This window comes from Thrips palmi, unplaced genomic scaffold, assembly GCF_012932325.1.
Source record: "Thrips palmi isolate BJ-2018 unplaced genomic scaffold, TpBJ-2018v1 HiC_scaffold_7, whole genome shotgun sequence".
NCBI lineage: Eukaryota > Metazoa > Arthropoda > Insecta > Thysanoptera > Thripidae > Thrips > Thrips palmi.
Window position 1 is genome coordinate 1,177,466 of NW_023144634.1, and position 122,019 is coordinate 1,299,484.

General features: G+C 44.0%; 9 protein-coding genes and 1 long non-coding RNA gene across 31 annotated transcripts; 4 read left to right on the plus strand and 6 right to left on the minus strand.

Moving 5' to 3' along the window:
- Nucleotides 1–10,712: 10,712 nt before the first annotated feature.
- On the plus strand, nucleotides 10,713–23,289 carry LOC117652816. Of its 7 annotated transcripts, none has more exons than XM_034397943.1 (9): nucleotides 10,713–10,775; nucleotides 13,255–13,354; nucleotides 14,515–14,727; nucleotides 15,870–16,166; nucleotides 17,495–17,660; nucleotides 19,424–19,648; nucleotides 20,970–21,166; nucleotides 21,241–21,480; nucleotides 22,663–23,289. In XM_034397943.1, exons 1-9 carry the CDS (start codon nucleotides 10,726–10,728, stop codon nucleotides 22,963–22,965), a joined length of 1,791 nt encoding a protein of 596 aa, XP_034253834.1. In that variant the 5' UTR covers nucleotides 10,713–10,725; the 3' UTR covers nucleotides 22,966–23,289. The 7 variants fall into 7 exon arrangements, with proteins under 7 accessions (XP_034253834.1, XP_034253839.1, XP_034253836.1 ...); XM_034397948.1 differs by lacking the exon at nucleotides 10,713–10,775 and adding an exon at nucleotides 11,086–11,216; XM_034397945.1 differs by lacking the exon at nucleotides 10,713–10,775 and adding an exon at nucleotides 11,267–11,386.
- A 910-nt stretch (nucleotides 23,290–24,199) lies between these two features.
- Nucleotides 24,200–31,381, minus strand: LOC117652828 (mite allergen Der p 3-like). 2 transcript variants are annotated; one of them, XM_034397982.1, is made up of 7 exons: nucleotides 31,233–31,381; nucleotides 30,199–30,290; nucleotides 29,513–29,619; nucleotides 27,179–27,308; nucleotides 26,867–27,034; nucleotides 25,011–25,169; nucleotides 24,200–24,497 (listed from the first exon to the last, which is right to left on the minus strand). In XM_034397982.1, exons 1-7 carry the CDS (start codon nucleotides 31,264–31,266, stop codon nucleotides 24,342–24,344), a joined length of 846 nt encoding a protein of 281 aa, XP_034253873.1. In that variant the 5' UTR covers nucleotides 31,267–31,381; the 3' UTR covers nucleotides 24,200–24,341. The 2 variants fall into 2 exon arrangements, with proteins under 2 accessions (XP_034253873.1, XP_034253874.1); XM_034397983.1 differs by lacking the exon at nucleotides 25,011–25,169.
- A 473-nt stretch (nucleotides 31,382–31,854) lies between these two features.
- Nucleotides 31,855–47,481, plus strand: LOC117652825. Of its 3 annotated transcripts, none has more exons than XM_034397978.1 (8): nucleotides 31,855–31,888; nucleotides 31,977–32,291; nucleotides 32,883–33,133; nucleotides 37,103–37,366; nucleotides 42,842–43,120; nucleotides 44,379–44,450; nucleotides 45,713–45,802; nucleotides 47,124–47,481. In XM_034397978.1, exons 2-8 carry the CDS (start codon nucleotides 32,126–32,128, stop codon nucleotides 47,232–47,234), a joined length of 1,233 nt encoding a protein of 410 aa, XP_034253869.1. In that variant the 5' UTR covers nucleotides 31,855–31,888; nucleotides 31,977–32,125; the 3' UTR covers nucleotides 47,235–47,481. The 3 variants fall into 3 exon arrangements, with proteins under 3 accessions (XP_034253869.1, XP_034253868.1, XP_034253870.1); XM_034397977.1 differs by having other exon boundaries at nucleotides 31,857–31,994; nucleotides 32,116–32,291; XM_034397979.1 differs by having other exon boundaries at nucleotides 31,884–31,942; nucleotides 32,116–32,291.
- Nucleotides 33,983–35,580, minus strand: LOC117652835. Its single transcript, XM_034397990.1, has 2 exons — nucleotides 35,425–35,580; nucleotides 33,983–34,347 (listed from the first exon to the last, which is right to left on the minus strand). The coding sequence occupies exons 1-2, from the start codon at nucleotides 35,476–35,478 to the stop codon at nucleotides 34,063–34,065; spliced, it is 339 nt and encodes a 112-aa protein (XP_034253881.1). The 5' UTR covers nucleotides 35,479–35,580; the 3' UTR covers nucleotides 33,983–34,062.
- LOC117652836 lies at nucleotides 39,599–40,463 on the minus strand. The gene is made up of 3 exons (XR_004588184.1): nucleotides 40,342–40,463; nucleotides 40,109–40,232; nucleotides 39,599–39,940 (listed from the first exon to the last, which is right to left on the minus strand). It is a non-coding gene; the product is annotated as an uncharacterized LOC117652836 (long non-coding RNA).
- Nucleotides 47,482–48,824: 1,343 nt separating the features above from the next.
- LOC117652810 lies at nucleotides 48,825–53,907 on the plus strand. 2 transcript variants are annotated; one of them, XM_034397925.1, is made up of 6 exons: nucleotides 48,825–49,431; nucleotides 49,618–49,807; nucleotides 50,417–50,651; nucleotides 50,735–50,966; nucleotides 51,047–51,519; nucleotides 51,601–53,907. In XM_034397925.1, exons 1-6 carry the CDS (start codon nucleotides 49,056–49,058, stop codon nucleotides 52,915–52,917), a joined length of 2,823 nt encoding a protein of 940 aa, XP_034253816.1. In that variant the 5' UTR covers nucleotides 48,825–49,055; the 3' UTR covers nucleotides 52,918–53,907. The 2 variants fall into 2 exon arrangements, with proteins under 2 accessions (XP_034253816.1, XP_034253815.1); XM_034397924.1 differs by having other exon boundaries at nucleotides 48,825–49,807.
- A 561-nt stretch (nucleotides 53,908–54,468) lies between these two features.
- LOC117652815 (heat shock 70 kDa protein II-like) lies at nucleotides 54,469–78,534 on the minus strand. Of its 3 annotated transcripts, none has more exons than XM_034397941.1 (11): nucleotides 78,396–78,534; nucleotides 74,475–74,701; nucleotides 70,814–70,962; nucleotides 64,500–64,629; nucleotides 62,556–62,800; nucleotides 61,773–62,015; nucleotides 60,340–60,574; nucleotides 59,106–59,218; nucleotides 58,211–58,426; nucleotides 56,727–56,873; nucleotides 54,469–54,871 (listed from the first exon to the last, which is right to left on the minus strand). In XM_034397941.1, the coding sequence occupies exons 2-11, from the start codon at nucleotides 74,689–74,691 to the stop codon at nucleotides 54,722–54,724; spliced, it is 1,845 nt and encodes a 614-aa protein (XP_034253832.1). In that variant the 5' UTR covers nucleotides 74,692–74,701; nucleotides 78,396–78,534; the 3' UTR covers nucleotides 54,469–54,721. The 3 variants fall into 3 exon arrangements, with proteins under 3 accessions (XP_034253832.1, XP_034253831.1, XP_034253833.1); XM_034397940.1 differs by lacking the exon at nucleotides 78,396–78,534 and adding an exon at nucleotides 77,923–78,037; XM_034397942.1 differs by lacking the exon at nucleotides 78,396–78,534 and adding an exon at nucleotides 77,772–77,789.
- LOC117652813 (heat shock 70 kDa protein-like) lies at nucleotides 78,366–93,982 on the plus strand. 10 transcript variants are annotated; one of them, XM_034397930.1, is made up of 12 exons: nucleotides 79,673–79,760; nucleotides 80,105–80,158; nucleotides 81,312–81,527; nucleotides 83,099–83,247; nucleotides 84,587–84,716; nucleotides 86,492–86,754; nucleotides 87,488–87,733; nucleotides 88,224–88,402; nucleotides 89,317–89,491; nucleotides 90,661–90,795; nucleotides 91,359–91,547; nucleotides 93,414–93,982. In XM_034397930.1, the coding sequence occupies exons 1-12, from the start codon at nucleotides 79,712–79,714 to the stop codon at nucleotides 93,582–93,584; spliced, it is 1,956 nt and encodes a 651-aa protein (XP_034253821.1). In that variant the 5' UTR covers nucleotides 79,673–79,711; the 3' UTR covers nucleotides 93,585–93,982. The 10 variants fall into 10 exon arrangements, with proteins under 10 accessions (XP_034253823.1, XP_034253822.1, XP_034253824.1 ...); XM_034397934.1 differs by lacking the exon at nucleotides 79,673–79,760 and adding an exon at nucleotides 79,916–79,985; XM_034397932.1 differs by lacking the exons at nucleotides 79,673–79,760; nucleotides 80,105–80,158 and adding an exon at nucleotides 78,366–78,516.
- A 2,094-nt stretch (nucleotides 93,983–96,076) lies between these two features.
- Nucleotides 96,077–99,851, minus strand: LOC117652689 (gustatory receptor 68a-like). Its single transcript, XM_034397781.1, has 5 exons — nucleotides 99,755–99,851; nucleotides 99,136–99,297; nucleotides 97,745–97,816; nucleotides 97,367–97,456; nucleotides 96,077–96,184 (listed from the first exon to the last, which is right to left on the minus strand). The coding sequence occupies exons 2-5, from the start codon at nucleotides 99,286–99,288 to the stop codon at nucleotides 96,077–96,079; spliced, it is 423 nt and encodes a 140-aa protein (XP_034253672.1). The 5' UTR covers nucleotides 99,289–99,297; nucleotides 99,755–99,851.
- Nucleotides 99,852–102,056: 2,205 nt separating this feature from the next.
- Nucleotides 102,057–111,043, minus strand: LOC117652690. Its single transcript, XM_034397782.1, has 3 exons — nucleotides 110,843–111,043; nucleotides 103,248–103,349; nucleotides 102,057–102,322 (listed from the first exon to the last, which is right to left on the minus strand). Exons 1-3 carry the CDS (start codon nucleotides 111,041–111,043, stop codon nucleotides 102,071–102,073), a joined length of 555 nt encoding a protein of 184 aa, XP_034253673.1. The 3' UTR covers nucleotides 102,057–102,070.
- Between the last annotated feature and the right edge of the window lie 10,976 nt (nucleotides 111,044–122,019).

Here is a 122,019-nt window from a genome sequence, read left to right on the forward strand (position 1 = left end):
CGTTTGGACAATAATTGACAGAGTGTGGAGAGATGCGCTTCAGTAACTTGCACAAACTTCGTAAATACGCTGTCCCAGGACGGTTTGGCTGTCCCCCGCACTCAACTTGACCTCCCTAACTTGAAGTACCCCCCCCCCTCCCCCCCTTCTCCCCTGGGTTCGTCGCGGGCGACAATCGCCAGCCGCCCTCACGCATCGGCATTTCTTACGAGTTTTCTTTCATTTGGCACTATTCACTGTCTCTTCACATTTCCAGCCGGACCCCGACGACAGCAGACAGGCTGTTCGGCGTCCGGCTGGCTGGCTGCGTGGCGGGGTTGCCGCTGCCGCTCCAGCCGGGACAGCCGGGCGCCGGTCGGTTCGGCGGAGCGGCGCGCGGGGCATGGAGGGGATAGCGGCGAGGGAGAGTGCGGGGCGGGAGGCGGGCAGTCGCCAGTGCGTCAGTGCGTCCTGCGGGCCTGCAGTGACAAGATTGGGCTGCGTGCCAAGTGCGGCGTGCGTGCGTGTGGTTCGCGAATCGCCAAGATGCTGCGGTGCTCCGTCGGCACTCGCCGCAACTTGCAGTGCTCTGGGCGTCCGTTCATGTATCGGAAGACTCTGGACCCTCGACACGCTGAACTACTGGACAAAAGAGCCGATGCGAAGTGAACGTAGTTTGTGGATCGCATTACCGACAAAATTCTGCTGTGACCCGTTTGAAGCCCACCGCCTGAAGAATGTCTCCAGCTCGTTGAAACCTGTCTCAGCCCAGCTTCATGACAAGTGCGTTTCATTGTTACCAGCAGTTGTAGAGGAAAAAAAAACGTGCATATCGTCCCTGAAGGAGGTGCACAGCCGCCTTGCTGTGAAGTCACCGCAGCGGGACGAGGCGGCTGCACTGGCCACCTCACGCACACCATCTCACCCCCAGCAACGAATCCCAACACCAGCCGCTGAAGCAGCATCTCCTGCGGCTCCGGGCTTCGTGGTTAGCAAGGGAATTCCCTGCGGACCAGCGTCGGCGCCTCCCTCCATCACGTCCATCAGTGATGCCAGTTCCGGTGAGGTGGTGCCTTCGCCTGTCAAGTGGCGCTTCAGCGGTGGAACCGGAACGGGGCTCTTCGGAGGCTCTCCAGCTGATCGAAAAAAGCTGCAAACCTCAAACAAGTACAAAAAAAAAAAATTCGGCTTCGCTGTGAATTTGCTGAAAGACACTTTGAACAAGGCTGCGGGAAAAAACTACTGAAATAACCACTAAATTTGAGAAGGCAGGGCAAGAAATGGTTAATCAGTTAAAGGATAAATTCAAAAACTCTGAAACTTATGCTGAAAAAATAAGGATATTGTCGGTTCTTCCTGCTAGTTGGACAAACCCCCAAAATTTAAAAACAGAGTTTCAAGCTACCTTGCACATGTTTAAAGTAACAAAAAAACTAGTTGCTGAACAAGGAATCTTGTGCACTCCAAATCCCAAGAAAGGAAAGGCACTATCTCCTGAAACTGAAGACATTGTCAAAAACTTTATGAGCCCCCAGAGATTAGTCGTGAAATGGCTGGAAAAAAAGAATGCATAAGCGTGACAGCAAACGATGGAACTAGGTCTCTTGTGAAAAAGCGACTGATTCTTGGTGACCTGAAGGAAATCTATGACCTTTTAAAAACAAAGCATCCTGAAGTTAAAATAGGCTTCTCTAGATTTGCGTCACTGAGGCCACGCCACTGCGTGTTAGCAGGACCCCCTGGTACACATGCAGTTTGTGTGTGCATGGTACATCAGAACTTTAAGCTCATTTTTATGGGTGCTTGTCTTGGTAGCCTAAAGTTAGGCGAAGAAAAGAGATTTGAACATTACCGCATTTCATTACCGAAACAATGTGTGAAGTGCCTCTTGAAGACTGTCACATCGGCGCGTGCCAAAAAAGCCCTGGAATATCCAAAGTAGGAGAAGATTTTAAAAAAACTGCTGGCTGAGAACTTTATTTCTGAAATCACATACAAAAAGTGGGTAAAAATGAAAAGGCAGGAAGGTTTTCACTTGAGACCATGCATCAAAAACAGATGAATTTTTGGAACAACTATTGGACTCGATCCCAGAGTTGAGACACCACGATACGTTGTCAAGCAGCAGGCACAACACTATGAGAAAGTGAAAAATGGACTGAAAGAGAACGAAGTTCTGGTAGTGGCTGACTTCTCCGAGAACATGTCTTTTGTAATCCAAGATGCTATCCAGGGCGCCTATTGGAATAAAGAGCAAACCACCATTCATCCATTTGCCTGCTACTGGAGAAACCCTGAAACAAAAAAAGTGGAAACCCTTTTAATCTATTTTCATTTCAGATCACTTAAAACATGTTACGACTACAGTAAGCAAATTTCAAGAAGTTCTTATCAGTTTCTTAAAAAAAAAAATTCCCAAATTTTAACAAAATTTATTACTTTTCTGACGGTTGTACCGGTCAGTACAAAAATCGGTACAACATGCAAAAAGTTCTGAGGGATTATGATGACTACGGAGTCCATGCAGAATGGCACTTTTTTGCGACTTCTCACGGTAAGGGCCCCAGTGACGGGCTTGGTGGGACTTTGAAGAAAATGCCACAAGAGCAAGTCTGCAGCGGCCCTACAACAACCAAATACAAACCCCCGAAGACCTGTACAATTGGGCAAAAGATAGATTTGAGAAAATAACATGTGCCTATGTATCTAGCAAAGAAGTAAAAAAAATTGCAAAAGATTTCTATCTGCACCTAGTCTGGAAGGGAAAACGGTCCCATCATTGCTTCATTCCAAGGTCACAGGAGCAAATAGAAATGAAACTCCTCTCTTCGTCTGCAAGTGGACGCATCATCCAGCTCCGTGCAACCAGGTGGCCAGCTGAAATGGAAGAAGAGGGACTGGGAGAAGACGACATTGATGCTATGACAGGAATTGCTTCTCGCACAAGGTAAAAGATATGCACATTTGAGAATATTAGAAATGAAAATAATGCATCAAATTTAAATTTTTTTCTTCTTTCTTTTTAGGCTGCAAAGTAGTGCGGTGAAGAAAACAAGAAAAAAAAAATATCAACAGGCTGGGTCTCCAGAAATCGCCGTCAACCTAAGGCTGCAAGGTGCTGAAAAGAAAAGCGCAAGTCACAACAGCCCGAGTCACCAAAAATCGCCTCCCGAACCAGGGAAAGGTCATTTTGCTGTTGAATTGTTTAAAGATATATTAACACTTCAGATAACAACTACATATCTCTTGTTCCAGGTCAAGGCAAACCTAAAAGAAGCAACAAAAAAGTAAAGAGATGTAATTTTAATTAATTAAACATTTGGAAATCATCTTCAAGTTTTCTTTTCTCGAAAACATTATCAAAAAACCCTTTTTTTCCATCACACGAAAAGTTGAGGAGGGGATGGGGCTTAAGTTGAGTGCGGGGGGCAGCCAAAACCCTCCTGGGACAGCGTATTTACGAAGTTTGTGCAAGTTACTGAAGCGCCCCTCCACACTCTGTCAATTATTGTCCAAAAGAGGCGAAACCCCCCCCACCCAAATTTTTCACACTTTTTAGGCACACTATAAGGCACAAAATACTCTGTTTTCAAGTTTTTCAAAAATTTGGGAATCACAAAAAAATTTTTAAAGTTCAAAATTTGAACATTTAACAAAAAAATTTAAAAAATTCAAATCCAAAAAATGATAACAGTTTTGGATTTCTCGTTTCATTCTGAGCATTTTGAAAAAAAATTGTTCTAGCTCAAAAATTGCGGAAGATAGGCTTGTTTCCGCAAAACACTACACCAAAATGGTCAAAAAACCAAAAATAACGCCAAAAAATGCAAAAATGAAAATTTTCCAAAACCATTTTAGGGGAGTGTTATAGACATTTTTTGTGACCTCTGTGCAAAATTTCATCAAAATCGGAACATTGATTCCATCTCTGGGTTGAGTTGACATGTTTTAAAAATTTAAAAAAAAAGCATTAGAAAAATTTTGGAAAAAAAAAAAAATCAAAAGTGTAAGGTCACCCCGTAGGGGATTTCTGCTACTTATCACTTTCCGTTGAAATGGAAAACAGAGTCAGCTCACCTTATATTCCCTAACAAAGGGGAAATTTGGAGAAAGTCAAGTGGAACAATAGTCTGCATAAAGTGTATGTTACTCTGGTGTATTTTTTGGACTAAGCTTTTTTTTCCAAATTAAAATTTTAAAAATTAAGGGGGGGGTTAAGTTGAGTTGATTCTTTTACACTAGATTCAAAAAAACACAAGTTGAGTTATCTCCATTTTCCAATAAAATTTTAGACTGTAAAGGGGTTAAGTTGAGTTATACCCTTTTTCCAAGGGGATTTTCTCCTAAACTGTTTGGGAATTCAGTCAAATAATTTGGTGTAATGATGTAAACCATTATAAGGCAAAATAATGAGATAAAAACTCATTTGGGGATAAGTCGAGTTATTCCCTTCTTCCCTTCCTGGATCAACCCCCAAATTGAGTTTTTATTTTTTATTGTGCCTTAGAATGGTTTACATCATTATACCAAATTATTTGACTAAATTTCCCAAGCAGTTTAGGAGAAAACCCAAATGGAAAAAGGGTATAACTCAATTTAAACCCCCTTTTACAGTCTAAATTTCTTTGGGAAAAATGGAGATAACTCAACCTTAGTCTACATGAGTCCGTTTGACAAATTGGAAAAAGGGTATAACTCAACTTGTTTTTTTATGAATCTAGTGTAAAAAGAATAAACTAAATTTAAACCCCCCCTTAATTTTAAATTTCAATTTGGAAAAAAGAGCTAAGCCCAAAAAAATACACCAGAGCAACATACACTTTATGCAGACTATTTTTCCCCCGACTTGTCTCCAAATTCCACTTTGTTTAGGAAATATAAGGTGAGCTGACTCTGTTTTCCATTTCAACGGAAAGTGTAAGTCGCAGAAATCCTCTACGGAGTGACCTTACACTTTTGATTTTTTTCCAAAATTTTACTAATGCTTTTTGAAATTATTAACATCTGCAACTTCATTTGTTTTGTTTTATTTTTCCCCCTGCTAACATTTTTTTTTCTCCTGAAAAATGGCCAAAATTGAGTTATCCCCTTCTTCCGCTTCCTGAATCAAATACACCCTTAAAAATGGATGCTTGGCAGGCGCGGATCCAGTTGGACATGACGAGGGGATCGTCTAGATTAGTTCTCAAAGTTAACGCAACTGCAGTTAAACATGCTTATCGTTTTCCATTTTGACCAAGTCAATGATATAGTGAATTCGTGGGAGTCCTCCGGTAAACCCACGCGTAGGGTAAGATGCTCAGTGATGGCCAATGTAAGCGCACAGTTGCGCCTTTCATTCCTAGGTCTCTCGTGCGATGAACGGGTATTCCTTGGGGAAAAAATTCTCAAATATCATACAGTTTCCCCGTGATGGCCACTCTAGAGTTGGGATACTCCGTTTTCGTGGGTGACAGCTTTTGAACGCAGTTTGGACCATGGTTTGGACTGGTTTGCGCCGTGCTCGAAGAAATAGTTCACTGTATCACTGCAAAGCCGGTGGTAAGTTTCCTTGCCACAAATTTGGCAAGCCGTTTTGAATGCCAAAAATTGGCAAGCTTGGCACAGAAATACTTCTCAGCTTGCCAAAATTTGGCAAGCTTGGCTCGGAAATACTCCCTAGCTTGCCAAAATTTGGCAAGCTTGGCTCGGAAATACTCCCTAGCTTGCCAAAATTTGGCAAGCTTATGTAGATTGCCGACCAAAGCTTGCCAAATTTTGGCATTCAAAACGGCTTGCCAAATCTGTGGCAAGCAAACTTACCACTAGCTTTGCAGTGATCTCAGGAAACGTAACAGGAACTTGAATCCACTGTGCCCTAAAAATATGTTCGGCCAGTGAGTACTTAACACTGAGAAATAAAGTTCAAGTTGTTCCAAGATGGCGGACGGTGACCCCTCAGCTGGTGACAGGAAATAATTCTGAGTCTGTAATGGAAGTTTCGATGGGGAAAACGGTGCCAGTTTTATGCACCACATGCAAAAGATTAACCTATGAGAAGTGTGTGATACGCAAATCCGATTAGGATCACTGTGAAGGTCCTTAACAAGACTGGTGTGGAAGTAAGGGACGTTAAGGGCACGAAGCACGCACCTGTCACCTATTGAGTGAATTGAGAGGCAACTACTCCCCGCTTCAACCCGATTAAAAACTCCTTGGATGACACCTGGCTTCAGATATAGCCCACAAACAGAAATGATCCATGTTTGGTACCCCGATCCATGTTCGGCACTTTTCCCTAGCCTGCTCCCCAGCCCCCCACCCCCCCGTGCTGTGCGGGCGGGGATCGAAGCTATCCAGGAAAGTCGGGGGGGCCGGGGTGCCAGTTTTTGAGCGGGGATAGATCATTTTCGCCCCCTCGGATTGCGATGAAACTAGGTGGTGTTTGGAGTATTTGTTTGAGCAGGGAGTGACGTATTTTATTTCCTCCTCAGGCTTCACGGGGGTTGCAGCGTATGACCGAAACACAGCGACTGTGAAGGGTTTTTTAAGAGCTCTCCAAGGCGAACTAGGCCTTCCGCGAAATACAAAATGGTTATTCTCCCCCAAAAACCCACGTTATTCCAAAATGAAGCTGAAAAAAACTTTTTTTTTGGCAAGGGCCCCCTCCGAAAACCTTTTCTTTCAAAATTTCCTTGCCGAAAATTTGCTTCAAAATTGGGCTTGAAGGCAGTTTGAAAATTTTGAAATCAAAACTTTTGTTTCGGTTAAAAGGGCTTTTTAAAACACCCGATAAAATCAAAAAAGTACGAAACTTATCAAGCCCAAAAATATTTTTTTATTAAATAACTGAGAAAAAGCCCAGGGTCAAATCGAAAAAAAACTCGTGTGCAAAATTAACTATCTGTTAATTTCAGATTTTTTCAGTTGAACCTTTCAAAAGTTTAACTAAAATTTTTTTGGTTGATTTCCGTTGGGGGGCAGTGGTCTTTCACTTTTTTTGAGATTTTAACCCCGAAACGTTTTAAAATAATTTGAATGAGAGGCAAACCGGCCATTTGAAAAAAAATTTTTAAAACTTTTCAAAAAAAAAGACAGAATTAAGTTTTTTTTCATCAGTGGCAAAAATTGCGGGTTCACCGCCCTTGGGCGCCTTTTTTAATTTTTCCAGGAAAATGCCGAAAAGCGTTTGCCCAAAAAATCCCCCTTTTTTCAAATTGGGAAAAAAACTATTGCGTTTTTAAATTAAGAGGAAAAAACCATTTTTTCCCCAAAATTTAAAACCCGGGTTTTTTGGGGCTTTATGCCAAGCATTTTAGTTTAAAAAGTTAAAAGGCGAATGGCCCGGAAACCAAATTGCCCTTTTTGGGAATAAAAAAAAAACATCCTAAAATGCAAAACAAATATTTTTTTGGAAAATTTAAAAAAATTTTTTTTAAAATTCCCCCTTTTCCCGGAAAATTTTATTTTTTTCGTTAAACAGGGGGTTTCAAAATTCAAAAAGGGGGCCGTACTCCCCCTTAAAAGGGTTGAATATTAAATGCATTAACTAAATTTCACTCATATTACATTTCTTACACTTTTAACATTTTTGTCCCTCTTCTCAGTTTTTCTACATTCTCCACGCCCCGTCAGGCCACACAGTGGGCGGAAAGACCACTTTTGACGGGAAAAAGTCATTGCAACTGAATTACTTGCCCAAAAAAATCTTCATCCGTATTTTATGTTTTTGGGGGCGCTGATTCTAAATCTGATCATATTTTGAACTTTTCGGGGGGGGATCCGGAGATAATAGGGGGGGAGATTTTAAATTTAGAGCAATCCGCGCTTTAAATCCGTACTCTGGGTTTTGGGGGTCGCGATTCCAAATCTGGCCATGTCTTGAATTTTTCTGGGGCAGATCCAGTGATACAAGGGGGGGAAAATTTTTTTTGTCGAGCATACCGGGTCAAAACTTCCCATATCAGTTTTCAAGGGTCACGATCCTAAATCAGCCATGTTTTTGAACTTTGCAGGGGCAGATTCAGTGATCCAAGGTGGGGGACTTTTAAATTTTTTAAGGTTTTAAGGGGGGCATCAACATCATCCTGATTCTAAATCTGGGCCCTTTTTCGATTTTTCTATGGACGGATAGTATTAATTTACTGTATAGTTTACTAAATCAACAGCGTAGGCCCCCCATTGTGGCAACATTTTTATTGCGTTACTTCTTCTACTTCTAATACAAGGCAACGACACTTTCAGGCTAAGCTTTAGCAATGATCGACTCCGAACGCGTCTTGGTCCAGTTGTGTCGCCCCGATTCCGAATATATCCATATTTGCTGTCCTAAGTCGACAACACTGAAAAATCATTGTACAAGGGGGGGGGAGGGCGGAACTGGGAGTGAACGGGGGGGGGAGGGGAAAGGGAGGGGGCCCGGGGGCGGAAGGGGCATGCCCTGAGACGACCTATGCGATTGACATGCGTCGGGACCCGTTTTTTTGTACGCACGTTCACACAAATCGAGCCATAAACTTCGGAAGGGCAGCTATGGGCAGCTAATAGACTATTCTAGTCGTGGCTGAGTGAAGAACAAGAAGAATCACAAAAGACGCCATTTAGAGCATTTAAAGTGAAAATATTTGATGAAATATGTTGCATTTACTAGAAAATATTTGAATGAACTTCTACCAAGCAAGGGGACTTAAACATTTGAAGTAAAAGTGCAAAAAAGTACACTTTTGTGATTCTTCTTGTTCTTCACTCAGCCACGACTAGAATAGTCTATTCTTTTTCCCTCCGAAAGAGCACTCTTTGCGGCCCCAAATGAACCTAGAGCGAGCGCGGGGCAAGTTGAGGCTTTTTATGCCGCCCAAGGGAACTTTGGAATTTTGTGTTTTTGTGACATGCAATTTCAAACGGCCGTAGTTTTGTCAAATATACTCGAAATTACAATTCGAGGACAGTTTTGGAATCCTCGTGAATTGCTCTTTCTTAAAACATCTGGGTTGAAAAATTAGATCTAAAACTGACTCAGTAAACGCAGCGATTTATGCGCTTTTTGTTGCGTTATTTCTTAGCGAACAGATACATGCGACTTTCAAGCCTTCTATGAGAAAAACGAAAAGGCGCATGAGAAAAACAAAGGCAGATTTGGATTCGGCACACTTTTTTTGAGCTAGGAAAGTACATTTATTGGAATCTACATAATGGTTGCGGAACCCGACTTTTTCCCGTCAAAAGTGGTCTTTCCGCCCACTGTGGGCCAGCTGCAGAGGTGCGCTACTTCAGATCCACTTCTCCTTCTGGACATTGTTTAATCTCCAGTATTTTACTACAAATCACATCTTTGCCTACCTCATTCAAGTGGATGCCAGCGCTAGTGTAATAGCATTTATCTAATCCTTCATTGACTTCTAAGTTATCCTCCCTGGAAAGGGCGACTTGGCTTTCATTTGACTAATCTGTTCTCTAGTATGTTCATTATAGATATCTACATATGAGCTCAGACTTTCATTATCCTATCGATGTGGCACTGTCACTATCACCACAGTGGTATGGAGGGAGTGCGATATGACCTTCTGTCTGGCTTCATTATTGAAATTCAATGTTATTGATTGATCTTGTTGCTCAAGGTCATTTGTTCCACTCGTATATTCTAAGTAATCACTTAGGGCAAGATATGCGTCACATGCTTGTTTCAATTTCTAGTGATCTAGGTAACGTTTAACGCGTATACGTTTTGAAAATTGCAGCATTCATTGAGTACACTCAATGTTATGGGATTTTTTTCGTCCTATGAATGATGCAATTTTCAGCACATCGGACGGCGATGCAATTGTGTGTCCGCCAGGCGGGACTGTCTAATGAAAGTTGTATTTGCATCAGGCGTTGGACACACTGCAAGAAAAAGTGTGGATAGTACAACAAAAGTACAACAAAAACTGTACAATAAAAGTACAACAGGGATTGTTGGCTGAGCGATAGCGAAGCCTGTTACTCATTGGCTGAGGGATAGCGAAGCCTGTTACTCAGGTGGGGTTGAAAAATTTTTCCTGTCTGTGTGCGTGTGTGCGTGTGCGCGTGTGTGCGTGTGTGTCCGCACTACTCCTCCTGAACGGCTCGGCCGATCTCGATGAGATTTTGCACACTTTTTGGGTATGTCCTTGGCTCGGCACACGCAAAATTTCACTATCCTAGCTCAACTGGTTCAGTTTTTAAAGCCGAAAAACACATGAAAAACGGCGAAAAATCGAGTTTTCTGCAAGCAGATCACTTCTGCCGTGAAAAAAGGGGGTCTGGGGGCGGAGCCCCCCAGCCCCAGAAAGTTACAAGGGTCAAGATCGTGTTATCTGGAGATGAAGCAACTCTATCTAGAATAAAGGGGGGTCTGGCCCCAGAATGAAAACAAGTTCGAAGTGAACGACGACGGACAAGCCATTGACTGCCGAAGGCAGGCTAGCGCCGCAGGCCAAGGTAGGTACGCCAGGCGCGGATTGGAGGAACAGGCAGCGAGACATCGCGAAGCCTGTTACAAGACGCGGTCTGGCGTAAACCTACCTTGTAGAAAGTACAACGAGAATTGTACAAACCACAACGAGCCCTGGACTGCACAGCACTCGTCATGTCGGTTCCATTGTACTTTGTACAACAATTGTTGTACTCGAAAAGTACACTAAATTCCTGATAAAAAATTTGCCAGAAATTTGTGTACTTTTGTTGTGGTTATTTCCTGCAGTGCAACATGTGCCGCCATGCGGGATTAAAAGTCTACCACCGCCGGATATGCTTAAAATTGCATCATCCACGGGACAAAAGAGGTCCAATGTGTCGAAGTGTGTGTATTAACGAATCGGCGGATAAGAACAGGATATTTTACGAATCCCTGGACCGGAAGTCCAAGAACAAAAGTAAGAACCAAAGCGGCTTCTGCGCATGCGCAGACGCTGCCGGAGGGGGGACCTCTACGTATGCGCAGGCGCCGTTGTGGATCTTACTTTTCTTCTTGGACTTCCGGTCCAGGGATTCGTTAAAATACCCTATTCCAAGTAAGAGCTAACACCGCTGTTGCACGTGCTGTGACGTCCCCCCTCCACTGTGAGGCAGCGTCTGCGCATGCCCAAGAGCGGTTATAGTTCGTACATTTGTTCCTAGACTTCCGGTGCAGGGATTCGTTGAAACCATATTCGGAAAAGAATGCCGAAGTGTGGTACTTGGCAGTGAGGAGTACGCCGCAGGGAGTAGGGGCCGGGTTGTGGTTTCAACGAGATACTAGGGTAGTGTTACGAATCTTTAGACTCGTCTTTAGACCGGAAGTTGCGGGAAACAGTTAAACCCATCCGAAACTTGCGTCTGCTCAAACGGAGAAGTGGCTTTAGGTCTTGCTTCAGATCTATTATCTGATCAGTCAGATTCAGCGTACACGTTACGTTTACTTTATGAATTTGTAAGGTTCTAAACAATGACTCGTTAAAGTTGGGATATGTTTAATGTCCGTTTCCTTTTAAATGTGATGTCACATTTGTTTGACTGTTGACCCTCGTTCTTACGACTGCACGCTCAATTCCTTCCGAACCTTTCTTTCATGCTACGATGATTTGACATTGTAAGGTATGCCTAAATTTGCACACACGCAATGTGCACAAATGTCCACATCATGTATGCCTGATTTCATCGTATTACGCATGATGCAGCGTAAAGTACAACGAATTTTGACGTATTGCGTATGTTCTTATTTCGACATACGTTACGCATATCTTGTCATCACTAGATTCTGAGGTTGCAAACGGTTGTCTTCAATAGATTGTGCGCGCCACAGCGACGACTGTTTTGAACTTCGTCCAGGCCTACGCTTGTGACCAATCAGGGTTCAGCTTTTGATAGTTAACCGTAACCGCTGCTGGACGTTTCGATTACTTTTATGCTCCACACGTGTCCCGCCGTGCCACACGGCGGTGACTGAAAGGGTCTATTGAAAATGATACGGTTCACTCCTCATCATTGCGACGTGTCACATTCACCAAATTACGGTGTATTCGTGTTCTTAAATTCACGTAGTGAGCGTTAGGTAGCCCCTTCTTGGGAAGCCCCCCTCCCCTCTAAATTGCAGCGTAGGGTATTTCAAGAGACCGAAGTAGAAGAAATAAAGTATATTACCTACTTGACCGCGCATTGCGAAGCGGTTACAGTTCTCAGTATTGTTCGTTTACTTCCGGTCCAGGGATTCGTTAAAGGTTACTGTAAAGTGACAAAATGTGAAATATCATTTTCAAAACAGATTGTGGCATATGTTTTAATTAAGGTTTCAGGTTCTTACAAAGCAAACCCAGTGAGGACTCAACCCCATTTTTTGAGTTAGGAAGTTTCGTAACAAATTTAGTCGTTTACCTAATAATCTCCTTGCGAAAGAACCAAAGTTGTCAAGACTTGACGTTTTACAAGTTCTTTAGTGATTTGCCTATCTCGTAGCAAAGTCCGGATTTCCAAAATTCCAACATGAACAGGAATTTCTTCTAAAACAAAACACCAAAAAATCCAAAATTTTACCTTTACGAACAAATTCAAACGCATTTCCCAAACAGAAATTACAGCTTATCTATCATATATTGTAAATCCGGCTTTCAGTTAGTTTGCATGTCCATTGGCCTAAAATAAAAAATCACATCCGTAACTTTTTGGTTCATCGCGGAAATTTCAGTAAAGACCTAATAACCTCTAAACCCTAATAACCTTTGGAACTAATGGCGCTTTCCGATCCAGTCTGCGGCTGTAGGGTTTTCATAGAAAGCAAAAATCAAAAAACCCAAAGCGCTGCGAACGGTTACTTTGGAAGATAGTTTCTTCCGGTCCAGGATTCGCTTAACTACCCATTTGCTTCTCTTAGATGGTCTGATTGAATCAAGCGGATCATCGCGAAGACTGTTACGCGAGACCTGTTGTAGCGTATACGTGCGACGTACGCCGACCTTAGTATCGCACTGGTAGCCAACGAATGTGACGTCACATTTGTTTGAACGTGAAACTTGACACGTTTGTTTGAAGTTTGATCCACGTTCCAAGGAATGTGACACCCTATGTCACGTTCCAACGAATGTGACATCGTTTTCAAAACGTGACGAAATTCACATTGGTTGGCTACGAGTGGCTCATAAGCATCTTCTCTCGGCAACGTTTGTCCGATATTGTTCAGTATTCTCAAGCATTTATATTTTGGGGGACACTGTCAAGAATCTTGGGCCTTAATGTTATGTTTCTATTTTTCAACGACTGTCCTTATGGATAGCATGTTCGTCATACGGATTTATGTTCTTTCAGAGTTGGACACTTTATAACTTCCTTTGCGGACGTCACTTTGATTTTGTGGAGCATATCAGTTTACATGATGGATCAGGCTCAAGCACCACCGGCAATACAGGTAAGAGCCCTTATAGTTGATACTGCAAATCAGGCGGCAAGTTTTGGTCGCCTCGAACTTGGCTGTGAGTGCCGAAATTTGGCAACCCCTGATCTGAAATCTTCATAGTTCGTCTATATTCGGCGCTTCAGCCGCCTGTAAAGGAGGGTGCACTGATAAAACGAAGGCATAAAAATTACGTCCTTTAGGGCATTAATACTCTTTTACGCCCTTCCCAAGGGCATAAATCGTTTTATGCCCTTGGGAAGGGCGTAAATGGTATAGGAATTTCAAGCAAAATGCCCTTCCCAAAGGCATTAACGAATTATGCCCTTTGAGGGCGTAAATCGTTTACGCCCTTAAAGGGCACAATTTTAATGCCTTTGTTCTACCAGTGTGGGGCATTTCGTAACAAACACCAATATTTAAGGAATGCGGGCTTCGAAAGGAAATGTGAGTGCGCACAATCTTTTATTTTTATGATCTTATGGATTTGCTACCGACACGGTCGTCACCGGAGCACTTAAGTGTCTTTAAAAGAAGGTGAAACTGCCCCACCATTAAAATCGGCCTGCACTCAAATTTCTAAGTCACGGGCAGTTTCCGTCTGAGTTTCTCTAGTAACCGATCTATCCCACACACTCGTTTCATCTTTTAGCATCATGTACGCATTTCAGCATGATTTTTGTTCGCGCATTTACAACACACGGTCAAAAACTGCTCCTGGTTTTCACAGAGCTTCAGTAAATGCATTTCTGATTTCTGGGGAGTCCCTGAGAAAAACAGGTTTGTGCCGTGCACACTAGATGATCACTGTACATTTTATGCAGGAAGATGCACAAAATGTTCAGTGATGCATAATATTATACATAACATATGGACGTTTCTGCGCATGCATTACTTTGCATAAAAATGCATCATTATGCATTTAAAAAGTCCATAAGAATTTAGTGTGTACAAATTTTGTACGAGACATCACAGTTTTTTGTGCACACGAACTTTTCGTACAAATTTGTACGCGCTTTTACGCATAAACGGGCGCAATTTGTGCAGATTTTAGTAAAAAAAATTTGTACGAAAAATTTGTGTGCACCAAAAGTTCTGACGCCTCGTACTAAATTGCAAATTAATATTTGGTGTGTGCAGAGGAAGAGTATCATTGTCGGCTTTCCTCTTCGCAGGGGCAGACGTGTGTGGCGTGCGGCGCTGCGGCCGTGCTGGCGTGCCCTACTTGCGGCGACGAGTTCTACTGCTCGCAGGACCACATCAAGTCGCCGTACAACTCTGAGAAGCACGACGTGGTCTGCGCCTGGAACGTGCGCCAGCGACAGGCCGAGCAGGAGCGCGTTGGCCGCCAGGAGCAGCAGCAAGCCGCCGGGCCGGCTGTCGTCCAGGTAACACATCAATTGGGGGTCACGTTTTAGAAAAATGCCTATTCTAAAATGTTAGGTTTGAACAAGTAGCCAAAGCAGCTTTGAGACTTCTAAATATGATCCCTTGAATACGTTTTGCAGCACAGCACACTGATAAAAATTTTGTTGCAACTTACCAACACATTTATTGCTAATTTGTTTAGTGACAAGATTTTCACAACGACAAACTTGTAATAACACATCAACAGTCCACCGTCGAAAACAAGTTGATGACTACGTACAAATGTTATTAGTCATCGACAAGTATTGTGAGTCTGTACAGATTTTGTTATGTCTGCGACAAGTATTCATTGAGTACTTTTGTCGCCAACTTTATTATTCATGGTTCTACTTGAAATAATAGTAATTTCCCTACGACTAAGAAGAATGAAATAGATGATTATTCATAATATACTTAAATTGAGCCGATAATGGCAAAAGATGTTGTTTCCACATACATTGTATTGTTAATGGTGATAACAAGAATTTTGTTCTTCAACGACAAAGTGTCGCTATAGCTGGCCGATAGGTGGCGTTGTGGTCGTTGCTCAGACATCCTCGTGTTTCAGGTGACCAAGGAACGTTGAGGGAAGACCCATACCGAATTTGAAATCGATTCACTCATTCATGGATTTGTAGCGGCCCGGCAAGCAAAATGCCCCTCAAATGATTCGTGACCCACAGTTAAATTTTAACCTTGGTTGTGGTCCTACCTCAGTGTTGTCCCAGGCCATGCGGTGTTTTCAGCACCCCGTTCGAAGTGGAAATAACTTCAGCCTAATTTGGACACCAAAATTCATTAATTCGCTGAAATTCTTCAAAATGTATCGGAATTTCATTGAAATTCATCGAGATTTGACGGAAATTCATCAAATTTGGTTCATCAAATTTTGACCGAAATCCATCGAATTTTGACCGAAATTCACCGAATTTTGACCGAAATTCGACTTAAATTCATCGAATTTTGACCGGAATTCGACTGAAATTCATCGATTTTTGACCGAAATCCGACTGAAATTCATCGAAATTTGACTGTAATTCATTGGATTTGTACACCGAAATTCACAGTGATTTCCGCGTGCCGCGTCCCGTGCGTCAAAGTTTTTCTGCTTGTTTTCTCGCAGGACTCGCCGCTGCTGGCGCTGGGTGACAACTTGCTGGTCCACCTGTGCGGCTTCCTGCGCGCCGACGACCTGGTGCGTCTGGGACAGGTGTGCCGCGCGCTGCGCTCCGTGTGCAGGGACGCGCGCGCCTGGGCGAGCGTGCACTTCTGCGCGAGCAGCACGAGCTACAGCTCGCGCTCCGAAGGCACTCGCCTCTTCCAGTACGGCGTGCTCAAGATCGCGCCTGCACTGCACACCATGGAAGTACCCTACAGGTGGCCAGCCGTCAACCTGTTGCGCTACACCAACAAAGTCAAGGCGAGTTGAAGTCATCCGCAACTCGATCCACACTGTCATGCACTGAGAAAACCTTACAAACTATTGTGGACCTTACAAAGGAAAGTAGTTTGTATAACAAAGTATTTTGAGCATACATAAGCTTACAAAGAAAATACTTCGTAATTTACGAACCATTTCTTCGTATAACAAAGTATTTAAGTTTGTTATACGTATGCTCAAAATACTTCGTAAGGTTTTGAGAGTGTGGGACTTTTTTTATTTCTCCCATAAATGATGCATTTTGAAGCACGTCCGTCGGTGGTGCAGTTCAGATTTTGTGCCATCCGCACTCTAAAAGCCTACGAAGCATTTGCTTCATAACTGCAAAGAAAATGAAGGCAGTGTAGAATCGCCTCGTATTTTGAAGAAATGCTTCGTATTACGAAGGATTTTGCTTCATAATCCGAAGCATTTCTTCGTAGATTGTGCAATGCCTTTATTTTCTTCGCAATACAAAGCGATCCTTTGTCTAGCTTTCACTGTGCAGGTGATACGAGTTTTAAAATGAAATAGCTCATTGCTAAAGGCATTGGACAATTTGCGTTACCCATGGGGGGACAAAATTGTATCACCCACCGAAGGATGTGTTTGAAATTGCGTCGTTCATGGGATTGTCTCATGACATTTCATCCACGAAGCGGAAGATTGGGATAACTTCGTTTGGCCCATTTTTTCAGGGGAAGCAAAGAACTGTTACCCGAGCGAGAACTCATTCTAAACGAATGGATGTTTAGGTGATCATAAGTTCAAGAAGCACAAGTGAAATTTTCAGATAAACATCAGAAGTGGAACTATAGTCAACACAAAGTGTTAGTTACCGTGGTGTTGTTTTTTGACTTGGGTCTTTTATCCTTTTCAGTTCTTAAGATGAAGGAGGGTTAAGTTGACTTGATTCTTTTTACAATAGATGCTTAGAAATACAAGTTACCTCCTATGGACAATGTGTTAAGTCATGTCGATTTCGGTTGAGTTGTTTCTATTTTCCCTTCGATTGAGAGTGTAAAAGGGGGGATCAAGTTGAGTTATATCTTTTTTTCCAAGTCTATTTTCTTACTTGCTAGGAATACAGCCAAATAATTTGGTACAATGGTGGAAACCATTCTAAGGCACAATAACAGAATAAAAACTCAAATTGGAGATAAGTCGAATGATCCCCTTCTTCCGCTTCCTGGATCAATTTGGTGTGGGTGGGCGTTCTTGCAATTCACTTCAAAATAGTAAATTCTGGTTTAGGTCGCAATGAAACGATATGAAATAGGAAGATGAAGCTTTAATCATGTGCAATGGTGGTCGCTTTGTCTGCTCAGGTTTTCGAGCTTCAGTACGAATGTGCGTCGGGCGAGATGGTTGAAGATTGGGACAAGAAGCGCCTGTTCCACACCCTCCGCCACTACAGCCAAAGCCTGGAAGTGGTGAAGCTCGACTGCTTGCACGAGATGGACACTCTCCGTCTCATAGACCAGATGCCAAACGGTAAGCTCCCTTGCACCTAACTGCATTATTTCAACGGTCCGCCTGCCACTGGGAGCGAAAGAGTCACACCCTTCGCTCTGTCTGTGACGCACTCATCGTCGCCGAATTTTGGGTGACGAGTTAGAGGTGACTAAACTACACTGCGAACCCAACTGGCTACTCAGCACACATTTACCAATGAGCATTTGCAAGTACACACTTACACACGCATACTTGGCCGAGTACACTCTAAATATGGGGTGCCCAGCAACTGGGCGCCTTTGTCGCCCGCCCCACTTTTTAGGGTGCCAAATCGAGAGGTCCTATTCAAAAGATCTTATCTGCGCGTTCCCCCCAAGACAATCTTATCTTAAACGCATGTGAATTTTACTCAGTTTGATCATTTAATACAGCTACAAATCAAAATCATTTGTGATAAAATTCACTGAAATGTGGAGATGAAAGATCAAAGAAACCAAAAGTACATGTAAAAATATATTCCGCTTACTCTCGTACGTGTCCCAAACTGGTCAAACTGGGTGAAATCCGCATGCGTTTAAGATAAGATTGTCTTGGGGGCAACGCGCAGATAAGATCTTAGGACCCCTCGAAATGTCGCCCAGTCTCGGGCTGGACAAATCATACAGTAACCGGCCCTGTCCCATGGTAGAGCATGCCCAGGTGTCTAGATCCTGGGCGACCAAGGTGCCTAGATTCTGGGCACCTTCGGCACCTCAGTCGCTGCTGAGCCATGGGTGAAGGCAGGTTTCTTAATGGTTTCTCCACCCCGAGACTGGGTGACAAAGGTGCCCAGGAATTGGGCGACATTTGGCACCCTAAAAAGTGGGGCGGGCGACAAAGGCGCCCAGTTTCTGGGCACCCCATATTTAGAGTGTACGCACTGACGCTTACGCAGTCACAAACGCATGCTTGGCGCCTTATAACTCCATGGTAAGCATTGGCATTTTGAAGTGTGTCCTTAGCCAAGTACGCATTTGTAAGTATGTACCTGCAAGCGTAAGCAGACAGTTAGGCTTGTAATGTATGGGCAGTCAAACACTCATCGCCTAAATTTGGGTGACGCTGTCGGCCAAACGTTGTAATCTCTAAAGTATCTCTCCCCCCTCTCCCGACCTTGACGACACAGGGGTCAACATGGTGGACCCCAAAAGGACGTCATCGTGAACCTCACAACCTGCACTCTTAAATCCTTACGAAGTATTTTAAGCATACAGATAGATAACAAACTAATATACGTTGTTATACGAAGAAATAATTTGTAAATTACGAAGTATTTTCTTTGTAAGCTTATGTATGCTCAAAATACTTTGTTATTCAAACTTCTTTTCTTTGTAAGGTCCAAAACAGTTTGTAAGGTTTTCTCAGTGTGGCCAACAGCGTCGGCGAAACGCATGTTACCAAATTTCTAGTGATGAATTTTTAGCTACTCAAAATTTGTCAACTAAGTTGGACTACCCAATTAAAGGGCGATGGTGTGACTCGTTCATTTTCAGTGCTTTTTCTGGTTTGGCTATCATATTGGCGTGTAGAAGCTTAGAAGGGGTTCACACTTCATTCCTTTGTACAATTTTATTTTATTGTCACACAAATTTGCAGTTACGTCCTTTTCGTATGAGTTTGTATGCAATTTTCGACGAATTTTTGCGATATTGCGTACCATTTGGCATGATATAGACCGCATACTCTAAATCGTGTCAGGTCAAATACAAAATTGTACGAAACATTTTGTGCGACGGTTCTTCATTCATCCTTCCCTTTTGCAGTGCGTGAGCTCTACATCGAGGGCAAGCTGGTGAAGGCGTACGCGGGATGCACCAAGGTGGTCAAGTCTTTGGGCCTGGGCAACACGGTGAGCAAAGAGGTGGCCGTGGACTTCGTTCGCGCCAACCGCAGCACGTTGCAGTCCTTCACCGTGTCGGAGTACAAGAATCGCTGGGCGTATTGTGATGAAAGGTCGCCACTGTGGAAGGAGCTCAAGAAGTGCAATGGTAAGTCAGGATGAACGTCTGGGTCTACTGCAAGCTCTGACACTCTGCTAAGCCCACGGTGTTTTTGCTTCATTACTACAAGGTAGGTTTACGCCAGACCGCGTCTTGTCGTAACAGGCTTCGCGATGTCTCGCGGCCTGATCCTCCAATCCGCGCCTGGCGTACCTACCTTGGCCTGCGGCGCTAGCCTGCCTTCGGCAGGCATTGGCTTGTCCATCGTCGGTTACTTCTTACGTGTTGCATGCTGTGGGGCTCCGCCCCCCAGACCCCCCTTAATTCTAGAAAGAGTTGCTTAATCTACAGATAACACGATCTTGACCCTTGTAACTTTTTAACTTGTCGAGGCTGGGTTCTTTAAGACAGAGGTGATCTACCTGCAAAAAAAACTCGATTTTTCGCCGTTTTTAGGTGTTTTTCGGCTATGAAAACTGAACCGGTTGAGCTAGGACAGTGAAATTTCGCGTGTGCCGAGCCAAGAACATACCTAATAAGCCTGCAAAACCTCAGCCAGATCGGCCGAGCCTTTCAGGAGGAGTAGTGTACACACACACACACACGGACACACAGACAGACAGACAGACAGACAAAACTTTTCAACCGCACTGGAGTAACGGGCTTCGCTATCGCTCAGCCAATGAAGAATATAAGGCATTGTGCAATTGCATCGTATTGTGCAGAAGTGTCTCGTATTTCAAAGGATTTTGCTCCAAAATACGAAGCATTTCATCGTGGAATTCTACAATGCTTTAATTTTTTTCGTATTACCTTAAAGCGATTCTTCATTGCGATTTTGGAAATACAAGAGTTAACATGGTTGGCTCATGAGAGTCAACCTGGTTAGCTCATTGCAAGAGTTTACTTGTAGGGTTGCACTCGCGTAACAGTCGGGTCATTTCGTCCGAAATATTTATAATGCGTTTCAACAGAAATTCTCCTTATACCTATTTTCAAGATGATTTAAGCTCTTTTTAGCTAAATTCTGATAATTATGAGGCGTTAGAGTCGGGTTACAGCTTTTGAGAGTGCACACCCCCTCGGTTTACCTGGTTGACTCATTGTTAGTATCGACCTTACTGACGCTTGTATCGGCTACCGTGAACGTAGCTTGAGGCAGCAGCGGTGACATGAGACACTTGATACTTATCTTAATCAGTACGTCATAACTTTTCCTGTTTGACTGCATGTCCATGTATCAAGTAAATAATGCTCATTAGTCTTTCCAAGTGAGAAACATGAGGTTTCAACTTTGTCTCACTCAGGTTACCCCATTTTCAGATAATTGTAAAGACCTCAGACTTTTATTCCGGACTTCAAATTGCAGGTTTGGTGAAAATGTCTCTGATGCCACCATTAAGCATTATCAACTCCTTCCCTCATCTGCGATCGTTCAGCATGAAGGATTTCGGCGATGAAAATCATGCCAAGATTAAGAGGGCCTTCACATCGTCACCTGTTATAAGGAACCTGACAACTTTAAATCTGCAGATGGGCTACCATGGTCACAGAGGGCTATTGAAGGTAACTGCCACATTGTAAAACCGAGTTGTCATGTGACGAGTAACTAATTATTTCGTATCATTGCTGTTGTGTAGGTTGTAGGCACTAGCTGTGTCGCGCTGCGCGAGCTGGCTATCCTATTTCGCAGCTCTGGACGTATGAACTTCGTCACCGTGCATGTGGACGTCCCTCGAGACTTGCACGTGATCTTGGGTGGGTTGGCCAACCTGGAGACGCTGACGCTGTCCGTGGCGAGGGTTCCCAGCATGGTACTCGATGGCATAGCTCAGGGCGCGCTGCCCAAACTAACTCACCTCAGGCTTAACTCATGCGGCGTAAGTATAATTCCAAATCTGTGTGAGACAGTCTCACAGTATTTAGTGCGAACCACTATATCTCACGCTTACAAGCGTGCTGACCCCTGAGCTAAGCTTGTCTCACACTAGCAGGCGTGGGTCAACCGTGGTTCACGCTTGTAAGAGTGGGACATAGTGGTTCGCACTAAATAGTGCGAGACTGTCTCTTACTAGGCTTTGCAGTGAACCGTGTTTCTATATGGACCCTGGAGAAAAAAATACTGCCAGCAACCATCATCAGCGCTGTTAGGCCTCTTAAATGCACCCGCTGCAATCTTCACAGACTAATTTACTTCACTAAATTTTGATGGGATTCCGCGAGGAGATTTCACTAGATTTTGAAGGTATTTCACTCAAGATTTCGGTCAATCAAGTGATCACAGGATTTCGCGAGTGCACTCTCAGCAAGTTACTGACTTTTTGCTCATTTTATCAGTTCTTACGCAAGTAACGTATGCAACCATTATACGTACTTTTCCTTTTTTAAATAGCTGCGTACTTAAGGAATATTAAATAATGTACTGACAACACTGGTAGCCAACGAATGTGACGTCTTATTCGTTGAAATGTGAATTTTGTCACGTACGTTCTGAATATGACGTCACAATCATTTGTGTGTGACTCGGCCGTTTAAGTAGGGTAGTGTCTCATTCGTTTCAACGTGGATCAACATTCAAACGGATGTGACCTAGCATTCAAACGAACGTGACAAAATTCACATACGAACGCATACGACGTCACATTTGATCTAGGAAGCGGAAGAAGGGGTTAAGTCGAGTTGATTCAGTTATCTCTTATCAGTCTATAAAGTAAACATGAGCGGAAATTTGGTCCCAAAATAAGTATGGTGAGACAAGTCCCATCCTCTTGCATCTGTTTTTAGATGACATTCCAGAAAATGTTCTCCCACCTGCAAGGTTTAGGCCTTGCAAGGTGCACGGTTTCATCTCGACTTGTACCCTTCTTCCGCTTCCTGGATCATTTGTCGGCGACCAGTGAATTACGTTTTGTACATAATGTTTCAAAGGAAATTGGTCATACTTACTTGGAAAATACTAAGTACTATAGTTGCTCTTACGAATACGTAATTAATGAGAAAAGAGGCAGTAATGTGCTAAGAGTGTGGTTGCCCCCTCGTTTTCCACCCTAACATCTCTGCAGGTGACGCCGCAGGGCCGCGAGGCGCTGGCCAGGCTGCGAGAGCAACGCAGCACCCTGCAGCTGGACGCCAAGGTCAGCAAGGCGTACACGGAACATGACACGTGCTGGGACTGGCTGCCCGAGCGCTGCCAGGAGGCCATGTGCCGCGCCCGCTCGGAGTGCGACGAGGAGGACCCTGTCCCCGACCCGGATTCGGATGACGGAGACTCCGGCGACGTTGACTCCGACGGAGGCTGCGGCGGTGGATTCCCGGACTCCACGCATTTCGATGACTTCGCTTGCATGCTTTCCGACTCGGATTAGGGTTGCCGATTTGGATTCCGGCTCGGACTGGTCTTTGTATCAATCGATGCGTTTCGTCTTTAATGTTGTGTCCTAACTGAGAATACCATTCATTCACGCTACGATTGTTGTATAAGGCGCACTGCGCAGTTCATATGGTGACGGTAATTTTTATTTTCTTTGATTTTCTGAAAAGTTGACTTGCAAGATCATCGAGTAGTTCTGCACGATGTTTCATCTTATTTATCTGCTTATTAGTTGACAATGTAACTTCTGTCGTCCTGAAAACTAGTTACACATTTACTGTGTTCTGTCATGATCAATAAAAAAAATTCCAAAAATTTATACCGAAACTAAGTGCTTGACACAAACCCCACCGAAATCATCGGAAATTGACCCATTTGGTAACATTAATTTCAAGCAGAGTTTCAAGTTCACATTTTTCTCAAAGGGTATCGATCTGCACTTTAGTGGATGCACATTTCAAGTACAAATGTAATACTCCTACCTTTTTTGGCGAAACAACTTACGCGTCACATAAGTCAGTGTCCGTGACAGAAAAATTTGGGCCAAAGTTTGTTTACACTCGTCTGTCGAAGCACCTCTCTGGTGTGCACAGGATTCTTTTGAAATCGCCAAGATTTTGGCGATACTTCAGTTAATTGCGTCTTTAAAGGCAAGGCTTTCTTCATGGCCTTTTTTTGCGACAATTGTGTCGTCAAAGAAGGTTCAAAGATCACCTTAAGGGGGATTTGGAGTGGGTACTCTGCAAACGCAACAGTGTACTCAGTACACTCTCTTTAGCGTGTACTCACGAGTACACTCTCTAAAGCGTGCCCTGACGAGTACACTTTCTTCAGCGTGTGCTCACGGGCACATTCCCACGAGCGTGTACTCAATAGGGGTGGTGGAAAGTACACTTTTTTCGAAATCTCAAAAGTAAGATGGCGCATTTTGTAGCTATTTTTCTGCTGATTCCGAATATGTACTTGGTTTTGAGAAAGGAGTAAAACTGAGGGCGCTACCAGCCTTCAAAGTTTTAAAAAATTGCGAAAAAAAATCGAATTTTCAAGGCCTGTAGCGCCCTTAGTTTTTCTTCGTTTGCAAATCACAGAAAATATTCGGAATCGGCAGAGAGAATGCTACGAAATGCGCCATCTAACTTTTGCAAAATGGAAAAGCCTCGGTCTTAGCAATGTGTGGCGAAACTGGCAACGCATCCAGGGGATTTTGTTATCGGAATGACGAGACAGACTTTAGTCTGATTTCAATTTTATTATTATCTTAACACACAGGGCCAAATGTATGTGAGGATTTAATTAATGCCGACGGCGGCCCAAGCTGCCGACTTGTTATCCATTTCCGGTAGCTTCGCTCGTCGGAGAGACAAGGAATTCTTACACTTTTAATTTACTTTGGTTCCTTATGAAGTTGCGAATTTCCACGTTGCCAAGGTCAGTAACGACGTTCGGCACCTGAACGCATGCGCCCCATGAGACGATGCCGACCACGACATTGCCCGTCCTGTTGTACACGGCACCACCAGAGTCTCCCTGCAAACAATACAAAGTTGGTTTTTTTTAGGGGTTCCCAAAAACCCGAATTGTTTTCGGTCTAGTGCTCCCCCCCCCCCTTTTTCGATTCCAAACAGCGCTAAAGTATTTAAACTATTTAAAAAAAGGGAAATTCCAATCTATTTACTTTTGAAAAATTTGCTAATGCTTTCAAAGGCTGCGGTTCTCTTGTCATGTTTTCCTCAAGTCTGTGGTCAATTCTGCACTGCAGGAAATAACCACAACAAAAGTACAGAAATTTCCTGCAAATTTTTTTTATCAGGAATTAAGTGTACTTTTCAAGTACAACAATTGTTGTACAAAGTACAATGGAACCGGCATGACGAGTGCTGTGCAGTCCAGGGCTCGTTGTGGTTTGTACAATTCTCGTTGTACTTTCTACAATCCCTGTTGTACTTTTATTGCACAGTTTTTGTTGTACTTTTGTTGTACTATCCACACTTTTTCTTGCAGTGTGGGTCCGGGGACAGATGTATGAAAAAGGTGACTTGCCAGGCAGTTGCCCTTGCTTGCCGCATAGGTGCAAATGCAGCGCTGTGACACTCTTGCATTGGCTTGCTTGAGGTACTGCCGATCACACTCGGGCTGTTCCACGATGCTGAAGACGGCTCGTCGAAGGAGCGCGGATGGCGCGGCGTTCTGCCCATTAACCTTTTCAAAATTCAGTAATAATTAGGTATGTCGGAGTTCATCCTCCGTTAAGTCAGCATGCACATGCACACTGCGAACTCCACTGGCGTTACAGAGGAATACAATTTACGCCCTTTAACACGTTCGCTGCGACGGGGTTTTTGGGCGGAAAAGCCCAGACTGCGAAGGCCTCCTCAGATAAAACTATTGACCGCTCCTGGGGCGTAAATCGTTGCACGCCCTTAAAGGGCATAATTTTAATGCCTTTGTGCACTGCAGAAAATAACCACAACAAAAGTACACAAATTTCTGGCAAATTTTTTATCAGGAATTTAGTGTACTTTTCAAGTACAACAATTGTTGTACAAAGTACAACGGAACCGGCATGACGAGTGCTGGGCAATCCAGGGCTGGTTGTGGTTTGTACAATTCTCGTTGTACTTTCTACAATCCCTGTTGTACTTTTATTGTACAGTTTTTGTCGTACTTTTGTTGTACTATCGACACTTTTTCTTGCAGTGTGTCACCAGTGTATACTCAGTACACTCTATTCAGCGTGTACTCGAACTCACAAATTCACTCGTACGAGACTGCTCAGGAGTACACTCCAACGAGAGTGGACTTCAATGAGGGATAGCTTACATCAGGGCACACCTCAGCACGCCTGGCAATCAATAGATGCAGCGAAGCACGTGCTCGGGGGACTCCTGAGTAAACGCTGAAGAGAGCTCTCTGGTGTACTCACAAGTGCACGCCAACAGAGCGTACAGAATAGAGTACAGTGTGGGTGGAGTTTGCAGAGCACGCTCAAAACCGATACCAACAATAGGGTATTTTAACGAATCCCTGGCCCGGAAGGCAAAGAACAAAAGTAAGAACAAAAACCTCTTCTGCGCATGCGCAGACGTCCCCCCTCCACTCTGAGGCAGCGTCTGCGCATGCGCAGAAGCGGTTTTTGTTCTTACTTTTGTTCTTTGCCTTCCGGGCCAGGGATTCGTTAAAATACCCTATTGTGGGAGCTTTACCGAGTCTTTCTCTAACTCCATGGGCTTGGCCATGGCCCGAACCCTAACTGAATGTTTTCCAAAAGCCTTGGCACAATTGCGACCTTACTGGACCCAAGGGGCTTCTGACTTCAATAAGACTCCAAACACGACATCAATAATACCGATAAAACCAATATTACTACAATACTTTCTATTTTGGGTCTCTCTTATCATGCCGCGTGTCATTTCACTCATTTCAGTCTGTAGTTTTTGTTTAGGATCGAGTCTCATTGAAACAAAACCATCCGAGTGGTCAGAAAACCACGCACGCGGAATAGAACTCAAGTCTAAGAATCCGAACGCACTCGAAGCCACCCAAAGCAGAACCAAAGGCATTCCCCACTGCAAGACACATTCGGCGGCGTCTTTCTCTCTCGTTCTCAACAGCCGCAATGGCAGCATCAGGGAGCGTTGCCCGAAGAAGTTGCGCGTCAAAGCTAAAGAAAGTGTACTGGATACGCTGTTGAGTTTGAAGAGAGTGGTCCGGTTGACCAATGATCGAGCCTTCGCGGTCGGTACAAAAGTTGAGTTACACGCTAAAAACGGTACCGGGTTTTCCCAGGAACCCTGTGGCAGAGACAAAGGCGATTTCCAGGGAGTTCCTGGGAAAATCAGGAACCGTTAACGGTAAAATTTTTTACCGTGTACTGAGAACTTCTGCTCCACCAGTACCTGCGTTACTCCCCAGCCCGCAGTGATGACCTTGGTACCCTTCTTGAGGTGCTGTCCCATGCCGATGAGATTGGCCTTGGCCACCGTCTTCCCGAAGACGATAGGTGTCTTCAGACGAGCGACAGCGATGTCGTAATCCAAGGCTGTGCCTTGGGTTCCTTTGATTCCCTGCACGTGGGAAGAACAGAGTCATCAAATCCGGTCCCTGATCTTGGCCTCTGTTCGGGTCTCTACCATGATCTATGGCACGATGTATTAATGTGTGGCTGGATTTTTGATTGTCACTTGAAAGAGTCCTTGTTTATTGTGTACCTTGAATTTAGGATGCACCCAGTATTTAGCTACTGAGTGGAGGGTGCCCCCTCTCTCCAACAGAGACGATCCGGCGCGTATGCGGAAAAGGGACGCAGCGGGGTAAGATATGGTCAGGTCATCAGCAAGCCTGCATAACATACCAAAAGTTAAAGTGGGATAAACAATTGGGACGAGAAAAACCATTGGCAGTGACACCCTGCACCAACGAATGTGACATCACATAGGTAAGAATGTGAATTTTGTCACGTTCGTTTGGATGCGATGTCACATTCGTTTTAACGTGACACGGCCATCATGCAACCATCTGATGCGGGTGTCACATTCGTTTAAGCGTGGATCAACATTCAAACGAATGTGACATCACATTCAGACGAACGTGACAAAATTCACATTTTAGCGAATGTGACGTCACATTCGTTGAATATCAGTGCACTTTTACCGGCATCATTAGTCTTTACAACTTCATTCTGTAAGGCCAAGTTCTCTACATTCTCAGCCTCTTATTGACTTTATCTTCAGTAAACAGGTTACTACTTAGTACAGCCTACAATAGTAGTATTCAGTACTTTCTTCTAAGATATTAACAATTTACTGCATAAAATCACAAAATTACTTAATTTTTTTGTCAATAAGTTCTAACAAAAATGCAGATTATAAGAACAAAAGTGAAGAGTACATATTACTGTTGCTCAAAAATCAAAGGTGCTATCGATAAAATGTCTTTTCCACGGACTAAAAGAAGCGACTCTGTGAGTGAACGTAAAAACATTGAAACATGGAAATCGCTTTTATACTCTAGATCGGTGTAATTTCGGACAACTCTGCCCGGAAGCATGGCGATGATGCTACCATCTAACGGCCAACTTGGAGGCTTCTCCCGTTGCGCGCATCGCATCGGCCACACTTAAAACCATCTGATCAATCACCCGGAGGCCAAATCAGGGGCAAACTTCAGGGGAAAGAGTGGTTTTTGTATTTAACCATTTTTACCTTAGTTCGCTTTATGCTTAAAAACTTTGACTGGCAAGCCGAAACTGTTCATGGCCGATTCATGAGGTGATTGTTTGTCGATTCGATCACGTTAAGAGCATACTGTGTCAAATTTTCAATCACCTGGGTCAAATAGTATGGTTTATATGGGCTCAAAACTAAAAAATTGTTACTTCACGGGGTAATTTCGGACATACAAACGTCACGCCAGGGAGAGTGGGTACACTTTCTATTTCGCAGGGTTTGAGTGGTGGAAGCTCTTCTGGAAGTTGAAGATAATCCAATAACAACGATAATCCCCAATTGTTATATCGGTTGCTTTATAAACTTCGAATTTCATATAAATGGGGCAAAGCTACATCTTTATACTTAGTTTTATGTGCATATCCTACCTTAGTGTCAACGACTGTTTTGTGATTAATTTTATTTCATGTGACATGAAAGTTAGTCTTGGCGAATGGCTGCATAGCTCGCCGGTTTACTACAATTGAAATGCAAAGCTTTCCACTGAGCCCCTGTATCCTTCCTAACCGTACATACGACACGACTACTATACTCTGACCAGAAAACGAAGAGCCCTGAGTTCTCGCGGTTTATGGCATCTACCGCCTTGGATAGCATTGCAGGTAGCCCTCGACCGCGAAAACCCAGGGCTCTTCGTTTTCTGGTCAGAGTATAGCCCTTCGTATACATGTATGTGATTGTCTGTAATCTTGTAGAGGAAGATTTCAGATTCACTTTCCCGTAAAAATTTATGGCCCGAGTTGCCTATGAAAGCTAATCGGTCAAAAATTAAAAAATAGAAGCGTTCTAAATGGCTCTACCAGTTCCACCCACTATTCCTGAAATCGAACTACATATGAGTGCAGAACATGACTTCAAACTATGTATGAATGACCACCCCTACCATATCTTTACATCTAAACCCTTACGAATTTCTCATATAATCATATTAGCACTTTAGAAAGAGACAGTGATCGATTTTGGGACCAAAATCAGAACGAAAAGTCGTTTTTACCAGGGGTGTCCGAAATTACCCCAAAACACGGGGTAATTTCGGACACTGCTTCGGACCCTCCACTGTAAAAACTGTGAGGTGCAGATATTTGAAATAAGCGCCAAATCGAAGCTAAAGGTGGGTATATGATAAATTTTAACCCTCAAGTCCATGACAGCACCACAACTTTCACAATTTCAAAAAAAAACCTATCAAAAGTGTCCGAAGTTACCCCGTTTCACGATATGCCATCCTCTTTCTCGAGGTCAAAACAGGAGTCAATAAACCACAAAAGTCATTAAGTTACTGCCGAAGATCCCGACTCTTCATTTATCACCACTTACTCGGCAAAACAGTGGGCTGCTGAGATTATATACAGCCTATCGATGATGACACAGCCGCAATTTTGGAGGAATGGAGCTGAAGAGGTGTCGCGTTTCTCGAGGGCGGCCTAAACTCAAAGAAATTGAGAACCAACTTTAGTTTAGACAGGCTACGCTTAAATATGTAACTTCACGTAGATGTCGATACTGCAGTTCGGCACTATGAGTGGATGAAAGGCAAAAGCAGTGAAGGGGACGACAGCGAGTGCAGTGGCATTGACTGCTTTACTGAAAATACCGAACAACTCCAGATCAGCACGGGCAAAAGTAAATCGCAGTACGTACAACCCTCCGTACGCTTGAAACAAGCTCTACGCACTTCATGTCATGGGTCATGTTCAATCTTCAAGCAGACCCGACGCACTGAGAAAATTTGATTCATCACTTGATGATAGTTTCAAGGCTAATTTTCCTTACAACAATGTCATCAAAACAATTGATGACATTGTTGTCACGCTCATGCAATAAGTATATGAGCTTTGATGAAAATGTCATCAATTTGTGATGAGATTGTCATAATTTGAAAGTGATGAAATCGTCCACGTTTTTGTCATAAAGTGACACACAGTGCGGCGATAACTATCTTCCCACATGTTGTACGACGCCTACTGAAAATTGTTCTTTCATTGACAATAGTGCAGTCTTACCAAGAAAGGTGACTTGTTAATGCTGACAGCGGTACCGCCAATGATTTTCGACTCCTCCCATTGACCTCTGGCAGCAAGTACCATCCAGATGACTGCCGCGACAAAAACAATTGTGTTAATAGCAGTGCGCGAGTGACCAGGGTACACCAAGTAGTGGAAATAAAATGAAGCTACGAGTTCTCATTCGGGCCCTGGTTAAATGTTGCCAGGCGTAGTGGAACAGATCACGGAGCCTGCATCATGCAAATCGATGTAGTGGTGTATGAAATGCATCTAATTTGGCCACATATGCTTCGACCCGGAAACCAAGCAAGAATGCAAAGTTTCCGAGTAGAATTATTTTGGACCAAAACAACAAAAAAGTGCTTATATAACACCTTCTAAGATATGTATATATCAAAGGTTGATTCGTACACGAAGGTGCCCTCATTCAATTCGGCAAAATCTTCCGGCATTCGATTTAGTTTGATTTAGATTTAAAAACTTTATCAATTTTCTCAATATAATTCAAAATTTTACTATGAATTTAACTGACTTTCGTAATTAACCTCAGAAGCAAGTACAAAAATGCTCCAGAAATAATTCTCATGACATTTTAATAGGAATCTTTGATCATTACAAAAGGCGCGTGTGACTGTAAAATTTGTTTCCGAGGAAGATTGCTGATCGTGATATGCCCTATTTTCAGTCGTTTGCTAGTTGGAGGGGGGAATATTGTGTTTCCTTGTCAAACTTAGTGATTTGCCGTCCACGGCTACACGAAACGCCGCACGGACTCGGTACAAACTTCTAACCCAAAGAGCGCATTTGTCTGGTCGCTCTGGGCACATGTCACAAACCCTCATGAACGCCCATGCCCGTTTATGGGTTTTGAATGCCTACCAAACCCGGTCACGGCAGTTCGTATTAGCCAAAGGCACCCACAAACCGAGTTTGGTTCAGATCTGAACAGGTGCCCGGCCAAGTCTTCCCTTTCTTGCCAGAAACTTCTTTTCTGAATGCAGAATTATCACTGACGCAGAAAATGATTTTACCGACACTCGCGAAGACAGCCCAGCGAGCAGCCATGATGTGCTGCGAAGTTGACTGATAAGCGTGGTCTCCTCTTCTACGTCGTGCGCGAGGCGGTTGCTCTTTTTAAGTGACTTCAGTTCTCCGAGTAGTCAGTACTCAAATGTGCTTGCACCTGTCGTCCTCTATAATTACAAAGATAATGCTACAAACAACAGGCGCGGTCTAAAAAGGGGGAGGGGGGGCGAATGGACCCCCCCCCTCCCTGTGACATTCCCAAAACGCCTGATAGTAGGTTGATTCGTACACGAAGGTGCACTCATTCAATTCGGCAAAATCTTCCGGCCTTCAATTTAGTTTGATTTAGATTTAAAAACTTTATCAATTTTCTCAATATAACTCAAAATTTTACTATGAATTCAACCGACTTTCGTAATTAACATCAGAAGCAAGAAAAATATGCACAATCGCCCTACAATGCCCCACTTTATATGGGCGCAAATTGCCTCCAGAGCAACTGCACTCGCTCGGGGTCGCATGATACCCTTACGCAATCAAGATAAGGGGTGGACGTAGTCATCCGAGACCATTATGACAGGCGAAGGTCGGCCCGCACCACCGTCAGCGCTTCGGGCATTCAGTCGGCACTGCCGCGCGCCCAATGGTGCCCGAGTCTTACGTGAGGTCACATTGCGTTGGTCGGGGTGCCAGTAGGTCGAGCAAAAGTTCGATAGTACAGAAGATTCATCAAGGTCCTCTGCTTTCAGATCTTGCCCGTGTTCTTGGTTCGTGACCATCTTAGAGGGCGTTTGATTTCGCGTTTACTCCACAAACCCACAGTTTGCAAGTGTGTAGACGCATACTGCGTACACACTTCAGTTTGTTGAGTTTGTTTACCCTGTGCAGCGAACCAACCATGCAAACTCGATCACCTACGTCAAGCGATGTCTCTCCATGTGTCCCTCGCGCACACGCTGCAAGCGACAGGGACGTTTTTGGCGGTCACGGTTTATTCGACGACCTCAGGCCCATTGGCATCGCTTCGGCGCTGTGCGGTCTACTTCCAGTGAGGCTGGGGCCAAGTAAGTGAAGTGCGTGCTCTCAGGGTTTAGTGGCTTGCAGTGGCGGAACCGGTGCCCCAGAAGGTAGTTTTTTTGTCGCACTTCTTTCTTCTTTAAGGTAAAAAAAATCAATTCATCCAAACAGTAACGGTCCACTAAGTACACTCCAAATTGGCATGCTCAGAAACTGGGCGACATAAGGCGCCTGAAAAAGTTGGGTGGGCAAAAAAGTCACTCAGTTTCAGGGCATGCAATTTAGAGTGTAGTCTGCGGCATATTATGCGGTTAAACCTCCCCTGAAGCAGGTCCAAACTGGGGTCATTTGGCCCCGTCGGGAAATTTGGCCAGTGGCCCCCCAAAAAGAAAGGATTGGCGGCAGAAAGGAAATATATATTTAAAAAACCAATTTTTTTTGGTTCGAAAGCATTTTTAATTCAAAAGTGTTTGCTAGAATACATAAATAGCAATATGTATCACATTTAACGGCAAATTAACTTAAAAATCACAACAAAAGAAGTTTTTGCAGTTCAGGGCCCCTGAACTGAAGGGAAATGCTGGGCACGTGCCCGGCAGTCACTTGGAATGCGTTTTAAGCCGCACGCCTGTTTACAGTGCGCTTCAGCTTCCACCCGCTGAAGTCTTCGCTGCTGTACGCCGTTCTGGTGACGCTGGTGGTTTACTGGTCCACTTGGCGTCTCGTCACCGACCGTATGCACGTGTTCACGCAACGGCGCATGTCGCTGGTCACGAGGTTCACCAGCGTTGTGTCATTCGGCTCCGTTTCGGGCATCGCCCTGCTGCCCCTCCTGTGGCTCGAGACGCAGTACCTTCGGCAGGACCAGCATCCCTGTCGGCATCTCATGGTACTGCACTCGACAAACCTAAGTGCGTCGACCTCCAGGCACACAGAATGTGGTGCACTGTAAGCAATATGTTGTGAATTTACGACGGAACATTTTCCGAGCGTTGTTCAGAATGTCGGAAGGTGCACTGTTAATTTTTCTTTTCTACTTGAGGTTTTGTAAGTGAACGGAAGTTCGTCGAAAATTGAGGAAGGTTCATTGTAAATTTATTTAGGCGGGCAAATCGTTAATTAAAGAAGCTTGTTGTAAATTTTAAGAAGGGTTTCGTAAATTTACGACGCGCTTCGAAAACCTACGACGGGATTTCGTAAACTTTCGACGGGCTTCGTAAGGGGATATTTCAAACGATCGCGCCAGATATCGGCCAGTCAAGTGTACACAGGATCTCGCAAGTGGTTGCCCCTTCAGGTAGTGTCAACCTGTGAAACACACACCAGCAAGAGTCAACCAGTCAGTTGCTAACCAAACAATTCTAGTCTGGCATGTCGAGCACAGAAGCCTCGCCTAAATGCCTACGCCTACAACTGTGCGCCTGACAGGTTGACTCTTCTTTCTGATGTCTGGCAGGTGGCAGGTTGACACTTCCTCTTTCGTTTGTGCGTCACGGTGACGCCAGTACCAGGAACAATCAGTCAGACACTGTGTGCCTGGTACTCGTGTAAGTGAGAAGACAGCATTTTGCGCCCCTGGGATTGGGGCCACTTCTTCAACCAGTCCAAATTTTCACGAGGCTTACAAAAGTAGGGGACGTCACCATAGCGGTGTGTCCCCAGGAGGTTGTTATTACCGTACTAATAAAGGTTGCTAATAAGGTGCCTTCCTTCATGGAATCGTAGTAACGAGACGGGGTCAGATTTTCCCTTACGGTGCCTTCCGGCAAGTTTTATTTCGACAACTCCCCGTGAAATTGGCTTGAAGCTCGGCACTCCTTATCCCAGACTTGCGACACGTGCATTGATGCAGCGACTCAACTTGTAATAGGCGGAAGATTCTAGGCACTTCCTCATGTTGATCAAGTAGAGACCCAGTTCTTCATGGTCGTAGTATTCCTCGTGGCAGTCGTGCAGGTCACTGTGCGGCTGACTTCCGGGGGTGTAACCCTTCTTGGCGATCTTGAGGCACTCGGTCACGAACTGGTGAGTCTGGGCTGGCGTCGGGTGTACGACCTTGCTTTGGGGCTTCGGAAGCGCTGCGGGACGCCGGGCCGCTTCTGTCTGCAAGAGAAACATTTTTTGATACGCCAAACCACCTACTACGGTGAGAGGACCCTCAGGGAGAGCAAGGGCAATTTTCAGCGTTCATATTGAACCATGTCAATATTTTGTGAAAAGACAAAAAAAATCACCTGAGAAAAAAATGGGTATCATTTTTTGAAGAGTGAGAGTGAGCCAAAGGGGGAAACAACTTGAATTTCGGTGTAAATTTTCAGTGAAATAACATCGAAAGAACGTGAAGTATCGCGAAATAACGTGAAATAGCGTAAGAATATCCTTGAAATGACGTTTAAAGAACGATGAAACGTGAAACAACCGCGACTTTGAAACAACGATATACAAAATTTATCGAAGTTGTTCGGCCCTTGGAGTGAGCCTACTGCACTGCAAACCAAAGTTTGGGAGAGCAGGGCATTCACTGGTATGAACCTTAATGCCTCGCCTCTCTCCTACACCTGCAATGGCCGGTGCCATGAAATGGCCCCACTGAGTCAGCACAGACAAAAAGTGTGGTACACAGGGACATGCCGTGTCCCCGCGTGTCTCTCACTTCCAGGTGTAAGACATTGGTGCCTCACACACTCTACCAAAAATGTCCTGTAAATGCCGTTAATTTATTACCAGTTTTCACTGTAGGTCAATTCACAGCGTTTACTGTGATCTGCTCACGGGATTCACAGTGATCTTGTTCGCGGTGTTCACTGTGATCTGGTCCCCAGTAAACACTGTGAGTTTGACGCCGCTAAGCACCGAAGTACTGCAAATCAGGCTCCAATTCACGGCGTTTACTGTGGCCAGATCACAGTGAACACTGTAACCGAGATCACAGTGAACGCCGTGAACTAGTTCACAGCAAACGCCGTGAATTGCATAACAGCAAACATTGGTAATAAATTAACGGCGTTGACAGGACATTTTTTGTAGAGTGCACTCTCCACACTTAGATTTGCAGCTACATTCCACACGCTAAACACGGCACCGGGTTTTGCCAGGAAGCCTATGGTAAAGACATTGGCGATTTCCAGGGTACTCCTGGGACAACCAGTTACCGTCTTTACCGTGCAATGCGTAACCTACCACGGCACAGAGCGCGACAACGAAGACGAAAAGTGCGCAACTTCTGGATGTCATGGTGTCGTGGGTATAACGAACGCGGGGCACGCTGTCCTTATATGGGCGGTCGAGTCATGCAGAAGCGTCACGTTCTGAGGTTGTTTGAGTCATTGCAGGAGTTCCTCAAAACACTTTTACGGCGTTCCTCGCGTGATATTGATAATCTTACAAATATAAGGTTGGTCGACCACTGTAAAATCTGCACGATGATTGTGGGAGTTTGCTGGGTGCCAGATTTCCAGGTTATTTGCCTTACATTTTACCTCCTTACAGGAGTTTTTTGGCGGTCTCTGCCACCTGGATATGGAATGTGTTAAAATTTTGTACAGTGATAAAAGGAACTTGTTCCTGTTCCCCCCTCGGGATTGGTTTCGGCTGAGAATCTTACTTTTCGTGCCGTCCCGTGTGTTTTGTAGTTGCTTACTCGAACGCTAGAGTTCTGCTGAGGCCTCGCTGAGGCCTAACCGCGCTGGTGATAATGATGTAGGGTCGGCGCGGAAAATAACCGAATACACCACAGGGGAGAAAATCGGATGCCCCACTCGTGGACTGGGACTTACCAACTGTCACGTGATGGCACGGGTATAACTAAAGCGTACCCTCTGTTTTCAAGCGTTATCAGTTCACGTTTAAAATCAAGCGAAACTGGCTCACTCGAGTGTGCACTAGCAAGAATAAGAGAATTTACATAGAGCAAACTAAGTAGTTATGCATGTTGGCACTCACTGAAAAACTTAGAGGGTCACATTGTTTTGGTACTGTCTATGCCCAGAAACGTGTTCGACGTAGAGATCTCTACCCCAGCGAATTACATCAGCTACTACTTTTTGTTTTAGAGTCTTTCTGCTTCTCTCAGGAATACCTAGCTGTGTGAGTGAGTGAGTGTGAGTTCATTGGATCCCAAGACAAGTCCCGAGACCGCCTATCAACTGCATTAACGTGTGGTAGCCCATTCTTCTCAAGGTGTATGCAATGGAAGTGTACTTGTCAACTTTATTTTGTCCACACACTTAGACACTGAAAACGTAATGGTCGGACACATGGCCAAATTATGGCGTGACTAAAAGTCACGCCAAAAATTGGCGTGACACGAAATTCACGCCGAAAAACGGCGTGACACGTGAGTCACGCCCTCATTTGGCATGAATGACAACGCGTTTTCTGAGAAAAGTCACGCCAAAAATTGGCGTGAATTTTTCAGTCACGCCGATTTTTGGCGTGACTTTTCTGTCATGCCGTTTAATGGCGTGACACTTTATTCACGCCCCTGCAGCGGCACGAAGTCGCGCCGATAGATTTTCAGTGGAGGGCTTCATACCTCATGTTTGTACAAGTAAATACCAAAAACTGCATACTTGGCAAGTGCACACAGCTGCATGCTCATGCTGAAGCGACTTCACTCCTTGCTACATGTGCAATTTTGAGCATTTTTGCAGGTGGCCCCAATTTGTAGCGAGACATTTTCTTCGGACCAAAGTCGAGAGCAATATTCTTTGCCTGGCCATCTTGGTCAGGCATTTATAAGTGTGTGTGCGTAGTGGACGGATAGGTTTGTAGTTAGTGTAAAATGAGGAGGTTCCAGTAAAAATCTAAAAAATAAAAATAAAGAAAAATTTTAAATTTATTTTACTTGTCTGCCCAGATCGAGTTGGGTGCTTCATTTCGTGCCTCGGGATCGAGCGCGGCGAGAACAGTGGTGCAAGGCGCGTTGCTGTGCCTTGGGGTCTTCCTGCCGAGTAGCGTTGTGCTGTGGCTGGCAGTGCTGGCATCGGAAGGCGCGTCCTGGACACATTGGTTCGCCCACATGCATGTTCTGGCCATGCCCCTGCTACAGTGTGCGAACGTGGCGGGCAGCGCGTTTTGCGTTAAACGCCTGGCCGATGTCCTTCAGGCTTCCCTGGTGCAGGTATTTGACTATGATTCCACTGAGATTCCAAACGCTACAAATATAGTATGTAAGGAGCAATGCTCTGAGATATCGCACCATACGTACAATGCCTCAGTCATATGGCACCTTATGTGCAATGCGTCCCGAAAATGCCCCATGCTCAACTTCAGTTGTCACAGTAGCTCAGTTGGATCCGTGCCCGGAGGTTGCGTCGTAAACCGGGGCCGGCGCACAGTGATGCACCGTTAAAAATCCACTGTAATATTACAACACAATCACCTACAGTAATGCTGTTATAAAACAACAGTATTGTTTTGTGTCTGAACGGGAAACCCATCCAGAAACAGCACTTTCGTTTCATAACAATTTCCTTGTCAAGTAACAACAATGTAATCGTCATTCAAAATAGTTGTGTTGTCGTTGAACAGGTTTCATGTTTAGAAACAGCCTTTTGCAATCTTAAAACATATTTTGTTGTCAGGTTACAAGTGTCTTGTTTAATAACAGCACGATGAAATCAACACAAATGTATCGAAGACTTCATCGAAGACTCCAAAGAAGTATTGTTTTATTACAATCGAACTGTCAGAAAACAGCACCGAGGGCTACAACATGCTTGTAATAAAACAAGTCGTGCTGCTATCAAACTTAACAGCATAAGTGCTGTTAATTTACAGCACTTTTTTTAACAGTGTGCAAAACCGAATACAGTCGCGCTAAAAGCACTTTTCGTTGATTTGGTCCATCGGCAAGAGGGATTACGTTTTGGAGCGCAGATAAGATCGAACTACATTGAGGCAGGACTCTTTGGTGCCATAATATGGGTAGTCCTATCTTTTTATAGTGCTGAAATGGAGCAATTTGATGCAAAAAAAACAAATGAGGCGACACACGGTGCGAAAACTGTTCGTTGTGACGGCATCTGCACAACAAAGTGTATCATGTTGGATGTTTTTGGAATGCTGAGGGTCTTAGAAATGCGCTTCATATGTTAGAATTAACGTCAAAGATCTCGGTCACCAAACATTCGTCCTAAAATAATAGCCCAATTTGGCACTTTTGTTGATTTTCAAGTGCAACGGTCTGTCACAGCCCCATGGTAAAACCCGAGGCCAACTTCAAGGTCTATATGGTGTCAGTTCGAGAAAATTGACTCCGAAGTCGCGGCATTGTCACAAATGAATGGTCAACTTCCCAAACTTTCCCAAACTTAACCATAATTCCCCCCTTTTGTAGCAGCTCTAGTTCCGACCATGTGGTGGTTGCACACGTTCAACCTACTTCAGAAAAGAGGTCAGACACCCTAAAAACATCTTTTCATAAATTTTGGCAGTGATCAAGCACAGCGTAACAGTGTTACCCCCCTCAACTTCCATAGCTCCGCCCCTGAGGTGGTCGCACACGTCGAATCTCTTCAGAAATGAGGTCAGCGACCTCCAATACCCCGGAGCCCGAAATTCGGCAGTGATCAGAGCACTATAATTTTGCGCGACTTTTTTTGGGTTTTGCGTCACTGTGCACTGTGTTTGATTCCCAGCCGGTGCGTCACCAGGATTCCCTTACACAGTTTATCTGGTAGTGAGTGAGCAAGGGAATGGACGACTGGTTTTACAGGCCGGTAGGAAAGGGAAAAATTCGAGTGCCGTGAAAATTTTTATGACGAAATATTTGAATGCCCAATCCAACTCGACTTGGGTCACGGAATTGAAACGTTCTGGTGAGGTCTCGCAAAAGTTTCGTAGCATTAGAAAAACCCAGCTTAACCACTAAGACCAATCGCCTCTTGTCGCCACGACCGAAACTTTCATCCGGCCGTATTTCATGGATGCGTTTGGTTGCTGCAACCAAACGTTTGATGCACTCAAAAAAAAACCTTCCGAAGTATTCTCCGGCATTGTAAGGGAGTATGGGGCGATTTGTAACAGATTTTGGAATTCTCTGTACAAAATTACCCAATGAGAACAAGGTGGTCGATTCGACGTCGATTCGATGTAGAAAGGGGGATCGAAGGGGAGGTCGAAATTTCCGTCGAATCGACGTCCCTGTGACTAAAATATCGACGCCCCGGCGACGTCGATCAGGGGTCGATGCGTCGAAATAACGTCGAAATGCGGTCTATGCTACTGTATTTTGCTATATTTTTCAATTTAGAAGCCCTGTGGCTTCCGTAAAGGGTCGGGGGAAGTACAAGCATATAAAATTCAAGACATAAATTATATTTTTATTTCAAGATCAATGAGCTTTCACATATTAGCATTCTGCACCAAAAACTTAGGAAGGTTTATTACGACACAACAAACTGCAGTCTCCTTGTTGGCACAGATAACAACGCTTTTAAGTTGTTTAACTATTTAAAGTAAAGAACAGTTCAATTTTACTTACATAGAACAAGAGAATTTATATGCCAATAAGGCTGACTTTCCAGACAGAAATTATCACGTCACGATGCAAAATGTCACGTAAACAGTACCTTAAAAAAACCTGTAATGAACACATTGGCCACTTAACGCTGGGTGCACTTCCATTCTTGCCTGGGAGCGTCGTACGAAGTCCTCAGCAAATGTTTTCCTCGATAATGCAAGATGAGCCCAACTGTTGGAATAGATTGAAATGAAAAAGCCGTTATCACACCAGTTGAAGTAAATTTTCTAACAAAAATTTGACACAATGTTCCATGTTTTTTACGGAACAGGAGAGGTTCTCCTGTAAATTGTTATCAACAACTTCAAAAATTTTCGTTATTTGTAAGGAAATTCTCACCTTTTAGTTCTTTCACTTGAAGTTAAACCCGGCCAACTGTTACCGAAATATAATTTTTGACTGCCTTCTGGTAACTTACGGCCGAATCTCCACCATCTTCGTGATGCAAAACATAAGATTCACCCTGTCAACAGAATTAATACTCTGTGTACATGTTAACATAACCTAAAAAGAAACTTAGTTTGACCGCACATCGGGCCCTTGACAGAATACGGTCAGTCCCGAATACTTACAAAACGTTAACAGCTCTTAAAAAAGGGGTTCTTGTTTTCAAATTCTCCTGAAACGATTCATCCAGCGCAGCACCAGCAAATTTGTTCGGCCTCTTTCTGGTAGTGATTACGATCGCTTATCATACACAACAGCCAATGGTGCCAACTCCAACAACGGCCGTAAAGAGGATCCAACACATCCTTACGCGAAAATACGGGCACCGTCACTCAAACGAACTCGTCTTTACATTAAATTATTTTATTAAGGGCCTCGAGAGTACTGCAAGGTGTTTGATATATTAATAAAGTTGTATATAGGATCTTTAGATTTTCGCACGCACAGCGGTCGTGCTGCACCTTGCGCGCGCGAATTTAAACAGCTGAGCAGCTAACGTCGAATAGACGTCGAATCGACGTTAAGCACAAAATATTAAAAAATTCCATTTTTGGAATAATTTGAAAATAATTACCGTTAGTTACGAGCTAAAGGATGCCAGTGTAAGTGATTTTAATTGATTTTATTGCGTTTCCCGGGACGTCGAAAAACACTTTTCTTCTACCTCACTTTCGATTCGCCGTAACCTAGACCGTTAGACATTGATTCGACGTCGAATCGACCACCTTGTTCTCATTGGGTAAGAACATTCTGCATATCGGTGTCAAACTTGTGCCAGTTGAGCAGTCTGGCCCTTCATCTAGACTGTGCAGCTCCATTGGATCAATCTGGAGTCCGTAATCTTTGAAATCTAAGACGCTTTCCAAACCCTTGCATGCTGTTACGAATCGCCCCAGCATGGGGTGATTTGTAACAGCCTTGGTGCTTTTCATAACATCCTACCCATTAAATGAAACATCGTCGGGAATGTTATCTCCTCCAGCAGTTGTTCTTCGGATGTCGTGCAGACGCCTTAAAATCTACATTACAAGCTGCCGTTGACCGCCTCAGCATAAACTGACCGGCTATGTCAACCCTAACCTCACTTTTTTCAATTTTGGTGGAAAGAATAGAATAACTCGCTTTAAAATGCATTTTGAGCTGTGTAAATGTATTGGAATTAGGCAGCAGATGATTCGAGAAATAGTTCAAGCGTTTAAGGGGAGGTTCTGGTGAAAATCTTGCAATTTTCAAAATGGATCCCAGTGTCATAATTTGTTCGGAATATGAAATCTTTCTTCGAGGAGACTAAAATTTGATTTTTGAAGGCACATCCCAGGCTCTGAACCCAGTCGAAGAGTCTTTTTGAGCATATTTAGGCTGTATCTTAAAAAATCTCCTTGCGCATACTATTTTGTCGTAAAAGGTTGACCTTGACATTTTTCACTTCTTCGATTCATTTTCCAAAAATGCCGGCATGCATAGCTCAAAATCTCCATTATATTATTAACTGTAAGCTTTTTAAGCGGAAAAGTCCCTAAAATTTGTCTATTTTGTACATTTTTGATCAATTATAGTGAAATGATTGGTTAGAAAGCTTGCGAATGAAAATGTACTTTACGTTTTGAGTTGTGCATGCCGGCATCTTTTAAAAATGAATCGAAGAAGTGAAAAATGTCAAGGCCAACCTTTTACGACTAAATAGTATGCGCAGGAAGATTTTTAAATTTATAGCCTAAATAGGAGAAAAAGGCTCTGCGACTGGCTTCAGGGCATAAAATGTGAGTCCCCAATGAAATTTTTTAATAATTACTTGGTAAGACATCAAATTCTTAACTAATTTTCACAGTGGGACCTACTTAGGAGAAAAAAGCATTTTCACCAGAACCTCCCCTTAGTTGCAAAAACTGCTTAAATTCTTGTTTTTATACGGGTCTGTTACGAATCACCCCAAATGCCGGCTACGCAAGAAAAACGTCCCTAACTATCACTGGACAAAGTAAAAGCAACTTATGCCACGTGGTTACATGGTAAAGGGGTCACGCTTTAAGGCCCCAACGGTACTTTGATGGTGATTCATACCTGGGGAGCCTCAGACAGAAACTTCCAAGAACTCAAAATAAAAGATTTGCCTGTTTTCGGTGTACCCTATATTTCAGACGCCCTCCAAAACTATACCTTAGCACCGATCATATCCGCTTCGATTGTTGAAAGACCCTGTACTTGAAGCGAAAGAGGGGCGATACTCAGATTTTCCTCTGCTCCCTCCACTTAAATTAATAAACGCATTTGTTACGAATCGCCCCTGTTACAAATCGCTCCATACTCCCTTATTACAAACTCTCTTACAAACTTTTTTTCTTTGCATTGCAAAGTATTACTTTGCAAACTTCCAAAGAAAATGCTTTGCAACGTTGCAAACTTTACTTCGCAACTTGCGAACAATTTCTTTGCAATGAGAAGAAAATAGTTCGCAAGGGAGTTCGTAGCACAATACCGGAGAATACTTCGTACTGCAAAGTCCTTTTCTTTGCAAGCTTCTCAGGGTGTGGGGATGCCGAAAAGATTTTCTCGGTGCGGTGCGAGACTTGTCGCACACTTGCAGTGATCGACATGCCGAAATGGTCCTGGTCCTTTCGTCGGTAGGAGTTGCGTGCTCCGTGGGTAGACCCTCGCCGTATCCGTGCCCACCGCATCGCGTGGCTGCACCTCCGCGACGTGGTGCAGAATCTCGTCCGAGCGCCACTCACCGTCCTGGCCATGGTGCTGCACATGATCCTCATGAGCACTCTAGCCTCGTACCAGGCGCTCGTCTGCGTCATGGCGGGACAGATGCCCCTGGGGATGCTGCTGCTCCTGCTCGGCTCGCACTACTACCTGCTGCTGCTCCTTCTCTGCGACGCTGTGCACCGCGTGTCAGATGCGGTCCGTACACGCCATATTTCATGGGGGGTGAAAATGAGAGTCAGCTTGAACACTGTTAGAAATCAGCTCCGAAATTTTGGGAGAAAAACCCTGTAATCACGTTCATGGAGACCCCATTCATTTTCCGTCTTTTTCCGGAGAGATTTTCTCAGGGCTTGAACAGATGTTCTTGGGAGCGTTTCTTGGGTCCTGATGGGATCCAAGAAATGCTCCAAGGTAAAATGCATGTTTTTTCTCAGATATGTGAAAGAGGGCTTCGCTGAAGCATTCTTTAGTCTGAAATGGCCAAAGAAGGGACAATCTCATTCGAGCTTATTTGACTTATATCCTGTAGCTTTCCCTTAATATAATGAAAACTGAGCTAAACAGGAAGAGGTTCACCTTTCCCTCAATGGCCCGTCCCGTTTATTTTTTGTTAAAAAAATGACGGAGGGACGGGCATATAGTATGATCCCTGCTGTGCGTGCATCCGTCCGAGGACTTCCCGTGGTCCGATCTTGACCAAATTTGGTATGCAGCCTCCTTGGGTGACCCCAAGAACCGCCCGGTGGCAGCAAATCCGATCCGAGCCCCGGGGGCGCTGCTGCAGGTGCATCATGGTCTACATGGGGTCGAGGAGGATCTCGGCAACGGATACAGCTAGGAGGGCATGTAGGGGTATTTTTGGAATCGGGGCGACGAAACAAAACCAACGGTGCCAGTTTCAAGCGAATCAGAGAAGTTTGGACCCGGGTTCAAATCCCAGTAGGGTATATTTTGGACATTCTTTTTATTCAAATTTTTGCATTGTTTCTGATGTTTTTGAGGGCGCTGATGACGAAAATAACATTTATTTTGACCCCAGACTCAGGTTCAAATCCCGTCAGGGTTTAACATAGGCGAAATTCGCACATTCCCTGATGAACGGGACGGGCCAAAGTTGCCGATGTATATCGCCACTTTTCCTGTTATTATTTTCAACTGGCTGCAAACCTTTTTTCGTGTTAGTGAACCATGCATTTTGTTCAAAATTCCGAAACATTTCGGAGAAAGCCCAGAGTTTGCTTTTATGGAGAGCTCCATGCAGAAGTTTCAGAAAAACTCAATGATTTTTCCATTTTTTTCCGGAATTTTCTGACAGTGCTCGGTGATATCTCGTATAAAATTGTCCATAACATTTGGTGTGGACGCTCGTTTCAACGTGATGTCACGCTTCTGGAATGAAGAGTCGTTGATATTCTTATTTCATTTATGACTTCCTCATGATTGCTTTTGCCAGGTCGGCCGGGAATTTCGGCACCCTCTAGAAACGTTCGGAGGCGTCTCAGTTTCTCAGCGTGCTCAGTCTGAGGTACGTTAAATACCGTCATACACATTATTATTCGATGAATGTTATGTCAAATTCATTAGAACGTGCACACTAAATGGTATGTTATGAAATTTTAAGCTCATCCGGTGGTGATACAAATTTGTTCCCACCTGACGACACGTTTTGTCCGACGCCCGCAGCAAACTATACTTTGATTAGACAATTTATCCCGCCTGGCTGACACAAAATTATATCACCATGGGATGTGCTTAACACTGCATCATTTATGGGACGAAAGTCCCATGACATTTGATCCAGGAAGCGGAAGAAGGGGGTAAGTCGAGTTGAATCCGTGCACTTTTGCAAAGGCCTAAACCTTGCAGATGGAAGAACAGGTGGGGAATGTCATCTAAAAATAGATGCAAGAGGATGGGACGTGTCTCACCACACTTATTTTTGGACCAAATTTTCGCTCATGTTTACATAAAAGACTGATAAGAGGTCACTGAATCAACTCGACTTAACCCCTTCTTCCGCTTCGTGGATCAATTTTGTATGTGAATTCTGTCACCCTCGTTTGAATTTAGTGCCACATTCGTTGATGAACAGAACGCGTTGTATTACTGTAGAAAACTGAACTTGGGGGACGTTGAGCACTCCACAAACTCTGATCAAGTCTGTGGCGTTTAGCGATTGCACTTTGTCAGAAAACAGGCTATTGGTTATTTAATACGAAGACGCGCTGTAATTACACTCTCATTCCAGGAACGTGACATCATGTTGAAACGAACGTGACAAAGTGTCACGTTCGTTTGAGCATTGTGTCACGTTCGTTTGAATGTGAACGAGCTGATTTTCGGCCAATTCACACCCAAACAAATGTGACACAATGCTCAAACGAACGTGACAGTTTGTCACGTTTGTTTCAACGTGATGTCACGTTCCTGGAATGAGAGTGTACATATACCGATTTATCATGTTAAACGGTGGGCGATTGTGAACCTCCACATCAAATGTCATGGGAGTTTTTTGTCCAATGAATGGTGCAATTTAAAGCACCTCCGGTGGTAATGCAATTTTGTGTCCGCCAAGCGGGACGAATTGTGTAGTGAAAGCAAGTGAAAGTGCAATGTGCAGTAGGCGTCGGACAAAATGTGTCGCCAGACGGGAACAAAATTGTATCGGCGTCGGATGTGCTGAAAATTGCATAAATCGTGCGACAAAGTAAGTCCCATGACATTAAGAATGTCGATAGTGGAACCTAGGATCTGGCAGTTACAAGCGTGCTTCTATTTCTGTTTCAGATAAGACTGTTTCGAAAAACAGTTTCTTCGTCACGTCTGGAAGTATCAGCAGCTGGGTATTGGCACGCCAGTAGGCACGCCATCACTTCGGTACGAAAACAGTGGGAAGGGGCATGCACTCGCGTAACAGTCGTACATTCGCACGCCAACTGTGTCGTATTCGCTAAAAACAAAAGTCATTGGCAGGATTCAGTCTAATTAAGGACAGAATTCAAGGTCCTGTCCCTTTAATTTTGATTTGTTTACAGCAAAGTCAAAGGACACTGCAATTTCAAACACTGTAAAAAATTACGTACTTTTGTACGGAAATGGTACAGAAAAATATAGTACGGAGGTACGGAGAAAGGTACGGAACGTTCCGTACTTGCTCCATATGAACCCATGAAAATGGGTACGGAAAAAGAGTACGGAATGTTCCGTAGTTGGCAAGTACGGACGTTCCAGGCAAATTATTGACCAGACATGTTCCGTACTTTTTCCGTACTTTTTTCTCACAGTGAAGCCGATACTTCAGTATCTTTATTGGCAATACAATTGAGTATCGCCAACAAACGGCCTTACCGAAAAATCATGCCTTCAAATCGGCGATACCTAGAAGTTTCGCCGAAAATTGGCGATACCTTGGTGTATCGCTGTTTTGAGGGCAAGATTTTTCGGCAACGCTATATGCTGGCGATACTCAATTGCATCGCCAACAAGGGTATCAAAAGTATCACCTTTGGATTTACAAATGGAGCAAGCAAATGCTCCGTAATTAGCCCTCAATTTGTGACAATTGCCTATAGAGGGGTATAGTTTCGTGGTAGCGCTTGATGGTTGTTTCGCATTGGTGACGCGAAAACGATCAAAATGAGCCCGGCGTCCTGGAACGAATTGGAACAACTTTTCTTTTCCGTGACTTTAAAAGGTCCAATCAGCACTACCTAGGAGCCACTGAAAATCCAGAACTGTGACGCCACACTCGATCGAGTCTCATCGAAATTCCGATATGAGCTGACTATCAAAATGAAATAAAATGGACCATGTCTTTCAGCAAACCCCTACAATCATCACTCAAATCTGGGTGTGGGACGTTTTCTCACCCAAATTTGGATGTTAATTCTATGTGGCCATACACGTAGCTGATATGCCCTTCCTCACCCGAATTTGGGCGAGGATCCTTCCTACCGAATTTCGGGCAATAAAGTATACCTCGCCCGAAATTGGATAGTGATGAAGACTCATTCATTCTCAGTGTTGTTTTGAAACTTCCTTGACCCGAGCAACAGCTGCACCTCCCGCTTCCCAGGAACACGTCGTTCTATGAAAGAAACGTCAGTCGTAAACAGACTTCTGCAATGGGCACGAAATGAATGTACGCCATGGGCGTCACCCACGTTTTCTAATCATGGACGGCTGTCTTGCCTTGCAGGTTATGTCAGCCACGGTGGCTTACGTCATTGTGCTCGTGCAGTTTCGACATCCCGAACGCCAACCCGTCATTCAAATTACCAACGCCACCCACTTGTTGCTCATTCGTTGACTGCCATCACCCAAGCGATGCGATTGTCCTTCATTTGACACCAATTCATTTCATGCAAACAATAAATTTTTTTGCTGGATTTTCATATTTTTGTGAGTTTCACCTTTGTATTCGGTGACAGTCATCTTAGTTCAGCGTTGGCCCATGAAACTGGTCGTCAAGGTGCGTGTTTGTGATGCTGCGGAAAGGAGCAGCAAGCTAGGGAATGTTTTTACTCTCTGGACGGGCACCAAATCCATTTCATCCTCCATCTTGTTGAAAAAGTGCATCATTAACCGTATGAGCATCAGGGTGGAGCAATCCCTCTATCATCGAAAATGGAAATGAGTGACTTGAACCGTTGTAAGACTTGTGTCAAAATAGTCCTGGCCGAAGCCGCGCCTCTTTCTGGCTCATCGGGCCGCAGACCTGGGTAGGTGCAAACGCGTTGCACTCTGAATAATAATGTACAATTTTATACGTCTCAGTTTTACCTGCAGATGAGTAATCCGTGCAAATTCGTTCGCGATTTCACTGTTATTCAAACTGCGATAACCACTGTCTATATTTTGCAATAAAAAACTTATCACATTTTTTTTTGCTATGATGACAACTAAATATCTGCAATAAAAATTTATAGCTAGATTTTGCAATAAAGTATCACATTTTTGCGATAATGACTACAAAGAAAATGCAATAAAAAGTTATCGCAGAAAAAAATGTGATAAAAGTTACTACAAAACGCTCTATTATCTCAAAAATTATGGGGTGGTTATTGCAAAGAAATTGCAGTAACAAAATGATCGCACTCCAGGATGCTATAAATCGTGGGAATCGCAAACTCGGTTTTATCGCAAAAATTTGTAGTACAAGTACACTCTTAATGTCTTACGAAGAAGTTTCCCATAATACGAAGGAAATGGCGCAAGCATAATACGAAGGTGGTTTTTCTTCGTATTACGAAGGTTTTTCTTTGCATCTTACAGTGAAAAGGCTAAAAAGATTCGTATTACGAAGGCATATTGCTTCGTATTATGCTTGCGCCGAATTCACTGTAACATACGAATAACGTAGGTCAAATTTCATTGTAAGACATTTAGAGTGTATCGCATAATGAATGTCAGTGTTCGCACTAATATAGAGAAAGGTGGGGATTTCGTACAAAATTTGTTCGGGAAGCTCATCTGCACGAGAAACTGTGATGCCGCTTCGCACACAATTGAACATTAACTTTGCTGCGTGGAAGACAGCACCGCTATGTTCTGGAAATTTTCTCCATAGTGCAAAAGAAATTCGACAAAATACGTTTAAAGTAGTACATCAGCTTCAGGCACCTAGTCAAGTGCAGTACTGAAAGTCGCGCCTAAAACACTAAAGTGTAAGGAAGAAACAATTTTAAAATATTTTATTGGTACTGGATGCATTTTTATTATGTTAAAGAATCAATGTACTGGAGAATTTACTTTAAAAATATTTAAAACTATTAAAAACAATCTCTCAAAGTAGTCAGCTTGACTAGGTTTTGCACAGGGCTGCCTCCTCAAAGCCGACATTGGCCGACATGCTTAGGTCCCAAGGCTTCGTGGAGAAAAAATTCAGACGCAAAATAACACAGCAAAAGATTATTCACACGTATTCAGACAATTATGTTACTTATTTAGGCGATTTTCAGTGTAAGATTTTTAACTCGAACGCGTTTGATAAAGGCATTACTACGCGCGCGGCACGTAAGATTTTGCGCGCGTGAGGTTGGCAACGGGTGGTCCGGCTGGAGCCTGTCAAAGCGGTCTCTTTTCGTTCCGACTGTCACTGAAGCACCAGTGGAAACATTGTGAGTTTGCCATGCACGCCGTCCGTGGCAAGTGTGGCTTTGTGAAGAAGTCGAAGGCGGAAAGATGTGGGAAGGTTTCTCGCGTCCAATTCCTGCGGCATTCCGCGAGTCGTCATGAGGTTGTGGCGAAACAACCGGATCACGATCTCAGGAAAGGTCGCCGCATTGTCGATCTGAAAACTTTGGCCACAAACATGTGGTGTGACAATTGCAATGACTCTCTGAGTCTTCGCCATCTGCAGAGCGAGGAGTCTCGTGGGCTTGCATCCATTTTCACTGTGCGATGTCATCGCTGCTTGGCACTTGCCCAAGTGATTTCTGACAAGCCTACACGATCTCCTAAGTCTGGTCGACTTGTATTCTCCGTCAACTGCAAAGCTGCTTTTGGTGAGTTTCAATTACCTTGTTGGGTTCAGTTGCATTTCCGTTCTAGTCCCACGTGTTTTCGGTGCGGGATGTCTGTCCACATGGGCAACATAACCTGTGCTGTCATAGTTTCATTCATCCATTCCTGCATGCATGGTTTGCTTCTTGTCTTCTCCATCAGTAACAAGTGTGCATTTCCTGTTACAGCCTGCATTGACACTGGTGTGGCCCACGACCAGCTGAACAAGTTTTTGTCAGCTGTCAATGTACCTCCTATTCCGAGAAATACCATGAAAGTGGCCGAAGGAATAGTTTCACCTGCTATCATTCAGACTGCTCATAATTCTTGCCAGGAGGCCATAGAGGAAGAAAGGGAATTGACTCTGAAAGCTTCAAGGTAAGTTCATAGGTGTTGTCTTTTGTTGTGCTGGTAGTATGAATGCACTGTCATTCATTTTGCGATACTTTTACTACAAATTTTTGCGATAAACCGAGTTTGCGATTCCCACGATTTATCGCATCCTGGAGTGCGATAATTTTTTTATTGCACTTTTTTTGCAATAACCACCCCATAATTTTTGCGACAATAGAGCGTTTTGTAGTAACTTTTATCACATTTTTTCTGCGATAACTTTTTATTGCATTTTCTTTGTAGTCATTATCGCAAAAATGCAATACTTTATTGCAAAATTTAGCTATAATTTTTTTATTGCAGATATTTAGTTGTCATTATAGCAAAAAAATGTGATAAGTTTTTTATTGCAAAATATATACGGTGGTTATCGCAATTTGAATAACAGTGTGGGAGCAGACTTACGCATTTGTACATTTAGATTTCGTTTGTTTCATATCATGCATTCATTGACAGCCCACATCACTTCACCTTGAGCATCACTGAGGTATCATGTTTCTTTCAATTCCATTTGCACTTCATTGGCGTGCCATTTAATTATCGCACAAATATTTGTGTTGTTTTGTAACTTGACTGACGCTCAATTATTTTCAGAAGTGAAGGCGAGCTTTCTGCTCTTCCTGAAGAACGGGCTGTTGACAATCCAGCATTGAACACTTCCAATGCCTCAGACTCTCCAACTGAGCAGATTTCTGAAGAATGGGCTGTTGACGATCCAGCATTCAACTCTTCTATTGCCTCAGACTGTCCAACTGAGGAAATTTCTGAAGAATGGGTTGTTGACGATCCATTTAACTCTTCCCATGCCTCAGACTGTCGAACTGAACAGGTTTGTAGAGTGACTGCTGTGTGAGCTGCTCTCTTGCTTTTCTCTTGCTGTTTCTAACATGTTTTTGTTTGTATGTTTACCAGGCTGAAGTGAATCAAGATAAGCCGGATGATGTAGTGCCAATTACTTGTAAATACGATTTTGGCTGGAACAAGAGGGGTAATGGCCATGCCTACGATAGTCACAGCGGCCACGGGTCTGCTATTGGAAACTACACTAACAAAGTGGTTGCTTACGATGCAATGAGCAAGTATTGTGCCTTATGTGCTCGTGGCCACTCTGCACAGGACCATGAATGCGCTATAAATTATGGTGGTAAGTGGAGGTGGAGATTCACTATTTGTTATATGCATGGCCATCTTTCGTGTTTCTATAATATTATCTATTTTCAACAGGCTCATCGAAAGGAATGGAGCCTTTCACAGCAGTGAAAATACTCCTGAAGAACGAGCAATTTAGCCAAGGGAGAGTTCGGCTAGGAACCCTAGTTGGAGATGCCGATTCATCGACCATGGCTGCACTGAGTAGAGAGAGCGCCTTCCCCATTAGAAAGTTTTTAGACTTGAATCATGGTCTCAAGGCATTTTCCAGGGCACTATGGGTTCTGAAGAAAAGTACTTTCAAGTGGCTCACTGCTGAAGCTATCAAGAATTTGACAAGCCGTTGTCTGGGTTATGCCTTGGCTCAGAATAGAGGGGATGTTGAAGCTACAAGGAGGGCTATCATGAACATTCCAGAGCATGTGTATGGTAACCACACTTCCTGTGGCGACTGGTGCAAGGCGAAGGATAACCCTAATTATGTCTTCAAAGATTTTCCCTCAAAGCAGCCTCTAAGGGACCCAGCATTCAAGGCAACTCTTATCAAGGTATTTTCTTGTTGCTTTACGATCTGTGAGTGTTTGTGGCTGTAGCGGCATTGTCTAATTACTTTGTTTTCCAATTTCTAGATGCTACAAGATATGGCAGACAATGCAGAGCAACTTGCTCCTGGTGGATCCATTCAGCAAAACGAGTCATTCAACCACATGGTTGCTACAAGAGCACCTAAGTCTCGTCACTATTGTGGCACCAACTCCAACTATTTACGAGTATCTGCCACAGTTTCCTACAAGAATTTGGGAGCCGAGCACAGTGAGGCAGTTTTCAAATCCGCCAACTTGTCCCCCACCGTCAATGCCTTCAGGGTATCTGTGCAGAGACGTAGGGAGTGGAAGGCTCGTTACCAAAGCAGGCTTGACGTCAAGAGTAGACGACTCCATCTCAAGACCAAAAACCTCTGGGCAGAAGCAGATGCTGCACGTAAAGATGGACCAAGTTATGAGAGTGGCATGAGTGGTGTCATGGAACGTGCAGTTGCTAGTTCTGATTGCTCAAGTGACTGGCTTCCTCCTCCCTGTGACATTTCTCCTGATTGTGCTGTAGTGTATGTGGACATTGAGACAACTGGATTTCTTGCAACGGACCAGATTGTTCAGGTAGCTGCAAAGTGTGGTGACAGACAGTTCTCAGTATTCATGATGCCAACGGTTTCATTTCATGCGATAGCTTCTGCCAAAACTGGCTTCAAGGTCTTCCGTGGAGAACTCATGTATAGAGAAGAAGTGCTCACCACTACTCCTCCTCTCAATGCTGCAGAACAATTCATTACATTCCTTGCAGAGTGTGGTCCGCAAGTTTTGCTGGTAGGGCATAACATCATTCGCTTTGACGCTCCACGAATTGTTCAGTGGTTAGAAGATTTGTCCTGTCTCAAAGACTTCTGTGAAGTGGTTTGTGGCTTTACTGACACTAAGCCTCTCATCAAGCAGGGTAAGGTGGGTGGTCAAGAGGAGCTCGCTAAGACCTATCTTGTTGGACCAGAGTGGGAAGTGCACCGTCAAGGAGCTCATAATGCTTCTTCAGACGTTATCCTACTTGAAGGCTTAGTGCGCCACTTTAAAGTAGGTGTGAACACCCTGAAAACCTCTGCAGTGTCTTCAAGAGAATTTTTCATGAACAGAGCCATGCTGAAGAGGAGGAGATTTTTGCTACCGCAGCTGGCAGAGCTCAAAGGCAAAGTCTCTGACCTCATGATTGGGCGAATGGCAGCTCATGGTGTAACCATTTCAGACTTGCAGCGTGAGTTCGACAAGAATGGTGTGCCTGGGCTCACCATCTTCCTTGGCATGCACATCAACGGTAAACCTCGTGTCACAGCTAGCAAGAAGATAGTGAACGCCATTGCTGAGCACATCAGTGGCAAAGAGAATCTGCCTCCATTGTGAGTGGCAGTGTCTTTTATTTATTATATGAAGTTGTTGTTCGACGCCAAGTACATTAGTGGTACGGAGAATTTGTTTGAATTGTGACTTGCAGTGTTGTGCACTATGTATTGTGAAGTGTAAATATTGTTTATAGTTTTGTCAGTTGTGTCAATAATTGTGATATTTGTAATGGAGCCATGAAGTTTTCCATTAAAAGGAATGATGATCTCAAGTGTTTGCTGTTCCTTTCCTCTCTTTCCTTGGCCCTTACAAGTCTAAAGCCTCACTTACACTGAAATCACCAAAACTCTTTACCCAAAACCTAGTGGCTGACTTAGTAAGGCATAGGAGAAGTAACAAATTCCATAATTCAAGGTAATACAATGAGGGCCAGAGTCACTAGTCCAATACACAAGTAGAAAATTAAAAAAAAATAATTATTCAGTAATCTGTTTTTTTTATTTGATTCAATACTTTATTTTTCGAAATGACAGATCAAAAGAATGTGTAGCTATCCAAAAATGTCTGCAGCAGGCAACGTTCAACCTGACAGGCCTGCCAGCGGAGGGCCCCGCCCGACCCGACGGTGGCGGTCTCTCCCGAGCGTTTGAATCTCGGCGACTTTCCCGGCCCCGCAAGTTTCCCCGCACGCCGCTGGCGGAGGGGGCGCCAAGCGGCCGGAAGGGCAGCCGACGGCCGAATTTCAGGCGGTTTTTTGCTTAGATATTTATTATTTGGTCAGGAACTGCCTTGTTTTTCGCAATATTATGAAACTTTGTTACTTTTCCTAGCCGTAGATAAGTTTTTCTCGAAGCTGTTAATACTCTATGTACCTTTATTTTCAAATTTACGGGTCTGGTCGGGAGGTCTCCCATAAGAGCCCATGTTAAAAAGTCAAACTTTAAGTTAACTTTACTCAAAATTGAGCCCAGGAAGATATATTTTGAAGAGTGCCATCGTATTCAGCGCGCTTTTTTCTATTGATATGATTTAAAATTAGGACTTTTTCAATACTTTTATGTAGCTGATGTACTACTTTAAAGTGCAAAGAATTTTCAAATGGAAGTTACAAAGTCAGTTGCACCACCTCAACATAGATAAACTTCACTTTAGGACATTTCAAGTGAAGGGGAGGACAAGATACGTTCTGGCGTCTACGGTCACGATTACTCGACTAATTGAAAAGCGTACATTGTATGCCCTACCTGGAGCATGCCTGCAAGCATGCTCTAACTAGCGCATGCGTGCCAAGCATGCACTTAATAAACATACGCATGCCATGTACACGCTTCCTGATGCAGGCAACTCTTATCCCTTATGTACTAGATACATGCTTCAGTATGCGTGTACTTGGCCTGCATTCACTAGAAAGTGCATACTTAGCAGTCATAGCTAGAGTTAGGCATGCTCCAGGTAGAGCGCACAATGTACGGCCCCCGATTTGTAGACTAATTGTGGGCCATCATTTTCGACGGGCAGCTGGAGGTCTATTGGAGATGGAGTCGCATAGGAATTGTGAAAGTGTGGAGTGTCAATTCCGTGGGCTCAAATACATATAAGCAAACATCCGTCTAAATTGTTTTCAAATATAATTTATTTTCGAGACTTGGCACAACAGATCATATTAATGGCCTCATTGGTTTGTCACAAAGAAGTAGTAAAATAAAAGTGAAACAAGAGATCAGTTCCGTCTTAATTGTTTTCAAATAGAATTTATCCTCGAGACTTGGCACAACAGATCATATTAATGGCCTCATTAGTTTGTTACAAAGAAGTAAAATAAAAGTGAAACAACAGTTCAGTTAAAGTTAAAAATTCAAAGGAATTATTTTATAAATTTCTTGTTGGCAATGGCAGCTGCTCTTCGGCCACTACCAGGGAGAAGTCTTCGCAGTGCGGCAAATTTTGTGACATAATCCTTCTTCGAATATTGACCTGCATCCATCCACGTCTGAGTGGCTTTGATCTCGTTTACCTGAAAAAAAGAGAAGAGAATAATAAAATTTGAGTGGTCAATTACACGTTTATGTAGTGCATCAGGACTGCAGAGTTCTGGGCATAAAGTTCTTGCAGAACAAGGTTAATTCTGCTTTTATTTGGGAGTAGTTCAATTGTCCCTACGTTTACATGATTTCTGGACGAATCATGCTTTCCCCACAGTACATAGCAATTACAGCGAACCTTTTCCTCTACTCACTCAAATACCCTAAAATGCATACACTCTAAATGTCTTACAATGAAATTTGACCTATGTTATTCGGCGCAAGCATAATACGAAGCAATATTCCTTCGTAATACGAATCTTTTTAGCTTTTTCATTGTAAGATACAAAGAAGAACCTTCGTAATAGGGCGATTCCATGCCAAACCAACGAACGCTTGGAATTTCATCTCTCCGATTTTGATGAAACTTTTTTGGGGGGTAGGGGTCATCATAAAAAGACCCCCTGCCAAAGGGTTTTGCGATATCTCACCCCGTTCGGCTGTGGCAGGATATCAAAGTTTTTGCTTTAGTCAAAATCATGATATTTTCTTAAATTTCCTCTTTTCTGGCTGATTTCCTACCTTCCATTTCCACCTTGCCTACCTTCCATTACCGTTACCACTAAGGGCTAGACCATGATTTTGACTAAAGCAAAAACTTTGATATCCTGCCACAGCCGAACGGGGTGAGATATCGCAAAACCCTTTGGCAGGGGGTCTTTTTATGATGACCCCTACCCCCAAAAAAAGTTTCATCAAAATCGGAGAGATGAAATTCCAAGCGTTCGTTGGTTTGGCATGGAATCGCCCAATACAGAGAAAAATCACTTTCGTATTATGCTTGCGCCATTTCCTTCGTAATATGGGAAATTTCTTCGTAAGACATTTAGAGTATACGAAGCTTTTGATGATAATTTTTTAAGGAAATGGTGGTCCATCACCCTTAATGCTTTTGAGTTTGGCTAGTGAAAACCAGAATAAAAGGTACATTTTTTCCATATTTTTTTCGCAGTTTGTAGCCCCCAACATTGCCAATTTGAGTCTGACTTCTTCCTGAGCAATCGGAATCGGAGTACTTTGAAAAATCGCCCTTTCTATGGTTGCACGGTAAAAACGGCTCCCGGTTTTCCCAGGAACTTCCTGGAAATCGCCTTTGTCTTTACCACAGGCTTCCTGGGAAAACCAGGAACCGTGTGGGATCAAACCAATCTGGATGCGTAAAAAAAGTGATTTTTCAAAGTACTCCGATTTGACTTCGAATTACATCAATCGATTCGTCTTGAATAGGCGAAAAAAAGTCTAAAAGCACTCTTGACGTTAGACTCAAAATTGCGATACTGTAGGCCAACAATTGCGGAAAAAAGGAAAAACCGCACTTTTTATTCTTTCCCATTGGCCAAACTCAAAACCAGTATGGGTGGTAGACCACCATAGGACCTTAATTTAAAAAAAAATCAGTAAAAAAAATTTGGATGTATTTTTTGGGGCATTTGCGAAAAAACTACTATATTGGTCCATATCTCCCGAAACAAGAGACTAGTAAAGTGGCTCTCGGAGACTATTTCCAGTACCATGAAAAGAAAGGAAATCCACAGGGCAGGTCGCACTCAGGCAACAAACAAGTTTCTGGTAAAGGCTCCAGTGTAATTATTTCTTTTTTGTACAAATTACGTCGTTTAAGCTGTTTGGGCCGAACAAAAGAGTTGAAAAATTTATCTGAAGCTCTTTGCTACATAGGGAACACCCCCATAAAGTTTCGTCGGAATCCGAGACATCGATTTCGGGCCCTCGGGTGACTTGGGAAAGCATTGGCCCACCCTGTTTCGTGAAATAATTTTGAGAACTCACCACAGCGATTGGAAGATCATCGGTGTCCCTACGTTCTGCCAAATCATGGAGATACTTCGACAACCGGAACCGTGCCCCGAGACGAGCCAGCTCGTGCCTGTCAGTAACCTCGTCGTCGGCCTTTACCTCAGGTGTTCCTGCAGGAACCTGCAAACATTCCATTCTTCTCTGTCATGGCTGCATCTCTTGACACTGCGCACCAACTTCAAATTAGCACGGAACCCCTTAGTGATCAGTAACAAAATGATTTCGAAACATAAAAAAGTATTTGTAAAATTTTCAAACATTTTGCAACGGATTAAACTGATACTCCACAAATCGAAGAGCGTACATTGTATGCTTTGACTGGAGCATACCTGCAAGCACGCTCTAGCTAGCGCATGCCTGCCAACCATGCATTTACTAGAGCATACATGCCATGTACGCGCTTCCTGATGCAAGCAACTCCATATCCCTTATGCACTAGATGCATGCTTCAGGCAGCGTGTACGGCATGGGTGCACTAGTAAGTGCATCTTTGGCAGGCATGCGCTAGCTAGAGCGTGCTTTCAGGCATGCTCCAGTGAGAGCATACAATGTACGCTCTTCGATTTGTACAGTAATTGAGCGATTGCGTGCATAAAGTACAAGTTATGAGTTCAAAAACACTCTCTTTGCAAACTAAGATGACAGTTGTAAGAGTCGACCCGCAGGTTGACGCAACTTATTGTCTACTGCTCAGTCATGCTTTTCTTTCTAAACGTACGTGGTAGGTCACCTAGACGCGCCGTTTTATTTTAAAAGGGCAGGTTGGCCTCACATTAGATTGTCCTTGCCACGAGCATGTCTATTGACCGATTGAGAGCGTTAAGTTTCAGGTTGACTTTTCGCACTAAAAAACTATGTAATTTTCTTAACATAAGCTCTGCACGAAACTGCGCATGCCTTTAAAAATAAACGAATTTGTGCGCAACTACGCACGAGAATGTTCGGACAATGTTCTCACTTGAGTGATCATCTGAAAGAAGAACGAATCTTCAAAGAAAATCCCACGGAAGATACGCTGTTATGTACGAATGCCACACACTTGGGTTTGTACCGAGGCTCAAAAGGCTTTAAAAGCAAGGGAGAAAAGGTACGAGCAAGGGGAAATAACTCCAGCCAAATTTGTACACCGAAATTCATCAAACATGTAAATTTCACTGAAATTCATCGAAATGCGACTGAAATCCATCGAAGTTTGACTAAAATTTATCGAAATTTGACTGAAATTCATCGTAATTTGACTATAATGCATCGAAATTTGACTGAAATTCATGGGATTTGTACACCATAGTTCACAGTGATTTCCCCATGAGTACACGGTAAAGACGGTTCCTGGTTTTTCCAGGAACTCCCTGAAAATAGCCTATGTCTCTACCATAGGCTTCCTGGGAAAACCAGGTACCGTTTTTACCGTGTTAGGGGACCGCAGAGGACTAACACTTAATATTGTTCCTCCTCACCTGCTCCCCGAACGCCGTACAGTCTACCGTCTGCACAGTGCACCCGCCCCACACTCGGGTGACGGGATGCCTGGCCTCGACGGTGAGCACGCCATCGCTGTCGATGGACAGGCGCACTTCCACCTCGAGGCCGGCCTCGCGCCGCGGCAGGTCCTCGACTCTGTACTCGCCGATGAAGGCGTTCCTCGAAGCAACGGTCCTCTCGCCTTGATACACCTGCTCAGACAAACGTCACACACCGTGTACTGGGGTAGCGGGAGACACGAAAAAACCAAACGGGGTCTAGACTGCACCAACTGGTGTGGTCAAAGGGATATGCCATTTTAGACGCACCAGTTGGTGCGATGTACACCACGTTAGGTGCGTTTGGTGTGGTCATTGCATGGAAAGGCCACACCAAACGTAGCCAGACGTGGTCTAGACCACACCAACTCATGCGGTCAAAATGGCATCCATTTGACCCCACCAGTGGTGCGGTCTAGACCACGTTTGGTTTTCCAGTGCACTCTACAAACTCAACAGTGTACTCAGTACACTCTCTTTAACGTGTTCTCATGAGTACACTCTCTTCAGCGTGTACTGAAGAGCACACTTTCTTCAGCGTGTGCTCTTGAGCACACTTCCACGAGCGTGTACTCAACTGCATGTATTTCAAGGATCTGAGCACACTCTCGTTGGAGTGTACTTGTGAGTACACGCTGAACAGAGTGTGATGAACACACTGTTGAGTTTGCAGAGCAGTTTGGGGTTAACTTGAGACACAACCTCCAAGTGGTTCCAGAGTGGCCACGCCACATGCTTTGGGAAACCAAACACCCTGACGATTCCCTGACCTGAAACCAACTTTCACTGACCGTTAAAGAGAGTTCAGAGCGTACACGAGTCAACGACTCACCTTCAAAGAGAGGACGTCCTGGTGGTCATACACCGTAAGGTACAGCCTGGAGCACGAGAAGGGTATTGGAGTGTTTCGCGGTATCAGTACGCTGAACCCACCGTCCTCCTCACCTAGAAACCGAGATGTGATACACACCAAGTGGAGTGTTGTTAAATGACAACAGTAGTTGTTCGGTGTCTGGAGGGAAAATTTATCAATAGGCAAGCCTTTTGTTGTATTACAACTATCTTGTCAGGGGTAACAATAATGTCATCGCAATAAAAAAAGAGATGCGTTGTCGTTTAACAAGACTATTGTCATCAGACAAAAATTTTTGTCTTATGATTGCACGTGCAACCTTACAACAAATACTGTTGTCAGATGACAATAACCTTGTTAAGGGGAGGTTCTACTGAAAATATTGCATTTTTCAAATTGAGACCCAGTGTAAAAATTCGTTGCAGATGTATAGTAATACATAGTTCATGGTCAAAATGACATTTAGAGCCTTGACTACCTCGAATCAGCGAAGAGGTTTTTTCAGCCTATTGTAGCAGTTTCAAAAATTTGGTCCTACGCAAAGCATTCAACCTAAACTGGTGTTCTGGACATTCTTGCACTTCTTTGGCTCATATGCAATAAAGCGTGGATCACCAATACATGGGACCCAACAAATTTATTTGTCGTGCTTCCAGAAAAAGTCACTTAAAGATCAGGACATCTTGAATGTCTTGAAATTTATTGACAGCTGTCTTAAAAACACAGTTATGGTTTGTAAGTCCGTATCTTACTAATGCCACGGTTATCAATTGAACAACAAGTGGAAAAAGTTGCCCAGACACAGTTTACGTTGAATACTTTGGTAGGAAAATTTTCAAAGTTACGACTGTATTATCAAAATTCCTCTTCGAGGGTTGGGGGTAGGTATTGTCTCCAAACTAAAATTTAACTATTGACTATGAATTACTTAACAAATTTTTGATTTATGTGAATGGACCAATTTGAAGAAATAAGATTTCAGTAAACCCCCCTTTAAATTGCAACACAATGTAACCAACAAAAATGTGTTGTTTTTTTTAAATCAAAGACTTGTCGGAAGTCTTCACGTTCAACAAGCGATTTATCAGAAAACAGCAGCGACGGCTACAACGTGTTTGCAAAATAACAAGACGTGTTGCTCTTAAACTTCACAACAAAAGTGTTGAAAAATTACAGCAACTAATTAGCAGTGTAGGACGCTGTTCTCTCTTACCGAGGCCGAAGCTGATGGGAGTCACGTCGTTGACCAGGACGCCGGCGAGGTACTGCGTCCTGTCTCCCGCCAGGCGGGCAGCCAGAGCGGCAGCGCCGTACGCGACCGCTTCGTCCGGGTTCAGACTCTTGTTGATGTTCGTGCCCGGGAAGAAGTCCGCGAGCAGGCGGTGCACCGCGGGCATCCTCGTGGACCCTCCGACCAAGACGACCTCGTCGATGGCATCCACATCCATCTAACCACGACACTTCAGCTTAGAGCATACACGGTGGAAACGGTTCCTGGTTTCCCAGGAACCTCCTGGAAATCGCCCATGTCTTCGCCATAGGGCTCCTGGGAAAACCAGGTACCGTTTTTACCGTGTACACTGGTGAAACAAAAGGCATTTTATGCCCTTGGGAAGGGTGTGAATGATATAAGACTTGAAAGCAAAATTTTAATGCCCTTCCCAAGGGCATTAACGATTCACGCCGCTCAAAGGGCTTAAATCGTTGACACCATTAAATGGCACAGTTTTGATGCCTTTGTTACACCAGTGCTGTGAATTTCAATTAGTGACTTCATGAGCACAGACTGAAATTTGTAAAGATATGTACAAAGCACGTGCGGTGCAATGCATTCCCTACAAATCCAACGGTCAGACTTCTCGCCATTCCAGAGGCAAGACATAAAAGTTTCGCCAAGATTTGGTCAGACCTGAAAGTCTCGCCAAAATTTGGTCAGACAAAAAAGTCTCGCCACAAAACGGTCATACTCGAAAGTCTGACCCCAAAATGGCGAGACTTTTGTGTCTGACCACCACCGAAAGGCCGTAATGCGCCGGACGGTTACGGCCTAAAGGCCGTGGTCAGACACAAAAGTCTCACCGTTCTGGGGTCAGACTTTTGTGTATGACCGTTTTGTGGCAAGACTTTTTTGTCTGACCAAATTTTGGCGAGACTTTCAGGTCTGACCAAATCTTGGCGAGACTTTATCGCCATATTTTGACGTGAAGTCTTTCCATCCAAATTGCAGTGAATTGAAGCATCGCACCATACGTACAACAGCTACCTCACGCACCGTGCTTAGTAAATTTCTATGCAGTTATAAGTGCATGAGCTTTGCAAGAAACTGTGCATGCGTTTCAAAATGTGTGATGTGTCCTGAAAATGCCCTAATGCATGAGAGAGCGTTGCACTTCACTAGCGATGCACACGAAATGTTCTGATTAAAGTTTGTACGAGACCTCAGTCTTTCGTGCACACAAACTTTTCGTACAATTTTATGTACGAGAAACCGCACATTTTCCCCCATATTTGTGCAAAATCGCGTACAAATTTGTACGAAAAGTTCGTGTGCACAAAAAACTGTGATGTCCCGAACATAACATCTGGTGTGTACACCACTCGACGGCTACAATTCTTACAGCGTTCGGATTCTCAGTGCTTACGTACATTGATGGACTGCAGGACGTCCGCGACCGCATCCCTGGTTCGGTTGAGGAGGTCCCTGGTGAGGTCTTCGAATTTGGCCCGGGTCATGGCGATGGGAAGTTCCTCGCCGATGAGCGGCAACACGTCGAGCTCCGCCCGCGTCACGGCGGACAGGTCTTGCTTCAGCCGCTCGCACATGGTGAGGAGGCGGCGCGCCTTCCGTGGGTTCCCGGCAACTTGGCGCCCCGTCTTCCTCTCGATCTCCTACCGAAGGCAACAACCGTGTCTTGACACATCAAATATTTAGGTACATGTACTTTTTTTAATCACTTGAACTTCAGGATCTCTACAAACCGGAGTGTGTACTCAGTAGCGTCTACAGACGCATACTCAGATGAGTACACATCTACAGATGCATACTCAGATGAGTACACATCTACAGATGCATACTCAGATGAGTACACATCTACAGATGCATACTCAGATGAGTACACATCTACAGATGCATAGTCTACAGATGCATACCTAACTCATCTAAGGATGCATCTGCAGATGTGTACTCAGCCAAGTATGCAACTGCAGATGTGTTCTCAGCCAAGACATCTGTAGACATGTATCGCCAAAAATGGTACTAGATGTATCACCTTTAAATTTACAGTGTTAGAGTGTGCATCTGGATTCCATGCTGCGCACGGCAAAAACGATTTCAGGGTTTCCCAGGCCCGCCCCGGGAAAACGGCCTCTTTTTCCAGGGTGGCCCTGGGAAACCCTGACACTGTTTTTACCGCGCACTTGTAGACATACTTTTGCAATGTGGTCGAAGATTCTGTTGTCAAAATCTTGCCCACCAAGGTGCGAATCGCCTCCGACTGCCCGCACAGTGACTAGACAGCCTCTGACGTTGGCCACCGTGACATCAAACGTGCCGCCGCCCAGATCGTACACCAGGACCCGTCTGGTGGTGTTGCTCATCTGCTGCATGGCGTAGGCCAGCGCGGCCGCAGAGGGCTCAGGCACCGTGCGGTGAACCGTCAGCCCGGCCAGGGCCCCTGGAACAAAACACAACACTTTAATAGAGTCAAATCACTTCCAGAAAGCGCACTCAGATAACACTCTCATTCCAGGAACGTGACAGAATGTCACGTTCGTCTGAGCGTTGTGTCACATTCGTTTGGATGTGAATGGGCCTAAAATCAGCTTCTTCACATTCATACGAATGTGACACAATGCTCAAACGAACGTGACACTTTGTCACGTTCGTTTCAACGTGATGTCACGTTCCTGGAATGAGAGTGAAGGGAGTGGGGTACATTGTATCACGGGGTAATATGTATCACGCGCTCTCAAAATTAAAACTCGCGCGCGGGGTGGGTCTCGTGGTAGGAAATCGATAAACCATCGGTAGTACTTCATTTTTTGTCGGGGCGGGACATTGTATCTCGCATCCAAATGGCGGCATGAGCGGAGGAACTTTTAGTCTACCCGAAATGAGGAAAAGTAAAATTATGATTTCATCGAATATTGTTTGCCGTATCACTGTCACTCAGTTTACGGCCCCAATTTTGTTCTGGCATTGTTGGCATGGGCATGGCAATGATGTTAGACGTGCCGATCGGTACCCTTCGATGCAGATTAGGGCGCTGAGCCCGCCTTCTTGATTAAGTGCGCTGTGGGGGAAATTGTATCATTCCAAAATGGGGTAATATGTATCAGCTTATTTTTGTGTTCTCGAACGGTTTCCATCGTTTGCTTCCCATTCCTGGGGTTTCACTGGGATTCTTTTAAATATTAATTGAGTGTCAACACTAATCAGCACCAGGAGAGGCAAGTTTCATGCAAGAAAAGAAAAGAAATTCAGGTTTGTCTTTGTCACTTGCTGCGTTTTTGGACTGATCTTCCTATGCAACAACAGTAATTTCTTAATGCCTTTGTATCATGTTTGCAGGACAACTTAACAGCCCTGCGTATCATATCTTAATAACCTCAGAACAGATCCATGATGCACAAATCGATGTTGCACCAAACTCTGCCTAAAAGCGGTCATTCTCTTGAGAAATCTGATGTGATACATATTGCCCCTCACCTGATACAATGTACCCCATTAGTGGGGCACTTTGTATCAAACGTAGGAATAAAGCAAAGTGAGACTACACTCTAAACCAGTTAGGATACATGAAAATTTTGATTGGGATCTTCAATAAGAAGATCCACATAGTACTTTAGCACAAAAAAATTAGGTTTATGTTGCCACTCAGATTTTTCACATCGCAAAATGAAAAAAGGGATTCACTGTACCCCACTCTCCCTTATCGACAAGCATTGCACTGAGTAAACTGTAATTTAGATACTTCATACTATTTTCGTCTGCAGCCAGCGTGAAAATTAGCATTTGGCACCGTTTAGCTACGAGACGAAGGATTTTGTCCCACAATTCAGCAAGTTCTAGCGCGATAACGAATGCATTTTCTTGCCGTCTTTGCCTGCTTGTCAGCCCATGCTAAACGTATGCAGTTGCAAGTGTGTGCATAATTGGCCAAGCATGCATTTTGCAGCCAGTTAACTCTCATTTCAGGAACGTGACATCACGTTCCTTTGGGCATTGTGTCACGTTCCTTTCGATGTGAATCAGCCATAGAGTAGCTTATTGACATTCAAACGAATGTGACACAATGCTCAAACGAACGTGATATCACGTTCCTGGAATGAGAGTGTTAGGTTCTTTGTTTGGTTCCCCCTCGACGCCCTTACCTGCTTTCCTGGTGGCAGCTCGCTGAGCTGAGTTGAAGTACGCCGGCACCGTGATGACCGCCTGGTTGACGGGGTACCCCAGGAACGCTTCAGACACATCCTTCATCTTCTTCACGACTTTAGCAGATATCTGCACAGAAAAGAGAGGAATGAACCCGAATTTTCGTGGTGGGCATAAGTTACACAAGATTACCGGGGCTTTCCCCCGACGTTTAACGCTAATTTTAGTGGACGGATCGAGGGGGCACTCACTCGCGAGAACCTGTGTCGAGTTGAGCGTCCGAAGTCGCTTAAAATCCGAAACATTCCTTCAAAACGTAGGCAACAATAAAATAAAAACGCGCAAATTTGTCGAAAATTTGTTGAAATCTGACGAATTTAACCCCTTAAGAAATTTTGCGCATCCAATGACTAAAGGTGGTTGCCTCATCGGGATGGACCGATGACAAAATGGGTAACAGATTCGGCTGCCTCCGTTTCGGAAACTTGCGACCATATCCACTTCACAGCATCCATGGGTTAATTTCAAGACTATGCTTTAATGCAGGCGTAACTACATCAAGCGTAGCTAAGCAAATAGTTACGCTATGGTTTTATAACACTCTCAGCCATTTACTGACTATTTGATCCAGGAAGCGGAAGAAGGGGATAACTCAATTTTGGCCATTTTTCAGGAGAAACAAAAAACTGTTAGCAGGGAAAACTAAAACAAAACAAATGAATGTTGCAGATGTTAATAATTTCAAAAAGCATTAGTAAAATTTTGGAAAAAAATCAAAAGTGTAAGGTCACTCCGTAGAGGATTTCTGCGACTTATCACTTTCCGTTGAAATGGAAAACAAAGTCACCTCACCTTATATTTCCTAAACAAAGTGGAATCTGGAGACAAGTCAAGTGGAACAATAGTCTACATAAAGTGTATGTTACTCTGGTGTATTTTTAGGCACGAAGTAGCCTTATAGTATACCCAGGATTCAGCCGGCCCGAGATTCGATTTGTGTGGCCCTTTATGCATTTCGGAAATTTTCTATACGATTTTAATGAGATTTTGCAGACTTGTAGAACTTTGAACGCTGATTCTGATGCTGAAATCTGGTTAAAAAGTCAACGGCCAATTTTGAGAAATTTGCTGTCAAAATCGCCGTTTCCATGGCAAAACTAGACTCGTCACAGGAAAAAAAGGGAGTGGGGGGAGCCGAGCCGAGCCGGACCAATAGCGGAGCTTCTTTTTGGGTCTGTACAGCGTACTCCAAAAGCTGAAATAGCACGTTCGAAATGAAAAATTTCTTTGACTGCAGGTAGACAAGATGCAACAATAGAATTGGTGTCGTTTCGAACGTGGCCATTTGGATCGGCCGGCCGTCCAGTGACTTTTTATGAGAGTGTCCCGCACCAATCCCGCACCGCTGCGTTGTTGTTTTTGCTGTTGTTTTGTTGAAAATTTTTGTTACTCTTCAAATCGGAGTGAATTGAGCCATTTAACTGCGTACCTGTGCTCATGCATCTGTGAATTGTCTTTCCTTAATGTAGTTTAAGAGTCGCTTTAAGACTTTTAGTCTCTTTTTGAATAAGCTGGTCATATAGCTGCTCCTTTTAACCAGGTTTGATGGTACTTCTAATTCAGTTAGCACCATGATCACTTCGCTCCACCTCGCGACTTTCAGTGCTCATGTTCTTCGAACAAGACTCACCCGCGTTTCGAGACCATCCCTCTCGAGTTTATAAAGTTTGTCAAGCCAACCGTCGTGGTGTTGCTACGTTGTGAGTGAGAACTATTACACAGAGTTGAAGAAAACATGACTAGAGAACCGTAGCCTTTTGAAACAAGCCAAACAATTCAACGTCAGCAACAATGGAGGGGCAGTTTTAATGCGCGACTATACTCGTGTTTTCAGCTTCGCGATTTTCGCAAGGGCGCAGGCGCCGACAAAATTGTTGCCAACCCGCGAAAATTAATTTACTGCCTTCTTTCTGCAACCAAAATTTTCATAATGATGGACTTCAAAGATGTTCCTTTGTCGGATCACTGTGGAATACATTAGCATTGGAATTTTTCGAATTTCCCGGCATTTTGATTTCTCTTTATTGCCATGGTTAAATTTTGACGGGTGGCACATCGACCACATTGGCACCACTGCCATTCGTAGCCACCCTTGAGCCACCCCCTACCTTTTACATAACTTTTTTGCTTTCCCCACACTCCTACCCAAATTGACTTCGTGACTCCTAGGATTTCTTGAAATCGTATTTTTTGGACTTAGCTCTTTTTTCCAAATTGAAATTTTAAATTAAGGTGGGGTTAAGTTGAGTTGATTCTTTTTACACTAGATTCATAAAAACACAAGTTGAGTTATATCCTTTTGCCAATTTGTCAAACGGACTCATGTAGACTAAGGTTGAGTTATCTCCATTTTCCAATGAAATTTAGACTGTAAAAGGGGTTAAGTTGAGTTATACCCCTTTTCCATGTGGATTTTCTCCTAAACTGCTTGGAATTCAGTCAAATAATTTGGTGTAATGATGTAAACCATTCTAAGGCACAATAATAAAATAAAAACTCAATTTGGGGATAAGTCAAGTTATTCCCTTCTTCCGCTTCCTGGATCAATTTCTCATTAACAGACGCAAACTGACTATTTCTCATTAGCAGACGCATACTGACTATTTCTTATTAACAGACGCATACTGACTATTTTTTATTAGCAGACGCATACTGACTATTTCTTATTAGCAGACGCATACTGACTATTTCTCATAAGCAGACGCATGTCTTTAAGCCACCGTAATACTTAGTATTTTGGTCGTCCACTTTTTTTTTCGTAATTTACTTTGAAAACGATAATATTAGTCCAGTGATTAGCAATTGCTAAGTAATACAGAGGAAAAATAGGAAGTGTTACGGTTACTTGCAGAAATGCGTCTGCATGAGAAATAGTCAGTGAAAGGGTGAGAAAGCAGTGCCCAGATGAAACCATCACGTACCTCTTCTGGAGAGAAACTTTTCGAGATGTCATTGTGAGTCACTCGGATGAGTATCTTGTCTTTATCCGCCGCGGCGACTGAGAAGGGCCACCTCGCGACGTCATCAGGCTGCAGTCGGCTGAACGGCCTCCCAACCATCCGTTTGGCGTCTGTTAACAACGTTTGATTGCTTGAAGCCGAGGGGCAAACAACTTGAATTTTGGTGCACATTTTCCTTGAAATAACGTGAAATAACGGTGAAATAACGTGAGATAACAGTGAAAAAACGTTGAATTAACGGTGAAATAACGTTGAAATAACGGTGAAGTAACGTGAAATATCGCGAAATAACGTGAAATGACGCGAAATAACGTTGAAATACCCGAGTAAAAATAGAAGGCTGCAGATAGGCTGACGCTTGGCTGACGCATGGTTGTATGGACCGTTTTTTGGCTGTATGCATGGCTGCCGTGGCTGCGTTGCAGCCATGTCGCAGCCATAGCGATGTCCTGGACTTGCAGCCATGCACGCTGCAGTGGCTGGTCTGGCTGTTTCACGGAGCGCTTTGGCTGTGGAACGCTTCAGAAGCTGCGCACAGAAGCCTTTTGGCTGCCCGAAGCAGCCTATAAACGCTGCCACGCACTCACTCGCGAGAACCTGTGTCGAGTTGAGCGTCCGAAGTCGCTTAAAATCCGAAACATTCCTTCAAAACGTAGGCAAAAATAAAAAAAAACGCGCAAATTTGTCGAAAATTTGTTGAAATCTGACAAATTTTAAACCCCCTTAAGAAATTTTGCGCATCCAATGACTAAAGGTGGTTGCCTCATCGGGATGGACCGATGACAAAAGGGGTAACAGATTCGGCTGCCTCCGTTTCGGAAACTTGCGACCATATCCACTTCACAGCATCCATGGGTAATTTCAAGACTATGCTTTAATGCAGGCGTAACTACATCAAGCGTAGCTAAGCAAATAGTTACGCTATGGTTTTATAACACTCTCAGCCATTTACTGACTATTTGATCCAGGAAGCGGAAGAAGGGGATAACTCAATTTTGGCCATTTTTCAGGAGAAACAAAAAACTGTTAGCAGGGAAAACTAAAACAAAACAAATGAATGTTGCAGATGTTAATAATTTCAAAAAGCATTAGTAAAATTTTGGAAAAAAATCAAAAGTGTAAGGTCACTCCGTAGAGGATTTCTGCGACTTATCACTTTCCGTTGAAATGGAAAACAAAGTCACCTCACCTTATATTTCCTAAACAAAGTGGAATCTGGAGACAAGTCAAGTGGAACAATAGTCTACATAAAGTGTATGTACTCTGGTGTATTTTAGGCACGAAGTAGCCTTATAGTTACCCAGGATTCAGCCGGCCCGAGATTCGATTTGTGTGGCCCTTTATGCATTTCGGAAATTTTCTATACGATTTTAATGAGATTTTGCAGACTTGTAGAACTTTGAACGCTGATTCTGATGCTGAAATCTGGTTAAAAAGTCAACGGCCAATTTGAGAAATTTGCTGTCAAAATCGCCGTTTCCATGGCAAAACTAGACTCGTCACAGGAAAAAAAGGGATGGGGGGAGCCGAGCCGAGCCGGACCAATGCGGAGCTTCTTTTTGGGTCTGTACAGCGTACTCCAAAAGCTGAAATAGCACGTTCGAAATGAAAATTTCTTTGACTGCAGGTAGACAAGATGCAACAATAATTGGTGTCGTTTCGAACGTGGCCTTTGGATCGGCCGGCCGTCCAGTGACTTTTTATGAGAGTGTCCCGCACCAATCCCGCACCGCTGCGTTGTGTTTTTGCTGTTGTTGTTGAAAATTTTTGTTACTCTTCAAATCGGAGTGAATTGAGCCATTTAACTGCGTACCTGTGCTCATGCATCTGTGAATTGTCTTTCCTTAATGTAGTTTAAGAGTCGCTTTAAGACTTTTAGTCTCTTTTTGAATAAGCTGGTCATATAGCTGCTCCTTTTAACCAGGTTTGATGGTACTTCTAATTCAGTTAGCACCATGATCACTTCGCTCCACCTCGCGACTTTCAGTGCTCATGTTCTTCGAACAAGACTCACCCGCGTTTCGAGACCATCCCTCTCGAGTTTATAAAGTTTGTCAAGCCAACCGTCGTGGTGTTGCTACGTTGTGAGTGAGAACTATTACACAGAGTGAAGAAAACATGACTAGAGAACCGTAGCCTTTTGAAACAAGCCAAACAATTCAACGTCAGCAACAATGGAGGGGCAGTTTTAATGCGCGACTATACTCGTGTTTTCAGCTTCGCGATTTTCGCAAGGCGCAGGCGCCGACAAAATTGTTGCCAACCCGCGAAAATTAATTTACTGCCTTCTTTCTGCAACCAAATTTCATAATGATGGACTTCAAAGATGTTCCTTGTCGGATCACTGTGGAATACATTAGCATTGGAATTTTTCGAATTTCCCGGCATTTTGATTTCTCTTTATTGCCATGGTTAAATTTTGACGGGTGGCACATCGACCACATTGGCACCACTGCCATTCGTAGCCACCCTTGAGCCACCCCTACCTTTTACATAACTTTTTTGCTTTCCCCACACTCCTACCCAAATTGACTTCGTGACTCCTAGGATTTCTTGAAATCGTATTTTTTGGACTTAGCTCTTTTTTCCAAATTGAAATTTTAAATTAAGGTGGGGTTAAGTTGAGTTGATTCTTTTACACTAGATTCATAAAACACAAGTTGAGTTATATCCTTTTGCCAATTTGTCAAACGGACTCATGTAGACTAAGGTTGAGTTATCTCCATTTTCCAATGAAATTTAGACTGTAAAAGGGGTTAAGTTGAGTTATACCCCTTTTTCCATGTGGATTTTCTCCTAAAACTGCTTGGAATTCAGTCAAATAATTTGTGTAATGATGTAAACCATTCTAAGGCACAATAATAAAATAAAAACTCAATTTGGGGATAAGTCAAGTTATTCCTTCTTCCGCTTCCTGGATCAATTTCTCATTAACAGACGCAAACTGACTATTTCTCATTAGCAGACGCATACTGACTATTTCTTATTAACAGACGCATACTGACTATTTTTTATTAGCAGACGCATACTGACTATTTCTTATTAGCAACGCATACTGACTATTCTCATAAGCGAGCATGTCTTTAAGCCACCGTAATACTTAGTATTTTGGTCGTCCACTTTTTTTTTCGTAATTTACTTTGAAAACGATAATATTAGTCCAGTGATTAGCAATTGCTAAGTAATACAGAGGAAAAATAGGAAGTGTTACGGTTACTTGCAGAAATGCGTCTGCATGAGAAATAGTCAGTGAAAGGGTGAGAAAGCAGTGCCCAGATGAAACCATCACGTACCTCTTCTGGAGAGAAACTTTTCGAGATGTCATTGTGAGTCACTCGGATGAGTATCTTGTCTTTATCCGCCGCGGCGACTGAGAAGGGCCACCTCGCGACGTCATCAGGCTGCAGTCGGCTGAACGGCCTCCCAACCATCCGTTTGGCGTCTGTTAACAACGTTTGATTGCTTGAAGCCGAGGGGCAAACAACTTGAATTTTGGTGCACATTTTCCTTGAAATAACGTGAAATAACGGTGAAATAACGTGAGATAACAGTGAAAAAACGTTGAATTAACGGTGAAATAACGTTGAAATAACGGTGAAGTAACGTGAAATATCGCGAAATAACGTGAAATGACGCGAAATAACGTTGAAATACCCGAGTAAAAATAGAAGGCTGCAGATAGGCTGACGCTTGGCTGACGCATGGTTGTATGGACCGTTTTTTGGCTGTATGCATGGCTGCCGTGGCTGCGTTGCAGCCATGTCGCAGCCATAGCGATGTCCTGGACTTGCAGCCATGCACGCTGCAGTGGCTGGTCTGGCTGTTTCACGGAGCGCTTTGGCTGTGGAACGCTTCAGAAGCTGCGCACAGAAGCCTTTTGGCTGCCCGAAGCAGCCTATAAACGCTGCCACGCACAGCCAACTTAGCTGCAGTGGCTGTAGGCTGCGCGTCGCAGCGTGTTGGCTGCTAGCGCCAGCCCTGCCGCGTAGACGTTACAGCCATGTAGGCTGCAATGGCTGTAGGCTGCGCGTCGCAGCGTGTTGGCTTCTGGCGCCAGCCGGGCCGCGGCTGCACTTTACAGCCACGAAGGCTGCCATGGCTGTAGGCTGCGCGTCGCAGCGTGTTGGCTGCTGGCGCCAGCCGGGCCGCGGCTGGACTTTACAGCTATGTAGGCTGCCATGGCTGTAGGCTGCGCGTCGCAGCGTGTTGGCTGCTGGCGGCAGCCAGGCCGCGGCTGGACTTTGCAGCCAGGCGGGCTGCAATGGCTGTAGGCTCCACGCTGCGCGTCGCAGCGTGCTGGCTGCCAGCGACAGCCTGGCCGCGGCTGCACTTTCCAGCCACGTAGGCTGCAATGGCTGTAGGCTGCGGGTCGCAGCGTGTTGGCTGCCGGATGCAGCCGGGCTACGGCAGGACTATACAGCCATATAGGCTGCAATGGCTGTAGGCTACGGATGCAGCATGGTGGATGCTGGCGGTATTCAGGCGCACTCCTTGATTAAAGGGTTATAAAAAATAGAAAAAAATAGAATGGGTGCGTGGTATGCTGATATTTGAGTTGAATACGTTAACATACATAAGCCATGCAAGTTTCGTAAAAATCGGGACACTTTTTTGTTATCTTTGATATCTCGGGAACGGAAAGTCCTAGATGAAATTACTTATTGGATTTGGATCTGGAACGGTGTTGGGAACCCCTACAAAATCTACTAAGGGATCCATAGAACTTCAAAAGGCGTAACAGGCACCCTCAAAGGTCGTCATGGGGACCTTCATGTACTAAGGAGTGAAGCCTAGTAGCGATATGGGTCCTGCCGATGGCATCCACGAAGCTGCAGGATGCAGCCGAGATGTGGCTGTGACCCGCAGCTTCATAGCTGCCAGGGGCAGCGTGGCCCGGGCGAAAGAAGGCTGCCTGGAGCATCCTGAAGGCTGCGGGGTGCAGCCTACAGCAGCGCCTCACAGCCTCTAGGCTTCCGGGGGCAGCGTGGCCCGGGCGAAGGAAAGCTGACTGGGGCATCCTGAAGGCTGCGGGGTGCAGCTTAGAGCAGCGCCTCGCAGCCTCGTGGCTGCTGGGGACAGCGTGGTCCGCGAAGGAAGGCTGCCTGGAGCATCCCGTACGCTGCGGGGTGCAGCCTAGAGCAGCGGGGGCAGGGCCGACTCGGCTCCAAAGGGACACTTCAATGGCTGGCAGGTGCAGCCAGAGAGGCTGCAGCGGCTGTGGATGGCTGGATTTTGGCTGACGTATGTCCGAATACAGCCAATGTCTGCAGCCATCCGAGATCCATCCGAGCGCTCTCAGGCACCCGGAGGAAGCCAGCCTGCAGCCAATCTGCAGCCTATAATTTTCTCTCGGGTACCCTTGAAATAACGGCGAAATAACAATGAAATAACGCGAAATAACGAGAATTTGAAATAACGGTGTACAAATTTTGACGAAGTTGTTTGCCCCTCGCTTGAAGCGATGAACAGAGAAAACACCTGCTTTTAAAGCGCAGAACATATTTTACAGTTATCCGTAAGCATTTATGGTGCAAGCGGGACAGAACGACAAGTGCAGAACTGTATACACATACGTTGAGAATTGTGCTCATGGCAGCACGTAATTGGGCATGAAGAAGATAGTTTTCTGTCCAAATTTGTGTATTATGTTCTATGTACTATGTGCAGTGCGCATTGCACATACACTGTACATACAAAGGCAATACTTTCAGTACCTTTTTTGGCGTTACAACTGAGTATCGCCAAAGGCGGCCTCACGGAAAAGTATGGCCTTCAGAACGGCGATACACAAAAGTATCGCCAAAATTTGGCGATACTTGGCACTGTGGCAAAAAAGTACAGAAAATTCTGTTAATTTTTTTTGCCAGGATTCTCCGTAGCCCTCTTATCAATATTCTCCTTAGGCTCTTACAGTATTCTCTGTGGGGCCGTACAGCATTCTCCGTAGGACCTGGAAGACTGTATAGTCCTACGGAGAACACTGCAAGGTCCTACGGAGAATACTGTGCGGTCCTACGGAAAATACTGTAAAAGCCTACGGAGAATACTGTGCGGTCCTACGGAAAATACTGTAAGAGCCTACGGAGAATATTGACAAGGGGGCTACGGAGAATTACCACAAGCTGTTTACAGAATTTCCCGTAGCTTTTTGCCACAGTGTGGAGTACTGCCACGATTTGGCAACAAACGTTGAACAAATCAAGGGGGCGAGTTCTTAGTTTGATGCCGTGGTTTTGGCGATACCCAAAAGAATCGCCAAGTTTTGGCGATACTTCTGTGTATCGCCGTTCAGCAGGCAATACTTTTCCGTAAGGCCGTTTATTGGCGATACCCAATTGTATCGCCAATACTTAAGTATCGCCTTTGCATTTGCAGTGTAGGCGCGCGCCCCCAAAAAATGGACTTCACGTGCAATGCGACAGCATTGCATCAATCGGTGCAATGAAAACGTCTTCAAACGCATTCGGATTCTCAGTGTATGCAACCTTTGGGAAATGAACACAAGTTTCCATGATTCGACTGACTGTACAAAGTATTCCATAATAATGTACACACTTATGGGAAGTACGAGCTAGACCTGCAATTTCGTCAGTAAAAGTTTAGTGTGTACAAAAGTTTTTCAGTAATAATGAAAAAAAAAAACAAAAAAAAACACGAATTCCAACATAATGTTGTGTAAAAATGATCATTTTTTTAGCACAACATTGGTACTAAAAAGAAAACATACGCGTAAAAGAAAGTCAAGGAGGGGAAGAGGTCTTAGTTATGAGCTTTAAGTTGGCTACGTTGCCAAAAATGCACTTAAGTTTTGGAGGCTGATGTCAAGGGCAGATCTGGAGAAGGATTCGGAGAGGAGGGAATGGGTTGCCGCCACGCCTAAGTGTACCGTCCTCCACGCCTCCTGAAAGCCCCCCCCCTTTTTTTTTGATCCGCGCCTGGCTTTAGTATACTTACCCCACACGACGTTCTCGGGGTTCCGGTGGGCCTGGCTGGCCGCTGCGTCACCCACCAGCTCCGCCTCCTCCCCGTCGATGAAGCCGACGACGCTGGGCGTGGTTCTGGCGCCGAAGTCGTTGGCCACCACTTCGACCTTCCCATTCAGAACGACCGCGACGCACGAGTACGTCGTCCCCAGGTCGATCCCCAGCGCCGCCACCCGTGGATGCGCCATCGCAGTCCCTCTGAAAAAGACGGCGCACTCGCGTAAAAACGGTGAAGCCGGAAGAGCAGCGCAGGAAGACTGCAAAGTAAGGAAGTATTTAAGCTTGAAAAGATCCAACAATCGATACGCTTTGGATCTATCGGGAAATTAAGAAATACAACTTCCTTTAACGGCATTCAAGCCGATGACGTGGAAGAACATTTGTTATTGGCTGAGCGATAGCGAAGCCTGTTACTCCAGTGGGGTTGAAAAATTTTTCCTGTCTGTCTGTGTGTGTCTATGTGTGTCTGTCCGCACTACTCCTCCTGAACGGCTCGGTCGATCTCGGTGAGATTTGGCACACTTTTTGAATATGTCCTTGGCTCGGCACACGCGAAATTTCACCAACCTAGCCCAACTGGTTCGGTTTTTATAGCCGAAAAACACTGAAAAAACGGCGAAAAATCGAGTTTTGTGTTGGCAGATTGCTTCTGTCTTGAAGAAAGGGGGGTCTGGGGGGCGGAGCCCCCCAGCCCGGACAAGTAAAAAAGTTACAAGGATCAAGATCGAGTTATTGGCTGAGCGATAGCGAAGCCCGTTACTCAGGTGGGTTTGAAAAGTTTTGTCTGTCTGTCTGTCTGTGTGTTTGTCTGTCTGTCAGCACTGCTCCTCCTGAACGGCTCGGCCGATCTTGCTGAGATTTTGCACACTTTTTTGGTATGTCCTTGGCTCGGCACACGCGAGATTTCACTATCCTAGCTCAATTAGTTCAGTTTTTATAGCCGAAAAACACCTAAAAACGGCGAAAAATAGTGTTCTCTGCAGGCAAATGCCTTCTGCCTTGAAGAAAGGGGGGTCTGGGAGGCGGTGCCCCCCAGCCCCGTCAAGTTGAAAAGTAACGACGGTCAAGATCGTTTTATCTGTAGATGAAGCAACTCGATCTGGAATGAAGGGGGGTCTGGGGGGCGGAATTTAGAAGTTACCGACGATGGGCAAGCCATGGCCTGCCGAAGGCAGGCTAGCGCCGCAGGCCAAGGTAGGTGCAAACGCCAGGCGTGGATTGTCGAAACTGGCGCAGCATCGCGAAGCCTGTTACGACAAGACACGGTCTGGCGTACACCTACCTTGTTAGACTTGACGAGAGAAATCTGTTGCAGTTAAGCAAAGTAAATTTGAACTAATCTGAAGTGCCACCGTTTAAGGGGGCTCATACAAGCTAAAAGTACTTTGTAAAAAAAAAATTGTTGTAGACGGATAAAGATCTTACAATTGTTGTGTTAAAACCCTTTTAGATAATTGAGTAAGCTTCATTTTGGCTTAAGCCAAAGTGACTTTGGACATTTTATGGAAATTAAGTCAAAACATTTAAAATTTTGGTTCTCGTAAGATTTTGTTTGCATAATAGCTCATGTCTATGGGGGGAAAATCAGGGAGACTCATCCCTAGTAGTGTCATAGAATTGACTAGAATGGGCTTTATATCTGCAATACTTTCCAAGAAAAGAATAAAAACAACTTTTTTAACAATTTTTTTAACAAAGTTTTGAACAAAAAATTGCTTTTATGCTTTTTCTTGAAAACTATTGCAGATAAAAAGCCCATTCTAGTCAATTCTATGACACTACTGGGGATGAGTCTCCCTGATTTCCCCCCCATAGACCTGAGCAAGTATGCAGACAAAATCTTACGAGAACCAAAATTTTAAATGTTTCGACTTGATTTCCAAAAAATGTCCGAAGTCACTTTACCTTAAGCCAACATGAAGCTTACTCAACTATCTAAAAGGGTTTTAACACAGAAATTAAAAAATCTTGATCCGTCTACATCAAAAAATTTTTTTTTACTAAGTGCTTTTAACATGTATGAGCCTTGTTAAAAGACACATCTCGCAGGGCCCAAAGTGAAGGACAAGAAGAAGAACTTACACAGGAGACGGTACAAGAAATGGGCCTTTTTCGATGGTTTTGACAGGTTTCAATCTTATTCAATCATAAGATTGAGCTTTCCTGAATTTTCGGATTAAGAATAAACACTTATCAACAATAAATAAGCGTTACTTGGCAGCTGTTTCCAGCTTATGTTCTTCTTGTTCTTCACTACAGGCTTTGAGTGAAGTATCTAGAGCCCTCCAGGAAAAAGGCGCAACCTCCTGGCAAACCTAGACCCAGATTTCGCCTTCACAGAAGAAAAGTTGAAGTAAAAACAGACACATGCTGTGGGAAATGTACTTGGGAATGAGGACAAAAGAGTAAAATTCTAACAAAATTTGCCTTCTTGAACTTCCGGTTTGGTTCTTTTTCCAGGCCGGAGCTACACTGTTGAAACAACGACATTAAAATTATGCCCTTTAAGTCGTAATTGATTTACGCCCTTAAAGGGCATAAATCGTTAATGCCTTTGGGTAGGGCACACTGACAAAAATTTTGTCGTAACTTAGCGACACATTTATCGCTAATTTTTTTAGCGACAAGATTTGTTGTGGAACGAATAGCTTGTTAAACCAAACTCGTACTGGGACTAAGGGATAATTTCACAAAGACTAACTTGTAATAACACATTAGCAGTCTACTTTCAAATACAAGTCGTTGACCAGCAACAAATGTTGTTGGTCAACAACAAGTCTTGTAGGTCGATAAAGATTTTGTAATGTCTGGGACTAGTATTCATGGAGTACTTTTGTCGCTAAATTTATTTTGCCTAATATTTTTTTTAATAATATTGATGTTGCTATGACTTAAGAAGACCAATAGATGATTTTTCATAATATGCTTTAATTGAGCAGATAATTGTAAAAGACGTTGTTTCCATACCAAAAGTATTGTTAAGTGTGATAACAGAATTTTGTTCTCCAACGACAAATTGTCGCTTACAAGATTCAACGACATTTCTTTTGCTTTGGTTCATGATAAAATTCTTTGTTTTGGAACGACTAAATTTTCACTCATCTGATTGTTTCTATACAACCATTTTTTAACAGTGCATTAAAGTTTTGCTTGAAATTACTTTACCATTATCGCCCTTCCCAAGGGCATAAGACGCTTTAAGCCCCTGGGAAGGGCGTAAAAGAGTATTTATGCCCTAAAGGGCGTAATTTTTATGCCTTTGTTTTACCAGTGTTCTGAGAAACGTTGACGACCACAATCTGTTTGGTACATAGGCCTTACGGGCTATCCAGACAATGTTACGCAGTTAAAAACACTTCCTGTACGCCCCCCCCCTCTTTGCCCTGAAAAGCGGCGATACGCAAGAGCCACACACTCACCCCCTACAGCGACATGTCATTCAAATCATCTTATCATCACGTGACTTTTCCCAGTCTCTTCCTCTTACTTCCAACGTGTAGCGTAACGTTACGCAAGCTTAAACCGTACAACAATAGGGTACTTTCGTAGATCCTGAACCGGAAGCAAGCAGACCAGCAGACGCCAAATTGGCCGGAAACTAACCTCTCTTCGGTTCTAAAACTATAGCCGAGCTGTACAAATATTGCTCGCGAAACACATATGCACTGCTACCAAGTATCAAACGACTGTTTATGTTCAAGTGTGGCCGATACGTTTGACTAACGTCTCTTTCTCATGTCAAGTTTGGATCTACTTCCGCCAACATGGCGTCTGTGTGCTTCCGGTTCAGGGATCTACGTAAGTACCATATCTTGCTTCCCCCCTCTCCTGCGTACACTTCGTAATTAAGGGACGACCCCTTAAAAGAGAAATATCTCGCTGCTTTGCTCACCACACTGATGTAGAACGCGAGCCACAGGGAGTCGCTCGAGCACGGCCGGCTAGGGTCCACCACCACCAAACTGGCGTACAGAGCTTGTGGCTGGAGCAGGGCTGCCTGGAGACGTCGAGAAGTGAGTAGCGGCGTCGGACTATTGCGGGGTCAAGTCTTGACTCTCGTTGGCGCGCCGGTGTAATACGGAGTGGCGAGGTCACTACTGCCTGCCGGTCTGCAAACTGAAAGTTGGGAGTCAGCAACCTGCCTGCTGTGACTGACTGCGCCCCGGTCTCGCTCTGCAGTACGCAGTGCCGCGTCGAGCCCCCTCCCCTCTCCTCACCCGCCCGGACCGCTTGACATTCCGGTGCCCAGTCGTCGTCAGCACGCCACGCTGCTAGCGCCTGCAGACGAGCCGCGTCCTGCTCCGCTCTGCAACCACTGCTCGTCTGGGAACAGCTAATCCTCTCTCTAGCCTCGCTGAATAAGGTAGGAAAATGACTCGTGACGTGACTAGAATCAAATAGGGTATTCCGCTGACCGGAAGTGAAGAACCTGAAAGAGGTGCCCAATCGGGAGCGTATTCAATCAACTTTTGGCCCATTAGAGTTCTTTGAAGAAGAGCTGGAACGTGAGTTGAGAAAAAATTAAGAAGAACTAAGCATGCGAAATTGGTGAGAATGAGCGTCTGCGTCGCCGGTCTGCCGCTTCCGCAGAGTTCGGTAGGGTACTTCGGAGAAGGAGCTGGACCGGAAGTTCAGGAGAAATCAAGAAGAACAAACGCTGGACTTGTATGAGAATTAAACTCTGCGGAAGTGGCAGAACGGCGACGCAGACGCTCATTCTTACACAATTCGCATACTTTGTACTGCTTGATTTCTTCTGAACTTACGGTCCAGCTCTTCTCCGAAGTACCCTAGCACTATTCTTAATTAAGTCCGGCGTTTGTTCTTTATTTCGTCTCCACTTCCGTTCCAGCTCTTCTCCGAAGTACCCGATAAACCATTCCAGCCGTGGCCGGGTGAAAGAGCAAGAAGAATATCAAAAGACAACCCTTTGATTGGTAGAAGTCAGTGAGAATATTTGTATTGTGAATTCATCATAATTTCAGTGAATACATGCACTCTAAATGCCCTAAACGGGTCTTTTGTGATTTTTCTTGTTCTTAACTTCGTCACGACCAGGATGGTCTATTTAGAGAAGAACATCTATACGAATCCCTGGACGGAAGTCGAATAAATGCATGTCAACGAAGCCATTTTAAGGGTATTTTTAACGAATCCCTTGACCGGAAGTCAAAGAACGAAAGTAAATAACTAAAACCACTTCTTCGCATGCGCCAACATCCCCCCTCCACTCTGAGTCAGCGTCTGCGCCGTTTTGGTTTTTACTTTCGTTCTTTGACTTCCGGTTCAGGGATTCGTTAAAACGCCCAGCCAGTAGAGTAATTGATTCAGTGGGCCTCTGGTCCGGAAGGAGATAGCAAACTTAAGAAATGGCTTCCGGTCCAGAGATTCGATACATTCTATGCGTCTGGCGTGTCTTAGGTTTTTGATTGAACGCGTTGGAGGCAAGCGACATGATCCATGTGACGCGCATGTCCTCATAGTAAGATTTTATATTCCGAACAAATTATGACAGTGGGATCCATTTGGAAAATGGCAAGATTTTCACCAGAACCTCCCCTTCATGACCATAACTTGCTCTGTTTGGCCGCGCTGTTGCAGGAGTAATTTTTAGAATCGTCGTTGTGTCAGGGATTTCTGACTCATTGAAATCAGGTGTGTTAAAGTTCAAAATGTCTTACTCGACTAGTTTCGGTGGTAAGAAATGAGAAATACTCTGCGTTCAGCCTTGCAAAGTCGCCCTATGTTTGTTCTCAGCTGATCATCTTACACCGTTATTTCTAATCTAAGGATCTTTTATTCAAATAGGAAGAGTTTGGGTTTTGTGATATCCGGTATAGATCTGTTGGAAATCCCTTTTTCTTATCTGACGAAGCAACGTTGAGGAAATAGGTGTCAAAGCACTACATGGGTTCAAATTTATGTAAAATTCGTTTACCTTTCTCCCTATCTACTGCTGTATCGCAGTTTTCTCTGCCTTATTTTGCTCCACATCAAATGTTTTTGCACAATTTTGGACGTGGCCTCACACAATCTGAACATGCGAACTTTTTTGCGGTCAAAGTTGTACGCTGAATTACTCTAGCTCGCCCAAAATCGCGTTCAAATTGGTACGATAAGCGTATGTGCACTGCTGTGCGCTTTTTCACTGAAAATCGGAACGTGAGGCGTACTCCTCCTTAAATATATGTCGGTAAAAGAGCGATACTTCAATCACTGCAATTTGGATGGAAAGACTTCGCGTCAGAATATGGCGAGACATTAAAGTCTCGCCAAGTTTGGTCAGATCTGAAAGTCTCGTCAAAATTTGGTCAGACATAAAAGTCTCGCCACAAAACGGTCAGTCACAAAAGTCTCACCAGAAAACGGCGGGACTTTCGTGTCCCAAAAGTTTTGTGACCCAAAAGTCTCGCCATTTTGTGGTGAGACTTTTGTGTCTGACCGTTTTGTGGCGAGACTTGTCTGACCAAATTTTGGCGAGACTGTTAGATCTGACCGAAACTTGGCGAGACTTTTATGTCTTGCCTCTAGAGTAGTGAGAAGTCTGACCTTTGAATTTGTAGTGATGTAAGACTGATAAAAGGAAATACTTTTCGTATCACCAATTCAAAGTGACGTTTCTTCAAGAAACAAGGACCAGTCTCGCTGATGTCCGACTTTTTTTCGGTCACACATTAGAGCGCTACTCTTTTCCCGCGATGAAATTATGTATCACCCAAATCAAAGAAAATTGACCCTTAACATCTCAGTGTTGGCCGCAGCCTCATTTGCGCTTTACTTCAACAGCGTTGTGACCGTTTGTTATCAGCCCGAGTTCCGGCCATGAGTTGCATTGGGATCGACCTGGGCACCACCAACTCGTGCGTTGCCGTGCTCCTGCACGGCAAGGTGGAGGTGATAGCCAACGAGTTCGGGAAGAGGACGACGCCCTCCTGCGTGGCCTTCGTGGATGGCGAGGCGCAGGCGCTGGTCGGGGATGCTGCGCTGTCCCAGGCAGCGAGGAACGCCACCAATACAATCTCTGGTAGGTTTAACGACGAGCAGGGGGGCAACCATATTGAATGTTTGGGGACACAAGATTTCCGAAGGCTAAAGATTTCGTCGGATTTCGCAAGATTTAAGCCGATATTACTCCCGAAATTTGCTTGTTTTTAGCCTTTTTTGGGCAAGATTTCACATTTCCTGAGATTTCTAGCTCTCACGGGGACACAAGATTTCTAGAGTGGTTGTCCCCTCGTTAAACGACTCTTATTTGTTGTCACTTGATGAAAAAAGAAACCGTGGATAATATTTTTAAGTGATGACAGTTGTACCACCAATTAATGACATTTACATCAGTGCTCCTAAACTTCTTGCATAGACGTGACATGGCTTTGTCATCAGCAAGTTTGATGACATTCTTGTAAGGAAAATTGGCCTTGAAAATGTTTTTAAGTGACGACCGATATTTTTACAGTGCGGCATGACATGTTATTAAGATTGAGATCGCATTTTCGACCCGACCCGTTCTGACAACTCAGCGCGGTGCCGCAGCAGGATTCAAGTTTCCTGGCATCGCCTCTCCTTGAGCACACTGAGATTAAAAGAGTCATATTCACCACTCAAACTTTTTTCGCTCTTCCGTGCCAATTCATCCGTTCATTTCCCTTTCAAAAGTGCGGAAATTTCAACAACACTCTACAAAAAATGTCCTGTCAACGCCGTTAATTTATTACCAATGTTTGCTGTTATGCAATTCACGGCGTTTGCTGTGAACTAGTTCACGGCGTTCACTGTGATCTCGGTTACAGTGTTCACTGTGATCTGGCCACAGTAAACGCCGTGAATTGGAGCCTGATTTGCAGTACTTCTGTGCTTAGCGGCGTCAAACTCACAGTGTTTACTGGGGACCAGATCTCAGTGAACACCGCGAACAAGATCACAGTGAATCCCGTGAGCAGATCACAGTAAACGCTGTGAATTGACCTACAGTGAAAACTGGTAATAAATTAACGGCATTTACAGGACATTTTTGGTAGAGTGAATAAGCTTTTTTTTTTTGCTGCTCCCCTTTCCTCTAGTCGCATTTCTTTTGCTTCTTCAACGTGGTCTCGGTGTCGCGTTGCGGGGCTGCTATAAGCGGGTGCTGAGTCGGAGGCGCAGCCGATTAGATGTGGCCGCTGAAGTGAAGGTTGCACAGCCTGCGGCAGAAACGCGACGCTGCGTCGCCATCGCGAAAATTTGCTGTCACTTAATGACAGAACCAGAACCGTGACTAACATGTTCATCACTTGCACGTCATTACAAAGTAAAGACATAGCCATCAAGGGTCCTATACTTATTGCACGGGCGTGACACCCTGGTCGTCCAATGTTTCAGTGACACCCTTTAAGGAAAATAAGCCTGGAAATTGTCATCGAGTGACAATCACATTTTTCACAGTGTTAACACTCGATGAACACAAGTTTTCTGCACGGTGAAAACGGTACCTGGTTTCCCCAGGAAGCCAATGGTAGAGACATTGGTCATTTCCAGGGAGTTCCTGGGAAAACCAGGAACCGTTTTAAGCGTGTGTGTGTACTGAATTTTGCATTTTTTTTTTGCATTTTGCATTAGAAATGAAGCGGCTCATCGGCCGTTCGTTCTCCGATCCGTGCGTTCAAGCCGACGTTCAGAATCTGACGTGCAGAGTTGTGAACAACGAGGGTCAGCCCCAAGTGCTGGTGCAGCACAGGGGGAAGGAGTTGTCCTTGACTCCAGAACAAGTAAGTCCATCATTTCTCTTTTGAGTAATTAATCACAAACCACGCACTAGTGAAACCAGGGCCTCAAAACTATGCCGGTGGCGGACACGATTTACGCCCCTGGCCCCTGGACAGGCGTGAATCCGTTTACCCTTGGAACATGAAGAAGAAACCACAACCAAAAAAAACACAAATTTCTGGCAATTTTTATTATTTGAAATTTATTGAACTTTCAAAGTACAACAATTGTTGTACTAAGTGCAATGGCACCGGCAGTCCAGACCTTAATGTGGCTTGTGCAATTCTGGTTGTACTTCCTACAATCCCTGTTGTACTTTTATTGTTCAGCTTTTGTTATACATTTGTTGTACTATTTACACTTTTTCTTGCAGTGAAGGGGCTTACTTCTAAGCAATATTTTGCTGACCTTCCGAAGGTTTTACCTTATAACGCCCTGCCCTAACGAATGTATTAGTCTACACCGCATGAAATGTGTCTGTGCCGCGTACGAGGGGTTACCCACTCCGGGAATCGTGTGTACACTCAGTCCGGGAATCGTTCGTAATTTGCTCAAAATTTTATCGAAAATCTTCGAAGTTTCAATGGAGAGGGATATGTAATAGACACAAAACACTCAAAAGCTATGAAAAATCTTCAAAAACCTCTCCTTTTATGCAAGATTTGTTCAGGAATCGCGGGAATCCGGAATCGTGTGTACGCCCAAGTACCGAGTGGGTAACCCCTCGGCCGCGTATCATCCCGCATGTTAAAGCATATTTTTGTGACGCGTTTTTCATTTAAAAGATGACAACAAGTCACAACAGTAAAATTAAATTAATTCTTAAATGAACAACCTATGAAGATAGCGTTTCTTTTCAGTGTGAACTGGGAAAGTAATTGTCAAAATCTTTCTCACATTTTACATTGTGGCATCAATAGGACTTAAAACGTGGCGATGTTAATCGGCATTGAACTCGTCCTGTGCATTTCAAACATTGTTGTTGAGTATCTCGGGCCGCAACCTAGAGGTTGGAATTTGAAAATTGTTTATATTATGGTGGTGCAGCTGACTTCATAATATACCTTCGAGAATTCACAGTACCTTGTAGATATTTTGACGAATTTCATCTTTATCATGGCATGGTCAAATTCGTCACCCTCATATGTTCGCACAGCCTTTTATCATAGGACATTTGGTGTTTCTGGAAGAAGGAAACGAACCCAAGTATCAGAGACAGCTGGAAACTTAAAAAAAAAAAACATTTTCCGTATGAATAGCTGTAATCCCCCCACTCCCACCGTAAGCACTGTTTGAGGGAAGGAGGGAAATTATCCTCAATAACGGTTTGTTTTGTTGTAGGTTTCCAGCATGGTTCTCAAGAAGCTGAAGAGTTCGGCGGAGTCTTTCCTGGGACGGCCGGTGCTGAAGGCAGTCATTACGGTGCCCGCTTACTTCTCTGCGAGGCAACGGGACGCGACTCGGGAAGCGGGTAAGCAATACTTCAGTGGGAACCCTGGTGAAAAAATGTCCAAAAATTGCCAAAAACAGTATTTTTAAAGATCATGGAGAAAAATGTGCTTGGAAGGATTCAGATTCAACAGGTTGAACTCCTTTAAGGTTACTGTAAGTGAAAAAACTACCCAAAGTATAGGTGGCAGTGCTTTGGCTATTGCTGATTCAGTGCTTACTATAAAAAATTTTACAGCACAGACTGGCTCCCACTCCCTTTGTTCCAAGTACATGAGGTTTTTAGTGTTATTTAGTCGTTTACTAAAAATTCTCCTTGCGGAACCAAATTTACAGCCTACTTTATTTTAAGGCTCAATGGACATGCAAACAGACTAGCAAAGCTTGGATTTGAGAATATATGCATAGATAGCCTGTAATTACTGGTTTGGAAAATGCGTTTTGAATTTTTACTTAAATTTGGTAAAATTTAGTAATTTTTGGTGTTTTTTTGATTTTTGATAAAATTCCTGTTTCATGGTTGGAATTTTGGAAATCCGTCTTTGCTACGAAGTAGGCAAATCAATAAAGAACTTGTAAAACAAATATCAAGTCTTCGACAAACTTTTGGTTCATCGCAAGGAGAATTTTCAAGTAAACGACTAAATTTGTTACGTAAGCTGAATACTCAGAAAATAATGGAAGTTGAGTTTCCTCAACTTTGGGTTTAAGTTCATCTTATAGTAAGCAGCCTGAAAGCCTAAAACAAACATGATGCCACAATTTTTTGGAAAAGTTTTCAATTTTTTCACTTTACAGAACCTTAAGACATGGGTAGTTTCTGTATCATTTGGAAAGAAACAACAATAAGATCAGTTGTCGTTGGCCAATACGCTCAACTTCACACCTTTACTCAGTCTACAAAAAATTTTGTCGATGAAAGACTTCCTGCGTTCCTGGTTGACACGTACATGAGTCTTCTTGCATGTATATTCTATTCTTTGATGACTTGAGGACAAATTTTAGTGACGGAATCTTGATATCAGCCCTACTCTATTTTACAAACTCAAAAAAAATTTAAAAAGTAGGCAAAAAACTTTGATTGCCTGAGTATTAACTACGCACTAAATTACCATGTAGTTTTTTGTGCATGAGATTTGAACGAAAACGAAACTGTGCATGCGTTTTAACATGCACGAATTTGTGCGCAGCTACGCATGCAAATTTAGTAATTTAGTGTGTGTAAATGGCCTTGCAACTTGATGCCGCACTTAAAGTTTAACACAATTCCTTTTCAGGTCTCAATTGACACTGCAAAGCTGGTGGTAAGTTTGCTTGCCACAAATTTGGCAAGCCGTTTTGAATGCCAAACATTGGCAAGCTTGGCCCGGAAATACAATCCAGCTTGCCAAAATTTGGCAAGCTTATGAAGATTTCCGACCAAAGCTTGCCAAATTTTGGCATTCAAAACGGCATGCCAAATTTGTGGCAAGCAAACTTACCACTGGCATTGCCATGGGCATTGCAGTGGAGTTGAGAGTACCTTTCTGAAAAGTATCAGGAAGATCATCCGCGTCATGACCATGCAGAGCGTTACCCACCTCTGCTTTCATTGTTTTTTATGGTGTGCCTACCCCGCCCCCCGCCCTGCAGCAAGGCAAAAAAACTCGTGCCTAATTTGTACTCAAAAGTTTACTCAAAATTCAAAATTCCCAAAACTTAATACTCAGTAGTTTTTGCCCAGAATTCATCGAAATTCAACCTAAACCGATTTGATTTGTACACCGAAACTCACAGCGATGTCCCCTTGCCCCGCAGGTAGGCTGGCCGGCTTGGAGGTGCTGCGCCTGCTGCCCGAGCCGTCGGCCGCCGCGCTCGCGTACGGCCACGAGAGGGCAGACCTGCGCCAAGACCCTGGCCAGGGCAGCCGCACGGTGCTCGTCTACGACCTGGGCGGCGGCACCTTCGACGTGACCATCGCCGCCATCGAGGGCACCGAGGTGACCGTCCGCGTCGTGGACGGTGACGACCACCTGGGCGGGCATGACTTCGACGTGTGCCTCATGAAGTGGGTTGCCCAGGTAGGTTGTTCGGGAGCAGGACAACTCGTCCCGACCGCACGGTAAAAACAGTTCCTGGCATTCCCAGGAATCGCGTAAGTTTTTACCATACGCTTTCTGGGTTAACCAGGAACTGATTTTACCGAGCAACTCGTCTTACTCGTCCCGGAGCATTTTCCGAACTTAGTTCCCAAGCGGGTCCCGAACCAATTTTAGTACCAGCCGGGCAACTACTAAATACTTCAAACCTAAAACGTCGTTAAGAATAAAATAAAACGATTTTTGATGGACAGTCCTGCTTAGGACTATGGAGCTCTATAGTCCTAGGCCCTGCTGTCTACTTCTCTGCGAAGGCGTCTATTCTTGATTGCCTTCCCTTTACATTTCAAGTATAAACCTCTGGTGCTGCACACTAAATGTCATAAGACATTTTTTGTCCCACGATGTTAATTTAAGCTCTCTCGATACTAATACAATTTTGTTCCTGCCTGGCGACACATTTTGTCCGACGACTGCTACAAATTGTACTTTCATTAGACTATTTGTCGCACCTGTCGGACACAAAATTGCATCATCTTTCGGTTGTGCTTGAAATTGCATCATTCATGGGACTTGACAAGTCCCAAGTTAAGTGTGTAGGAGGTTTCGAAATTTTCCGTAGAACGGATTTATGTGTTTCCCAATCAGTTCTCCGGTAATTTTTTTAACATTTGTCGTTTTTTTTTTAAATTATTTTTTTTTTGTTGCGTGCCAGGAGATACGCTCCTCTCTGGGCGTCGATGTGGCGAACGAGCCTGCGAAGGTCCGTCGTCTGTTGTCGTTGTGTGAGCGTGCCAAGAGGGACCTGACTGCGCTGACCAAGGCTGAAGTTGACCTGGAACCCCTTCTGCCGGATCGCGACCAAATACTCAAACTGTCGAGGGCTAAGTTTGAAAACCTGTGCCAGGACCTCCTCCAGAAGACCCTCGACTGCGTGAGAGCGGCGCTGACCAGCGCAGAGGTAAGTGAAACGCTGCATGCATGCACGCCATCTTCAGTTAAAACAGAAACGTTGTTATTCGGCGGATTTGACGCTATGATTTCTAGAAAGTGAACTTTTTTAACTTTGATGTTGCATTTTTTTGAATGAGTTAAATTGTTCGTAGTTAGGAAGCATTAGATGTGTTAGTACATTTCCATCAGGTGTGTACACACTAATTGTCATAGGACTTTTTTTTGTAACAAAACTGTAACAAAATTGTTAAATTGTAACAATATTGTATCAGCGTCGGATGTGCTTAAAATGACTTAAATCTAGGACAAAAAAGTCTTATGACATTTAGTGTACTTGTTTTTAGTACACTCTAATAAATGTGTACTTTTTAGGACACTCCGATGGGTGTTAGCGACACTTGTTAGCACACTAGACGTACCGAGACAATGTGTAGTTTCAAGGGCTTTTTTTTGAGTGGCCTCACCGATTTGCATTGCCTCTTCCCGTGTTATTCCAGCTGACCGCGGGCGACGTTGACGAGGTCATCCTGGTGGGCGGCTCCACCCGGATGCCGGTGGTGACCAGGTTGCTGGCGGACTTGTTCCCGGGCAAGCCGATCCGCAGGACGGTCAACCCGGACGAGGCGGTGGCGCACGGCGCCGCGCTGTTGGCTGCCGAGCTGTCCGGCGCCAGGAGGTAAATACACCCTCAGAATCTCATGATGACACAACATGCGTAACATACGTAGAGAACAAAACATTCATTAAATGTCAAAATTCTTCCTACAGCAAGCTGAATCGTGCGTAATACGAAGTCAGACATACTTTTTGAAAGAAACGCGTTATACGATGAAATAAAGATATATTCCCCTGGCATGCAAATTTTTAAATATCACTTGACTTTTTGATGAATGTCAATGAATTGCAGCCCAGTTCCGATATATTTCTATATAAACTTCACTCACTGTTATTCGTAGAATTTTATTGTATTTCGACTGAACTTTGTGAATTTTGAAGGTCCAGAATTCTAGATCGTCTATGAGTTTTCGTGAGTTTTGGTGTGGCTAGATTTGTTTCCCCTAATCAAGGGTTATAAAGGGGTTCGAGTATAAATTGGCACATTTGATATCTCTTAAGAGAAATGGGTTCGCCTCGTCAAGGCAAACAAAAAATGTTGGCACATCTCACAGGATTGGATGCTTTGCGAACTAAAGAGTGTAGAGTGTACACAGTTGAATTTCATTAGCGTCAACCAAGATGTTGACCGCAGTTATCGTCTGCTTGACAGCCATGCGGTGCAAGTATGCGTTTACACGGCAAGTTCACTGTATTTTGCAGCCATCCTGCCCCATCCTTTCTCATAGGCCCATCTGAGCAGGAAATGATAATGTCATGGTACTCTAATAGTATACTATTACAAGGTACCACCTTGCTAGGGTATACTACGTAACCAAGTTATTTATGTCATTAAAAAAAAGGAGATCCTTTTAATTTTTATTACCTTTTATCATAGGCTATGTAACGCGTTGATGTTTTTGGTATATCTTGGCGAGATGAATCCATTTCTTTAAAGTGATTTGAACTACTTTGACGGCCCTTTTCACGGTGCAGGAGGGAGACCGACCTGACGGCCGTAGTGGTCCAGGACGTGACGCCTCTTAGTCTTGGCATTGACGTGAATGGTGGCTCCTTCTGCTCCATTATCCCGCGGAACACCACCATACCCGCCGAAAAGAGCAAGCGCGTGAGCACCGCCTTCAAAAACCAGAGGAACGTCAGCATCCAGGTGAGACGGACGGGCGTGGCGCACCACTGTATGAACCAGTCCTGCAGGTCCTGCACGTTCTATGTTCTTAGCAATTTTGTACGAGACATCACATTTTTTGTGCACACGAACTTTTCGTCCAATCTTTGTGCGAAAAAACTGCACAAATTCCCTTATTTCTGCGCTAAATTGCGTACTAATATCTACGAATAGTTCGTGAGACCAATAAATTGTGATGTCTCGTACAAAATTGGTACTAAAACAATTGTGCGTGCGGGACGTTTCACCTCTTACACGCTTGAAGCCTTACTAAGTAGTTCAAGCAAATGAACAACTACTACGTTAGTTATACAAAGAAATAGTTCGTTCACTAAGAAGTGTTTTCTTTGTAATCTTATGTATGCCCAAAATACTTTGTTATTATAACAAGCTACTTTTCTTTCTTTGGCCTATAACAGTTTGTAAGGTTTTCAGAGTGTAGGCTCATTTTCGGACCTTCCTCCTTAGTCACAAATCGTCACGTTTTGAACTGACCCCTCCCCTCCATTTGACATCACATTCTCTCTCTTTGCAACGGCTAAGAAACGTGAATTTCTGGTCGCATTTTAGTGCTTCAATTGGGGTTTCAGATTAATTTGAGTACATTTTGATTAATCCGATGGAAAGGTGACTCGCTTGGAAGAATCTCACCGAAATGCTGCTGACGTATTTGAGCTGAAGCTGCTTGGGATTGCTGAAATCAGTCCTATTTTGCTGAGGACACTTCTTTTGGCATTCGTACCATCGCTTTTCAATGTAATGTCTGTCACGTGACAATGCCAATCACGCCCCCTCTCCCCCAGTCACATTTGATCATATTGTCCCCAAGTGTTTTGTCTCATCCCAACGGCCTCTTGGTCAGTGCCATATTTTGGGCGAGCTATTCCTTTGTAAATCATATTTGGATAACGATATCTTATAAGCCAAAATTAAAGCGATGAAGGTTTCGTGACTCACTACTCACAGTGAAACGATACCATGATTCGATTTCTAGACCATCACTATTTGGTTAACTCAAATTTGGTTCTGATCGCACGAACAATGGCGTTAATTGGTGAATTTTTTGTTGCTATGATGCAAATCGAATGACGCCGACATATGTCCTGGAAAGAGAATCGCCGCAATGCAATTGTAATCAATATGGTTTTCAGGTTTACCAGGGAGAGCGTCCTGTGGCCAACAGGAACATGTTCTTAGGAACCTATACTCTTCAAAATCTTCCACCAGGTCCGGAGGGGCTTGGTATCCAGATGTCTCTAACCCTGGATCAGGATGGCGTGCTACAGGTAAAAAATTCGGTTTAAATAAATTTTCTTCCCATTCTTTTGTAACTCATATTACGACACTCTGAATGTCTTACGAAGAAATTTCCTTTAGTACGAAGGAAATGGCGCAAGCATACGAAGGTGGTTTTTCTTCGTACTATTACGAAGGTTTTTCTTTGTATCTTACAATGAAAACGGTAAAAAGATTTGTATTACGTTGGAATATTGCTTCGTATTATGCTTGCGCCGAATTCACTGTAACATACGAATAACATAGGTCAAATTTCATTGTAAGACATTTAGAGTGCATTGACACACCGGTAATGACACACTCAGGTGACCCGTCGGAACAGTTTTCTCTCCTCCTCTTCACCTTTTCAGTGGCACACTTGATGTAGCTGTTTGCTTGCTCGCCTTTACCAGTGAAAATGTGTTTTGTCTCGCTGACGTCGCTCTCTCTGTCTCCCTCTCACTTCCCCCCCTCTCTCTCCCCCTCCCTTTCTCTCGCTCTCTCCCTCTCTCTCTATCCCTTGCACAGTGTGTATGGTTTGCCCCTCTGACGCAGCCGTTTGCTCTCCCCGCAGGTGAAGGCCAGAGTCGAGGGCAGCGTGCAGTGGGAGGGCTGCTCGCTGGAGCTGCGCGACCGCTCGGCGCTGGAAGTGGACGAGCACGCGGCGCTGGCGGCGCGAACCAAGGCTGCAGACGAGGCGGAGGCCCAGAGGCTGGAGGCACGCTTCAACCTGGAGAAGTGCCTGGTGAACAGCAAGGAGGAGGTGGGTGTGCAGCACACACACAGCAACAAATACCTGAGCGATTCTCACGTTTCGGGGTAGTTTCGTTTCTTCTGACTCTTGTGCCGAAACGAGCGCAGATGTCGACATGGGGTTTGTTTCTGATGTTACAGAGGGTCATTTCCCACTAAACGCACACATTTCGAAAAGTTCACGTGCGTTAGATTGGTCTCCCTAGCGTTAGGAATACCCTAAATGTAACTTCCGTGACTGTCCCTAGAGAACATACTCGAGCTTTCCGCCCCCATTGTGGCGGTGTGGTTCGAAAATGCTGCCAACTGTCGATGGGGATTCGAAGCCTGGCATGTCTCGAGCTAATTTCAACCGAAGACCAATGCGCCAGACTTCTTTCAAAGGAACTTATGCTGCAACGAAAAATGTCCACCGTACATTCAATTTCACTAAACAAATTTCGAAAAGGCAGTTCTGGACTTCTCCCCAAGCCAAACTTTTAACTTTCCATGACACAAGCCATCAAAGTGGAGACCCTGGGATATAATTGCTTGGGTTGCGGAAATCTAAAATGCTCAACACGGTCTCAAAGCGGGCTAGAGCATTAAAAAATGGCGTGTATCAACAATTACCTGTAACTTCCGTGGCACCCTTTACCCAATGTTGCAGCAGCACTATGAGAAAAAAATTTCCGCTTAAATGTCGGGCTTAGAGTTTCATTTGACCCTCGAACGACTTTTAAACCACAGCCAGCCCGAGTCAGCCGTTTAAGCCAATATTCACACTTTGTAACTTCCGTGATAACGTAATTTCCGTGATCAAAACACCCACCAAAACGTATGGGAATACCTTGGGGCTCATGTTTTTAGGAAGGTAGTACAAGGTCTTTACTATAAATACCATTGCCATAACTCTAGCATCATTCAGGACCCCAATAATCAGAAAAACTTTATTGGATATTTCTCACTTTCGGCAAATCAGAGACGTCAAAACTACCCCGAAACGTGAGAATCGCTCACCTACACTCTTAAAACCTTACGAAGTATTTTGAGCGTACATATAACAAACTAAAATACTTTGTTATACGAAGAAATAGTTCGTAAATTACGAAGTATTTTCTTTGTAAGCTTACGTATGCTCAAAATACTTTGTTATACAAACTACTTTTCTTTGTAGGGCCCAAAATAGTTTGTAAGGTTTTCTGAGTGTAACTATCCACTTGGTGCACACTAACGCTTACTTGCGAGGAACACTTGTACAGTTGCTCAGGGCATGCCAAATCCAGAGAGCACCTAGTAGACAGTTAAAACTATCTTCGTAACTATGCAATGGTACCTTCGGCAAATTTTTTCTGGAGGCACCTCTGTCAACTTTGTAAACGTGTGGGTGCACCGTTATGTCGAAGCATGCCTGCATGTACACACTAGGCTGGGCATTTTTGCCAATTACACGCCACGCTTGAGCATACTTGCCAATACACCCGAGGTGACCTGGCGCGTTCATGGGCACTGTGCTGAAGATATCTATCTTTTCAAGCAACAGTGTAAGTGTACATGCAGGTATGTGCCACCTGGCGTGTCTTGGCAATCATGCTCCAGGTAGATTGTAGTCAGGTGGAGTGTACGTACTGGCAGGTTTCAACCTGGAGCATGATAGGCACTCCCATCTTTCAAATAAGGTTTTTATTTTCAAAATATTCATTGATGTTTGTGCACATTAATAGAATTTCGTTAAGAAGCTTATCATAGGTGTGAAGACGCGAAAATAACAAAGTTTCTGCATTAATTATAATGTTAATGTGCTCATGCTGAGCCCAGACATCTATATGTTATTAAAGCGTGCACACTTGATTTTGTTGAGAATTTCTACAGTGAATACTTATCATCTTATTTCCAGGTAGCGGATGTGGCCAAGTTTCGTAGCATTGAAGATTGGTTGAGCCAAAACCAAAGTGGATCCAGGGAAGAATTTGAAGCGAAGCTTACAGAAGCCAAGCTGGCTCTGCGCTGCCGCCGCAACGAGTATTTTGAAAATTATCACACCTCCAAGAGAAGCAAGTTCTTTTAGAACTTTTAAATACAGGCAACATCTGTGATCAGGATCTCAACATCCTCTGTTTTGGTTTAGATCTCTGACTATTATTTCTTATGTTTTATGATTTTAATTGGTTTAAACTCGCAGTTCAGGATTTAAACATCCTCTGTTTTGGTTTTGATGTCTGACTATTATTCCTTATGTTTCGTGATTTTGTTTCGTTAGAACTCAGTTCAGGATTTTAAAATCCTGTTTTAGTTTTGACCTGTGACCATTTTTCTTGTTGCGTTATTTTAATTAGTTTTTAACAAAGGAAAACTGAGTTTCACAATTTCTTGTACCAACATCTCTGTAATTAGTTGGTCTCAAGTAAATAATGATGTAAGAATGTTGCTCACCTGAGATGAGCTAATAAACCTTAATCTACTCTATGAGGATTTTTTTTATTCATTTTTTTAAAATGTTGTTTTTTAACAGTAAAACATGGGGACTTCACAATCTTTCGTATTAGCATGTCTTTAATTAGCTGAACTCAAAGATACTGCCTACGAAGATGCATACTCTACAAATTCAGGCGTACGAGACATGATTCAGGTTGAGCATGAAAGAGTCACCATCATCGCCCCATCGCACGCCTGGGGCACGCACGCATCGCACGCATCGTCGCTCAAATTTGGGTGACGAGCCAGCGGTGACTTTTGGGCAGCCATAAAATCGTCGCCCAAATTCGGGTAACGAAGCCGTGAGGTCCCTGATGATGTTCTTCCGGGGCCAGCACGATGACCGCCAAGTGGCTTTGAGGCCTCCGGTCATCGTGGTGGCGCCGGAAGGCCGTCATCGGGGACCTCACGGCTTCGCAGAAGACGTTACCCACATATGGCCGACCTAACGCCTGTTACCAAATTTCGGGTGATGAATTTTTCGTCACCCCAAAATTGGGCAATGAAATTGCATCACCCATTTTAAGGGTGATGGTGGTGACCCATTCATTCTTAGTGTGCCTGCAAGTACACTCCACCTGGAGCAAAGCTGCCAAGTACTCGCCACGCTGGAGCACCGTTACCAAGTACAGGCATGCTTGGCAAGTACACGCCAGGTGGCCCATTCCCGCAAGTTCTATGTTGCTATGCTTTACAACCGTCTACTTGCAGGTATGCGCCACCTGGCGTGTACTTAGCAAGCATGCTTTGCTACAGAGTGGCAAGCGTGCTTCAGCACGAGTGTGCACGACAGGCTTTTGGTTGACTGCACGCAGGCACGCTTCAACCTGCGGCATGGTGTGTACGGCTCTGTCTTCCAGGAAACGGTTTCTTCTTTGCTTTACTCATCAGACACGTTTCGCAATCATCTCTCTCTCCAGAGGCTTCACTATGCGTCAAATGACCTATTCTTGCAGGTAGCCCAATGGAAGCTCTTTTGCTATTTATTTTCACTTCCTCTTCTTTCTTGCCAAATTTTCTTACCTCGTATTCTTCTACTTTCTTTTCGTACATCTTTTTTTTCTTAAATCAATCCAGGCATGCCCAAAAGGTCATTGACCTTAGTTTAGGGCTGTACATTTGCGTACATCTTAACAAGTTGATTCCAGTGCCAGGGAAAGAAAACTTCTTACTCGTCTAGAACTTTCTTCTCTTCATTCTATGTTAAATTTATGTTCATCAAACTGCCTCCCTGACATAAAATTTTCATCAAGTTCTGGAGCATAGAAGGCTACTCATTACCGAGCACAAAATTAAAGCCTCCAGTCTTCACGAACTTTCATAACTGTTTTTCCTCTCTCTTTTACTGGAGAAGTCCATCCATCTCAACACACAACAGTATCGGTTACACTGTAATAAAAATCTTGAAATATCTCTCTGTTAGGTGAGATGTGGTCACTTAGTTTCCTACCATGTGTTTTATACCGGCTTTGAGTCTCTCGGCGCTGAGGTTCTCATGGCGGTTTCATTAAGTGAGCACATTAAATAATCGGTTTTGCGTCAGTTTTCATTTGTTAGATCTGATTTATTTGAGTATACCTGATCATACTGTAATACAGTCTCATCCTTCAATCGACAATTTATCAATATTCATTTACGTTTCTGCGCATTAATCAAATTTCGTTATCATGCTTAACAGATTTGTCAAGACGAAATAGACAATTATACACATTTCGAAAACAAATAAGCAAAACCTCATATCAGTTCAGGCGCGCCACGACTAACGGCAGTCGTTATCCGTGTACCTTTAGGATATTGAAAGGGCTGCATTTCATGTCACACGAATAAGAAAAAAAAGTTGTCACTAAACGGGATGGTTTGTGAACCGCACTGAAAATCGAAGTGTGGGACAGGCATGCACTAGATAACGTGGGACAAAATGTCCCACGCTTGTAAGCTTGGAACAAATTGTCCCACGTTTGTAAGCGTGGGACAAACCGTGTTACACGCTTACAAGCGTGGGACATTTTGTCCCACGTTATCTAGTGCATGCCTGTCCCACACTTGGATTTTCAGTGCGAGGGAGGCAGCGCAAATTAAGAAGGTTCAAGTTTTCGTCGCAGCGCTGCCAGCATGGACGTCTTCGCTGTTGTCATTCTCCTCTGGGGACAGTTGGATCACCATAATGAGGTACGTGGTAACGGATCCAATCATCTGAAGCATGACATAAATGGCATTCTAGAATTCTGTAAATATCGTACAATATCGTTCCCCAGGCACAGCAAATCCAAGTGTAGGACAGGCATGCATTAGAGTCCATGCTTTAGGTAACGTGCGGTAACGTGAGACTCGGATTTGTTCGATAGCGTGAGTCAGTCTGACCCTCATGTCGTGCATGCCTGTACCACACTTAGACTTGGTGACTTGGACTTGAGTTGCATGTCTGCTCATGTTGGGATTGTCATTTGCTCAGCACCAGACAAAGTAAAAGGAGCCAATGTCGCACCTTGCCAACTTCCAGGTGGACTGTACTGAAACTAGTCCCAACACGCATGTGCACACACACGTAGGCTTTGAAATGTCGGGGAACACTAGGGAAAGAAAAAAGTGTGCCTTTATGAAGCGTAAACGATTGAGGCATCTGGAGCTTTTGAATCGCTTCATACCCTCGTAAGTGCTGTGAACGGCTGTGAATCAGGGCAATGCGGGAATATTTTAATGCTCCTATTTCGCCCCCGAAAGGCGAGAAAGACTTTCATGTCCTTACGGGCGTAGTTTTATGCCTTTCTTTTCAAGAGTGAATTTGTATGAATTGACAGTACCCTAAAAGTACTGATGATTCATTTGGCCCTCATGCGCGTTTCTCTGTCCCTTAGCGATCATTTCGTCAGTAACGTGTTGACATTAGGGTGCACTAATAGGGTTAAAACCAGATTTGTTGGTAAAAATTGCCTTTTACTTAATAACCTCACTGAAACTCAAATGATGAGACATCTGACCAATTTTTGGCGATACAAAAAGGACGAGCGAAAGAAATGGGTGACCGAAAATAGGTCATTGCTGAGCGAAGCGAAGCACCCTGTTTTGGATTTTGAACAGCCGAATTGTCCGATCAGCGAGACTGGCCAGCTAGGGGTGGGGATGTATAAACCGTTAGAAGTGATACAATGACTCCTTTTCGGTCACACACCGAAAGTGTGGTGACCCTTTTTCGGTCATACATTTCAGTATCACCCCTGAAAGGATCAAAAGTCTCACCTTCGTATTTTCAGTGTTACTGACATTTATGCAGCTTACAAACGAAATCTTTTAATGCATCCTAACGTCAATGGTTCACTGACAAAATGTCGACGAAGTGTGAGTGTAGAGGCCACAAAGATCCATGCAGATGCCCACCCCTTGCAACATGGAGTAGTCCAGTTGCAGGAATCCGTAGACTGAAACCCGGAGCCCTTGATGCAGCAGCTGTCGAGAGAAGCTGCGTACCTGTGCAGGCAATGAACGTCAACTCGATTTGAGTTTTAAATGCCGATATCACATGTTCTGTAAACATAACAGTGTATCTGAACACGCCATTGAGCGGAAGTTACGTAGGACAAGTAATCAGAAATTCACTTATGACCGAAATGCACAATAACGGGAGTGCACTTTTTATCAAACATCTTAACGGCAACGGCAGTGTCCTTTGCAGAATGCTCTCATTAGAGCAGTAAACAAGATGGTAGGTGAACAGAGTGCACCATTGGATTGATTGCACCAGTTTTGAAAGAGTACCTCTTGACGGAGCACTGGAGGCAGCTCATGGTGAATAAGAATGCGCTGAGTAAGTTCCGTCGTACACCTCGACTGCGAAAAAGAAATCCATGTTTAGGTTCAGTCGATTGCAACCACACCCAAAATACCGACTTCTTCAATCGAGGAATGTAGTTTTGACGACCGAGGATTTGATTCAAAATGTATTCTTGCATGAAAAAGAAAGTCGTTTATTAAAAGTCTCTTAACTGAAATAAAAAAAAAATATTTGATTTGTGGCGCATAACACACTGGCATTTCCTTTATTCGCGTAATTCGCTTCAACATTCAGCATATCTGCTCATTTGGCGACTATTTGGGGCCAGGTATGTTTCTATCCAGTGCGTGCGCCGTACCTTGAGAGCAGTATAACCCGTAGTGAAACTTAACCAGAAAAGGAACAGACTTTCAGGCGGTAAACTGTGTTTGCCCCTCACACTTAAAACTCTACAAAGAACTGCTCTTTGTAATACGAAGAAAACGGAGGCTTCGCAGCCCGCGAAGGAAATCGTTTGTAATACGAACGATTTTCTTTGTAATGCAAAGGAAAAATTCTTCGCAGCCTACGAAGAACTTCTTCGCAGCCTGCGAAGGATTTTTCCTTTGTATTGCAAAGAAAATCGTTCGTATTACAAACGATTTCCTTCGCGGGCTGCGAAGCCTCCGTTTTCTTCGTATTACAAAGAGCAGTTCTTTGTAGGAATTTATCTATGCTCCCCCCTTCCCCTAAGGCTACTTTTCTCGTGCATAGTACTAACTACACTAAAAACTGAAGGGTGAGAATCGCGACCAAAATTTGGCGACAAATATTTATCACCGTCTTGAGGTGTGAGAATAAAAATTCTCACAAAATTCTGGAACGAATTTTTCTTGGAAGCCATTTCTCACCACTTCATGGCAAGAATTCTGATTCTCGCCGCTAATGATGTGAGAATTTCGATTCTCACCGCTACAGGGGTAAGAATTTTTTTTCTCGCCACAGAGAGGTGAGAATTCTTTTCTGACCCATAGTGTGGCTTAATTTCTCACCTTTGAGTTTTTAGTGTAGACACTGGTGATCAGAATAGTCTTGGATCTGCCCTGGCACACTGTTAGTCTATGAATTTGACGTCATATTCGTCACGTTTGTTTGATAATGATGTAACGTTCGTTAGAACCTGACACGGCCATTAAATTAGAATGTCACATTGGTTTGAACGTGGATCAACATTCCAACGATTATGACTTTATATTCAAACGACCGAGATAGAATTCAAATTCTAACTGATATGACATCACATTCGTTGAAGAACATAATGGATGATTGATTCTGTTAGGAGGCGTTGAAGTGTGTACTTCGTGTCCCTACACTTGGATAAACAGTGAAAACAAACCTCTCTTTTCACTAGTTCTCCCGCGTGCAGCACTACCAGGAGCATGATGGCGACAAGGACGGACCACGCGAGAGCCAGGTTCGAGCCGTCGTCTCTGTTTGTCAGACGAATGTACAGGCTGGTTGTTGTGGCCAAAAATGTCGACAGCACCATGAGCAGCAACTGAGGAGAGCGCATCAAACGATTCATGAGTATTAAGCCCATAGAGAAAGGATGCATTGCATAAGCGCACAAAACTCTACCCAGCTAACCAAGCACGTAAAGATGACTATAGAAGAATTCGCAACCTTCTAACCATCACCGAAAGGGAAAAATTCGAAGACTATTGCGCCACCGTACTCGGGCTGGTTGGCAACAACCACGCACTAAGTGTGGAAGACGCACTAAGTGTGGAAAACACACTGGGTGTGGAAAACACTTAGGAAGATTGTTCTAAATGGCGACAGCTCTAGCTCAAGGACGGAAATTAAGCTGATCTTAAAGAGGTGCGCAGCGCAACTAATTAAATTTTGAGCACAATTATTTTGGTTCTATTAGTTTTTGCTGTCTTGTTAAAATTCATCAAGGCATGACACGATAGAATGGATACATTTTCGAAGTAAGGTTGCTTCCTCCTCACCTCCAAGCCGTGAGCCGAGCTCAGGAGCAACAAAGTGTGGCGAAGCTCAGAGTAAAGGGAACGAAGAGCGTGCACATCCTGGAGGCTGTCATCCGCACCTGCAAATGAAACACTGCCAATGCACGATACTGAAAGAAACAAAAACCACAACAAAGGCACACAAATTACTGGCAAATTTTTTTTATCAGGAATTTATTGTACTTTCAAAGGACAACAATTGTTGTACAAAGAACGATGGACGAGTGCTGGGCAGTCCAGGCCTCGTTGTGGTTTGTGCAATTCTCGTTGTACTTACAATCCCTGAAGTACTTTCGTTGTACAGTTTTTGATGTACTTTTGTTACACTTTTCTTTTGTAGTGGCGTTGTAACCAATCACTTTCGGGTACTTACTGTTTTCTCAAATTGGAGTGATAGTTAAAGGTTGTAACTCGTTCATTGACCAAAATAGACCATTCTAGTCACAAGTTTATGGCCGGTCTAGGCCCAGGTTATCACAGTTTTGGCATGATAAAGTGATAACTACGCTAGAAAAGTTACAAAGGCGCCAATGCAACACAATATTCATCGCACTTATATTGCAATAACTTTTTCATGGCGCTAGTAATGCAATAGAAATGTTTTTGCTTTTGTAATGAGTTCATTATTACATTTCGACAACCAGTGCACAAATGAAATATTTTTCCAATGGTTTCATAAATGGCACAGGAAACTCCTGCAATCAGTTGCCGAATACCTTCGTGAACCGAAAGCTTCTTTCAGCCGCATTTGTCACAGGCACCTCTATGTCCTCACCCCCTTTCCTTTGAAGGCAGAGAGAACACTTTCTGTAACTTTGACACTCTGATTTTAAATCGGGTCAGGGCTGGGAAAAGTTGAACGGGAGAGTGGCACACACTAAATGTCATGTACAATTTTCTACGGGGCATCACAGTTTAGTGTGTAAACGCGAACTTTTCGTACGAATTTCGTACAAAAAACTGCACATGTTTGCCCATTTTTGTGCTAAATCACGTACAATTTATTACGAAAAGTTCGTGTGCACAAAAACTGCGCTGACTCGTACAAAATTTGTACAAAATCTGTGCACTGCACCTGCACAGGCGCCCTTGCATCCGTCGTGGTGAAGGCTACCGGTCAGCACGCACGGCGCGGGTTTGCGGGTCCAGCATTGCACCTCTCCGTGATGACGACTGTCCAGGTCCCTCAGGGGCTCGGTGCAAATCGCCTTCAGTCTACGGTTTAGCGCACGCACTTGCAGCCAGACGACGCACACCTGCATCAGTCAAAGGGAGGCCAAAAACATATTTTTCTTCGATATTTGGTGACGGCTACGCTGATTCCTGTGTCATTTGCAACCGTGAACATCTTAAAACATGCTTCCAGAACTTTGGTGAACGCCACACCCTTATTCCAGAAACGTGACATCACGTTGAAACGAATGTGACAAAATGTCACGTTCGTTTGAGCATTGTGTCACGATCGTTTGGGTGTGAATTCGCCAAAAATCAGCTTGTTTACATTCAAACGAACGTGACACAATGCTTAAACGAACGTGACATTTTGTCGATCGTTTCAACGTGATGTCACGTTCCTGAAATGAGAGTGCATGGTGGGTGCGGGACAAACCTTGTGACAACACTTGAAAGCGTGAGCAAAACGCAAAACGTGGTTCCCAATTGTAAGCATGGCCGAAACGTCCCACGCGTACAACGCTGTTATTGAATGAATGTGACGTCATATTCGTGAATGAGACACCCTACTTATGCGGCCATTTCACGATAAACCGATCGTGACTAAGTTCACATTCATTCGATGAATAACAGTAAAAGTATGAGACTGTCTCACACTTGAATTAGCAGCACTGATAATACACTTGTATTTTCCACACACTAAATTTCTTAAAACAATTTTTGTACGCGTTCTCACGTCACGACGTGCTTTTCGTCCAAATTTGTACGAAATTTCGTCTAATTTTGTGCGATTTTTCGTACACATTTGGACGAAAAAGGTCACACACACCAAATGTTATTAACAATTATGTACAAGACATCAGGTTTTGTTTTTGGCACATGAACTTTTTGTACAACTTACGAACGAAAAACTGCACATATTTCCTAATTTTTGTGCGAAACCTTTTACATATTTGTATGAAATGTTCGTCTGCTCAAAGAACTGTAATGTCTCGTGCAAAATTTGCACTAAAATATTTAATGTGTGGTCTGGTCCTTGCAACCAAATTTTTAAATGTTTGTAAATGGATTTTGTCTAGATGTGGATAATAACAAAATTTGAACAAAAACATTAAATACGCATGCTTATTGTGTGAGGCCGCCTACAAAATTGTACAAGTACATTTTTTTTTGTGCACTGACTTGGTCACCGAAGAGCAAACAGAAGAAAAGCTGCAGCGGGAGGCTCGAGATGTGGGCCAGCCCCCAAAGCTCCGTCGCTCTGCCGTTCGGGTCGGCCACGGCGGCCGAATCTTCTGCCGCGCTGCTTTCGGACAGAACGACGACGAACGCCACGGCCCCGAGGTAGGCGAACACTCCTAGCAGCACTAGCCCCACCTGTAGGGATATCCACTTTTCGGTATCGCAATACGATATTGGCCCCAAGTAAGCTTAGGGTCGACATCTCGTAACGCGAAAAATATCGATGAAAATCGAGAAAAACCGTCATATCGAGTGTATCGGGATTGATAATTTTCGACTGTAGCGATCGCCACATATCTAGATAAATCAACTGCAATAGATCGGTCGATATCGAGTCGATAACTCACATCGCGTACCGAATGACATTGTAATGTCGCGATATATCAGGCCCTCGAAATTTATGGATTTCCTCCAAAAACGAATACTGTACCCCTCGATACAAGGTAGGTTTACGCCAGACTGCGTCTTGTCGTAACAGGCTTCGCGATGTCTCGCGGCCTGTTCCACCAATCCGCGCCTGGCGTACCTACCTTGGCCTGCGGCGCTAGCCTGCCTTCGGCAGGCATTAGCTTGTCCGTCGGCGGTTGCTTCTTACTTGTTGCATGGTGGGGGGCTCCGCCCCCCAGACCCCCCTCCATTCTAGATAGAGATCCTTCATCTACAGATAACACGATCTTGACCCTTGTAACTTTTTAACTCGTCGAATCGGGGGGCTCCGCCCCCCAGACCCCCCTTTCTTCAAGACAGAATTGATCTGCCTCCAGGAAACTCGATTTTTCGCCGTTTTAAGGTGTTTTTCGCCTATAAAAACAGAACCACGTGAGCTAGGATAGTGAAATTTCGCGTGTGCCGAGCCAAGAACATACCTAACAAGCCCGCAAAATCTCAGCCAGATCGGCCGAGCTGTTCGGGAGGAGTAGTGTACACACACAGACACACAGACAGACAGACAGACAGAAAAAGTTTTTCAACCCCACTGGAGTAACAGGCTTCGCTATCGCTCAGCCAATCATGACGATATCGTATCGACCGTGATATGTCGTGAAATCGCACAGCCCACCTGCAGCCAGACCCGTCGCTGCCACACACTGCCGCGTCCAAGAGCTCCCGCCATCCTCTCGGCAAAAACCAGCATGTTGAGCGCTTCAGTGGTCGAGTTCGCCTACAAGGAATTAGAGAGAAAGTCTTGCATAAAATGATCTGTGATGCAGAGGGTTTCCATTAAAGCCCTTCCAATTTTTTACTCGTTCTTTACACACCACTCACTAACATACAAAACTCTATGTGAAGAGAACGAGTATTGTGTTCAAAAATGAGTTTTGGGGGGACATCTTTCATCTCAGATCTGACAGCATGTGGGAAAATGAGAGTGGTATCAAATGAAAGATGGAGTGTCAGTCGCTAGATCGTAAATGAACTTTTTTTTTGCTTGCAATGAGAAATACTGAGAAAATGAACATGAAAGAGAGACGTTTTTAGTGCATTATGTGAAACTAACCTCTTCTCAAGTGTTTGCATCTTTTGATATAGAACGCCACTGGAACGCAAACAACAACGACAACGACCAGAGATCTTTGGACAACAAAAAACTAGGAGGGTATTTTCCAAGTGACAATGGATAATTTTGAGAAATTTGGTCATAAAGAAACATCGTTTCACGCTAATCGTGATATATGTCTCAGAACTGCTAGCGGTTTCTTCCTAATGAAAATTTCTTGGCAGGTGTTGCATGTCTTATGTTGGAGATGAGAGACGAAATAATAAGTTTCATTTGACTTCTTTTTTTAAGAAATGTGTCCTTCTGAGGGTTTTGGTCATGGAAAAAGCAGGTTTTTGGCACGGACTCACGGACTCTAGTGTAAATTCGATTATGCACGAGAATCGATATCTCGAGATATCGCGATGCATCGATGTTCCCTGCCTGAGAGGAGAACCAACCGGAAGCGTTCGTTGAAATGCAAAATTACAAATCGTCTGAGGACAATTCATGTAACGATCAGCGACTGACACATCAATCTAGCTTTGTAAAGAACGAGTCCCTCCCATGTGATATCAATTCTTTGATGTCTTTCCTTCTTGTTTTTTAAGGAAACACGGGTGTGATCTGGTTCACGCACTATTTACCACCATGTTCCTAGCAACCCAATTTTAGATATTTTGTTGATGGAATTTTATAACGGATGTTGTGGATGATCACGTTAGAAACCTTACAAAGTGTTTTGAGCGTTTGTAATACGAACAGATTGTTCGTAATACGAAGTATTTTCTCGTATGCTAAAAATACTTTGTAGTAACAAGCTTTTTTTCTTTGCAAGGTCTGAAATAGTTTGTGATGTAGACTAGAGCTTCATAGTTCTACTTATACTGTGAGTGTTGTTTTGGACTAACTCGGATAACTGGAGTTCAGAGATCATGCCATGTTCGAAGCCGAACCAAGACTAACATTTGATTCTGTCCACAACTACAGGAAGACATCTGATTACACTATATACAGAACAACTGCTTCTTTGAAGTAACTCTATTACTATTCACAGTACAGCAGTTCATAGAGACATAGATTCATAACAGGACAATTTGTGTTATGTCCTTTCACAATATTTTGAACGAGGACTTACGTTGAGTTGTATCCGTTTTCCGCTGAATCGAGAGCTTGAAAGGGGTCAATTTTCATTCTATCCTTTTCCCCTTTAGATTTTCTCCTGAACTGCTAGGAACATGGTACTTCTCGTGAATCCTGGACCGGAAGCAAGTCGCAGTCGCCATGTTGGCGGAAGTAGACCATAATCTAGACTGTTGTCAATTATGACGGTGACAATTGGACATGATTTTCGTTTGAAACGCAGTTGCGATGCATGTGTTCCTAGATATGAGTTTGGCGTGCTTGGTTTCACTCTGAGATCCCGAGAGTTCAATGAATAAATGTACAGCATGTTAGCTGTTAGTGATTCCTCATCTTAATCTGTTTTTACATCTTTGTCGTTTTCTTATAAATAAATGTATTGGCCTGTTATAGCTAATAGTAATTTTTTTTAAATGTGTCTCGGTTATGTATTCTAATTCTGTTTTTACATCATCTATCATTCTAAACCAAAAACTCGATTTGGAGAGACATTTGGATTGTGTTGTATGCATAGCATGCGCGCAGTTTTTACCGCGCACATTGTACATTGTACAGTCTAGCTGAGCTGAACAGAGTAGTGATCCCACCCTTTAAAAAACCAAATTTGGCCCAAGAAAAATTCAGGGAAAGTAAAACTGTTTTGACAGAAAAAACCCCCCGTTAAAGAAAAACGGTTTTTCCACCAAAGTTGGGAAAAGGAACCCCGAAGGATTTTTCCCAGCCGGGCCCGAAAAAAAACCCCTGCCCCCAAAAAACCCCGGGCCAAAAATTGCTAAAAACCAAAGAGTTCACGAAACCCTTTCCCTACCGAAAATTCCCGAAAAAAATTTCCCCTAACCGAAACCCCCTTTCCAATTCCCTAAAAAAATTTAAAAACTTGATTTGGGGGAAAAAAAAGTCCCCCAAAATTTGAACCTCAATGAAATTTTTAAAAAAAAAGTTTCCATTTTTACGGGAATTAACTTTTGAATTTAACCCAGGGTTTTGGGGTTGACAGGAAAGGTCATCCATCCCCCTCTTACTATTGTTTATATTTCTGTTTTTGGGCCCATGAACTATAACTTTGGAAAGTAAAAAAGTTTCTTTTTCTTCCCAGGCAATTTTGGGCTCCAGTCTTAAAAAAAGACCAACACAAAAAATTTTGGAGGGGGTTTGGGTAAAACGGTATGACAACAGTTGAGTTATCACACCAAATCAGGGTGAGAAGGCATTTTTCAATTGAATCTGGGTTTACCTTTCCTGGACATAAATATGGTGTGAGGGATTTTTATCTACCATGGAACCCGATATTCACAGGATTCCAGGTCGGGGCCGCCGTGCTTTCGGCATTGGGCCCCCGGGGATGCAGACCGAAACGAAAATCGCAATTTCTCGAAAACGGCTTGGCCAAAAAATTTCAAACTTGGTACAGAGACTAGGAATAGACCAGGCCCGCCCCCGGTCCGGTCAAATCCGGTCCGACATTGCCTGTTTGCCTACTGGCGTGATCGGCTCGAAAAACGGAGACCGCCGTATCTCGGCTCCTGGGCACGATATCGAAAATCGGGCTTCTCGGCGTTGTAGTCCAACTCGTTCCCAGCCGCCTCTCCAAATTTGAAGTCAAAATCCTGAACGGTGTGGCCGTAATTTGGGAAACGCCGAGACGAAAAACGCGACTTTTCGGCGACTGGCGTGGCGAAGGCAGGCTGGAGGCAGGCAAGCAGGCCTGATCAAGGGACCGGCCCCCCAAGTGCCCCCGCCACACCTCCCCCGCCCCGCCCGCCCTGCACTGCACTGCCAGACTGCCATTGTAATGCGCCCGGCCGTCTGAGGCTCGCGCCTGCCTGGCTGCCGGGGTGCATCCACGCTACCTGCTCTAGCAGTGTCTCCGTCGCACTTGCAGTGACAGACGGCACAGACAAAGAAAGTAGCTGTCGACGTCTGGGATGGCTATGCGGACGCCACCTTTGGCTCCGGCGAAGAGGCGCGGTGCGGTCCCAGCCGATTCCGAGCCAGCCGGCGGCAAGGCAGAAAAGTTCATCAGAAACTGGCTCAAAATGACACGTTTTTCAACATTGGTACCAATATGCGTTTCGAAGCGCGCTGATCAATTCTATACCCATGAAAATTGTTAAATGATTTATTGTCAAAATTGTCCTAGCAATTTCTCGTTTACACGCAACTTCCTAGTTTTTCGAGCTGATTCCGCCACTATCCGTAAAATATCAACTTTCCGAAAATTTCAAAATTTTACATCCGCTCCAAGTCCCTTTTGTTTGGCCTGAATGGGGCTGGGTTGGGCTGGGCAGGCGGGGCCACATGCCTGGCTCCGACCCTCGAGCAGGTATATTGCCATCGCCAAACAAAAGGGACTTGGAGCGGATGTAAAATTTTGAAATTTTCGGAAAGTTGATATTTTACGGATAGTGGCGGAATCAGCTCGAAAAACTAGGAAGTTGCGTGTAAACGAGAAATTGCTAGCACAATTTTGACAATAAATCATTGAACAATTTTCATGGGTATAGAATTGATCAGCGCGCTTCGAAACGCATATTGGTACCAATGTTGAAAAACGTGTCATTTTGAGCCAGTTTCTGATGAACTTTTCTGCCTTGCCGCCGGCTGGCTCGGAATCGGCTGGGACCGCACCGCGCCTCCTCGCCGGAGCCAAAGGTGGCGTCCGCATAGCCATCCCAGACGTCGACAGCTACTTTCTTTGTCTGTGCCGTCTGTCACTGCAAGTGCGACGGAGACACTGCTAGAGCAGGTAGCGTGGATGCACCCCGGCAGCCAGGCAGGCGCGAGCCTCAGACGGCCGGGCGCATTACAATGGCAGTCTGGCAGTGCAGTGCAGGGCGGGCGGGGCGGGGGAGGTGTGGCGGGGGCACTTCGGGGGCCGGTCCCTTGATCAGGCCTGCTTGCCTGCCTCCAGCCTGCCTTCGCCACGCCAGTCGCCGAAAAGTCGCGTTTTTCGTCTCGGCGTTTCCCAAATTACGGCCACACCGTTCAAGATTTTGACTTGAAATTTGGAGAGGCGGCAGGGAACGAGTTGGACTACAACGCCGAGAAGCCCGATTTTCGATATCGTGCCCAGGAGCCGAGATACGGCGGTCTCCGTTTTTCGAGCCGATCATGCCAGTAGGCAAACAGGCAATGTCGGACCGGATTTGACCTGACCGGAGGCGGGCCTGGTCTATTAGCAGTCTCTCTACCAAGTTTGAAATTTTTTGGGCCAGCCGTTTGCGAGAAATCGCGATTTTCATTTCGGTCTGCATCGGCTCCCCGCGCGGAGGCACGGCCGGCGGCCGACCTGGAGACTCCTGTTAACACCCTTTCGCCCTAAATTTGGGTGAAAAAACTATCATTGCCCAAATTTAGGTAATTGCTGAGCGAAGCGAAGCACCCTGTTGGGGAATTTCGACATCCCAATTGTCCGCCCCCCCCCGGATACCTTTAGTTTCCTAGAGGTATCTTATTATTGATCTTAATCCTATATCCATATATGCATACATAGCCCGAGGTCAATAGCCCAGAGACAATAGCCCAAGGTCAATAGCCCAAGGTCAATAGTCCAAGCTCTATAGTCCAAGCTCTATAGTCCAAGCTCTATAGTCCAAGCTCTATACTCCAAACTCTATAGTCTAAGCTCCATAGTCCATATTCCCCAATCCCAGCTAAATAGTCCAACCTCCATAGTCGTAGCACCATACGCCAAGCTTCATAGGCCATTTAGTTTGAGAATAAGATCTGTCGCGAGTAGAGTAACATCTGTCAATAGCCCGTTACGTTTGGTTAGGATTGGTTGAATCATTTAGTTTGAGAATAAGATCTGTCGAGAGTAGGGTAAGATTTGTCACGAGTAGAGTGAGATTTGTCACGAACCCGTTAGGTTAGGATTGGTTGGACCATTAAGTTTGAAAATAAGATCTGTCGAGAGTAGGGAAAGATCTGTCACGAGAAGAGTAAGATCTGTCACGAGCCCGTTAGGTTAGGTTAGGATTGGTTGGACAATTTAGTTTTAGATTATTAAATACCCTTCCTTCGATTCAAGGAGAAACCAACCATTGTTGAATCACAATCCTTCGTGCAAAAATGCATACTTCCTGGCTATCACCCCCCAAAAAGAAAAGAGACGCATTTTCAAAATAAACACATCCAAATTTACTACTGATGAAAATGCATTTCCATCTCCAGCAGAATCCAGCTCAGCATCGAGGCCGAAGGCCTTCCCCTGGCTAGTAAAATAACCCTTACCTAAATTTAGGTGATGAGGTACCTCGCAACAAGTTCGATATCGATCAACACTCTTTCAATCTCAGTGCACTTACTTCGCGTTCCCCGGCACCTCCCCATAAAGGGCCAAAGACATGCTGAGGGCCAGAGCTGCAGTCACAGCCCATGAGTACACCCTCCAAGCCCTTGAGGGCGCAAAGGGACCCCGTGCCACAGTGTCGTGCCCTGCAACATCTGCCAAGAATTACCATGACACTTTTTACCAGAACGACGCACATTCGGTCAAAGACCGGCGGCGGCTTAAACTCCCGACGTGATTAGAGCTCCACAGTCGCTGAACAGGAATCGAACCGAGAGGTCACTCACGCAGCTCAAAAGGGTACTCACTGATTACTGGTGGTAACTTTAGAAAATTCTCTAAAAACTCAAACATTTTGGCCTCTCAAGATCACTTTTTGTCTATTTCCGTTCCGATAAAAACAGCGACAATGTCCAGTGATTGCTGGACAAAGTGTAAACACGATTATTCAAGTGGTAAACTCCTCGGCTGGAACCGAACGTGTGACCCCACTAACGGATTCCTCGTTCGGCGCACTCTCAGAAGCGTACTGGGTTTTTCTTCCGACCGTCAACGGGGGTAACTTGGGACAATTTTTCACGTTTTTTGAACGCCAGAGGCAAGATTCTCAACCCAGACCAATGGATCCTAACTATGTTCAAGTTTGACCCTTTCCCCATGATTTCATGCTTGTCTGGTTCATTTGCCTCGATTATATCGTTTCCAAGCGGTCTCGAAAGAGTGTCCCAAGTTACCCCATGACCGAGGGTAACTTGGGACAGTAGGTAATTATCTACATTCCCATGCATCTATTGATGTTAATGGATGTAATAAATTTAGGTCACAACATATAGACCAAGAATTCAGGCCTAGGAACTCTTGTAGGACCTATATTGGACTATATCTAGGGCTCTAGGTGGAACTCTTTTCTACTGGTATTATCCAAGCATTTTCTAAAAATTTCAAAATATGGATTACCAGAAGACAAAACCGCAGAGCAAGGCATCTCTTTCCATCATCAGCGTAAAATCCGAAGTTTATGTTATGTCTGGGACCGGGTCAGTCAACTCCTTGGATGCTAGGACTGCTGGAAACATGAGGAAAAGACTGTCCCAAGTTACCCCGTAAAATTTCGATTTTAGATAAATTGAAGTCTGGACCGAAGATGGGAAAACAATAATCAACGCCCTTTGGCGAACGTTATTGTCTGTGTATGATCTAACAAACCCAGAGAGACTAATCGGCCAAATCTGCATTTCACTCCTTGCACTAAGGTCAACTTGTCAATGATTGACATATTTTGTCAAAAACCATATTATGCAGTTTCCCGTTTCTCAAATACTAATTGTGATGTTATGCGCCTTTTCTACCTTTCCGCGCGTGCCCTGAGGCCTCTGAAACAAAACCCTGCGGCGGGTTTAACGCTAGGAACCCCCGTTGCTGAATGGCAGCACCAACAAGCTGTACAGGGCAGACTGTCCCAAGTTACCCCCGTTGACGGTACTTACTATTGAGCGTATACTCAGCAAACTTAACAGTGTATTCAGTACACTCTCTTTAGCGTGTACTCACGAGTGCACTCCCTTCAGCGTGTACTGACGAGTACACTTTCTTCAGCGTGTGCTCACAAGCACACTCCCACGAGCGTGTACTCAACTGCATGTATTTCCAGGATCTGAGCATTCTCTCGTTTGAGTGTTCTCATCCAAGCACACTCTCGTCAAAGTGTACTCATCTGAGTACACTTTTGTCGGAGTGTACTTACTTGTGAGTACACGCTGAACAGAGTGTGCTGAGCACACTGTTGAGTTTGCAGAGTAATAAGCGTATTAACAATTTCATTTCTTTCAGGAACATTATTATCTATTTCACTTTGACAAATCTGGTAAGCTTCTGAACGAGTTCTACGAATACGCAGCAACGCCAAAAGATATTTTCGGTTCGAGTCCCAGCGGATAAAACCCATTTGGAATTTAGTCCGCACAATTCAGAATTTTTATTCTCATCACAAGACGGTAAAACATATTCCTTGTCATAATTTTAACACATTTCGACTCTCAGAGCATGCTCTAATATTCCCTCGTAAGGTACCTGTTTTGTGCGTGGTCTCACACAATTTTGCTTTTCGTAAAAAGGTACAGACAATTTTGTACGAATTTGAGCGATTGAGCGTAAAGAATAGCAACGAAAAGTTCGCATTGAGATTGTGCGAGAGCACTGTACAAATATATTTTGAGTGCGCAATGTCGAACCTTGCACATTTGACGTGGTACAGACAAGCGGCACCAGTCCCAGAATGCGCCCCGCAAGAATCAAGGGCCGGGCCGCAGCTTGCATCTTGCACGCTTAAAACCTTACGAAGTGTTTCGTGCATATAAGGTGAAGCTATTCTGCTAAATAAACGAAGAATTTTCTTTGTAAGCCTATGAGTGAACTTCTCAAAATACTTGTAACAAGCCACTTTAGTTTGAAAGGCCTCAAATAGTTTGTAAGGTTTTGAGCAACGAGCCCCCGACTCCTCTTGCGTCCTCTGTGCTCAACTCTTCTCATTCTTACTGAGGGAACGAAAACAGAGCTCCGCTTTGCTTCAGTGACTTACTTGGGCGTTGAACTTGTGCCCTCTTGGTTTTTCAGAGAGAAGAGGAGGATGGCGGGTGAAAGGGGCGAGAAGAAAGAAGGAAAGGAAGGGCGACAGCGGGACGCAAATAAAAGCCAAAACAAAACCAACAAAAAAACAAGAGCCACATTAAGGGGTCATGGGGACAGTCGGGGTCTGTCCGACTGTCGCGCGTAGGGTCCAATCGATGCAGGTTTGCTGTACGCCAACTGGCCGGCCACAGCACATCAGGCACGAGCCTACATGGTGAGTTTCCTCCTTCGGTTAATAAATAATGTGCGCATTGCTAGGGCACCGTCCGACATCATTTGCTGGCTCAGTGACATTTGAAATGGGGGAATGTTCTTCCTATTCAAACCAATCAAACACGGAACGAAAAGAAAAAAAAAGTTTTTTAAAAGTTACTTCAAGTTTAAAAACAAAACGATACAAAACAGCAAGATTTAAACAAGGTAGGTATACGCCAGACCGTGTCTTGTCGTAACAAGCTTCGCGATGCTGCGCCAGTTTCGGCCATCCACACCTTACGTATACACCTACCTTGGCCGGCGCTAACCTGCCTTCGACAGGCTGCTTTGCTAGACAGACCGTAGAAACCCGCACGAAAGGATCAGCAGTCAAACTGTATTTGAAACTGCAGTGGCGCATCTGCAGTTCGTCTCTGCAGTTCTTTACTGCCCTTAAATTGCATTTAAAGTGCCATCAGTTCTGTATTGCTGGCTGCAGTCAATTATGTGCTTTGAAGTGGACAGAAACTGTCCTTTAAGGGGGGACATCACTCCAAAATGATCAAAAATTGCAACTTTTTTTTATTAGTTTATACTAAAGACCATTCTTTTCTGCGTCGAATGGCGAAAACCGCATTTCGAAATTCAAAAAATTGCAGTTTTGGGAGGTTGTGGGCCGCAAACATGCATAGGGGAAAAGCCCAGTTTCCCAAACTTTGATCGCGTTTTTCTCGGAACATGAAATTGCGAACGGTTGCAGGCCTCTAGGGCGCAGTTTTCGAGCTACAGCGGGGAGATTAAGCATGGAAGCTCCTACGACATGCCGCTATGGTGGGTAGCAAAATAATTTGCATTGGTCAATTTTTATTATCTTTTTAACGTTCAAAATTGAACAATTTTGACCCAAAAAATTGAACAATTTTTTTGGTTTGTAACAAATACAACTTAAAATGATTTTTTAAATGTGATTGAGGTACCCACCATGGCCAGACATCTCAAGAAGGCTGTCACAAAATTTCGTTGTTCTAGGTCAAACCGTTTGGCGTCCAGCGCTGCAACCGTGCGAAATGGTCTAACCTAACACTCAAAAATGCGTTTTCAACGAAAGCGCTGTACTGCCCGGGCGGATTGACTTAGTGTTGTTTTATACTTTATCTGTTAAAATATGAACATTTTTTCTCTTTCCGTTTGGTTTTTGTGGCGTTTTTACAAAAGCACTGTTTTTGGAGTGATATCCCCCCTTAACTGCGTTTTTGTTGCCAGCACTGTGCGAAAAAACCACAGTAAATCCCGTTAATTTTTTTGCCGGGATTTACTGTAGTTCAGGACACAGTATTTACTGTGCCTGGTTACAGCATTTACTGTACCTGGTACAGGATATTCCGTACTCCACTCCTGTGGTAACAGTAAATCCCGTACAAAGTACAGTAGATCCTGTAAAAAAGTACAGTAAATCCTGTACTCTGAACTACAGTGACAGCTGTACTAATCACTACAGGATTTACTGTGATTTTTTCCCACAGTGAGATCAAACTGCAGTTTGCTCTGGCAGTCCGGAATGTAGTTAGGACCACAGTCAAAATTCAACTTATTTTCAAATCCAAATGTCGTGACAAATATACTTCTAATTTGCTCTTTTTCCTACACATGGAGAATAAAGAAAAGTGAATGACATATGCAGTCCCGGGGTCAATTGGGAATGCAGTCAAAAACTGTAATTAATGTTCAATGCTGTAGAAGTCAAAGGGTACTTGCAGCTTCACCCTGAATGCCCTTTCACGTCACGGCCATGGAATGATTCCAATGTTCTAAATTGGGCCGAGTGAAGCTCCGCACTGCCTCCAGATCAGCTTGACTAGGCAAATGACGGGAAAATTCCTCGTGGAGTGGAGCGCGCCAAGCGCGGAGTTGCGGTAATCCCTCGTCTACCTGAGCGCGCGGGCATGGCCAGTGGGATCGCCCGCGCTGGCGCCAGACCCTCACACGTCTCCGTAGCGCGGTTGGCAGCGTTGCGGTCTGACAACCCTGTGGCCCGGGTTCGACTACTGACTGACAAACTACGACAACAACTACCAAAAAAAAAAAAAAAAAAAAAAAAAAAGAGAGGGAGGGAGGGAGGCATTAAGAGGCTAAAAATCAAAAATTTTGATTGTTTTTTAGCAAAATCGTATTTTTGTCAAAACTGTTATGAACTGTCCGCAAAACTGCAGTTGAAACTGAAACGGTTCGAAAAAACTACTACTTTTTCGGCAGTTAGATCACAGTTCAAGTACAGTTGAGTGTACTTAAACTGCATTTTAACTGCACTCGACTGCACTCGAACTGCAGCCGGTTATCTGCAGTTATACTGTGGCCAATGCATACTTCATACTACAAACAAAATGGCACATTTGTGAACACTATAAGAACAATTGAATCACACTACAACTGCCCCCCTTATTCACTTCAAAGTATGGTGCGACATCAGTTCCTGCTCTACAAACTGAAGTGTGTACTCAGTATGCATCTACAGATGCATACTTGCAAGTACACACCTGCAGATGCATACTTAGCTGAGTACACACCTACAGATGCATACTCAGCTGAGTACACATCTACAGATGCATACTCAGCTGAGTACACATCTGCAGATGCATACTTGGAGAGGTTAGGTATGCATCTGTAGGTGTGTACTCAGCCAAGTATGCATCTGTAGATGTGTACTCAGCTGAGTATGCATCTGTAGATGTGTACTCAGCTGAGTACGCATCTGTAGGTGTGTACTTGCAAGTATGCATCTGTAGATGCATACTGAGTACACACTTCAGTTTGTAGAGTGGGTACAATTCAGACTGCAGATTCTTCCGCGCGGGAATGGACGTGATCACCTTAAAATAATAGCATTTCGTCATCAAAATTTACACTAATGGGACTTAAGATTGGGTCCAGGATGGGTTCACTGTAAAAAATATGTTGTGAATTTACGACGGAATGTTTTCCGAAGGGTTTTTGGGAATGTCCAAAAGTGCACTGTAAATGTTTCTTTCCTACAGGAACTTTTGTAAATCAACGTGGGTTCGTCGTTTATTTACGAAGGTTCTTTGTAGATTTACGAAGAAAAGTCGTAAGTTTACAAAATCTGTTGTAAATTTACGACGGGCTTCGTTAATCTACGACGGGTCTTCGTAAATCTACGGCGGACCTTCGTAAATAAACGAAGGAAGTGTTGGCAATTTTTTTGCCGAAGGATCCGTCGTTAATTCCAGACGTATAATTACGAAGAATCTCTGTATATTAACGAAGTTTCTTTCTTTATAAACGAAGGTTCCCTGTAAATTTACGAAGGATCTTTGTAGATTTACGAAGGTGCTTCGTAAATTTCCATTGGGATTGGAAAATCAGCAGAGATCTTTCAAAAAATTAACGAAGGTTTTTGTAAATATACGAAGACCTTCGTAAATTAACGAAGGAACCGTTGGCAATTTTTTGGCCTTAGGGCCGTCGTTTATTCCGGATATTAATTTTTACAGTGTTCTATTTTCGTCATCAGCAGCCTCAAAAACACAGAGAAGCTCCAGACCAAAAAAGCCACTTGGTCGGCGACATCCTAGGAGCGGGCGCTTGTGGTGTTGGTGTTTTATCGGTCCATTGTATGAATACGAACTGCCGAAAAGACACTTGGACGAAATCAAACACCCCCTGTGGCTTTGGTACGGGTCTAAATACCCCAAAAACAGCTGTTTTCGAGGGTTATGTTGTCGAAGTTATGTTCCAATTACAGCTAGAAAAAGACAAGTCTGTCCTCGAAAAAAAGTTATGAGGCACCATGTTTAAGAGGCGTTTCAAGAGGTGCTGATCAAAAGTAGATAGCTAAAAAAAAGTATTTTTTTCCGGACCCAAAACCACCTTAGCCCAGTGGTAAAATAACCCAAAACTTAAATTGTTGACAGTTCCTCTAATAATTGCCTGACATGGCTGAAATTTTGTGGGGGTGTTTACCTATGGGTAGGCACCATTTAAGACAAAGAGGAGCGAAATCGCCGATGGTCTACTTCAAACGGCCCTGATACGCTTAAACAAGCGCTTAAATCTTCAGTAAAAATAGTGAAATTGAGCAACTTTGAGAGCCCGTAGCATCCAAACCCGACGTCGTAGAGCCTCGTTCGACACGGCATTCGGAAGAGCGCATTTTTTTTGAGTATCTGAGACCCATTTGGGTACTTTTTTGGATCTCGGTTTGCGAGAACCCATCTAGTCCCAAACCTTCGAAAACAGCTGTTTTTGGGGTGTTTAGACCCGTACCAAAGCCACACGGGGTGTCGGATTTCGTCCAAGTGTCTTTTCGGCAGTTCGTATTCATACAATGGACCGATAAAACACCACAAGCGCCCGCTCCTAGGATGTCGCCGACCAAGTGGCTTTGTTGGTCTGGAGCTTCTCACAGGAAACGACATGAAACTCGAATAATAGTTGAAGGTTCCTTTTTGTCCTTTGACCTTTAATCTGACGAATTTTAAGTGTTTTCAGGCTGAAATGACCAAACGGATTGAGATAGATAGCTGAAGTTTGGTGGTTGGCGAGCCAAGGACATACCTTGTGATCTAGCTAAATCTCAGCCAGATCGGCAGAACCGTTCAGGAGAAGTAGTGCACACACACACACAGACAGAAAAAGTTTTTTAACCCCACTGGAGTAACGGGCTTCGCTATCGCTCAGCCAAAAAAACAGTGTGATTCCGTACGCAGATACGTTTTTTATATACCTCAGATTTTGCTTTTATAGCCATATCGGCAGCACCCCCACTGATCCAGCTATGAGTCGCCGGGGAGGGTGCCACCTTCAAGGGCTGTCTAAGCTTGGGACCGGTGAAGCCGGAGCTTGAAGCTAGTATATCACAAGGTAGGTTTACGCCAGACCGCGTCTTGTCGTAGCTGGCTTCGCGATGTCTCGCGGCTTGTTCCTCCAATCCGCGCCTGGCGTACTTACCTTGGCCTGCGGCGCTAGCCTGCCTTCGGCAGGCATTGGCTTGTCCATCGTCCGTTCTCATTTGTTGCATGCAGGGGGCTCTGCCCCTAGGCCCCCTTCATTCAGGATAGAGTTGCTTCATCTACAGATAACACAATCTTGACCCTTGTAACTTTTTAACTTGACGAGGCTGGGCCCCCCAGACCTCCTTCTTCAAAACAGAAGTGATCTGCCTGGAGAAAACTCGACTTTTCGCCGTTTTTAAGGTGTTTTACGGCTATTTAAATTGAACCAGTTCAACTAGGATAGTGAAATTTCACGTGTGCTGAGCCAAGAACATACCTAATAAGCCTGCAAAATCTCAGCCAGATTGGCCGAGCCGTTCAGGAGTAATTGGCTGAGCGATAGCGAAGCCTGTTACTCCAGTGGGGTTGAAAAGTTTTTCATGTCTGTCTGTCTGTGTCTGTCTGTGTGTCTGTGTGCACTACTCCTCCTGAACGGCTCGGCCGATCTCGGTGAGATTTCGCACACTTTTTGGGTATGTCCTTGGCTCGGCACACGCAAAATTTCATTACCCTAGCTCAATTGGTTCAGTTTTTATACCCGAAAAACACCTAAAAAACGGCGAAAAATCTAGTTTTTGGCAGGCAGATCACTTCTGTGTCGAAAAAAGGGAGGTCTGGGGGCTCCGCCCCCTAGTCTCGACAAGTTAAAAAGGAAGGAGGGTCAAGATTGGGTTATATGTAGATGAAGCAACTCTATCTAGGATGAAGGGGGGTCTGGGGGCGGGGCCCCCCAGCATGCAACAAGTTGGGAGTAACCGACAATGGATAAGCCATTGCCTGCCGAAGGCAGGCTAGCGCCGCAGGCCAAGGTAGGTACGCCAGGCGCGGATTGGAGGAACAGGCAGCGAGACATCGCGAAGCCCGTTACGACAAGACGCGGTCTGGCGTAAACCTACCTTGTAGTGTACACACACACAGACAGACAGATACAAGGTAGGTTTACGCCAGACCGCATCTTGTCGTACACTGTTAAAAAATTCGGATTGAAATTTCATAACATGTTAATGTAATTATTATCACTTTTCTGTTATGAAATTTCATGGCGATTTTCTGCAATGAAATAAATTTCATTGCAGAAAATAACCATGAAATTTCATAGCAAAGTGTTGTGAAACGTCATTAAATTGCTAATGAAAATTCATATGCGAGTTTTGACATTTTATTTTCCCCTTGTGGTATTGTATTTCATAAATGGGTGATGTAATCTCGACCGGTATCTTGACTCTTAGTTCAATTCCAGTTCTAAAAATTGCAAGCGGACTAAGTCCACCTTAGACATAGAGCTTAACCCGGAGGGTAACTCAGTGAGATGAGTTGGTGGCAAGTTGTACCACAATCACGAGGAGGCTCTCGCTGGACCTAACCCAATGGCCGACTGTAGGCGCCAGCGAGTCGCAACATGGTTCTGCGTTTTTTTCGACTTCAGAGTAATATTTTGTTTAACACTTTTAGCATACGTCTAGAGTAGATATTCACTTAGGTAACCAAGGATAAACTTTTGAAAAAATATTGATTTTACTTAAATGAATAGGCAAAACTTACAAGTGAACGAACACGGCACTCCGAGCGCCACCTAGCGGCAGCTTCTTGAAACCTGACTTTGAGCCCAGGTGGCTGACAGGCCGCACCATGTGAGCAGTGGATTGACCACAGTTTGCGTTAAATGATACTAAAATTCTTTTTTGGTGCGACGTTTGATTTACTATACTCATATTATCACGCTACATTTACTCAGGGAAGAGCATAGGAATATTCCGAATCACGATTAGCTTCAAACTCAGTCAAACCTGAAGTTCCTTCCACCCGGGCAATGTGCACTGTTAAAAAATGGTTGTAAAAAAATAATCAGATGAGTGAAAATTTAGTCGTTCCAAAACATAGAATTTCATCATGAAACCCAAAACGAAACAAATGTCGTTGAGTCTAGTAAGCGACATTTTGTCGTTGAAGGACAAAATTCTTGTTATCACTCTTTACGATACAATTTATGTGGAAACAACATCTTTTGCAATTATCTGCTCAATTAAAGCAAATTATGAATAATCATCTATTTTGTTCTTCTAAGTCATAGGGAAATTACTAATGTTTAAAAAACCATGCTAAATAAATTTAGCGACAAAATTACTCTATGAATATTGTCGCAGACATTACAAAATACCTTTTGGACTTTCAATACTTGTCGTTGATGTGTTATTGTTGGTGCGTTATTACAATTTAGTCGTTGTGAAATTATCCCTTAGTTCCAATACGCCTACGGTTTAACAAGCTATTTGTTCCACAACAAATCTTGTCGCTAAAAAAGTTAGCAATAAATATGTCGCTAAGTTACGACAAAATTTTTATCAGTGTAAGAGCCATCAAAACCTGCCCATCACAAGTCAAAGACCGACATGAAATTTTATATCTTGGTTATAAATTTTCAGAACCACACTAAATTTTTAGTTCCACGTTTTGACTTTTCATCAAATTTCTTGACGTTTCATTGCAGACTTGATTTTTCAAGGAGATATTATAACGTTTCATGGAATGTGTTCTGACATTTCATTATATTTATGAAATTTTATGGCCGCTATGAAATTTAATTGCGTTCATGAATTTTCAATGCATATTTGTAATGAAAATTCATAACATTTTTAACAGTGTAACAGGCTTCGCGATATCTCGCTGCCTGTTCCTCCAATCCGCGGCTGGCGTACCTACCTTGGCCTGCGGCGCTAGCCTGCCTTCGGCAGGCAATGCTTGTCCACCGTCAGTTACTTCTAATTTCTTGCATACTGGGGGGCTCCGCCCCCCAAACCCCCCTTTATTCTAGATAGAGTTGCTTCATCTATAAATTACACGATCTTGACCCTTGTAACTTTTTAACTTGTCGGGGCTGGGGTCACCGCCCCCCCAGACCCCCCTTCCATCAAGGCAGGCGAGATCTGCTTGCAGAAAACTCGATTTTTCGCCGTTTTTAGGGTGTTTTTCGGCTATAAAAACTGAACCAGTTGAGCTAGGATAATGAAATTTCGCGTGTGCCGAGCCAAGAACATATCTAATGAGCCTGCAAAATCTCAGCAAGATCGGCCGAGCCGTTCAGGAGGAGTAGTGCGCACAGACACACACACACGCAGACAGACAAAACTTTTCAACCCCACTGGAGTAACGGGCTTCGCTATCGCTCAGCCAAAAAATTCCCAACCGCACTGGAGTAACGGGGTTCGCTATCGCTCAGCCATGGGAAAACCGAGATTGGGCCTGAAAGGAGCCACCCAGAGTAAAACCCCCTTGTGCCTTGTGTGGGAGTGCTGCACTGTTAATCCACTTGCGATACAGACCACACTTTCTGATTTCCGATTTTCATTGCAGAAAGTTGCGATTATCATCACTGTGGCAAAAAGGTACGGAAAATTCTGTTAATTTTTTTTGCCAGGATTCTCTGTAGCCCCCTTATCAATATTCTCCGTAGGCTCTTACAGTATTCTCCGTAGGGCCGTACAGTATTGTCTGTAAGTCCGCACAGTCTTCTCCGTAGGACCTGGAAGACTGTATAGTCCTACGGAGATCACTGTAAGGTCCTACGGAGAATACTGTGCTGTCCTACGGAAAATACTGTAAGAGCCTACGGAGAATATTGATAAGGGGGCTACGGAGAATTACCACAAGCTGTTTACAGAATTTTCCGTAGCTTTTTGCCACAGTGATTGCAGAATTTTCTGCGATACGGAAGTCATTGCATCTCAGGAGCAATGATTCGTGGGAATCACGTTTTGGATATCATCGCACGTTTTTATGTTGAAAGTATCACGACTTGGATAACAGTGTGTGTGTGGGGGGTGCATGTAGTATGTGCCGCTCCTGTACTCTACAAATCGAAGAGTGTACATGGTATGCTCTAACTGGAGCATGCCTGCAATCACACCCTAACTAGCGCATGCCTGCCAAGCATGCACTTATTAGCGTAACATGCCATGTACACGCTTCCTGATGCAGACAACTCCCTATCCTTTATGCACTAGATGCATGCTTCACACACTTATCATCTTACGATGGTGACGCGAACGTAACATACGCTGAAATCAAAACATGCGTATTATGCTGAATTGTCATCGTACTACAATCGCAACCAACCCCTGACAACGTGCGTAATACGTTGAAAACGGTTGAAAACATGCGTATTACGTTGAAAATCCTGCGTACCTTACGTTGACATTCGTGCGTATTATGCAGGTTGGAAATTGGTCGTACCTTACGATGGAAAATCATCGTATTACGCACGAAAACCAACGTAAGATGATAAGCGTGCAGTTAGCGTGTACATGGCATGTATGCACTAGTTAGTGCATGCCTGGCAGGCATGCGCTGGCTAGAGCGTGCTTGCAGGACCGGGCTAAAGTTGGCCAGGAAAATTTCCTGGCCAGGAAAATTATGCCTTTTTTTTGGGTGCTATAAAAATGCGTCCCATGACGTCAGGAACAACATATCAAGAGATAGCGGAGGCAAATTTTCAAAATTTTACATGAATCTGGACTTAAAAAATTTTTGCGGTCAGGAAAATTTCTTTCTTTGGCAGTCATATAGAAATGCCTCTCATGACGTCAGGAACAACATGTCAAAAGATGGCGGAAGCAAATTTTAAAAATTTTATATGACTCTGGACTTAGAAAATTTTTTTCGGCCAGGAAAAATTTTTCTCTTTGGCAGTCAAAAAAAAAAGGAAATGGGGGTTCAAACGTGTTCATCAGCGGCCCCAGTGACTCTTTGAAAACATCCCACAGTTAAAACAAGTACCGATTTTCTTCTGGTAACCTCTGAAAATGGACTTAGCCGCAAAAGCCGATGAATCTATGAGCTGAGGGACCGTTTTTAAAGTGTCTTAGACGGCTTCGGGTACTTGTATAAATTACAATGGGCATTCAAATGCGTTCAACTGCGGCCCCAGTAACTTTTTAAAAACGTCTCACAATTTTTTACAAGTACCGATTTTCTTTTGGTGGCCTCTGAAAATGGACTTAGCCGCAAATGCAACCGACTCCGTGGTCCAAGTGACCGTTTTCAAACGTCTTGGACGGCTTCGGGGATTGTATAAATTACAATGGGCATTCAA

What these genes read in the sequence shown, in the direction of transcription:
- LOC117652810 (XM_034397924.1), top strand. Translation starts at nt 49,056, where the DNA reads ATGCACGCCGTCCGTGGCAAGTGTGGCTTTGTGAAGAAGTCGAAGGCG. An exon ending in CAGACTGTCGAACTGAACAG is followed by an intron (nt 50,652 to 50,734) that starts GTTTGTAGAGTG and finishes TATGTTTACCAG; the next exon opens with GCTGAAGTGAATCAAGATAA. An exon ending in TCAAGGCAACTCTTATCAAG is followed by an intron (nt 51,520 to 51,600) that starts GTATTTTCTTGT and finishes TCCAATTTCTAG; the next exon opens with ATGCTACAAGATATGGCAGA.
- LOC117652815 (XM_034397940.1), bottom strand. Translation starts at nt 77,942, where the DNA reads ATGACATGTCGCTGTAGGGG. An exon ending in CCCCGAGAACGTCGTGTGGG is followed by an intron (nt 70,963 to 74,474) that starts GTAAGTATACTA and finishes CGTTGTTAACAG; the next exon opens with ACGCCAAACGGATGGTTGGG. An exon ending in GTACGGCGTTCGGGGAGCAG is followed by an intron (nt 56,874 to 58,210) that starts GTGAGGAGGAAC and finishes GAATGTTTGCAG; the next exon opens with GTTCCTGCAGGAACACCTGA.
- LOC117652835 (XM_034397990.1), bottom strand. Translation starts at nt 35,478, where the DNA reads ATGACATCCAGAAGTTGCGCACTTTTCGTCTTCGTTGTCGCGCTCTGT. An exon ending in TTGTCGCGCTCTGTGCCGTG is followed by an intron (nt 34,348 to 35,424) that starts GTAGGTTACGCA and finishes TTTCTCTTGCAG; the next exon opens with ACAGAAGCGGCCCGGCGTCC.
- LOC117652828 (XM_034397982.1), bottom strand. Translation starts at nt 31,266, where the DNA reads ATGGCTGCTCGCTGGGCTGTCTTCGCGAGTGTCG. An exon ending in GGCTGTCTTCGCGAGTGTCG is followed by an intron (nt 30,291 to 31,232) that starts GTAAAATCATTT and finishes TTGTCGCGGCAG; the next exon opens with TCATCTGGATGGTACTTGCT. An exon ending in TTAACAAGTCACCTTTCTTG is followed by an intron (nt 29,620 to 30,198) that starts GTAAGACTGCAC and finishes CTTTGAGTTTAG; the next exon opens with GCCGCCCTCGAGAAACGCGA.
- LOC117652690 (XM_034397782.1), bottom strand. Translation starts at nt 111,043, where the DNA reads ATGGGTTTTATCCGCTGGGACTCGAACCGAAAATATCTTTTGGCGTTG. An exon ending in TGTTCAGCGTGTACTCACAA is followed by an intron (nt 103,350 to 110,842) that starts GTAAGTACACTC and finishes AATTCCTTGTAG; the next exon opens with GCGAACTCGACCACTGAAGC. An exon ending in AGCGACGGGTCTGGCTGCAG is followed by an intron (nt 102,323 to 103,247) that starts GTGGGCTGTGCG and finishes ATATCCCTACAG; the next exon opens with GTGGGGCTAGTGCTGCTAGG.
- LOC117652689 (XM_034397781.1), bottom strand. Translation starts at nt 99,288, where the DNA reads ATGGTGCTGTCGACATTTTTGGCCACAACAACCAGCCTGTACATTCGT. An exon ending in GAGAACTAGTGAAAAGAGAG is followed by an intron (nt 97,817 to 99,135) that starts GTTTGTTTTCAC and finishes TCTTTTTCGCAG; the next exon opens with TCGAGGTGTACGACGGAACT. An exon ending in CTCCAGTGCTCCGTCAAGAG is followed by an intron (nt 97,457 to 97,744) that starts GTACTCTTTCAA and finishes TTGCCTGCACAG; the next exon opens with GTACGCAGCTTCTCTCGACA.
- LOC117652816 (XM_034397943.1), top strand. Translation starts at nt 10,726, where the DNA reads ATGCTTAAAATTGCATCATCCACGGGACAAAAGAGGTCCAATGTGTCG. An exon ending in CCGGGCCGGCTGTCGTCCAG is followed by an intron (nt 14,728 to 15,869) that starts GTAACACATCAA and finishes GTTTTCTCGCAG; the next exon opens with GACTCGCCGCTGCTGGCGCT. An exon ending in CATAGACCAGATGCCAAACG is followed by an intron (nt 17,661 to 19,423) that starts GTAAGCTCCCTT and finishes TCCCTTTTGCAG; the next exon opens with TGCGTGAGCTCTACATCGAG.
- LOC117652813 (XM_034397930.1), top strand. Translation starts at nt 79,712, where the DNA reads ATGCGCCAACATCCCCCCTCCACTCTGAGTCAGCGTCTGCGCCGTTTT. An exon ending in TTCTGACTCATTGAAATCAG is followed by an intron (nt 80,159 to 81,311) that starts GTGTGTTAAAGT and finishes GTTTGTTATCAG; the next exon opens with CCCGAGTTCCGGCCATGAGT. An exon ending in GAGCTGTCCGGCGCCAGGAG is followed by an intron (nt 88,403 to 89,316) that starts GTAAATACACCC and finishes TTCACGGTGCAG; the next exon opens with GAGGGAGACCGACCTGACGG.
- LOC117652825 (XM_034397978.1), top strand. Translation starts at nt 32,126, where the DNA reads ATGCAAACTCGATCACCTACGTCAAGCGATGTCTCTCCATGTGTCCCT. An exon ending in ATCCCTGTCGGCATCTCATG is followed by an intron (nt 33,134 to 37,102) that starts GTACTGCACTCG and finishes TTGTCTGCCCAG; the next exon opens with ATCGAGTTGGGTGCTTCATT. An exon ending in GTAGGCACGCCATCACTTCG is followed by an intron (nt 45,803 to 47,123) that starts GTACGAAAACAG and finishes CTTGCCTTGCAG; the next exon opens with GTTATGTCAGCCACGGTGGC.